We start from the raw sequence: 144,179 nt of genomic DNA, 5'->3' as shown, positions 1-144,179 counted from the left end.
TTTTAGAGCGAGCGTATTGTCCTTGGGGCAGCTGAACTTCCATGGGGCTTTATGCTGGGAAGTCCTGACCCACACATGGTCTTCTTCCTGGTGGGGGGGGGTCTGAAGCCCTTCCTGGACCAGTCCCCATTGTGATAGAGACTAGAGCCACTCGGGGCTGTGTTCCCTGGTCTCAAGGGGACTTTGGTTCAGTAAGCTAAACCATGATTTTGTAGATGAAAGCCTTCAGTGTCTCTCAGTTCTGTGGGGTTTATGCAGTTAGTTTTCATTCCCACCAGACGAGAGCACGTTGGGTTCTGTGTTCATGTCCAGTTGGGCAGGGGGCTAGGGAGCAATTCTGTTCCTGAGGGCAGAAGTTGGTCTTTCTGTGGTTTTTGGGTCACGTTTCATAACCTTTATTATTTATCTTTTTGAGTGTGTGTAGGTATTTGAATATTTAAAGAAGTATGCACCCTTGATGCTGCTTGAGAGGCATCACCAGCCTGTGAGGGGCCACGCCGCTGCCTGGAGCCCCTGCTCCCTGGGCCCTTGGTCTCCCCAGCAGAGCGCTATACCGTGCTGTTGCATCACACTTACATCAGTTCTTTCTGTGACCTGAGTGAAAGTTCTATGTCACCTGCACTGCCAGCCAGCCCCTAGCCAGCACCCTAACAGGGTGCATGTGTGGTTCTGGAGGCCCATGCTCCAAGAGAGGGTTCCTGAATAGCCAGCCTTTCATGCTGGATGCCTGTGAGGAAACATTTGAAATTCATTTACCTTTTTTACATTTATGAAGTAATTCAGAAAACAAAGAATATGACATATTTATAGCATACCCATGTGCTCAACAGCTTGTTTTAGGGTTAATTTTTACATTTGAAATACTTTCACCCTGCCACCCACAGATACCCAGGCCCACCAATTTTAATAGTTTGCCACAATTGCCATGTCATTCTATCTTTCCACCTATGTATTTATCAATCTATTTTCTAAGCACTTGAGTGTAGTTTACACACATTCTACTCCTTGAACACTTACTCCTACCATGTATAGTTCCTAAGAATGAGGATATTCACTTATGTAATCACCTTAAGTACAGTTATCAAGTTCAAGAAATTGAATGTTAATATGAAGTTTATATTCTCTATTCCATTTTTCTCTTATGTCCAATTGTGTCCATTTTAGCTTTCTCTCCTTCCTTGTCAGAACTCCGTCCAGGATCCTGTATTGTGTTTATTTGTCATTGTCTCTTTAGTTGCTCTTCCTCTCTCCTTCCCTCCCTCCCTTCCTTTCTTTTTGTGGAAACATTTATACAGCATAAACTTTCCCATCCCAACCACCCTCAAGCATACCATTCACTGGGATCAGTCACATTCATGATGCTGTGGTACCCTCACCACCTTCCATTACTAAAACTTTCCCATCTCCCAAGTAGGAACCCTACACTCATGATGCATTAACTCCCCATCCCTCCTGTCCCCCCACTCCAGCAACCTATCTCTTTGAGCTTGCATATTCTCCAGTATTTTCCCTGTACTTACCATGCACTTACATTTAACATCTTAAAACTAAAATGTTCTCGGACTTCCGGAGAAGATGGCGGCTTAGTAAGACGCGCGGGTCTTAGTTCCTCCTCCAGAACAGCAACTAAAGAAACCGGAACAATACGAAACAGCTCCTGGAGCCACGACAGAGACCAAAAAGACAGCGTACCCCATTCTGGAATGGCTGAATGGGCAGGGAGAATCCACTGTGGTGAGATACCCGAGGGGCGCGTGTTTTCCCGGCCAGGGCGGCTGGCGACTGGGGTCCCCTCCACACACGTGGCTCCCCGGTCTGACTGGGAACGTTGGATAGCGGGGCCCTCCTGCCACGCTTGGCTCTCGGGCCAGCTGGGCAATTTGGACCAGCACTCCCCCAAGCCGCGGCGGCCGGCGACCCCCCCCCCCCACATGCGCGGTTTCCCGGGACGACTGCGACATTTGGATTGGCAAGTTAAAGGAGCCACAGCATCTTTTACTGGTGGGACCCGCAGACAGACGAACGCCATGAGCGCCACCTACTGGGCAGGAAAAGAAAAACAAAGCCCAGAGATTTCACAGAAAAACCTTTCAACCAGCTGGGTCCCACACCCAGGGAAATCTGATCAAATGCCCAGACACCAGCAGAAAATAATGGATGACGCTCGGAAAATTGAAGATATGGCCCAGTCAAAGGAACAAACCAATAGTTCAAATGAGATACAGGAGCTGAGACAACTAATGCTGAATATATGAACAGAAATGGAAAAACTCTTCAAAAACCAAATCAATAAATTGAGGGAGGACATGAAGAAGACATGGGCTGAACAAAAAGAAGAAATAGAAAATCTGAAAAAACAAATCACAGAACTTATGGGAGTGAAGGACAAAGAAGAAAAAATGGAAAAAACAATGGATACCTACAATGGTAGATCTAAAGAGACAGATGCTACAATTAGTGAACTGGAGGATGGAACATCTGAATTCCAAAAAGAAACAGAAACTATAGGGAAAAGAATGGAAAAACTTGAGCAGGGGATCAGGGAACTGAATGACAATATGAAGCACACAAATATACGTGTTGTGGGTGTCCCAGAAGGAGAAGAGAAGGGAAAAGGAGGAGAAAAACTAATGGAAGAAATTATCACTGAAAATTTCCCAACTCTTATGAAAGACCTAAATTTACAGATCCAAGAAGTGCAGCGCACCCCAAAGAGAATAGACCCAAATAGGCGTTCTCCAAGACACTTACTACTTAGAATGTCAGAGGTCAAAGAGAAGGAGAGGATCTTGAAAGCAGCAAGAGAAAAACAATCCATCACATGCAAGGGAAACCCAATAAGACTATGTGTAGATTTCTCAGCAGAAACCATGGAAGCTAGAAGACAGTGGGATGATATATTTAAATTACTAAGAGAAAAACTGCCAACCAAGACTTCTATATCCAGCAAAATTGTCCTTCAAAAATGAAGGAGAAATTAAAACATTTATAGACAAAAAGTTACTGAGAGAATTTGTGACCAAGAGACCAGCTCTGCAAGAAATACTAAAGGGAGCACTAGAGTCAGATACGAAAAGACAGAAGAGAGAGGTATGGAGTAAAGTGTAGAAAGAAGGAAAATCAGATATGATATATATAATACAAAAGCCAAAATGGTAGAGGAAAATATTATCCAAACAGTAATAACACTAAATGTTAATGGACTGAATTTCCCAATCAAAAGACATAGACTGGCAGAATGGATTACGACCCAGCAATACCACTGCTAGGTATCTACTCAAAGGACTTAAGGGCAAAGACACAGACGGACATTTGCACACCAGTGTTTATAGCAGCATTATCTACAATTGCAAAGAGATGGAAACAGCCAAAATGTCCATCAACAGACGAGTGGCTAAACAAACTGTGGCGTATACCTACGATGGAATATTATGCAGCTTTAAGACAGACTAAACTTATGAAGCATGTAATAACATGGATGGACCTAGAGAACATTATGCTGAGTGAGTCTAGCCAAAAACTAAAGGACAAATACTGTATGGTCCCACTGATGTGAACCGACATTCCAGAATCAGCTTGGAATATATCATTGGTAACAGAGACCAGCAGGAGTAAGAAACAGGGTGTCATGGTTAGGGAGAGGTGTCAACTTGGCCAAGTTGTGGTACCTGTTCATCTGATTGGGCAAGCACTGGCCTGTCTGTTGCAATGAGGACATTTCATAGGATTAGGTCATGATCACGTCAGCTACATCCACAGCTGATTCCATTTGTAATCAGCCAAAGGGGAGTGTCTTATGCAATTAGTGATGCTAAATCCAATCATGGGAAGCCTTTTAAGAAGGACTCATAGGAGACAGGTTCCATTCCTGCTTTGGCTGGTGAGCGTCTCCTGTGGAGTTCATCCAGGCCATCCATTGGAGTCATCAGCTTCGCAGCCTGCCCTGTGGATTTTGGACTCTGCATTCCTACGGTCACGTGAGACACTTTCATAAATTTTATATTTGCAAGTGTTCCCTGTTGATTCTGTTTCTCTAGAGAACCCTAACTAATGCATCTTGGTACCAGGAGTGGTTCTTAAGGAACAGAATCTTAAAAATGGGTTTTTATGAATGGTTTTCTACTCTGACTGGGCTCAGAGACACTAAGGACTCTGATTCCCATAATCAGAATGACACTCCCAATCCATGGATTGAGTTGGCAAAGGAGATAGTCAAAATATCATCATTCGATTCTCCTAATGCTTCACTTGTATGAAGCCAGACTCTGGGGGATAATGTTTTTGACACCTTTACAGAGTTTTGTAGAAAAAGAGTTATAGAGATGTTGGTTGGTTGTTGTTAGATACACTGTCTACATTAAAGGGTGAAAGGGATGGGCTTAAGGCTTCAAACAAGAAGCTTAAGTGCCGTCTGAAAGATGTAGAGGTTTCTATGAGTATCCTGAAGGAAAATTTTATTTCCTGTAGCCGTAGACTTGAGATCTCTGAAAATCAGACTCAGAATCTTATTGTTAGAGTAGCAACTTTACAACGTAAACTGAAATCTCAGTCTTGCATGGTGTCTGCCGTTAAAGTGAGGGCATTGATTGGAAAGGAGTGGGACCCTGAAAAATGGGATGGTGACATATGGATTGATAATGATGTTGGGGGTGAGGTTGAAACCCTAGACCATGCTGAGCCTTCTTTAGATAACCCTGTAATAGTCTGCCCTGAGGACATAGCCGCCCCACCTCCAGCCTGCCTTGAGGAATTGGCCACCCAACCTCCTCCTGAAGGGATTAGCCCTAGAGTTATTAATCCTGTTTCACCAGATGAAACTGCAAATGAAAGCCCTGAAGCAAATGGCTTGGAAGATATTTCTAATTCTTTTCATGACCCACCCCCACCACCCCTCATTTCTTCTAGACCTATAACTAGACTAAAGTCCCAACAGGCCCCTAAAGGTGAGGTGCAAAGTATCACACATGAGGAGGTACGTTATACTCCAAAAGAACTGTGTGAGTTTTCCAATTTATATAGACAGAAATCAGGGGAATATGTGTGGCAATGGATTTTAAGAGTGTGGGATAATGGTGGGAGGAATATAAGGCTGGATCAGGCTGAATTCATTGATATGGGCCCACGAAGCAGAGATTCTGCATTCAGTGTTATAGCTAGAGCAGTTAGAAAAGGTGTTAACAGCTTGTTTGGGTGGTTGGTTGAAACATGGATCAAAAGGTGGCCAACATTACCTGAGGTTGAAATGCCAGAACTGCCCTGGTATAATGTAGATGAGGGGATCCAGAGGCTTAGAGAGATTGGGATGTTAGAGTGGATTTATCATGCAAAGCCTGCTCTTACACCCCAGGAATGTCCAGAGGATGCACCTTTTACCAGAACAGTGAGAAATAAGTTTGTGAGACTAGCACCATCATCCCTCAAGAGCTCTGTGGTTGCACTTCTCTGTAGGTCAGATATTACTGTAGGAACTGCTGTCACTGAGCTGGAATCCTTAAACACAATGGGGATGACAGGATCCCGAGTTGGCAGAAGCCAGGTGGCAGCACTTAATCACCAAAGACAGGGTAGACATGGGTATTATAATAGACAACAAACTCAAAGGAGGTATCAAAATTATATGACATGCAGAGATTTGTGGCATTGGCTAGTAAATCATGGGGTGCCTAGAAATACAATAGAAGGGCAGTCTACTAAATTCTTGTTGGAGCTGTATAAACAAAAGAGTTCTAGGTCAAGGGAACAGAAGTCTAACCTGAATTACAAAAACACAGAGTCACGGCCCCTTAACCAATTTCCAGACTTGAAACAGTTTACAGACCCTGAGCCCCTTGAATGAAGGGGAGGCCAGGTCCCTATGGGGGAGAAATCTGTTACACTGCCACAAATTTATACTGTTGACCTTCCTCTAAGTCTTCCCCAAGGAGACCGACGGCCTTTTACCAGGGTAACTGTGCATTGGAGAAAAGGAAATGATCAGATATTTCGGGGATTATTAGACACTGGTTCAGAAGTGACATTAATTCCAGGGGACCCAAAACGTCACTCTGGACCACCAGTCAGAGTGGGGGCTTATGGAGGCCAGGTGATCAATGGAGTTTTAGCTCAGGTCCGTCTCACAGTGGGTCCAGTGGGCCCCCGGACCCATCCTGTAGTTATTTCCCCAGTTCCGGAATGTATAATTGGCATAGACATACTGAGCAACTGGCAGAATCCCCACGTTGGTTCTCTAACTCGTGCAGTGAGGGCTATTATGGTGGGAAAGGCCAAGTGGAAGCCACTAGAACTGCCCCTACCAAGCAAAATAGTAAATCAAAAGCAATACCGTATTCCTGGAGGGATTGCAGAGATTACTGTCACTCTTAAGGACTTGAAAGATGCAGGGGTGGTGATTCCCACCACATCCCTGTTCCACTCTCCTATTTGGCCTGTGCAGAAAACAGATGGGTCTTGGAGAATGACAGTGGATTATTGTAAACTCAACCAGGTGGTAACTCCAATTGCAGCTGCTGTTCCAGATGTAGTATCATTGCTTGAGCAAATCAATACATCCCCTGGTACCTGGTTTGCAGCTATTGATCTGGCAAATGCTTTTTTCTCAATAGCCATTAGTAAGGACCACCAGAAACAGTTTGCTTTCAGCTGGCAAGGTCAGCAATATACTTTCACTGTCCTACCTCAGGGGTATATCAACTCTCAAGCCCTATGTCATAATCTTGTTCGCAGAGACCTTGATCGTTTCTCCCTCCCACAAGACATCACACTGGTCCATTATATTGATGATATCATGTTGATTGGACCTAGTGAGCAAGAAGTAGCAACTACTCTAGATTTACTGGTAAGGCATTTGCGTGTCAGCGGATGGGAGATAAATCCAACAAAAATACAGGGGCCTTCCACCCCAGTAAAATTTTTAGGTGACAGTGGTGTGGGGCATGTCGAGATATCCCTTGTAAGGTGAAGGATAAATTGCTGCATCTGGCCCCTCCCACAACCAAAAAAGAGGCACAACGCCTAGTTGGTCTTTTTGGATTTTGGCGACTACATATTCCTCATTTGGGTGTGCTACTCCGGCCCATTTATCGAGTGACCAGAAAAGCTGCTAATTTTGAGTGGGGACCTGAACAAGAGGAGGCTCTGTGACAGGTCCAGGCTGCTGTGCAAGCTGCTCTGCCACTTGGACCATATGATCCAGCAGATCCAATGGTGCTGGAAGTGTCAGTGGCAAATAGAGATGCTATCTGGAGCCTTTGGCAGGCCCCTATCTGAGAATCACAATGCAGACCCTTAGGATTTTGGAGCAAAGCCTTACCATCTGCTGCAGATAACTACTCTCCTTTTGAGAAACAGCTTTCGGCCTGCTATTGGGCCTTAGTAGAGACTGAACGCTTAACCATGGGCCACCAAGTTACCATGAGACCTGAGTTGCTTATCATGAGTTGGGTGTTTTGTGATCCACCAAGCCATAAATTTGGGCGTGCACAGCAGCACTCTATTGTAAAATGGAAATGGTATATACGAGATAGAGCCAGAGCAGGTCCTGAAGGCACAAGTAAGTTACATGAAGAAGTGGCACAAATGCCCATGGTTTCCACTCCTGCTGCCACATTACCTTCTCTTTCCCAGACCAGAGCTAAAGCCTCTTGGGGTGTTCCTTACAGTGAATTGACTGAGGAAGAGAAAACTCGGGCCTGGTTTACAGATGGTTCAGCACGATATGCAGGTACCACCCGAAAGTGGACAGCTGCAGCATTACAACCCCTTTCTGGGGTGTCCCTGAAGGACAGTGGTGAGGGGAAATCCTCCCAGTGGGCAGAACTTTGAGCAGTGCACCTGGGTGTTCATTTTGCTTGGAAGGAAAACTGGCCAGAGGTGCGTTTGTATACTGACTCATGGGCTGATGCTAATGGTTTGGCTGGATGGTCAGGGACTTGGAAAGGCCATAATTGGAAAATCGGTGACAAAGAGGTCTGGGGAAGAAGTATGTGGATAGACCTTTCTGAGTGGGCTTAAAACATGAAGATATTTGTGTCCCATGTGAATGCACACCAGAGGGTGACTTCAGCAGAGGAAGATTTTAATAATCAAGTGGATAAGATGACCCGTTCTATGGATACCAGTCAGCCTCTTTCCCCAGCAACTCCTGTTATTGCCCAATGGGCTCATGAACAAAGTGGTCATGGTGGTAGGGATGGAGGTTATGCATGGGCTCAGCAACATGGACTTCCACTCACCAAGGCTGACCTGGCTACAGCCACTGCTGAGTGCCCAATCTGCCTGCAGCAGAGACCCACACTCAGCCCCCGATATGGCACCATTCCCCGAGGTGAACAGCCAGCTACATGGTGGCAGGTTGATTACATTGGACCACTCCCTTCATGGAAGGGGCAGCAATTTGTTCTAACTGGAATAGACACATACTCTGGATATGGGTTTGCTTTCCCTGCACGCAATGCTTCTGCCAAAACTACTATCTGTGGGCTTACAGAATGCCTTATCCATTGTCATGGTATTCCACATAGTATTGCTTCGGATCAAGGAACACACTTCACAGCAAATGAAGTGCGGGAATGGGCACATGCTCATGGAATTCTCTGGTCTTACCATGTTCCCCATCATCCAGAAGCTGCTGGATTGATAGAATGGTGGAATGGCCTTTTGAAAACTCAATTACGGTGCCAACTAGGTGGCAAAAACTTGAAAGGCTGGGGTAATGTTCTCCAGGAAGCTGTGTATGCTCTGAATCAGTGTCCACCGTATGGTGCTGTTTCTCCCATAGCCAGGATCCATGGGTCCAGGAACCAAGGGGTGGAAATGGGTGTGGTGCCACTCACTATTACTCCTAGTGATCCACTAGGAAAATTTTTGCTTCCTGTCCCTGCTACCCTGAGTTCTGCTGGTCTACAGGTTTTAGTTCCAAAACGGGGTGTGCTTTCTCCAGGAGAAACAACAGTGATACCACTGAACTGGAAGTTAAGATTGCCACCTGGCCACTTTGGGCTACTTATGCCTCTGGATCAACACACCAAGAAGGGGATTGCATTATTGTCTGGGGTAATTGACCTTGACTATCAGAAGGAAGTAGGACTGCAACTACATAATGGAGGTAAAGAAGAGTTTTCTTGGAATATAGGAGATCCCCTGGGGCGTGTATTAGTACTACCATGCCCTGTGATTAAAATCAATGGAAAACTGCAACAACACAATCCAGGCAGGACCACTAATGGCTCTGAGACTTCAGGAATGAAGGTTTGGGTCACCCCACCAGGCAAAGAACCACGGCCAGCTGAAGTGCTTGCTGAGGGGAAAGGGAACATGGAATGGGTAGTGGAAGAAGGTAGTGAAAAATATGAACTTCGACCATGTGATCAGTTACAGAAACGAGGACTGTAATGCTGTTTTGTTTGTGTTATACTATTTAAGTTGTAAGATATCAAGTTTAAGAATGAATGTTGCCCAAGGATTTGCACGCTATTCTGGAGCGATTTAATGTGTTTCCAGTTATATGCAGGACAGTTGAGTATTGTCAGGTAAAAGAAAAAATGTGTGCTTATTTGTTTTCATTTGGAAATTAAGTATGGTCTAAGGTGATATATATTTATATATCACCTTAGACCAAGGTGCCAAGTTGACAAGGGGTGGACTGTCATGGTTAGGGACAGGTGTCAACTTGGCCAAGTTGTGGTACCTGTTCATCTGATTGGGCAAGCGCTGGCCTGTCTGTTGCAATGAGGACATTTCATACAATTAGGTCATGATCACGTCAGCTACATCCACAGCTGATTCCATTTGTAATCAGCCAAAGGGGAGTGTCTTCTGCAATTAGTGATGCTAAATCCAATCATGGGAAGCCTTTTAAGGAGGACTCAGAGGAGACACATTCCATTCCTGCTTTGGCTGGTGAGCCTCTCCTGTGGAGTTCATCCAGGCCATCCATTGGAGTCATCAGCTTCACAGCCTGCCCTGTGGATTTTGGACTCTGCGTTCCTACGGTCATGTGAGACACTTTCATAAATTTTAAATTTGCAAGTGTTCCCTGTTGATTCTGTTTCTCTAGAGAACTCTAACTAATACACAGGATAAGATAATGGGTAATTGGAGCTGAAGGGATACAGACTGTGCAACAGGACTAGATACAAAAACTCAAAAATGGGTAGCACAATAATACCTAAGTGTAATGTAACTATGTTGGAACACTGAATGAAGCTACACCTGAAATATAGTTTTTTGTTTGTTTGTTTGTATCTTTTGTTTTTGTTTTTTCTTTTTCCTTTTTATATATATATATATATATATTTTTTATTAGTATTATTTTAATTCTCTTCTCTATATTAACATTCTATATCTTTTTCTGCTGTTTTGCTAGTTCTTTTCCTAAATCGATGCAAATGTACTAAGAAATGATGATCATACATCTATGTGATGATACTAAGAATTACTGAGTGCATGTGTAGAATGGAATGATTTCTAAATGTTGTGTTAATTTCTTTTCTTTTTTTTGATTAATAAAAAAATTTAAAAAATAAAAAAATAACTAAAATGTTCTCATTTGCTTTGATACCAACTTAACTTCATTGTTATACAAACGCAGTGTTCCTATACCTCTCCATCCCTGCATATTCTCCAGTATTTTCCTTGTAGTTACCATGGCTTTACATTTAACATCTTCAAACTAAAATGCTCTCATATACTTTGATACCAATATAACTTCAGTATTATGCAAGCACAGTGTTCCTATGCCTCTCCATCCTCCCACCTTTATGTAGTTCTAGTAACAAGTTACAGGTTCATATGTTATGAGTCTAAAGCCACTTATTTATGATTATATGTTATGCATTTACCTTTTAGATTCTGTAGGAAGTATAAAACTGGGTTACCAAAAATACAGTAATACTGGTGTTTATATTTACTTATGTCATCTTTACTGGAGAGCTTTCTTTGTTCATCCGGCTTCAATCTATTGTCCATTGTCCTTTTCTTTCAATCTGGAGGACCCCTTAGTCTCTTATAGAGTTGGTCTAGTGGTGATGAAGTCCCTCAGCTTTTGTTTATTTGAGAATAATCTTGTCCTCATTTTTTTCCTTTTTTGCGGGATGTATCAGAACTTCATTCCTTTTCTTTTTAACATTCTTAACTTTTGATCATTCCATTCTACATATATAATCAGTAATTCACAATATCATCACATAGTTGCATATTCATCATCATGATCATTTCTCGGAACATTTGCATCTATTCAGAAAAAGGAATAACATGAAAATAGAAAAAAAAGATTATACATACCATATCTCTTACCCTTCCCTTTCATTGATCATTAGCACTTGAAACTAAATTTATTTTAACATTTGTTCCTCTTATTATTTATTTTTGTTCCATATGTTCTACTCATCTGTTGACAAGGTCGATAAAATGAGCATCAGACACAAGGTTTTCACAGTCACACCATCACATTATGAAAGCTATATCATTATACAATCATCTTCAAGAAACATGGCTACTGGAACACAGCTCTACATTTTCAGGCAGTTCCTTCCTGCCTCTCCATTATATCTTGAATAACAAGGTGAAATCTACTTAATGCATAGGAATAACCTCCAGAATAAACTCTCGACTCTGTTTGGAATCTCTCAGCCATTGATACTTTACTTGTCTCATTTTGCTCTTCCCCCTTTTGGTGGAGAAGGTTTTCTCAATCCCTTGATGCTGGGTCTCACCTCATTCTAGGGATTTTCTCAATTCCTTGATGCTGAGCCTCAGCTCATTCTAGGATTTCTTTCCCACGTTGCCAGGAAGGTCCACACCCCTGGGAGTCATGTCCCATGTATACAGGGGGAGGGTGGTGAGTTTTCTTGTTGTGTTGACTGGAGAGAGAGGCCACATCTGAGCAACAAAAGAGGTTCTCTTCGGGGTGACTTTTAGGCCTAGTTTTAAGTAGGCTTGACCTATCCTTTGTGGGGTTAAGTTTCATATGAACAAACTCAGCCTATAGCTTTGCTTGTCCCCACTGCTTGTGAGAATATCAAGAATTCAAGTTGGGAAAGTTGAATTTTCCCCTTTTCACCATTCCCCGAAGGAGGCTTTCCAAATACTTTTATTCACTGTTCAAATCACACTGGGATTTATCAGTTGCCCTCATTCTTGAAAGACAGTTTTGGCAGATATAGAATTCTTGGTTGGCAGTTTTTTGCTTTCAGCACTTTAAATTTGTCTTCCTGCAGCCTTCTTACCTCCATGGTTTCCAAGGAGAAATTGACATCTAATTTTACTCAGGCTCCTTTGTTCATATATATTGCTTATCTCATGTGGCTTTCAGAATTTTCTCTATTTTTGGCATTTGATTATAATATGCTGTGGCATGGGTCTATTTGGGATTATCCTGTTTGGAGTTTGTTGAAGTGTCTTGGATGTGTATATTCATGTTTTTCATCAAGTTTGGGCTGTTTTCATCCATTACTTCTTTGAATATTCTCTCTGCCCCTTTCTCTGTTTCTTCTCTTCAGGGGCTCCCACAATGCATATGCTGGTACTCTGAAGGTGTCCTGCAAGTTCCTCAAGCTCTGTGTACTTTCCTTCATTCTTTCCCCTTTCTGCTCAACTGGATGATATCAATTGTCTTATTTTCATATTCACTAATTCTTTTCTTCTTCCACCTCCAATCTGTTATTGAACCCCTCTAAAGAGTTTTGAATTTTGGTTACTGTGATTTTCAGCTGTGTTTGGTTCTTTTTCATAATTTCCATCTCTATTTTGCTGTTCTTTTTTTTATATGCTATATGGCAGGATCACATTTCATTCTTTTTCCATGTGAGTATCCCATTATTGCAGCACCATTTGTTGAAATTTTGTTTGTTTTTTTGTTGTTGTTGGTTTGCTTGCCTTTTTTTTTTTTTTTTTAGGAAAGTACCTGGGTTGGGAATGGAACCCAGGTGTCATGCATGGCAAATGAGAATTCTACTGAACTACCCTTCCACCCCTGCTGTTTTGTTATTCTTTTTGCTTCCATGTATCATTTTCCTGCTTTCCTTTAGTTCTTTGTTCATGTTTTCCTTTAGCTCTTTGAGCATATCTAGCACCATTAAAAAAACCTTTGATGTGTTCTGGGTCTGGTCCTCTTCATTGATGGTTTTAATGCTTTAATCTTCTCCTTTGCCTGGGCCATCCTGTCCTGTTTCTTCATGTTTTGTAACTTTTTCCTGAGACTGGGACATTTTGATATTTTTATGTGTTATTGCTGGAATTTAGACTCTGAGGCTTCCAATCCTTAAGCTTCTAACCAGCTAGTGTTAAGGTGGATCTTTCCTTGAATTCCAGGAGCAAACAACAAAAACAACAACAGAAGAAGAAGAAGGGAAAAATTAAACCCTTTTCCCTGTCTTTGCAGATTGACCTGTGTGAGTGTTCCCCTTCAGAGTTTATCCAGTGAATTTAGAGACTGGCTCCAGGCCAATGCATAGGGACCTTGCAGGTCCTTTGTCGACATATGTTTGTCTTGGGTATGTGAGTGTATCCCTAGGAATTCTCTCATTTACACAGATACGAATGGCCTATCTTTCCTAGGAAACAGTTTCCTTAGCACTGCACTGTGTTCACAGCCAGAAGCCCCCTGCCCTAGGCAGCATAACTTGACTGCCCTTCTGCAGCATCTGCCGGGGAACCTAGGAGCCACCTTCTCCACACAGGGCAGGATCTGGATAGAGAAAAACCCCCAGGCTACCTCCTGACAGATTGGGCCAGACATTCCTGCCTCAGAATGTGCGTGAGGGTGACTCTACTCCCACTGGAACTGGGACCTTCAATTGCTTCCTAGAGCTTTGGGAAAGATGGTTTTTGCTAGCTCTTGCTGGTTTTCAAAGCTGCTTTGCAGAGACAGGGGCCCTGAAGCATCTCATTCTGCCATCTTGATTGGGGCGGGGTTTAGTGTCAACTTTTGCTTCCCTGAAATTTTTAATTAAAATTTTTTATTGGCAAATTTTGTTTAAATTATGAAAGAACTGTGACCTCATGATAAGAACCTTACACTATGAGGACATGCCCCATAGTTTTGGTACTCACTACCAGATCCTTTCAGAAAGAAGAAACTATTTTAAAGAGAACCTTGGACATTTTGAGCAATTATTCACAATAGCCCAAGGAAAGAAGAAGAGTTCTCCCTTTCCTAAGTTTTACTTTATCAGACATCCAGCTCGACTAGGGTGTGAGGGATTATTTGTGATCCCCACAGTGGGTAGAAAGCAGGCACGGTCCTTTCTGAGCCACATACTTGTGACTCAGATTCTTGTCCTTGCTGAGCCCTTTTGAGGCCCTACACTGGGGGGTTGCCAGGAAAGTGGGGTGAGCTGGGGCCCATTCCTCATGCAGGTTGGAGCCCCACAGTCCTGGGTCTAACCTCTGAGGTGTGCTACCCTCAGCCCTTCCACACTCTTCCTGAAACAGAGACCATTAGGGTTAGATTTTGGGGTGGGGGGAGGGAATAAATGATTTCTGGGGGCAGTTAGTAGTCGGGGCAGGGCTTTCCCTTGGTGGGACCTCACACAGGTGTGCAAAGGGACTGCCTGAGGACAGTGTCGGTGCCCAGCCCTGACACCAGCCTGGGGAACGCGGGCACACACGGCCTGCCTTGCCCCTGTAGAGAAACCTGCTTATGAAATGCTGAACTCACACAAAGATTACATAAATATCTTGTTCACAGAAGATTCTGTTAAGTACTAGTACTCTGTAACATAATTTCCTCCATTTTTGCACATGCAATGCTAAGTCTTTCCTTTCCTTCCCCCAGCTATTGTTCTTGGTCCATGGCATATTCCTCTGGAAAGAGAATTTGAGCTCTTTTCACTCAAGTGTGTGTTGTGCCACCTCGTCCTGTTTGATGCCTGTGTGGCAGTTCATGTGTGCCCTTCCCAGTGCACTTGAGGGGGGAGCTGCAGGTCTCCTGGCTGCTCTCACCAGGTCCGCAAGTCTGCCTCACTTGCTGAAGATGAGTCTGGCCGTGTGGCCTTCTGATGGTTTTCCCTTCAGGCTGCATATCTTCCTGAGCTGGGGCAAGTTCTGGCTGGCTCTCCTGATCCTCACCTTGACTGGCAGGGTCTGTGCTTCCAATGACAGAGCTGCCTCCAGCATGTCTCCAGGCTGGGTGCATCAGCTATTTCAGAGTGGGAGACTCCTGTTCTGCCAGGTCTTTCTGTGTGGTAGGGTGCAACCTGGGGCTTTCTTCTGTCCCTGATAGGGAATTTGAACACAGGATTCAGGTGTGCCGCAGAAAGAGACCAGGAGGAAGTTGGAAGGAGCCCTGTGGAGGTGGCTCAGCCCTGCGGGCAGGGCTTGTGGCATTTAAGGAGCAGGCACTCCCAGGAGGTGTCCTTTGGGCAGGCAGTGGTGTTTGATTTCCTGTGCCCTTTTTAGCCATGATAATATTCACAGTATCTGACAGTATCATCAAATGAATAAGGGTAAGACTTATTTGAAAATGTTCAGATTTGGAATGGCTTTTTTTTTTTTTTAATATATGGGCAGGCACCAGGAATCGAACCTGGGTCCTCTGGCATGGCAGGCAAGCGTCCTTGCCTGCTGAGCCACCGTGGTCCGCCCGCTTTTTTTTGTTTTGAATTGAACGTGTACTGGAAGGATATCTTCTTGAAGTTATTTTTTAAATAAATTTCTGGTATTCCCTGTGGTGGTATTATTTACTTCTTCCTAATCTTCAGAAGCTTTCATTAGTCCAGGATGTTCTGGAATTTATACTTTCACTGCATCATGAGGACTACTGGAAGCTACTCAAGAAACTTGTGAAAACAATTGAGATGAAAATCGGCCCCTAATTGTTAGAGCACACTAAGTTGAGCATTGATATTCAGCTGTGCTTGTTGTTAGTAAAGGACCAAAACTACTGGAGTGTAATTGTAAAACTTCTTTCGGTGGGGGGAGGGGAGACTGTGTGACTGACAGCTGGGTGAGTTGCCCAGCCCCGTGCCCTGCTCCACTGTGTGCTTTTTTTCTCCTTTCCCCTTTTCTTCCCCAACTAGGTTGTCCTGGCCAGGGATCTGGCAACCTCCAGAGAATGTGCTAGTGAGTAACAGTCCCCAGGAGCTCTGGGTGGGAGGTGCAGGGAAGGGTGGTCCTCTGTGTGGCACCTGCTAATGGGTGGTCTGGAGAGTCCGGGTGGTCTCAGAGACCTCAAAGATGATGTGTACCTGAAGGTGGGATGTCTGGTTTCTGAAGAACTTTAGTTTGTATTAGTTACATTTACAAGTTATGTCATTAGGGTGTTTAAAATTTTTTTAACTGTTTCCAACTTTATTAACTCATTTGTTTTTCATGTTAAGTTAAAATTCTAGAGAAATGACACATTATAAAAGAGAACAAGCTCCCGTATGTAACCCGGGATCTAGATGTGATGTCACGCCTAGATCACCCCTTCTTTGTTAAATTGTACTTCACGTTTCAGGATGACGAAAAGCTATGTATCCTTTGAATGCCCCAAGCATCTGAAAGCACATCAGACTACCCTTATCGTTTTGTTTGTGCTCTTAAGTGGAATATTCTAAATACATGTAATCCCTTGGATTACTGACATTCCAAGAGACAGCAAGGGAGCGCCACAAGCACAGTAGCGGCTCACTGAAATTGGATGTTATTTTGAAAGGACATCAGCAAAGATATTTGTTAAGGTTGTCATTGATACAGTCCTTTCTAAGGATTGTTCTTTATTATTTTAGCTTGATGGTTGCTAATCCTTCTTGTGAGATGTTGCTAGGCAACATTCCCTCACTTCTTTTAGGTCGCTTGGGCTCAGATGAAGCAGGGATCAGAGAGTGAGGAGGAATACCTCTTGAGCATCAGAGGATACATGAAAGGGAGGCATTAGTATGTCTGCCCTCTTTGGCCAGGGTATATGGGGTTTGATTGGAGAGGGAATCTTTCCCAAAGTCATCTGCTGGGCGAGCAGTCCAGAAAGTGAGCCCCGGAGCCCAAACCCATCCCCCAGGATGCCCAGCTCCAGGAGCCCTTTGGCTTTCCCTTCGCTTGGTGGTGTTTCTGACCCCTCAGTTCCTCTCACTCTCCAGGACTGTCCAAAGAGTCTCCAGCAGAGACTGCATGCTGGGTTGCTTTTTGCTTCTTTCGGTATCTCCTGCTCCCCTGATTTCACATGGAATCCCTGGAGCAGTGTCTTTTTTTTTTTTAAAGGCTTTTGCTTAGGAATCAGAGATGGGGGCACCATGGGCTGCACATCAAGCTGTCAGGGTGCCATCACCCTGTGTAGTCCTGCTTGCCTTTGGTCTTGCCTGTTGTGCTGCCCATCCTGCCAGTTCCCCTGAGCTCCCCAGCCTCTTCCCTCTGGCTCCCTTTGCCCAGCTACACTGTCCTTCCTCCCAACAGATGATCTTAGCTTCTGCTTGGCCAAGAGAGAAGTTGGGCTGTCCATTCAGGTTTCCTCAGCCTTTGAGTCGGTCCTTTTCCTCCCATCCCCCTTCCCTCCCTTCTCCCTTCACATCTCAGAGGAGCTCCCTCCCCTGAGCCTGCCACCCTCAAAGCTAGTCTAAGTCCCTGCTGAGGACTTGCCTTTCCCACTCCAGCCAGGGTGAGCCTGACCCCTCTCCTTCCTTCCAGCGCAGTTGGTAATCCCTTCCCCTCCCCTCTGAGCAAAAACCGTGCTTCATCCTGCTTCCACTTGTAACACCATTGTCTGGCTTTCTCAGATGCCATCCAAATCTGTTTTTGTAGAAATATTTGTTGAGTGCCATATCTAGGGAGCAGCTGATAGGTTTCGCGATGCCCCTGCCCTCTGGAGCTTAGCTGAGTGGAGGAGTGTTATACCCAGTGCAGTCATTCAGCATTTTATGTACTCTCAGACAGCAGGATATGCTCCTTGGAAGGCAAGCTTATCCTGGTAGTTGTAATGATGGCCTCTTTTGGCTCAGGTGGTCAGGGAAGGGTGCTTAGTGGAGGCAGCCCTGGACGTGTGGGTAGGGCTGTGCCAACAGAAGGGAAGCAGGACCACACTGGGCAAGGGGAGCCCTACAGGCCTGGGATGGGTTGTGAGGGTCTGGATTTTCTTCTGAGCGTGATGGAATCCAGGGAGGGTTTTGAGTGGGTAGTTGGGGGTTGTGTCTGGCTCTGTATTGCCATGTAGAGAGGCTGTGGCTGTGTGCAGACCAGGTTAGATGGCCCAGTGGGAGTGGCGGTAGTGCCTGCGGGCAGAACCAGGTGCAGGAGGGGAGTCTAGATGCCTCTTTTGTGGGCGTTTGCCTTCAATGTTTGCCTGGGTGTGGTACTGTCAGTGCTTAGCTGGAGGAAACAGGGGAGAAGACTAGGCTGGGGCAGGTGCTGAGTTGGCCTCACCCCATCTGGTGGCCCTCACTGTGGAGGGCCAAGGAGAACTGCCATGGCAGGTGTGCACAGCATAATCTGTCAGTGGAGTGGCTGAGACCCCTAGTGGGGGCTGAGGGTGAGGCTGGAGGCCTGAGGTTGGGACGAAGCGGGCAACCCAACCCAGAAGATGGGAGTTGGTGTCACCAGGGAAGCAGGAGGCTGGAGGCCTTGAGTCCATGCAATGAGGTGGTTTTCAGTGGAGCATGCAGCCAGCCTAGGCAGCTGTTGCAGAATGGCCCAGTAAATGAACCTGGCCCATGGAAGTTGCGGTTTTGTCACAGATGGGCAGTAGGGAAATGGAAGCAGTGCAGAGACCCTGTCTTCCCAGTGGCTTTGCCTGAAAGGAGTAGGGAGGTCTGGTTGCTGAGGGTGGGGGAGGGGCTGGGGGAAGTCTCTGCCTGTTTTCAGCTCTTATAGAATGTTTGCCTCTAGGCCCATAGCTGCTCTCATCTCCCCCTGGTTCCAATATCACTGCTTATGTCCACCTCTGTTCCTATGTGTCTCCCCCTTCTGTCCCTACCTCTCATAAATCAGCTGTAAGTGACCTCTAAAAACCCAGAGGGGCCACTCCACCTTCTGAGCCTCTCAACTTCCAGCTGGCCCCTGGGCTCTCCTTCCTCATGCCTCCCAAGGAACCACACAGCCACACCTCTGAGCCTTAGGACTCTCTGGCCCTGAACTCCCTGCAGAGCCTGTGGGTGCATGTTTTGTTCTGGTGAGGCTTGGGCAGAACCTCATACTGGGTTTTGTCTTCTTGCAAGTTCACGTCTAGTGGATCAGGCCACTTGGAGTCTAGGCAAGAACAATCTTGCATTCTCATTTTCCAACGGGCTTGGTCAGCGTAAAACATGTGGAGGATGGATTTCAGGTTCTTTGTCCAGTGGTATATGCCACCTTTGATTTTTAAGACAGATTCCCAAGGCCAAGAGGACTGTGTGGGCTGCTCACCTCCAGCAGGAATGAGGCCCAGGCCTCCTGCCCCACTCCAAATCCTGGTGGTCTGCATCGTGTTAAGGAAGAGAAGCCCAGCTGTGAACACCACAGCTATACTTGCAGAGTGGGAGGCAGTTTGTCCTGCTGCCCTGGACAGCATTTACCTATTGTTGTCTGGGAGTGACCGCAGGGGTGAACCCACCTCAGGGCAGGTGAGGGCCCAGCAGAGCATGGGGCAGGCCTGCGGCAGATTGTGGAAGGTTGGGGAAACTCCCAGGCTGATGGAACAGGAGTGCCAACAGCCCTTCTGCCTTCTGGAGTCCAGCTTCATTGGGTTCAGGAAGGTGAGCCATACCCAGGAAGGTAAGCGGTCCCCTCCCTGCTCAGCTGCTGTGCTGGCATGGTAACCAGAGCTGGCTTGGTCGGGGTACCCCCCTCTCTGGCACATGTGAAGACCAAGGAGATTCTGGTTCTGTCATCGGCTGGCCAGTGCCCCTCCTCACCTCCCGCCAGGCCCAGTCTTGAAGCACTTGCTGCCCTTCATCATGTCCACTCTCACTGACTGGGGAAACTACCACACTGGGTGTCATGAATCTGGGCTCAGGTCTTGTGCCTTGTTGGCATGTGACCTTGAGGAAGTTGCCTAACCTCTAGGGGCCAGGGTTCCTTTTCTATGAAGTGTGGCATTGGGCTCACCACCTGCTGGGCTCTCTGCCACAGGACTGGGACTGGGAACCTCACAGACCTGGAGCATTGGTTCAACTGAGGGAGGAAGAAAACATGCTTAGGATGTGAGAGTACTTCTGCGGTCAGAGAGAACCTGGGAGTCAGTGGAGCTGTGATCCTAAACATTCAAAACCTGACAGTCACCTGAGCTCCACAGCTGAGCAGAGAACCAGAAGTATCCCTTATGCAGGAAACAGGAACCCAGTGAGTGCCAGATAAGGGGCCAAGCCTGAGAAGCCAGAAGAGGTGAGAAGCTGCTCCCCACCCCGGCTGTGGCCGAGCCCTACCCATGGGCCTGCAGGCTCCTGGGCAGGTGGGATTCTGAACTAGCAAGGCTTTGGTGGGCACAGCTGGGGCCATCTGCCCAAGAGCTGTGTGGGGACAGATGTGGGCCAGAGCAGAAAGCCCAAGTGGTTGGTGCCCTTGAGGCTCTCACCACTTGCAGGCCAGTGGCAAAGAGGACACAATGCCCTGCAGCATGGGCTGGGCAAGGCAGGGAAGGGGACAGGCCCAGACTCTCTGTGTTCCCTAGAATTAAGGAGAGGCTTGAGTTTTGTTTCAGGCTTCTGTTTAAAATTGTCTGAGCTAGAAGGGTTTGGATGGCGAGAGATGGGGCAGGACAAGGAGCAGCTTCTGGCAGGGTTGGTTGCTGTTCCATTCCTTTCTGGATGTTGTCCACTTGCACTGCAGCTTCAGGCTCCTTCCTCAGAGAGATGGCAACACCTGAGCAACAGAACTGAGCTGGCTAGCCAGTCTGAGCACGAGGCCACCACTTCTGGTCCCTCAGAACCCCTGCTCTGGTAGATGAGGCCCGGCTGGGTCACTGAGTCCTGGCAGCCAGGGAGGGGCACAGAACCTATAGATTTCCTTTAATAGTAGGCACAGGTTTCTGGGGCATATTATCCTGCTAATCTCCCACGTTAATGGGATATTATTATAAATGAGATTCATGCATAATTCTATGAGTGAAGGTGATAAGGACTGAGAAATAAGAGAAATTAATAATTTATAGACAGAAGAGAACATGAGTGTTTTTTCAGGTCCTACAAATAGATAATACTTAGTTTATAACCAGCATTTGGCTTGTTATAATTTAAATTTAATTTAATTTAAAAGAATACAAATGAATTACAGCTTGGTGGTGACTGAGGGATGGGTGACTGGTCCTCAGCTTTGGAACCAGTGCTGGCCTACAGGTTGCAGTGAGAAGTTAATGAAATGTCTCTTCTCTTTCCAAACTTGTCACTTGTGAATGTGGAGCAGAATGTTCCTGTAAGGAGTGTATGCAGGAATGGATTCTTAGCCCAGCACATGGTGGGGCTCACTGCCTATTAGTGGCATGATTATGAAGGAGGATATTCCCCTCCCTGAGGGAGCTGTCCTTTGTGCCTGTGAAGCCAGCCCAGGAGCCATCAGTGCCACACTTAGGGGAGCAGCTTTGATTTTGGCCTGCAGTGCTTCCCTTTCCTTGAGGCAGGTATGCCCTCTGAGATAGTGCAGTCCAGGGGGACAGTCTGAGCTGAGGTCTTGTGCTCTTTCAGGGACTGTGTCCTTGTTTTCTTGGTGAGAAACCCCTTCACTGGTGTCTGGAGACTGGTCCTGGGGTAGGTCATTTCAGGACCTGGGATTTGAGTTAGACCGGTTGCAACTGATCTGACCACAAACACCTTCTGTTTTTGTTTAATTAAAAAAAATGGGGGGCTGTTTAGGTTAGTTTAAAAAACAATTTTATACTCTTCTTTAACTATACTCAAGATTTTGGCCATAGTTATGCCAAAAATGGAGAACTACTTAAATCATTTGCAAAATTGGTTCCTTTGATGAGACCTGCACTCGATTTTACACAGCTGAGATCGTGTCTGCTCTGGAGTACTTGCATGGCAAGGGCATCATCCACAGGTGAGTCCTGCAGGGTTGCCTGCAAGACCCTGCAGAACCACAGCTGATTCTGCCACTTGGCAGTCAGGAGCAGAAGAGGGCTGACTTGTTTAGACCAGGATTTAAAGTTGGCACTTGTGAGTGAGTTTCAGATTATTAGCAGAGTAAATTGAGTAATTTTAACTCAGAGCTAGTAACTCCTTTAGGGTCTGCAATAGTCCTTTAAAATAACAAATCACTTTGCTGTCCTCTGTTGGTTTATTTCCTGCTCCCTCTCGTGTACATGGTTCTCATTCCTTGGATTTTTGCTGGAGATAATGCAGAGTAAACTTCTATTTCCTTCACATGAGCTGTTAGTACATTTCATGGATGTCGACATTAATGGGATATTATTATAAATGAGATTCATGCATAATTCTATGAGTGAAGGTGATAAGGACTGAGAAATAAGAGAAATTAATAATTTATAGATAGAAGAGAACATGAGTGTTTTTTCAGGTTCTACAAATAGATAGTACTTAGTTTATAACCAGCATTTGACTAGTTATAATTTAAATTTGTTTAATCAGATAGAAACATATAGTTTTAGTTTGTAACATTTTAGCAGAAAGCTTCATTTGGCAAGTTTTGGTTAACTACACACATTTAGGAAAAAAGCTTTCATAGTATTTTAAAAAGCTTTTTCCTTCATTAAATAAGGGACTAGTGAGAATTTTGCTTACAAGTTACGGTCTTTGCCAAAGGAGTCATCACCCTCCAGGGTCAAAACTGGCTTATGGCATTGAGACTCTGACTGGGTGAGGGCTGAGAGGAGCTGGCTCCTGCCAGGAGTCCATGGAACAACATCAAGAGGCTCGCAGACCTTAAACATCAGCTCAACCCATTTATATGGTTTTTCTTTTTCTCTTGCCAGTGATTTTTTAGGACTTGATTCTTTGTAGCCATTTTGATTAATTATTTTATTTTTTCCCTTGTAACTTCTGTGGTGTGATTCTTTCTGGTCTGATTTTCCATGACTTTCTGGCAAAGTCAAATTGAAAGTGTTCATAAAATATTTATTTTATGGGTTAAAATGATAGGTTATACTTCAGACATGTATTCCAGAGGATTAGGGAAGATAGTGGAGTAGGAACCTATAGAAATCAGACCCTCCACCAAAACAAGTACTGAACTGATGGGAACTATCTGAATCAGTGTCATGAAACTCTGGAGTCTAGTGGAGCTGCATCCAGGGAAGCACTGAAGGAAAAAGCTGGTAAAATGCCATAAACATCTGTGAATTTCACTCTCCATGCAGTGGTTACTCTTCCCTATCCCCCAGCCACGTAGCAGGCAGCAGTGGGGACTGCAGCCCAGATTCCTGGTGCAGCTTCCTGGGGTTAGGGTGGGCTACAAAGACAAACTCCTCCAAAGTCCTGGGGAGTATGGTCTGGCCAAGGATTACTGCTGTTTTTCAGCTACTTGAATTCCTGGGGGCTGTCTCTGAGGGAGGCTATTTTGCTAATCACCCTCCAGGAAAAGCAGCAGAGGAGTTTTAAAGACACAGAATCATTTTCCCCTTCTGTTCTCTTACTATTTCCCATTTGGGCGCAAAAAATGTTTGGAAAAGTCACAAGTTGACAGCTCCAGCCTTCAGCAGCAAAAACACCAATACAACAACACCTAGCAGTCTCAGAGGAATGGGGGCAGGCATGTAGATTTCTGAAATAACAACAACATAATACTCAGAATACCCGGTTCTCAACAAAAAAATTACAGGGCAGGCCATGGAGGCTCAGCAGGCAAGAACGCTTGCCTGTCATGCCAGAGGACCTGGGTTCGATTCCTGGTGCCTGCCCATGTATAAAAAAAAATCACAAAACACTCAAAGAGACAGGAAAGTAGTGCCCATTTACAGAAAAAAAGAATTTGCCAGAAACCATCCCTGGGGAAGCTTATGCATTGGAACTTAGTCAAAGACTTAAAATCAACTCTTTTAGTGATATGTTAATGACCCAAAGGAATCCATATACAAAGGACAAAAGAAAATTAGGAAGATATCTGAACAAATAAAAGCAGGGAAATTATAAAAAGGAAACAAATAAATTTTGGAGCTGCAAAGTACAATAATTGCAATGAAAAACTCAGATGGATTTCACTGTAGGCTTGAACAGGGAGAAGAGAGGATCGGTGAACTTGAAGGCAAGATGTGCCAGTATGAGTCTGTTCAAACCCCAGAAAAGCCATGTCCTTTAATCCTCATTCATTATTGTTGGGTGGGATCTTTTTGATTATCCATGGAGACGTGACTTACCCAATTGCAGGTGGTAACTTTCGATTAGATGGTTTCCTTGGAGATGTGTTTCTACCCATTCAAGATGGGGTTTGTTTACTGGAGCCCTTTAAGAGGGAAACATTTTGGGAAAAGCTACAGGGCTCATCCAGTGAGAGACCTTTGGAAATGAAGAAGGGAAACACCTCCTGGGGAGCTTCATGAAGCAAGAAGCCTGTAGAGAAAGCTAGCAGAAGTCACCATGTTCTCCATGTACCTTTCCAGTTGAGAGAGAAGCCCTGAATTTCATTGGCCTTCTTGAATCAAGGGATCTTTCCCTGAATGCCTTAGGTTGAATATTTCTATAGCCTTGCTTTGACTTGGACATTTTCACAGCCTTAGAGCATGTGGATTTGCAACTTAACAAGTTCCCCTTTTTAAAAGCTGTCCCATTTCTGTTATGTTGCATTCCAGTGGATTGCCAAGTAGAACACAAGACAATTGAAAATATCCACTGTGAGAAGCAGAAAGAAAAAAATAATAAAGAAAAATGAACATATCCTGAGGGATCTGTGGGATGCTGTCAATAAAACCAATGTATGCATCTTTGGAATCCCAGAAGAACAAGAGAGAATGAGGAAGGGACAGAAAGAATATTTGAAGAAATAAGAGACTCTAAGAGATCTGTACCAAGATTATTAGAGTGAAATGGTCAAAATCCAAACACTAAGAATTTTAAAAAACAGCTAGAGAGAAATGACTTGTTAAATATAAGGGATTCCCAATAAGATTAAGAGCAGATTTCTCATCAGAAACCATGGAAGCTAGTAGATAGCAGAATGGCACATTTAAAGTCCTTAAAGAAAAAAAAAACACCGCAAACCTAGAATTAAACATCTGGCAAAATTACCTTTCAAAATGAAGTTGAAATTAAGACATTTATACATAAACAGAAGCTGAAAGAATTCATTATCAGAAGACCTGTCTATAAAAATGCTAAAGGATGCTTCAGGTTAAAATAAAAGGACACTGGACAGAACTTGAAGCCATACGAAGACATAAAAGACATTGGTGAAGGTCACTATATAGGTAAATATACAACACTGTATTATTATATTTTTTATTTAAAAAAGTCTTTTACACCCCTATGTGACTGAACAACCAAATGCATAAAATAACATTATAGATCTTTGTTAATGGGCATAACATGTATAAAGATGTAATGTGAGACAATAACAACATAAAGAGAGAAGGACAGAGATGTAGGAGTAGAGAATTTGTAGACTCCTGAAACTAGGTTTGTACTAGTGAAACAAAATTATTAGCTTATTGCAATTACAAAAATCACTAAGAAAAAACTAAAAATTTATAGAGAAAAGGAAAGAAGGGAATCAAAATTGTACACTACAAAATACTGACTAAGTTTAGTTATGAAATAGAAACTAAATCCAAAAAAAGGCAGTAATGGAATAATTGCAATGGAGTTTTAGATTTTACAACAAATGCACAAGCAGCTAAGAAAAAATAGACAAAATGTCCTTCAAAATTTAAAACTTTTGTGCAGCAGTGGATATTATCAAGAAAGTGAAAAGACAACCTAGAGAATGGGAGAAAATACTTGGAAACTATATATCTGATGAGGGCTTAATATCCAGAATGAATGAAGAAACTACAACTCAACAACGGAGACAAAAAACCCAATTTTTAAAATGGTTAAAGGATTTGAATAGACATTTCTCCAAAGAAGATAGTCAAATGTCCAGTAAATGCATGGAAAGATACTCCACATCATTAATGTGCTGCTTTGAAAGGATGTATTCCCCTAGAAAAGCCATGTTTTAATCAAAATCCCATTTCATAAGGTAGAATAATCCCTCTTCAATACTGTCTGTTTGAAACTATAATCAGATCATCTCCCTGGATGATGTGATTTAGTCAAGAGTGGTCGTTAAACTGGATTAGGTGATGACATGTCTCCACCCATTTGGGTGGGTCTTGATAGTTTCTGAACTCCTGTAAAAGAGGAAACATTTTGGAGAATAAGAGATTCAGAGAGAGCAAAGCAGAATGACATAGCCACGAGAAGCAGAGTCCACCAGCCAGTGACCTTTGGAGATGAAGGAACATGCCTCCCAGGAGCTTCTTGAAACAGGATGCCAGGAGAAGAAGCAAGAAGATGACACCATGTTTGCCATGTGCCCTTCCAGATGAGAGTGGAACCCTGACCGTGGTCACCATGTGTCTTTCCAGATGATAGAGGAACCCTGACCGTGTTCACCATGTGCCTTTCCAGATGAGAGAGAAACTCTGACTGTGTTCACCATGTGCCTTCTCACTTGAGAGAAACCCTGAACTTCTTGAACCGAGGTATCTTTCCCTGGATGCCTTTGATTGGACATTTCTATAGATTTGTAATTGAGGCATTTTCTTGGAACTGTAAACTAGCAACTAATACAATTCCCCTCTTTAAAAGCCATTCCGTTTCTGGTATATTGCATTCTGGCAGCTAGCAAGCTAGAGCAATTAGTTCTGAGGGAGAGTAAATTAAAACCATAATGAGATACCACATCACACCCACTCTGATGGCTATTACCAGAAAACCTGAAAATGACATGTTGGAAAGAAAATAGAGAAATAGGAACCCTCATACATTGTTGGTGGAAATGTAAAATGGTGCAACTGTTTGGAAAGCAGTTTGGCAGTTCCTGAGAAAGTTAATTGCAGAATTACCTTATGACCTGGCAAGTCCATTCCTAGTTATATACCCCCAAAGATTTGAAGGCCAGGACTCAAACAGATAATTGTACACCAATGTTCATAGCGGCATTATTCACAACAGCCCAAGTGTGTATCAGCAGATGAATGAGTAAACAAAATGTGTTCTGTGCATCCAATGGAATATTACTCAGCTGTCAAAAGAAGTGAAATGCTGGGCCCTGCTTCAACCTAAGTGAACCTTGAAGGCATCCTGTTGAGTGAAATAAGCCAACACAAAAGAACAAATATTGTATGATTTCACTTATGTGAGATACTTAAATAGGCAAATTCATAGATAGAAAACAGAACAGTGGTCACCAGAGTGGTGAGTGGGGGATGGGGAGTTCTTGCTAAGAGAGTTTTTGTTTGGGATGATGATAATAGTCTGGAATAGAGTGGTGAAAGTTAAACAGTCTTGCCAATGTATTTCATGTCAAATAATTGTCCACTTGGCTTCTGGGACAAGATGGTGGCTTAACAATGTGCGCATTTTAGTTCGTCCTCCAGAACAACTGCTAAATGACCAGAAACAGTACAGAACAGCTCCTGGAGCCACGATAGTGACCAGACACACAGCGTACCCAAATCTGGACCGGCTGGACCAGCTGCAAGCACCCCCCCAGAACCATGAGTTCCCAACCAGACCAACCAGCTCTGCAAGAAATACTAAAGGGAACACTAGAGACAGATATGAAGACAGAAGAGAGAGGTGTGGAGAAGAGTGTAGAAAGGAAGACTATGAGTAAAGGTAAAAAGAAGGAAAATTAGATATGACATATAAAATCCAGAAGGCAAAATAGTAGAAGAAACTACTACCTGTGCAGTAATAACACTGAATGTTAATGGATTAAACTCTCCAATCAAAAGACATAGTCTGGCAGAATGTATTAAAAACAGGACCCATCTCTATGCTGTCTCTACTCAAAGGGCCTGAAGCCAAGGACACAAATGGACATTTACACACCAATGTTTATAGCAGCATTATTAACAATTACCAAGAGATGGAAACAGCCAAAATGTCCATCAACAGACAGTTGGCTAAACAAACTGTGACATTTACATAAGATGGAATATTATGCAGCTGTAAGACAGAGTAAAGTTATTAAGTATGTAACAACATGAATGGACCTTAAGGACATTATGCTGAGTGTGATTAGCCAGAAACAAAAAGACAAATACTGTATGGTCTCACTGATATGAACTGACGTTAGTGGATAAACTTGGAATATTTCCTTGTAACAGAGACCATCAGGAGATAGAAATAAGGTAAGATATTGGGTAATTGGAGCTGAAGGGATACAGATTGTGCCCCAACAGGATTGAATATAAAAACTCAGAAATGGACAGCACAATATTTCCTAACTGTAATACAATTATGTTAAAACACTGAATGAAGCTGAATGTGAGAATGATAGAGGGAGGAGGGCTGAGGCATAAATGAAATCACAAAGAAAGATAGATGATAAAGATTGAAATGGTGTAATCTAGGAATGCCTAGAGTGTATAATGATAGTGACTAAATATACAAATTTAAAACTCATTTTTTGCATGATGAAGAACAAAAGAATGTCATTACTGCAGGGTGCTGAAAATAGATGGTACTTAATATTTAAAAATTTAAACAAATGTGTGAGACTAAAGCAAAAAATGTTTATTTGGTACAAATCTATACTTTGACTAATGCATCTCCTAATATAACTTATGTAGATAGTTAATTGAACACCTTAAGTACGTGGAACTTTGTATAGGACATGAGAGCTTGTTGGTTTGTCCAGGTGATGCCCTGATGAATCCCAGAGTGATTTGATCAGTGAGTGGAAAAGTATTTGCAAAGTCCCCTTAAGGGAATGATGAGAATGGGGGAAAACTCAACTTCCCCAAGTTGAATTCTTGATATTCTCACAAGCAGTGTGGACAACCAAAGCTATAGGCTGAGCCTCCAGTCTTGGGGTTTGTTCATATGAAACTTAATCCCACAGGGGATAGGTCAAGCCTACTTAAAATTAAGCCTAAGAGTCACCCCCAAGAGAACCTCTTTTGTTGCTCAGATGTGACCTCTCTCTCCAGCCAACGCAGCAAGCAGACTCACCACCCTCCCCCTGTCTATGTGGGACATGACTACCAGGGGTGTGGATCTTCCTGGCAGCATGGGACAGAAATCCCACAATGATCTGAGATTCAGCATCAAGGGATTGAGAAAAACTCTAGAATGAGCTGAGACCCAGCATCAAGGGATTGAGAAAACCTTCTTGACCAAAAGGGGGAAGAGTGAAATGAGACAAAGTGTCAATGGCTGAGAGATTCCAAACAGAGTTGAGAGGTTATCCTGGAGGTTATTCTTATGCATTAAATAGATATCACCTTGTTATCCAAGATGTAATGGAGAGGCTGGAGGGAACTTCCTGAAAATGTAGAGCTGTGTTCCAGTAGCTGTGTTTCTTGAGGATGATTGCATAATGATATAGCTTTCACAATGTGACTGTGTGATTGTGAAAACCTTGTGTCTGATGCTCCTTTTATCTACCTTGTCAACAGATGAGAGAAACATATGGAATAAAAATAAATAATAGGGGGAACGAATGTTAAAATAGATTTAGTTTGAAATGCTAGTGATCAATGAAAGGGATCAGTAAGGGGTATGGCCTGTAAATTTTTTTTTTCTGTTTGTTATATTTTTCTGTTGTCTTTTTATTTCTTTTTGTGAATTGATGCTAATGTTCTGGGAAATGATCATGATGATGAATATGCAACTATGTGATGATATTGTGAATTGCTGAGTATGTGTTGGGAATGTTTGTTTCTTGTAATTTTTTTAATTAATAAAAAATTAAAAAAAATAATTGTCCACATATTGTAGCTAAAGTGGTATTTGATATACATATTTTACCACAATTGAAAATAAATAATTTTTAAAAAGCAAGAGACCAGGTTTTGGAGTCAGGCCTCTATTCAGATTCTATTCCTTCTGGCCAGTGGTACTCCAGAGTTGGCTGTAGAGATAACTTAGAATTCCAGGAATTCTGCTAGCCAGTTGTTAAATTAACTTGGCTATGAGTCACAGGTAAATAAGTTTACACTTAAATAATTATATTAAAAACAAAGGCATGGAACTTCCGGAGAAGATGGCGGCTTAGTAAGACGCGCGGGTCTTAGTTTCTCCTCCAGAAAAGCAACTAAAGAAACAGAAACAATACGAAACAGCTCCCGGCGTCACGACAGAGACCAAAAAAGACAGCGTACCCCATTCTGGAACAGCTGAACGGGTAGGGAGAATCCACTGCGGTGAGATACCCGAGGGGTGCACGTTTTCCCGGCTGGGGTGGCTGGCGTCTGGGGTCCCCTCCACGCACGTGGCTCCCCGGTCTGACTGGGAACATTCGATAGCGGGGCCCTCCCGTCACGCTTGGCGTCTCGGGCCAGCTGGGCAATTTGGACCGGCACTCCCCCAAGCCACGGCCAGCGTCCCCCGCCTCCACGCGCGGTTTCCCGGGCCGACTGCCCCGCAGACAAACGACCGCCACGAGCGCCACCTACTGGGCAGGAAAAGAAAAACAGAGCCCAGAGATTCCACAGAAAAACCTTTCAACCAGCTGGGTCCCACACCCAGGGAGATCTGATCAAATGCCCAGACACCAGCAGAAAATAATGGATGACGCTCGGAAAATTGAAGATATGGCCCAATCAAAGGAACAAACCAATAGTTCAAATGAGATACAGGAGCTGAGACAACTAATGCTGAATATACGAACAGAAATGGAAAAACTCTTCAAAAACCAAATCAATAAATTGAGGGAGGACATGAAGAAGATATGGGCTGAACAAAAAGAAGAAATAGAAAATCTGAAAAAACAAATCACAGAACTTGTGGGAGTGAAGGACAAAGAAGAAAAAATGGAAAAAACAATGGATACCTACAATGGTAGATCTAAAGAGACAGAAGCTACAATTAGTGAACTGGAGGATGGAACAACTGAATTCCAAAAAGAAACAGAAACTATAGGGAAAAGAATGGAAAAACTTGAGCAGGGAATCAGGGAACTGAATGACAATATGAAGCGCACAAATATACGTGTTGTGGGTGTCCCAGAAGGAGAAGAGAAGGGAAAAGGAGGAGAAAAACTAATGGAAGAAATTATCACTGAAAATTTCCCAACTCTTATGAAAGACCTAAATATACAGATCCAAGAAGTGCAGCACACCCCAAAGAGAATAGACCCAAATAGGCGTTCTCCAAGACATTTACTAGTTAGAATGTCAGAGGTCAAAGAGAAAGAGAGGATCTTGAAAGCAGCAAGAGAAAAACAATCTGTCACATACAAGGGAAACCCAATAAGACTATGTGTAGATTTCTCAGCAGAAACCATGGAAGCTAGAAGACAGTGGGATGATATATTTAAATCACTAAAAGAGAAAAACTGCCAACCAAGACTCCTATATCCAGCAAAATTGTCCTTCAAAAATGAAGGAGAAATTAAAACATTTATAGACAAAAAGTCACTGAGAGAATTTGTGACCAAGAGACCAGCTCTGCAAGAAATACTAAAGGGAGCACTAGAGTCAGATACGAAAAGACAGAAGAGAGAGGTATGGAGTAAAGTGTAGAAAGAAGGAAAATCAGATATGATATATATAATACAAAAGCCAAAATGGTAGAGGAAAATATTATCCAAACAGTAATAACACTAAAAGTTAATGGACTGAATTTCCCAATCAAAAGACATAGAATGGCAGAATGGATTACAACCCAGCAATACCACTGCTAGGTATCTACTCAAAGGACTTAAGGGCAAAGACACAGACGGACATTTGCACACCAGTGTTTACAGCAGCATTATCTACAACTTCAAAGAGATGGAAGCAGCCAAAATGCCCATCAACAGACGAGTGGCTAAACAAACTGTGGCGTATACCTACGATGGAATATTATGCAGCTTTAAGACAGACTAAACTTATGAAGCATGTAATAACATGGATGGACCTAGAGAACATTACGCTGAGTGAGTCTAGCCAAAAACTAAAGGACAAATACTGTATGGTCCCACTGATGTGAACCGACATTCGAGAATCAGCTTGGACTATATCATTGGTAACAGAGACCAGCAGGAGTTAGAAACAGGGTAAGATAATGGGTAATTGGAGCTGAAGGGATACAGACTGTGCAACAGGACTAGATACAAAAACTCAAAAATGGACAGCACAATAATACCTAAGTGTAATGTAACTATGTTGGAACACTGAATGAAGCTGCACCTGAAATATGGTTTTTTGTTTGTTTGTGTGTTTGTATCTTTTGTTTTTGTTTTTTTCTTTTTCCTTTTTATATATATATATATTATTAGTATTATTATTTTAATTCTCTTCTCTATATTAACATTCTATATCTTTTTCTGCTGTTTTGCTAGTTCTTTTCCTAAATCGATGCAAATGTACTAAGAAATGATGATCATACATCTATGTGATGATACTAAGAATTACTGAGTGCATGTGTAGAATGGAATGATTTCTAAATGTTGTGTTAATTTCTTTTCTTTTTTTTGATTAATAAAAAAATTAAAAAAAAAAAAACAAAACAAAACAAAGGCATGTACCCCTGACAAACTCTGGGATCTGTCCCGTAACTACTTGTGAAGAGTACTTTTAAAACTACTGCTTTTTTATTTTTTTACTTTGTATATATGTTATACTATACAATAAAAAAGTTAAAAAGAATTTAGAACAACAGCAACAACCACTAATGCATGATGGTTCAGTGGTGGAATGCTCACCTGCCAGGTGGGGACCCCAGGTTCAGTTCCTGGCCCATGCACCCTCCTCCCTCCTAAATAAAAAGTGCATATCAAAAACAAATACATTAATTCCTTAAAAGTCCTTAATCCCTAACAGTTCTGACACTGTCTCTGCTGTTGCAGTTCTTTACTTCTCTTGTATGTGTGTGGTGGAAATAGGGCTCTCCCAGCCCTCCTGTGCAGGATGCTACACTGGCTGCTGGATGAGGGCTGCGGTGGCTGTATTTGCACCATGGAAAGTGGTAGATGCTGTCTGTCAAAGTTTGATTTGTTTACTATATTGTTAGATTTAAGAAAGTGATGAGACAATGTTAATCATGTAGATGAAACAAAATGGTTTAAAAAAGTGATAATTTTCACAAGAAGTTTATTAAAAACAATAATCCAGTGATGCAGTGAAACAATTTAAGTGTTCTTGTATACAGTTGATCTTTTTTTATTTTTTTAAATACCAAAAAACACAAAGCAAATGCAAACATTCCTATTTTGATCATTCCGTTCTACATATATAATCAGTAATTCACAATATCATCACATAGTTGCATATTCATCATCATAATCATTTCTTGGAACATTTGCATCTATTCAGAAAAACAAATATAATGAAAACAGAAAAATTTATATATACTTTACCCCTTTCATTGCTCACTAGCATTTCAAACTAAATTTATTTTAACATTTGTTACCCCTATTACTTATTTTTATTCCGTATGTTCTACTCATCTGTTGACAAGGTAGATAAAAGGAGCATCAGACTGCAGTTGGTCTTTATTCAGTGTACCCTTTAGACTACATTTGTAAACTTGCAGTTGTGCTTGGTTAGTGAGGTGACAGGTGTTAATCAGTTGTTGGGTTGTTGGCAAAGTTTATAGTATGTGATGATGCAGCTTTTAAATATCTCACCACAAATGTAAACATCTACTTTTCCAGGGATCTCAAACCAGAAAACATTTTGTTAGTGAAGATATGCACATCCAGATCATGGATTTTGGAACAGCCAAGGTCTTATCACCAGAGAGCAAACAAGGTATGTGTGTGCTGTGTTTGCAGCTGGGCTCTGACTGGGGTCTGAAGATTCAGAGCAACTTCCGGGAAACATTGACTTGTACTGCCCTCTTCATCAAGGACAGATGTCTGCTTTCTTAGTCTGAAGCAGGTGCTTGGCTTTCTCTGAGGAAGTCCTGCTCTGTGTGGTGGGGTCCGGAGGCTCCCTCAGCCACCTGTGGCTGGTATGGACATGTAGGGAGGAAGGGAACAGAACTTGCCTTCAGTACTGTGGTTACTGTTTCTCATCAGCACCCGCTGTGGCCCAGCCTTCTTCTCATCTGCCTGGAAAATGGCAGGGGTGCCGTGTTGTTCCTGGTCACTGATATGAGCCAGCCCCTACCTCCTCTTTGGTCATGTGGGGTGTGACAGGGGTGCTTGTCTCCCCACAGACCTTGAGGCACAGGCTTTCTTATTTAGAGTAAGCTTCCACAAGATCACAGAATGAACGGGTGCTGCTTTTACCTGTGGGTCATGCATATATTTATCATCACAGTTCCTCCAAACCACTCTTCTCCCAGGATCACTTCCGGCCTGGGATGATCTTAGGTGCCAACTCCATGACCTGTACAACTGTTGAGGGGAGGACAGTGGGTCATCAGGGTGACCTGATTTTTCTTAGCCTTAGGGCATCTTGTCTGCCCTTCAGGCGTCTACTGTCTGTCCATGAGGTTCTAACGAATGATCATCTAGCTTTTGAAAACTGCTTTAAAGTGTTGGATAGAAAAGTTAAAACCCTTAATGATGATTTTTAGGGGGCAGTTGAAAGCTATTGTGTGAGTTAATAAGTGACCTTGAAAATGAAACTCAGGACTTTAACCAGCTGCCATTTCTGGGTGGAAGAGAAGGCAGAGGTGTGGTGGGCCTAGCCCTGAGCTGCCGAGGCTACCACAGGGCTGCTCTGTGGAGTTTCTCTGAGGACTGTGGTTACTTGCCTGCTCCATTGGCATCTTGTTAGATAAAGACCACAATCAGAAGCTCTGAATAGAATAACTGGGCTAGAGTTCAGTGTGGAGGAGTGTTGAGAAGGCTTTCTCAATCTCTTGGTGCCGAGTCTCAGGTCATTCTAGGATTTCAGTCCCACATTGCCAGGAAGATCCACACCCCTGGGAGTCTTGTCCCATGTAGACAGAGGTAGGGTGGTGAGTTTGCTTGTTGTGTTGGCTGAAGAGAGAGGCCATATCTGAGTAACAAAAGAGGTTCTTTTGGGGGTGATTCTTAGGCCTAATTTTAAGTAGACTTGACCTATCCTTTGTTGGGTTAAGTTTCATATGAACAAACCCCAGGATTGGAGGCTCAGCCTATAGCTTTGATTGTCTGCACTGCTTGTGAGAATATCAAGAATTCAACTTGGGAAAGTTGAATTTTCCCCCGTTCTCATCATTCCCTAAAGGGGACTGTGCAAATATGTTTTTGTTCACTGTACAAATCACTCTGAGATTTATTGGGGCATCTCTCTGGACAAACCAACAAAATCTCATGTCCTACTCAAGGTTCCATGTACTTATGGTGTTCAATTAAGATGTCTACATAAGTTATATTTGGAAATGCACTAGTGAAAATATAAATTTTGTATCAAATAAAGATTTTTTGCTTTAATCTCACACATAAGGTAAAAATTTTAAATATTAATTACCAACTATTTTCAGCACCCTGCAGTAATGACATTCCTTTGTTAGAAGAGAGGAATTCTTGACAGTGAGTATTAACAACTCTTTGAGGAGAGCAATGAGGCAGTAGCTATATTGGGGAGGTGGGAACAAGAATTTTTTTCTTCTTCTACGAGATAGAAATAACAGCGTGATTATATGATGATGAAAACGATCCAGTGAAGAGAAATGAGTACATTATTTTTCTATTCCATGATCAGCTCATATATACTGTTAACTTTTTTGCCCTTCCTTTGCTTTGCCTCACTTGCCTGGCAATACCTTGAACTTGATGAAATCCAACACTTCTACTACTAGGTGCTTGCTCTTTCTGTTACACTGTACTGTAGTGAGCACAAACTGTCACAGCAGGGAGAAGATTTTCCCTTTACTCTGTGGAGCTCTGGCCTTAGACTTTAGCAGTAAGAAAGTCAGTAAAAAGTGGACTCTGAAGCTATGCATGGGAGAAACTGGCTTAGTCTCAAGATGATGGGATTGAGAACTGACTTTTTTTTCTAAAGGACTTTACGTTCCAGAAAGCAGATTTATTTGGGTTTGTCATTTTATTTAGTGGAGAGTTCTCTGAATGTTTTCCCCAGGTTAGATGTTTGTCTGTTTGAGCATTTTCCACAGTGATGGGGCATAGAGGTATTGAGGCCATAGGAAGTTATTTGGAATTATAAAATGTGTTGGCCCTATTTCTCAGTCTCTTCCTACATACTTTCACATTTCTGAGTCCTGACCTTTCCTGGGTTTCTCCTGGGCTGAGTGGCTCCCCTTCTCCTAACTTTTAAAATGAAGTTTCTTATAATTTCCTCCTCCCCTCCTTAGATTTCTTTTTTACCACTGTGAAGTTAAACATTATATTGCTTCTTTACTGTCTATTTTATATCAGCCCTGGGAGGGAGTGAGAGAAATGCCTGTGTTACCCTGAGTGTGCTGGATGTTTGAATTATTTCTTATATCCTGAAATAAGGTTTCCTATGACATAAGTACTGAATATTAATATTTTCAAGTCTGTCAACTGTAAAAGTTTACAGTGAAAGATTCATGAGATATGCTGTTAATGTAGCTTTAGAAATAGTCACACCAGTAAAGTGCTTGTTTCACAAGCAATACTTTTGAAAGCACATAGGACTTTTTCCCCTTTGAGTATATAATGATTCTAAATTACATTGGAAATTGGGACTTATTTTTCACTTTGAAGTAATTTTTTAAAAAGAAATGAAGTAAAAAAAGCATAGTAACATTTAAAATTTCTCATTGTAAAACTGTAAAAACAGTTCATGTGCTTTTGCATATAAATCTGAATATGTTTACTTTTTTAAAAATTGAGTTGATAGGAAAAATGAAAAAGGATCATGGGTGTATTTTGTTGAAGTTAAAGGTCTTTGTGTTCGAAGAAAAATCCAGAATACCTGTATCTTCTAATTCTGCTAAGTACAACAATTTGAAGTTTGCTCTTTTGCACATCTTTTTTTCCTTTAAATATACTGTCACTAAATATTGTATGGATTTTTGATTAGTTTGTTGAATTGGCAGTAATTTTTCACTTTTAGTGATGGTATAATATTCTCCTTCAGTAATCATTGATATATAAAATTAGAAGATATTCAAAGATGTTTTTGGTTAATAGTTGCAAAATTAATTTGAAAAATTATAAGCATTTTGTGAATTAAGATTTAACATTGTTTTAAAATGTAGAATGTGTGCTTTTTAAAGATGAAACCTGTTTGAAATGTACATTAAGTGCATTAAATAAGAAAGTTTTATATGAGCTTTTTACTCTGTCTAAACAATTTATTATGCATTTAAACATGTTCTTCTATATAATAGTCATACATACTTTCAAGTATTAGACTACTGTCTGAATGGTGGACAGTAAGTACACTAATCAGTCATAGGATGCTTTAGTGGGTTTAGTATTTTAAAAGTATGCTACCAGAGAAAAGGAAAGATGGTTTGAATTGTCTCAAAAGAAATCTTAACACTATATTATAACTGTGTTATGTTAATTATCTGCACTTTTGTAGCTGTAGAATTTTGATAACATTTCACTTGTTGATTTTAGTTACACGTTACATATTTAAGTGTTCTGCCAGAAGTACATACAACTGAAATATTCTATTTTGGTTTCCAGTCTTATCTTGTATTGCCTATAATCAAGACCTTTCAGTTGTATGGCTTTTTTTTAAAAAGTTGCAACAAAATGTATATATAACAGGGCAGACCACAGTGGCTCAGTGGCACAGTTCTCACTTGCCATGTCAGAGACCTGGGTTCAATTACCCAGTGCCTGCCCATGCATAAAAAGAAGGTGTATCTAACAAAAGTTGCCATTTTAACAATTATTAAGTGTAAAGTTCATTATGATTTGTTATATTCACTAGCTGTATGGCTTTTAAGACATTTAATGTATTGAAAACAATTGTATACATGATTAACTTTTTTATGTTAACATTTTACTTTTACATTATCTGCAATGGTGAGATGAAGCAACTTAAGATGAGCAAGTTAAAAGTGATACCAGAGAAAAGGTACTGTGTATATGTATAAATTACAGAATGTACAACAATATATTATTTCTATAACATATGGAGTGATTATTTGAAAGTCATTACTTAAAAATATTATATATGCTTAAATAATAGTATATTTATTAATATTAAATTTTGTTAATTTTTTTAAATGTTTAACTTTTCAATTAAAGCAGGAATCATCAAACTGTGACCCAGTGACCAAATCTGGCCCACTTCCTGTTTTAATGTGGCCCATGAGTTAAGAATGATTTTTATGTTTTTAAATGCTTGAGAAAACCAAAAGAATAAAATTTTTGACACATGAAGATTATATGAAATTCGAATTTCAGGGTATATCAGGTTTTATTATTTATAAGAAAATCAAAAGAAAGATACAGCCATATTTATCCATTTACATGTTCTCTGTCTACTTTTGCACTACAGCAGCTGAGTTGAATAGTTGTGACAGAGATTATGTGGTCTACAGTGCCTAAAATATGTACCATGTGGCCATTTACAGAAAAATTTTCCTGATCCCTGAGTTAAAGGAACTTATATAATCTCTGTTAAAGCTTGTAAGTGCTAAAAATAAGTGCTAAAAATAAGATTGATTTTACTTTGGGCCCTTTCACTTAAATGGCAGACATATTTTATTTATTTAATTTGGGATTTTACTAGGTATGTATTCTTGAACAAATTTCTTAAAGTGGTTAATCCTCAGTTTTGTCATCTGTAAAATAAGTTTAATGATAATGCTGTGTTGACAAAGTTGGGAAGATTAAGTAATCTGGCCAACTCAGTAAATCATAACTTATTAATAAAAAAATGAAAGTTTATGCTTATAGTGGTATTTTATTTTTGTTTATATATATGCAGCTCTGCATTTATAGATATGTTTCAAATCTGTTTTATAATGAGATGTATATACACAGTTTATTTAGATAAGATTTGTTTTTTAAGTTGTTAGTTGTTTCTGTTTGCTAATGCTGCTGGAATGATGGATTGGCTTTTACAAAGGGGATTTATTAGGTTACAGATTTACAGTTCCCAGTATGTGAAGATGTCCAAATTAGGGCATCAACAAGAAGATACCTTCACTCAAGAAAAGCCAATGGCATCAGGGTTTCTCTGTCACATGGGAAGGGACATGGTAATCTCTGCTGGCCTTTCTCTCCTGGCTGTTTTTCAGAATGGCTCTCTTAGTTCCTATGGGTCTTTCTGGTCTGTAGTAGGACTTTTCCCTCTCTGAGCATCTGTGGGTCTTCTTTTAGCTTCTCTGGGGCAGACTCTGGATTTCATCTTTTTAGCAGTTTGTTTCTTCAAAGGTCAACCCTGAGCACTCTCTGGTTTTTGACTTCTATTCTATTCATACAGGATTCCGGTAAAAGGATCAAGACCTGCCTTGAATTGGGTTCAAGTGGAAATAGTCTAATCAGAAGGTTCCTCCTACCATAGGTCTGCACCCACAGGATTGGATTCGAAGAACATGGCTTTTCTAGGGTATATAACAGTTTCAAACCAGAAAATTAGGTTTTCCAGTTTTTATGTATACATTATGTGTGTAATGCATATAATACATGATAACAAATTTTGCATGTCCAAATACAAATATTGTTCAAATTTTCTTGTCCAAGCACTTGTGTAATTTCTTTATGAAAGGAAATAGACATTGTTTTGGGTTATAAAAGAGTACTACCTTTATTTTTCAGTTTAGGTTAAAAAAGTGATGCTGTTCTTATTGATTCAAGTTTCTAGATAATAGTTTATAAGAATATAAAGTCACTTACAGTTTGAAAACTTCTGGCTCCTATGATCACTTTTAATTTTTTCCTCCTGAAGTAGATTTCTTTGGAAATTATATGTTTTTGTTGTTTTAGACTGACTAAATTGTGATCACTGCAGATAACATTCTAGAGGAAATTATAATTTCTAGTAATACTTACGACATGCTTCTGCGAAGAAAGGTGAATACAATAAAGTGTACTTAGATAGGAAAGGGTCAGAATCTTTCTTTTCCCTTTTTATCACCTGTCAATCATGATTGATTGTGTTTGAGAACTCATGAAAATGTCTTTGAGGGTTCTGAGGAGGGAAAAAAATAATACTTCGTAGGTATTGTCTTAAAGTTTTTCTCTTCCTGTAGTCAGACTTAATCAGTTAGCACAACATTTATTATGTACATTGCATGTCTTCAGAGGCTTCTGTAGGTGCACTTTCTGAGTTATTTCTTGTTTTGTCCTTCTTAGGTTTATTTCACAGCCATGAAGAATATTAAATACTTTTTATGTACCTAGCTCAGTACTAAATATGTGAGACTAGAAAAGAAGCTTAAATATAACAATACAATGCTTTGCAGAAAATGAGTGTTCAGTGTGTTTTAAAAATTCTAACAAGCCCTAATCTGTTTTATTTTAATGTTTTTATTGAGAAATCTTCACACACATACATTCCATACATGGTATACAATCAGTGACTCAAAACATCATCATGTAGTTGTGTATTCATCACCATGATCATTTTTTAGAATATTTGCATCACTCCAGAAAAATAAATAAAAAGAAAGAAGAACCAGCTCATACATACGGTTACTAGTTAGCTAGCTCCTGGAATGCAATATACTAGAAATATAACAGCTTTATAAAGGGGAATTTAATAAGTTGCTAGTTTACAGTTCTAAGGCTGTGAAATTGTCCAAATTAAAACAAGTCTATAGAAATGTCCAATCAAAGGCATCCAGGGAAAGATTCCTTGGTTCAAAAATGCTGATGATGTTTAGTGTTTCTCTTTCAGCTAGAAGGGCACATAGCAAACATGGTAGCATCTGCTAGCTTTCTTTCTAGGTGTCTTATTTCATGAAGCTCCCTGGGAGGCACTTTCCTTCTATATCTCCAAAGGTCACTGGCAGGTGGACTCTGTTATTTTCTTGTCCTTCTGCCATGGTTCTGTGGCCCTCTCCTCATTATCAAAAGGAACTCTCTCTAAAATGCCTGCTCTTTTGTAAGATTCCAGTAACTGATTAAGACCCAGGTAGAATGGGTGGAGACATGTCTCCATCTAATCAATACCCACAATTCATTGAGTCACATCTCCACTGAGATAACCTAATCAAGTGCCCAGCCTATAGTACTCTATAGGGATTAGAAGAAATCATTGCTCACACAAAATTGATTAGGATTAAAACATAGATTTTCTAGGGTACATAAATCCTTTCAAACTGGCATGCATGCCATACACTTTACCCTTCCCTCTCATTGACTACTAGTATTTCCATCTTCCCAATTTATTTTATCCTTTGTCCCCCCTATTATTTTCTTATTTATTTTATGATCCATATTTTTTTTACTCATCTGTCCATACCCTGGATAAAAGGAACATCATAAGCAAAGTTTTCACAATTGCACAGTCACATTGTAAACATTATATCTTTATACAATCATCTTCAAGAATCAAGGCTACTGGAAAATAGCTCAACAATTTCAGGTACTTCTTGCTAGCCACTCCAATGCACCATAAACTGAAAAAGGATATCTATATAATGCATAAGAATAACCTCTAGGATAACCTCTTGACTCTGTTTGAAATCTCTCAGTCACTGAAACTTTATTTTGTCTCATTTCTAACCCCCTTGTTCTTGCTTGCAAGCTGGCAAATGTGATATACCAGAAACAGAATGGCTTTCTAAAAGGGAAATTTATTTAGTTGCAAGTTTAAGGTTTAAGCCTGTGAAGATATCCAAATTAAAGGCAAGGCTATGAAAATGCCCATTAAGGTACCAACAAGATGTTACCTTCACTCAAGAAAGACCAGTGTACTTTTGGGTTTCTCTCTCAGCTGGAAGGGCACATAGCAAAGTCTGCTAGTTTTCTCTCCCTGCTTCTTGTTTCATGAAGCTCCCCCAGGGGCATTTTCCTTCTTCATCTCCAAAGGTCTCTGGCTGGGCTCCTCTGGCTGTCTAGCTTTTTCCAAGTAGATTCCCACTTAAACAGCTCCAGTAAGGAACCCCATCTTGAATGGGTGGAGACACATCTCCACAGAAACCATCTAATCAAAAGTTACCAACTGAAATGTGACCCCACCATACAGCATATGAAAAAGGAAAAAACCAAAAAAAGCCAACCATCCAAACAAACAAGAAACAGTTACCACCCACAAATGGGTTGGTCATATCTGCATGGAAACAATCAAGATCCTCCCTCCCAGCAATATTGAATGAGGATAAAAGGACTTGGATTTTCTGGGGTTCAGAACAGATTCATACCTGCACACCCCTCTAGGTCAAGAAGGCTTCTCAATCCTGTGATGCTGCATCCCGATTCATCCTAGGATTACTGTCCCATGTTGCCAGGGAGATTTATATCCCTGGGAGTCATGTCCCATGTTGGAGAGAGGGGAGTGAGTTCACCTGCAGAGTTGATTTAGAGAGGCCATATCTGAGCAGCAAAAGAGGTTCTCTGGGATTGACTCTTAGGGCTGATTTTAGTTAGACTTAGCCTATCCTTTACAGAAATAATTTTAATAGTGACAACCCCCAAGACTGAGGACTTAGCCTATTGATTTGGTTATCTCCATTGCTTGCAAGAATATCCAAAATTCTCCAATTGGGGAAGTTGAATATTATCTCCTTTCTTCCCATTCCCCCAAGGGGGCTTTGCAAATACTTCTTTATTTACTGCCCTAATTGCTCTGAGATTTATTGGGGCATCACACTAACATAGACAAACCAACAAAATCTCACACCGTATTCAAGATTCCATGTTCTTCTGGTGTTCAGCTAAACTGAATATACAAGTTAGGAAATGTGCTACCCAAAATATAAATTTTGCACCCAATAAACATCTCTCCCTTTAATCTCACACAGAAGTTGAAGTTTTAAAATATGTGCTGTATGTTAGTTTGCTAGCTGCTGGAATGTGATATACTAGAAATGAAATGATTTTGATAAAGGGGAATTTAATTTAAAAATTACAAATTGACAGTTTTAATTAAGTGAGTGTCCAAACTAAGGCATCCAGGGAAAATACCTTAATTCAAGGAAGGCTGATGCATCCTCAACACCTCTGTCAGCTGGAAAGGTACATTTGATCTGTTGCTCCTGAGCTCCATTGTTTTCAACCTCTCATTTAATTTCTCCAGGGCTGGCTTTTATCTCTTTGCTTCCCTTGGCTTTCTCCAGGTTCTGGCTTGCTTAACATCTCATGGCAGTGTCTTCTGGGCTCCAGGCATCTCCAAAGGTCCTTGTCTCTGTTCTCCCTGTGTCAGCATCTATGTCAGCTCTGCTGTGAAGTTTCTGTCGGCTCTGAGGCTTCTGTCCTTTCTCCAGTCTCTGTCCTTTTTAGCATTTCTGTTGTTTTCACTCTCCAAAATGTTTCTTCTTTTAAAGGATTCCAGTAAGCCCACCTGGAATGGGTGGTCTATCTCCATTTAATCAAAGTTAATACCCATAATTGGGTGTATCACATCTCCCTGGAGAAAGTGTAATCAAGTTTCCAACATACAGTACTAAACAGGGATTAAAAGAAATGGCTGCTCCCTTAAGATTGGATCAGGATTAAAACATGGCTTTAGCACTTTCAAACTGTCACAGATGATAACATTCTGTATCTTGTATTCTGATATACCTTAGTCCCATCCAAAACAGCTTCATTCATATCTCAAAGTCTGATCACTTTTTCAGCTTTTTGGACAGTTCCCATATGGGGTACTGCTGATTTTCAAAGCTTCAGAGCTCTAACTCTGAGTAGCAGGTGTCACATAAATGCCCAAAGTTTCTGGGAACAATCATGATAACCTAACTTCAGTTCTCCAAGTTCACACATTAATGTTAATTCATCTCAGTGGGACAATACATATTTGTCCTTTTGTTTCTGGCTAATTTCACTCAGGGTAATGTCTTCAAGGTTCATCCACATTGTTACATGCTTCATGACTTTATTTTCTTATAGCTGTGTAATATTCCATAGTTTGTAAATACCATAGCTTGTTTAGCCACTCATCTGTTGATTAACATTTGGGCTATTTCCATCTTGGCAATTATAAATAATTCTGCTCTAAGCATTGGTGTGCAGTTGTCCATTTGTTTCATTGCCTTCACGTCCTCTTAATAGATACCTATCAATGGTATTGCTGGATTATATGTCAATTTTATAGTTAACTTCCTTAGGAATCATCAGACTGCCTTCAAGAGCAGTTGGACCATGTTGCATTTCCCATCTACAGTGGATAAGTATTGCTGTTTGTCCACATCCTCTCCAGCATTTGTCACTTTCTGTTTTGTTTTGTTTTTGATAATGATCATTCTAGTGGGTTTGAGATGATATTTCATCGTGGTTTTGATTTGCATTTCCCTATTTGCCAGTGAAGTTGAGCATCTTTTCATGTGCCTTTTAGCCATTGGTATTTCCTCTACTGAGAAGTGTCTGTTCATGTCTTTTGCATATTTTTATTGGGTTGTTTGTCTTTGTTGTTGAGTTGAACAATCTCTTTATGTATTCTGGATACTAAATCCTTATCTAATATGTGGTTTCCGAATATTGTTTCCCATTGCGTAGCTGCCTTTTTACTCTCTTGACAAAGTTCTTTGATGCATAGAAGTGTTCAGTTTTGAAGAGTTCCTGTGTGTGTTTCTTTTTTCAGTGCTCATGCTTTGGGTTAAGGTCTAGAAAACCACCTTCTATTACAAGATTTATAAGATATTTCTCTACATTTCTTCTACAAGTTTTATGGTCTTAGCTATAATGTTCAGGTGTTTGATCCATTTTGCATTTGAGGGTATGTAATATGGATCCTGTTTCTTCTTTTGCCTATGGATATCCAGTTCTCCAAGCACCATTTATTGAAAAAGGCTGCTCTGTCCCAGGTGGGTTGGTTTGACTGCCTTATCAAAGTTTGTTTGTCTATAGATGAGAGGGGTCTACATCTGAAGACTCTATTAGAATCTGTGGTCAGTATATGTATCTGTATGTCAGTACCATGCCTTTTTTTTTACTTTCTTTTTTTTTTTTCATTTGTTTTCAGTTTACACCAATAGCCAGCACTTTTTTTAGACTTATGAACAATGAGGAAGCATACAAACATTCTTGACATGCAAACATTCATGACATGATTACAATCAATGGCTCACAATATCATCATGTGGTTGTGTATTCATCACCATGATCATTTTTTTGAACATTTGAATCCCTCCAGCAAAAGAAAGAAAAATAAAAAAACTCATACATGCCATACCCCTTACCACTCCTTTTCATTGACCACTAATATTTCAATCTACTCAATTTATTTTAACATTTGTTCTCCCTATTATTTGTTTATTTCTTATCAATATGTTTTTCTCATAGGTCCATACCATAGATAGAAGAGTCATCAGACACAAGGTTTTCACAATCAGTAACACTGTGAAAGCATTATATAATCATTTTGAGAAACACGACTACTGGAACACAGCTCTACAGTTTTAGGCACTTCCCTCTATCTGCTTTAGTACACCACAAACTAAAAAGGTGATATCTATATAATGTGTAAGGGTAACCTCCAGGATAACCTCTTGGCTCTGTTTGGAATCTCTCAGACACTAGCACTTTATTTTGTCTCCTTTTTCTCTTCCCCCTTATGGTTGAGAAAGTTTTCTCAATCCCTTGATGCTAAGTTCCAACTCATTGTGAAGGATTTCTCTTCCCCATTGCCAGGGAGGTTTACTACCTTGGAAGTCATGTCCCATGTAGAAAGGAGGAGGGCAGTGAGTTCACTTGCCATGTTGACTGGGAGAAAGGAAGAAGCTACATCTGAGCAACAAAAGAAGTTCTTCGTGGGGGGTGGGGGGTGTCTCTTAGGCCTAATTTTAAGTAGGCTTAGCCTGTCTTTTGCAGGGATAAATTTCATAGGGACAAACCCCAAGATTGAGGGCTCAGTCTGTTGATTTGGATGTCCCCACTTCTTGAGAGAACATCAGGAATTCTCCAAATGGGGAAGTTTAATTTTTCCCCCTTTCTTCCCATTCCTCCAAGGGTACTTTGCTAATACTTCTTTATTCACTGTTTAAATTACTCTTTGCTTTATTGGGGCATCACACTAACCTGGACAAACCTACAAGATCTCATGCCCTACTCAAGCTTCCATGTACTTATGGTGTTCAGTTAAACTGTCCATATAAGTTAAATTAGGAAATACACTAGTCAAAATATAAATTTTGTACCAAATAAACATTTCTTGCTTTAGTCTAACACAGAAGTTGAAGTCTTAAAATGTAAATGACCACCAATTTTCAGCACCTTGCAATATTGACATTCCTTTGTTCTTCCTTATGCAAAAACATTTTTTAATTTGTACATTTAGTCACTATTATTGTACACTAGTCATTCCTAGATTGCACTGTCTCAGTCTTTATTGTCTATCTTTCCCTCTGGTTTCTTATGTGCCCCCAGCCCTCCTCCTCCCTCTATCATTCTCACTTTCAACTTTATTTAGTGTACTTACATTATTGTGCTACAATCAGGTAGTATTGTGCTATCCATTTCTGAACTTTTACAGTCAGTCCTGTTGCACAATCTATCTCTTCACCTCCAATTACCTGATATGTATCCTATTTCTATCTCCTGATGACCTTTGTTCTTAAGTGAAATTCTCCAAGTTCATTCATTAATGTTAGTTCATATCTGTGAGCTAACATTAATGTTAGTTCATATCAGTATTTGCCCCTTTGTTTCTGGCTAATTTCACTCCACATAACATCCTCAAGTTCCATCCACATTGTTACATGCATCATGACCTTCTCTCTTACAGCTGCATAATATTCCATTGTATGTATATTTCACAACTTGTTTTAGCCACTCATCTGTTGATGGACATTTGGGGTGTTTCCATCTCTTGTTACTTTTTGCTGGCATCTAAGCATTTAATTTCCTAATTAGTCCCTTCTGGGGGTTGTTTTCACTCCTTTCCTTACAGTTTTCTTGCTTGATGGCTTTGATTTCTATCTGTTCTTTAGTATTCAGCTCAACTTATTCTTGATCTCTAGCATAAGTTCTGTTTAACTGATCAGAATTTTTCAGTTCTTGTTTTGATGTTTCTTACCCTCCTATATGGAGACTTTTTTTTTTTTTGAGGATGGTCTTCTCAAATATTGTAGACCCCAGTGAGGTTTTCCCCAACTGGACTGACCCACGTCTCGAGAGGGAAAAGTCTCCAGCATCAGTTTTTCCAGAGGGTGAGGTCCAGCAGGTTGTTAGACTTTCCTGTGAAGCCTCTAGACTCTGTGTTTTCCTATCCTGCATAGCATGTGGCACTCATCTGCCTAAGGCTTCCCACCAGTGTACAGTGATGTGGTACCTTTAATTTCAGCAGACTCTCTCTGCAGGAGCATGGTTGAGACAGACTTGAGGTTTTTAGGGTGGCAGTAATTACTTCAGTTTTCCAGTCCTGTGGCCTGAATTCCTTGAAGGAGGGATTCCAATTGAGCTGGACCCTGCCTTTTTCTTGGGAAAAATCCTTTAGGGAATTAAGTCCTGTTACCTGATTAGTTACTTTCTCTCTCAGACAGTCATAATTTTGCCCTTTCCTGGGTCAATGCTGCAGCCTGAGAAGGCTTCCATTCCTATCTCATGAGCTATTAAGGAGTATGAAAAAAGGAAAACAAACAAACAAAAATCTTTTCAGAGTGGGATGTCAGCACCTCAGGTTTGTCAATCAAGAGCTTAAGTTGATTGTGGCTCTGTTTATCTGCAGGTTCTATGTGTCCCCCCCTTTTTTTTTTTAACTTTTTTTTCTTGTCTAATATAACATATATACAAAGCAAAGGAAGAAAAAAGCAGTAGTTTTCAAAGCACTCTTCAACAAGTAGTTACAGGGTATATGCCAGAGTTTGTCATCGGCTACCATACCATCCTTTCAGATTTTTCCTTTCAGCTGCTCCAGAATATAGGAGGTTAGAAGGAATAATTTTTTTTTTAATCATCACAATCAGCTTTTTTCTTTTTTGTGAAAAATAACATATATACAAAAAATCAATAAATTTCAAAGCACAGCAGAACAATTAGTTATAGAACAGATTTCAGAGTTTGGTATGGGTTATGATTGCACAATCAGGCTTTTACATCTAGTTGCTCTAAGATACTAAATACTAAAAGAAATATCAATTTAATAATTCAGCTATCATATTCATTTGTTAAATCCTACCTTCTCTATATAACTGAACCATCACCTTTGATCTTTCTCTCTCTCTCTCTTTTTTATTATATTTTTTATTTAGTTATTTATTTATTTTTTTATTAATTAAAAAAACTAACTAACACGACTTTTAGAAATCATTCCATTCTACATATGCAATCAGTAATTCTTAATATCATCACATAGGTGTATGGTCATCATTTCTTAGTACATATGCATCGATTTAGAGAAAGAAATAGCAAGACAACAAAAAGAAATAAAATGATAATATAGAGAGAAAATAAACATAAAAATAAAAAGTACAAAAATATATAAGAAAAAAACTATAGCTCAGATGCAGCTTCATTCAGTGTTTTAACACAATTACATTACAATTAGGTAGTATTGTGCTGACCTTTTTTTTTTTTTAGAAATCATACCATTCTACATATGCAATCAGTAATTCTTAACATCATCACATAGATGCATGATCATCATTTCTTAGTACATTTGCATCGGTTTAGAAGAACTAGCAATATAACCGAAAAAGATATAGAATGTTAATATAGAGAAAAAAAATAAAAGTAATAATAGTAAGAACAAAACAAAACAAAAGCCTATAGCTCAGAAGCAGCTTCATTCAGTGTTTTAACATGATTACTTTACAATTAGGTATTACTGTGCTGTCCATTTTTGAGTTTTTGTATCTAGTCATATTGCACAGTCTGTATCCCATCAGCTCCAATTACCCATTATCTTACCCTGTTTCTAACTCCTGCTGAACTCTGTTACCAATGACATATTCCAAGTTTATTCTCGAGTGTTGATTCACATCATTGGGACCATACAGTATTTGTCTTTTAGTTTTTGGCTAGACTCACTCAGCATAATGTTCTCTAGGTCCATCCATGTTATTACATGCTTCATAAGTTTATCCTGTCTTAAAGCTACATAATATTCCATCGTATGTATATACCACAGTTTGTTTAGCCACTCGTCTGTTGATGGACATTTTGGCTGCTTCCATCTCTTTGCAATTGTAAATAATGCTGCTATAAACATTGGTGTACAAATGTCCGTTTGAGTTTTTGCCCTCAATTCCTTTGAGTAGATTCCCAGCAATGGTATTGCTGGGTCGTATGGCAATTCTATATTCAGCTTTTTGAGGAACCGCCAAACTGCCTTCCACAGTGGTTGCACCATTTGACATTCCCACCAACAGTGGATAAGTGTGCCTCTTTCACCGCAGTTGTCATTTTCTGCTTTGTTGATAATGGCCATTCTGGTGGGTGTGGGATGATATCTCATTGTGGTTTTGATTTGCATTTCTCTAATGGCCAGGGACATTGAGCATCTCTTCATGTGCCTTTTGGCCATTTGTATTTCCTCCTCTGAGAGGTGTCTATTCAAGTCTTTTTCCCATTTTGTAATTGGGTTGGCTGTCTTTTTGTTGTTGAGTTGAACAATATCATTATAAATTCTGGATACTAGACCTTCATCTGATAATGTCATTTCCAAATATTGATTCCCATTGTGTAGGCTGTCTTTCTACTTTCTTGATGAAGTTCTTTGATGCACAAAAGTGTTTAATTTTGAGGAGCTTCCATTTATTTATTTCCTTCTTCAGTGCTCTTGCTTTAGGTGTAAGGTCCATAAAACTGCCGCCAATTGTAAGGTTCATAAGATATCTCCCTACATTTTCCTCTAACTGTTTTATGGTCTTAGACCTAATGTTTAGATCTTTGATCCATTTTGAGTTAACTTTTGTGTAGGGTGTGAGATATGGGTCTTCTTTCATTCTTTTGCATATGGATATCCAGTTCTCTAGGCACCATTTATTGAAGAGACTGTTCTGTCCCAGGTGAGTTGGCTTGACTGCCTTATCAAAGATCAAATGTCCATAGACGAGAGGGTCTATATCTGAGCACTCTATTCGATTCCATTGGTCAATATATCTATCTTTATGCCAATACCATGCTGTTTTGATCACTGTGGCTTCATAATATGCCTTAAAGTCAGGCAGTACAAGACCTCCAGCTTCGTTTTTTTTCCTCAAGATGTTTTTAGCAATTCGGGGCACCCTGCCCTTCCAGATAAATTTGCTTATTGGTTTTTCTATTTCTGAAAAATACGTTGTTGGGATTTTGATTGGTATTGCATTGAATCTGTAAATCAATTTAGGTAGGATTGACATCTTAACTATATTTAGTCTTCCAATCCATGAACACGGTATGCCCTTCCATCTATTTAGGTCTTCTGTGATTTCTTTTAGCAGTTTTTTGTAGTTTTCTTTATATAGGTTTTTTGTCTCTTTAGTTAAATTTATTCCTAGGTATTTCATTCTTTTAGTTGCAATTGTAAATGGGATTTGTTTCTTGATTTCCCCCTCCGCTTGTTCATTACTAGTGTATAGAAATGCTACAGATTTTTGAATGTTGGTCTTGTAACCTGCTACTTTGCTGTACTCATTTATTAGCTCTAGTAGTTTTGTTGTGGATTTTTCCGGGTTTTTGACATATAGTATCATATCGCCTGCAAACAGTGATAGTTTTACTTCTTCCTTTCCAATTTTGATGCTTTGTATTTCTTTTTGTTGTCTAATTGCTCTGGCTAGAACCTCCAACACAATGTTGAATAATAGTGGTGATAGTGGACATCCTTGTCTTGTTCCTGATCTTAGGGGGAAAGTTTTCAATTTTTCCCCATTGAGGATGATATTAGCTGTGGGTTTTTCATATATTCCCTCTATCATTTTAAGGAAGTTCCCTTGTATTCCTATCCTTTGAAGTGTTTTCAACAGAAAAGGATGTTGAATCTTGTCAAATGCCTTCTCTGCATCAATTGAGATGATCATGTGATTTTTCTGCTTTGATTTGTTGATGTGGTGTATTACATTAATTGATTTTCTTATGTTGAACCATCCTCGCATACCTGGGAAGAATCCTATTTGGTCATGATGAATAATTCTTTTAATGTGTTGTTGGATACAATTTGCTAGAATTTTATTGAGGATTTTTGCATCTATATTCATTAGAGAGATCGGCCTGTAGTTTTCTTTTCTTGTAATATCTTTGCCTGGTTTTGGTATGAGGGTGATGTTGGCTTCATAGAATGAATTAGGTAGTTTTCCCTCCGCTTCGATTTTTTTGAAGAGTTTGAGGAGAGCTGGTACTAATTCTTTCTGGAATGTTTGATAGAATTCAGATGTGAAGCCGTCTGGTCCTGGACTTTTCTTTTTAGGAAGCTTTTGAATGACTGATTCAATGTCTTTACTTGTGATTGGTTTGTTGAGGTCATCTATGTCTTCTTGAGTCAAAGTTGGTTGTTCATGTCTTTCCAGGAACCCGTCCATTTCCTCTAAATTGTTGTATTTATTAGTGTAAAGTTGTTCATAGTATCCTGTTATTACCTCCTTTATTTCTGTGAGGTCAGTAGTTATGTCTCCTCTTCCATTTCTGATCTTATTTATTTGCATCCTCTCTCTTCTTTTTGTCAATCTTGCTAAGGGCCCATCAATCTTATTGATTTTCTCATAGAACCAACTTCTGGCCTTATTGATTTTCTCTATTGTTTTCATGTTTTCAATTTCATTTATTTCTGCTCTAATCTTTGTTATTTCTTTCCTTTTGCTTCCTTTGGGGTTAGCTTGCTGTTCTTTCTCCAGTTCTTCCAAATGGATAGTTAATTCCTGAATTTTTGCCTTTTCTTCTTTTCTGATATAGGCATTTAGAGCAATAAATTTCCCTCTTAGCACTGCCTTTGCTGCGTCCCATAAGTTTTGATATGTTGTGTTTTCATTTTCATTCGCCTCGAGGTATTTGCTAATTTCTCTAGCAATTTCTTCTTTGACCCACTCGTTGTTTAGGAGTGTGTTGTTGAGCCTCCACGTATTTGTGAATTTTCTGGCACTCCGCCTATTATTGATTTCCAACTTCATTCCTTTATGATCCGAGAAAGTGTTGTGTATGATTTCAATCTTTTTAAATTTGTTAAGACTTGCTTTGTGACCCAGCATATGGTCTATCTTTGAGAATGATCCATGAGCACTTGAGAAAAAGGTGTATCCTGCTGTTGTGGGATGTAATGTCCTATAAATGTCTTTTAACTCTAGCTCATTTATAGTAATACTCAGATTCTCTATTTCTTTATTGATCCTCTGTCTAGATGTTCTGTCCATTGATGAGAGTGGTGAATTGAAGTCTCCAACTATTATGGTATATGAGTCTATTTCACTTTACAGTGTTTGCAGTGTATTCCTCACGTATTTTGGGGCATTCTGGTTCGGTGCATAAATATTTATGATTGTTATGTTTTGTTGTTTAATTGTTCCTTTTATTAGTATATAGTGTCCTTCTTTGTCTCTTTTAACTGTTTTACATTTGAAGTCTAATTTGTTGGATATTAGTATAGCCACTCCTGCTCTTTTCTGGTTGTTATTTGCATGAAATATCTTTTCCCAACCTTTCACTTTCAACCTATGTTTATCTTTGGGTGTAAGATGTGTTTCCTGTAGACAGCATATAGAAGGATCCTCTTTTTTAATCCATTCTGCCAATCTATGTCTTTTGATTGGGGAATTCAGTCCATTGACGTTTAGTGTTATTACTGTTTGGATAATATTTTCCTCTAACATTTTGCCTTTTGTATTATATATATCATATCTGATTTTCCTTCTTTCTACACTCTTCTCCTTACCTCTCTCTTCTGTCTTTTTGTATCTGACTCTAGTGCTCCCTTTAGTATTTCTTGCAGACCTGGTCTCTTGGTCACAAATTCTCTCAGTGACTTTTTGTCTATAAATGTTTTAATTTCTCCCTCATTTTTGAAGGATAATTTTGCTGGATATAGGAGTCTTGGTTGGCAGTTTTTCTCTTTTAGTAGTTTAAATATATCATCCCACTGTCTTCTAGCTTCCATGGTTTCTGCTGAGAAATCTACACATAGTCTTATTGGGTTTCCCTTGTATGTGATGGATTGTTTTTCTCTTGCTGCTTTCAAGATCCTGTCTTTCTCTTTGACCTCTGACATTCTAACTAGTAAGTGTCTTGGAGAACGCCTATTTGGGTCTAATCTCTTTGGGGTGGGCTGCATTTCTTGGATCTGTAATTTTAGGTCTTTCATAAGAGTTGGGAAATTTTCAGTGATAATTTCTTCCATTAGTTTTTCTCCTCCTTTTCCCTTCTCTTCTCCTTCTGGGACACCCACAACACGTATATTTGTGTGGTTCATATTGTCCTTGAGTTCCCTGATACCCTGTTCAAGTTTTTCCATTCTTTTCCCTATAGTTTCTGTTTCTTTTTGGAATTCAGATGTTCCATCCTCCAAATCACTAATTCTATCTTCTGTCTCTTTAAATCTATCATTGTAGGTATCCATTATTTTTTCCATCTTTGCTACTTTATCCTTCACTTCCATAAGTTCTGTGATTTGTTTTTTCAGTTTTTCTATTTCTTCTTTATGTTCAGCCCATGTCCTCTTCATGTCCTCCCTCAATTTATCGATTTCATTTTTGAAGAGGTTTTCCATTTCTGTTTGTATATTCAGCATTAGTTGTCTGAGCTCTTGTATCTCATTTGAGCTATTGGTTTGTTCCTTTGACTGAGCCATATTCTCAATCTTTTGAGCATGGACAGATATCTTCTGCTGCTGGCATCTTGGCATTTATTCAGATTTCTCTGGGTGTCGGACCCAGCAAGGTTGTAGGATTTTTCTGTGAAATCTCTGGGATCTGTTTTTCTTATCTTGCCCAGTAGGTGGCACACGTGGCACACGTTTGTCTCAAGTGTTTGGAATGCGTCCCCCCTGGTCACCGATCTCCGCCGCCTGGGGATTTCCGATCCAATTCTCTCCGTTAGTTCAGGGGCCACGCGTGGTGGGGGTGTCAGCTGCCGCGGCTTGAGGGGACCCTGTGGCTGGTCACGGGCCACAGCGGACCTGGAGAATTCCCCACCGGACCAGGAAGCCTCCCGCAGGGGGTGGCCACCGCGACTTGGATAGCCCTCTGATCCGAGACTCGTAGCTGCGGACTCGAAGTCGAGACTCAAAGCCGCCCGCAAAAGAGGGGTGCCGGGCACCTTGGCTTGGGAAACTTGCCTCTCTGTGACTCTCAGTGGGCCCGGGAAGGAGGGAGGGAGTAGCTCCAACTGCCGCAGCTGCCGCTGGTCGGGAAATCACGCGCCGCTCGGGGATCTCACTGCAGCCGAGTCTCGCAGTCAGACCAGCCAGTCCAGACTGGGTTACGCTTTGTGACCATTCCCTGCCATAGCCCCGGGAGCTGTTCTGCACTGCTTCTGTTCACCTATTAGTTGATTTGGAGTCGGAGGAACTAAGACGCACATACCTTACTAAGCCGCCATCTTGGATCTCCTGTCCCCCCCTTTTTAATAATTAAGTAAATATCTTTATATATGATACTTCAGATTTTATAAATGCCAACTATATAGCAACTAAAGTCCTGTAAATTCTAGCTGAGGCACAACCACCTATCAAGGCCCTTTGTAAAATCAGAGATCATAAAGTGTCAGGGGAGAGAAGTTGTGTCCTTCCAACAGAGAATTTAATAAATGAACTTACTTCTCTGATCCTTTAAGGTTCACATTGAAAAAACTTTCTTTTAAGGGCATCCCAAGTAAGTAGTTAAATCAGTTAACCCATATTTAGAACAATAAACCCCATAATTGAAAAAATACATCAAAGGTCCCCTTTTCTTGAGGTCCAATGCTTTTCCAATATTTTGTGCTGTCTTGACTCAAAAAGCCTCTGGCTTTTTTTTTTTTTCCCTGTTTGCCCTTCCCCTTCTCTGCAAGGGCAAAAACTCCTAGTTCCTTTAGTGCTTATTGCAGATTTATCTGTGCTGGGGGCCTATTTTTAGTAGTCAGAATTTGCTAATTAACTCCACAAGTGGGCCTTGGTTGAGCTAAGCCCTTGCTGCTTGTATAGTCTTTTTTTTTTTCCCTCCAGGAACCAGCTTGCCCTCCTGTGTGGGTGGGGCACCGGCCTCTGTGGCTTTTGGAAAAAACAGTTGTGTGTGGGGTCTTAGTTGTATGTCTGGTTACTGATGGAGCCCCAGCAGTTATTCTGTACTGATACTGGGTATTTACTCTGGAAGATAAACTAAATTCTAAACCTGACTAAGCCGCCATCTCGCCCAACCTCCCCCCAATCTGAAGTCAAAATTTGTAATCTGATTGAGAAGAGAATATCTCAAGAAATATACTATGGTGATTTTACCAGTATATAGTAAAAAGTTAAAGAGTGAGGCATTCGACTTAGAGGATAAGGTAGTCAGGAATAGGTGTGTATTGTGTAGTATGGACTTGAAGAGCTAAGGCTAGCTTGAGGATTTCTTACTTCATAGAAAATATAGAGGGAAGTTAGAATATGGAAACTTGCTGAGTTTTGACAAGGACTGAACTGGATGGACTAGATTGGCAAATTTTATAGCAGTGTTAGGAGGTAGTAATTTAAAGTGCATAAGCAAGTCTTTTAAGACTTAAGAAGCTGAGATATTTACACCCCATCAGCATGGTCATGCCCTAGATATTATCACCAGAAAAGGTATAATTTCAAGATATTAATTCAGACTTCATTCTCCAACTGTATTCTTATTTTCCTAGCCTACATGCCTATATTATAAGAGTTCTGCCTCACCCAGAGCTCTAATCTGTTGACTTTTATTTTTTCTCACTCATTTCCTCCTCCTTTCTCATCCAGTATAGAGGTCCTTGTCATTATTAAACAGGTTAACAAGTACCTAAAGTGTCTTTGCTACTTGTCCTAGTTTGTTAAGCTGGCAGAATGCAATATACCAGAAATGGAACATTTTTCAAAGGGGAATTTAGCAGAGTTTAATTTAATTGATCATTAATTTGAACTGAGCTCAGTTATGCTATGACTATGCTTCTCTGGAAAGTTCATTTTTCAGGTCTTTGAAGTTACTATTTTATACTTTGTTTATACCCTTCAGTCTTTTGAAATCCTCACATTTATCATCACACATTTCCAGCAAATGATCTTCCTTCATATATCATAGAGATAATAGATCTGTAATCCTCATATTTCTTTGGCTGAATTTATATACTGTCTTTTCATTTGATCCCTTTCTGTGTTTATCTGCTGGTATTTACTATAACAGAGGATGTGTCAATTTCTCATAAAAGAACAATGCTCTTACCTGTCTTCCAGATTTTACTCCCTCCTTCTTTCTGAGGGTCTTTTAATTATTATTTATTCTCTGACCTGAATTTTAACCCTTCCATTCCTTACCATTTAAATGTCATTTGGACTCTCCAATATTTAGTCTCACTCTTCTGTTACTGCTCAATTTTATCTGATTTTCTTAAAAGCCAAGAATTTCGAAGTAGTTTATGAATGCAGTCTACATATCTCACACTCTCCAACCACTCCGGTTTAGTTTCTACCTAATCTACACCTACATTTCTTTTTAAGGCCACCTATAATCTTAAAAATAGTTTTACTGAAGCATAATCAACATACAGCATACTTGTGTATTTACTGCGTACCATCTGATGTTTTGACCCATGTGTACATGTGAAACTGTCAGTTTAGTCAAAATAACGAACATATCCATCACATCCAGATGTTTGCTGATGTCCCTTTGTAGTCCTTCCTCCTACTCCCAGCCCCCACCCCACATCCCTGCAACCACAAACTCCTTTCTGTGCTACAGATTAGTTTCCTTTTTCAGAATTTTACAGAAATGAAACCATATACTCTCTGATTTCTTTTCAGGGGGTAGGGGACAGGTTTAGCTTTTTCTATTCAGTGAAATTATTTTGAGATTCATTTATGTTGTAGTGTGTGTATTAATCATATATGTATATTTTTATTATTGAGTAGTATTTCATTATATATGTATACCACAATTTGGTTCTCCAGTTAATATTTGGATATTTGGGTTGTTTCCAGTTTTTGGCTATCTCACATGAAGTCGCTGTGAGCAATTGTATATACATTTTTCATTGGCCATATGCTTTCCTTTCTGACTAAATACCTAGGTATGAAATGGCTGAATCATGTGGTAGATAATATGTTTACCTTTTTAAGAAACTGCCAGAAACCTGTTTCCTAAAGAGGTTGTGTCATTTATGTTCCCTCAAGCAGTGTATTATGAGGGTTCTAGTTCCTCTACATCCTCAGTAATACTTGGTATGGTTATTCTTTTTACATTTTAGTCATTCTCATAGGGATGTAGTGGTATCTTGTGATTTCAGTATGTATGTCTTGATAGTTAATAACATTGAGCAGGTTTTCATTTATTTATTTTGCCTCCAGCATATCTTAATTGGTGATGTTTTTTTAAAATTATGATGTCTGTTTTCTTATTATTGAGTTTTGTAAGTTCTTTATGTATTGATTCAAGTCTTTTATCAGCTCTTTGAATTGTAAACATTTCCTCCCAGCCTATGGCATATCTTTTCACTTCTTAATAGTATCTTCCAAACAACATTTTTAAACTAAGATGTTGTCTATTTTGTTAATTGATTCACTTATGAATTATACCTTTAGGGTTGTATCTAAGAAATATTTGCCTGATCCAACCTTAACACAGTTTTCTCCTATGCTTTATTTTAGAAGTTTTGTCATTTTAGAGTTTCCATTTAGTTTTATGAACCATTTTGAGTTAATTTTTGTATTTTTTATAAGGTATGGATTAGTTTGCTCTCTTCTTTTCTCTTATGGACGTCCAGGTTTTCCACCACCAGTTGTTGATAAGATGATCATTTCTCTACTGAATTGTCTTTGTCCCTTATTAAAAGTCATGTATGTGTAAGTCTCTTGTTGGATTTCTTTTGTTCCATTGATCTACTTGTCTGTCTTTGTGCCAATACTACCCTCCCTTGGTAACTATAGCTTATAAATCTTGAAATCAGGTAGTGCTGGTCTCCCAGCTTAGTTCTTCCTTTTCAAAATGTGGACTGTTTGAGATTGTTTGCATTTTGAAATGAATTTAGAAGCATTTTGACAAGTTCTGCAAAATAGCCTGCTCAGATTTGCCTTAGGATTGTCTTAGCTTTCTAGATCAGTTTGGGGAGAACTGACCTATTAGCAATTTTGTGTCCCCTTACCCTTGAAGCCAGTATATCTTTTCTTTATTTAGGTCTTTAATTTCTTTCAGGAGTTATTTGTAGATTTTAGTATAGTCGTCTTTCACACTGTGTGCCAGATTTATCCCCGTTTCATATTTTTTGATGCTCTTGTCAGTGACCAGCTTTTGGTTTCATTGATTTTTCTGTTTTTTTCTCTTGTCTATTTCTTTTTTTAATGCTATTTTATTGATATATATCATATATTCACATGCCAAATAATCATCCAAAGTGTATAATCAGCGGTTCACGGTGTCATCATATAGCTGTGCATTGGTCACCACAATTGAGTTTTGACATTTTTGTTATTCCAAAAAAAAGAATAAAATTAAAAATAAAAGTTATAAAAAGAACACTCAAAATATCCCATCCCCCCATCTTCCCAATTATTTATTTGTTTTTTTGTCTTTAATTTCTACTCATCTGTCCATATACTGGATAAAGGAAGTGTCACTCACAAGGTTTTTACAGTCACGTGGTCATACCTTAAAGGCTGTATAGCTATTGAATCATCTTCAAGAATTGAGGCTATTGGATTACAATTCAACAGTATCAGGTGTTTTCCTCTAGCTCCTTCAATGTACCAAAACTGAAAAGGGATATCTGTATTAACTATTTCTTTGATTTCTGCTTTGACCTTTATTGTTTCCTGATTACTTTGTACTTTGGGTTTCTGTTAGTCTTTGTTTTATGTCTTAAGTTGGAATCTGAGGTAATTGATTTGAGACATTTGTTCTTTTCTAATATGAGCATTTAGTGCTATAAATTTATCCCTAAGTACTGCTTTTGTGACATTCCACTAATTCAATGTGTTGTATTTCCATTTTAATTCAGTTCAGAATACCTTCTAATTTTCCTTTTGAGTTCTTTGGCCCATGGGTTCATTTACAAGTGTGTTATTTTGTTTCCACATATTTTTGGGAGGAGGTATTGGTTTTATTTAATTTTGTTGTGCTTAGAAAACACTCTGCATGACCTGAATCTCTGAAATTTATTTAGCCTTTTTTTACAGGAAAGAATATGATTTAGCTAGGTAAATATTCCACGCAAAGTTGAGAATAGTGTGTTTTCTGTTGTTGGGTGGGGTGCTCTGCAAATTTCAATTCAGTTAAATTGGTTGATAGTATTATTCAAATGTTCTATACTCTTTTTCTCTTCTGATAAAACAACTGATAACTTGTTTTATCAGTTATCAGGAGATGGGTATTGAAATCTCTGATTGTAATTGTGAATTTGCTTATTTTTCTATGGTTCTGTTAGTTTTCCTTCCTGTATTTTGAAGCTTTTATTAGAATATATATTTAGGATCACTATGTACTCTTGATGATTTAATCATTATGGAATGACTTTTATTCCTGGCAGTTGTTTTTTTTCTTTGAAATATTTTTTATCTGATGTTCATGTAGCCACTCTAGTTTTCTATGAGATAAGTATTAGCACAAGATATTTTTTTCCTATTCTTTTACTTTTAGCCTATTTCTGCCTTTATAGTTAAAGGGTGTTTTTGTAGGCAGCATGTATTGAGCCTGATTTTTTATATAGCCATTCAAACTTTGCCTTTTGATTCAGAGTTTCAGACCATTTACATTTTCCTAATTCCATTTTATTTCCTTTGTTGGTGTCTTAGCACCATATAAACTATAATTCTTTGTTTTTGTTATTTTAGTGGTTTCTGTAGGGTGAGTGGTGTAGATCCTTTAACTTATTACAGCCTATGGTTAAGTGATCTATCACTTCCCAACATAGTATAAAAACCTCCTGACCTTTGTGCTTTTTTGTCATATACTTTTATATGTGATCTGAACTCAGCATTACTTTGTTATTCCTTTTGTTTAAATGAATAGTCCATGTGCTGGTTTGAAAGGAAGTATGCCCCCTAAGAAAAGCCATGTTTTAATATAAATCCCATTTCTTAAAGGTAGGATAATCCCTATTCAATACTGTACATTTGAAACTAATGAGATCATCTCCCTGGTTGATGTGATTTAGTTAAGAATGGTTGTTACACTGGATTAGGGGATGACATGTCTCCACCCATTTGAATCGGTCTTGATTAGTTTCTGAAGTCCTATAAAAGAGGAAACATTTTGGAGAATGAGAAATTCAGAGAGATTCAGAGAGATCAACACTACAAAGCAGAGAGTCCACCAGCCAGTGACCTTTGGAGATGAAGAAGGAAGATGCCTCCCGGGGAGCTTCATGAAACAGGAAGCCAGGAGAGTAAGCTAGCAGATGACACCGTGTTCGCCATGTGCCCTTCCAGCTGAGAGAGAAGCCCTGACTGTGTTTGCCATGTGCCTTCTCACTTGAGAGAGAAACCCTGAACTTCATCAGCCTTCTTGAACCAAGATATCTTTCCCTAGATGCCTTTGATTGGACATTTCTTTAGACTTGTTTTAAATGGGACATTTTCTCAGCCTTAGAACTGTAAACTAGCGACTCATTCAATTCCCCTTTTTAAAAGCCATGCCGTTTCTGGTATATTGCATTCTAGCAGCTAGCAAACTGGAATAGTCCATTTAAAAATCATTGTGGTAACATATATAAAACGTGAAATTTCCCATTTTTACCACTTTCGAGTAATGGAGTTAAGTGGTATTAATTACATTCACAGAGCTGTTAATTTCACCACCATTCATAACCAAAATTTTTCCCAAATCATCCCAGAAAGAACCTCTGTACTCATTAAGGATTAACTCCCCATTCAGTTATCTTTTTATTTGTTTGAAAGAAAAGGGGTAGGTTTACAGAAAAAGCATACCTAAAATACAGAGTTCCCATATTACCACCTGTTCTAGTTTACTAGCTGCCAGAATGCAGTATATACCAGAAACAGAACACCTTTAAAAGGGGGAATTTATTAAATTGCAAATATACAGTTCTAAGGCTGTGAAAATGTCCCAATTTTAAAGCACGTCTATAATAATCTCCAAATTAGGGCATCAACAAGGGGTTACCTTCACTGAAGAAAGGCTGACGAAGTTTCTTCTTAAGTGGAAAGGCACATGGCAAACATGATGATGTCTGCTAGCTTTCTCTCCAGGCTCCTTGTTTCATGAAGCTCCCCCAGGGGCATTTACCTTCTTCATCTAGAAAGGTCTCTGGCTGCATGGACTCTTGTGTATCTCGTGGCTCTTGAGCTCTTACCAAAATGCTTCCTCTTTTAAGGTATTCCAGTAAACTAATCTAGAGGTATCTGGAATGGGGAGAGTCGCAACTCTCTGGAGGCTATCTGATCAAAAGTTGCCACCACAATGGGGTGGATCACATCTCTGTGGGAACAATCAAAAAGCTCCCAGCCAGCAATATTAAATGAGGATTAAAGGACATGACTTTCCTGGGGTCCACCACAGATTCAACCCGGCACCCCACCCTATTATTAGTTGTATATCAGTGTGGTACAGTTATTACAATTCATGAAAGAACATTTTTAAGCTAACATATGTATAGCCTAAAATTTCCCCCTTTAAACCACATTCAAATATATAATTCAGTCCTATTAATTATGTTCACCATGTTGTGCTACCATCAACACCATCTGTTACCAAATTTTTTTCTATCATTTCTAATAGAAACAGTGTACAATTTGAGATTAACTTCCCATTCGCTGATCTTTTCAAGAGATGTAAGTAACATGGTACCCATTGTATTATGACTTACTTTTTTTCTGAGGAGAATTCAATTGTCATTCCTATCTTTTTTTTTTCTGTATGTAACCTGTCTTTTTTAATCTGGCTGCTTTTTTATATTTTCTTTTTATAACCAGTTTTAGGTGATTTGATTATGATGTGTCTTGATGTATTTTTCCTTCATGTTACTTTTACCTGTGGCTTGTTGAAGCTTCTTGGGTATAATAGGAAAAAGTTTTGCCATTATATTTTAAAATAGTTTTTCTCTCTCCCCCCTTTCCTGTCTTTTGGAACATGAATTACATATGTGTTTATCTCCTTGAATTTATTCCACAGCTTAATGCTCTGTTAATTATTTTTTCTTTAATTGTCATTTTTGCATTTCATTTTGGTTGGTTCTTATTGCGGTATCTTTGCCACTAACTCATGCATTGAATTTTTCATTTTAGACATTGTAGTTTGATTTGGGTTATTGTTATATTTTATATGTTACTAATTAACTTTTTGCACTTATGTAATACAGTTACAATAATTATTTTAATATCCTTTCCTGTCATTCCTATAGTTTCTATCAATTCTCTATTTTTTTTATTAGAGAAATTGTGGGTTTATAATTCATGCATAAAGTACAGGATTCAAATATACCATCCTATTATTAACACCTTGCATTAGGGTGGTACATTTGTTATAAGTGTTGAAAGCACAGATTTATAATTATTCTATTAAATATAGTCCATGTTTTTTTACTTCGGGTTCACTGTTTGTGTTGTGTAGTTCCATGGGTTGTTTTTAAAATTTTTATTCTAGTACCATATATGCAATTTCCTTTTCTAACCAGCTTTGTTACTTGACAAAGTAGGTGGATTATTTTGCCTGATGTGCTGAAATGACCAATTCCTGAGATACCAGGGTTTCAAAGAGAGAAAAAGATTATTATTAGGCACGTAACAGGAGATCAGATGGCCTTTTGGCCCAAAATTGATCTCTCCAAACTGCAGTAATTCTGATAGCTTTATTAGAGAAAAAGATGCGAAGCATTTAGGATAATTAGCACAGTGGCCCCAGATAATTAGATTTGATGTAATTATTGAGCATGTGCAAACTGGTTCCATGCTTAGTCATAGAACATATGTAAGAAAATAGCAGCCTTAATATGATGATGGGCATGATTTTTTAGTATTCTAATGAGGTATAAGTGACTTTTAGATTAAAGTCTAAGTTACTGTGCATGTCAGGTGGGCCCATTTTAGTTGGATCCAGTCTTGGTTATCAAGATAAATTTGAACTTGGGGTGGGTTAGTTCTGGGCTGACCCAGTCGGTACCTTTCATTAATAAACATTAGGGTATAATCTTTACTGATTATGAGACACTTAGATTTGAAAAACTGCGTACACCTGGGTACAAATGAAGGTTAGTCAGAAGGTTTTTACAGTCACAGGGGCAGAAGGTAAAGGCTATACAGTCATTATCAGAGATCAAGGCAGTTGGATTACAATTTAGAGATTTCATGAATTTCCCTCTGTCTGCTCCATATCCCAGAAAGCAAAGAGGAATTTCTATATATTGATTCAGTAATCTCAATCATCCCTTAAATCATAATTACATATATATATATTTCAGGACTGTTAATTATATTCACAATGTTTTGCTACTATCCCCACCTCCATTACCAAAACATTTCCATTGTTCTAATTAGGAACTATATACATTTTAAGCCACAACTTCCTAGTCCCTATCCACACCCTGGTCCCTGTCCCCTGGTCACCTGTATTCTAGATTCTCACTTTATGAGTTTGCATATTATAATTATTTCCTATCAGTGAGCCCATACAATATTTGTCCTTTTGTGCTTGGCTTATTTCACTCAGCATGCTGCCTTCAGGATTCATCCAGGTTATCACATTTGTCAGAGCTTCATTCTTTTTTTGTTTTTTAGCTGAGTGATATTTCATTGTGCTATAGACTATATTTTATTTATCCATTCATTAGTTGATGGATACTTGGGCTACTTCTATCATTTGGCAATTGCAAATAATTCTGGGTTGAATGGTAATTCTATGCTTAACTTTATCTTCCACAGCACTGAATCATTTTACATTTCCACCAGCAATGAAACAAGTGTTCCTTTTCCTCCATGTCTCTCTGACACTTGTAATTTTCTGTTTTTTTTTTCTAACAGCAGTCATTCTAGTGGGTGTGAAATGGTATGTCATTGTAGTTTTGATTGTATTTGATTGTCATCTGTTTATCTTCTTTGGAAAAATGTCTATTAAGTCCTTACCCATTTTTAAATTGGGTTGTTATTTTGTTGTTGAGTAAAAGAATTTCTTTTTATATTCTGGAAATTTGATAATCCAAATGCTCAGATATGTCATTTCCAAATATTTTCTCCATCATATAAGTTGTTGTTTAGAACAGGATGAGTCCTGTTCTAGTTTGCTAGCTGCCAGAATGCAATATACCAGAAATGAAATGGCTTTTAAAAAGGGGAATTTAATAAGTTGCTAGTTTATAGTTCTAAGGCTGAGAAAATGTCCCAATTAAAACAAGTCAATAGAAATGTCCAATCAGAGGCATGTAGGGAAAGATACCTTGGTTCAAGAAGACCAATAAAGTTCCAGATTTCCCTCTCAAGTGAGAAGACACATGGTGAACATAGTCAGGGCTTCTCTCTCAGCTGGAAGGGTGCATGGCAAACACAGCATCATCTACTAGTTTTCTCTCCTGGCTTCCTGTTTCATGAAGCATACCAGGAGGCATTTTTCTTCTTCATCTCCAAAGGTTGCTGGCTGGTGGACTCTTGGCTTCATGGTGCTGCAGCATTCTCTTCTCTCTCACTCTCTTCTTTTCTTCAAAATGTTTCCTCTTTTTATAGGATTCCAATAAACTACTCAAGACCCATCTGAATGGGTGGAGACATGTCTCCACCTAATCCATTTTAACAACCACTCTTGATCACTCAAGATCACATCAAGATGTGACTCCATAAGTCACATCTCCTGGGAGGTGATCTAATTACAGTTTCAAATGTACAGTACTGAATAGGGATTAGAAGAAATGGCTGCCTTTACAAAATGGGTTTAGGATTAAAACCTGGCTTTTCTAGGGTACATACATCCTTTCAAACCAGCACGAGTCCTTTGAGGCACAAAAGTTTTTAATTTTGATGAAGTCCCATTTATCTTTTATTCTTTTGTTAAAGCTTGTGCTTTGGGTGTAAAGTCTAACACAAGCTCCTGAAGATGCTTCTTTGTATTCTTCTAGGAGTTTGATAGTATCATGAGGCCAAAATTTTTTAGAATTTCTGGCTTAGTGTATATTAATTTGCATGTTAAGTTGAAGTGTGGCTGGAAAATGTTCAGCAAGGTGGCCTTATGGATGGCTAAAATTCTTGTTACTTTGGAAGAAGGAGAGAGCAAATATAGGGAGAATGTTAGTAGAGTGCTATAAACACTTCCCCAAAATCCCACTCAAACATGACCAGATAATTTATTAAAAGTAATTAATATAAAATAATTAGCATTTCATGAACATTGGTGAAGGAATTTGAAGGACATGTGATTAGTTATTACTAGCCCTAGTATATATAAATCCAGGTAGTTTAAAAGTTTAACATGGTTTTACTGGTTGTCTTTGAGAAGCAATTTGGTAGACTGAGCTAGAATTTATTGTTATATAAAGAAGACTTTTTTGTACTTAATAATTGCATAAGAGGTAATAAGAGAAGTAAATAGTTATTGTTCTCTTCCACTTAGGAGGAAAATATTCTTAATTTATGAATTTAAATATTTAACTATTATTATAAAGCAGTTACAGTGAAATTTCTCCTTTTTCATTGTTTTTTGATTTATGATGGAGCAAAATACAGTTGTATGTTCAATATTGAGAGAAAAGCAAGAAAACCCTTTAATAAAAAGATTAAAGCAAATGTAATAGCTAAATAAATGAGGAGTGAACCTTTCTGAAAAGTAATGTGCATTTTAGAAATAAAGCCATATTGTTTGAAAATAATCTTAATTCTATGAATCCTATGTTAGTCTAAAACTTTGTTATATTTTAATGTTTTGGCATATGTTTTTACTTTGTTTTGAGAATATTATTTGCCTTAGATTTATGTCTTAAGGTAATAAAATGTATTTATTATTTGAAGATATGTTTTATAGCTTTTGTTTGGTAAATTATTTGTTGCAGGATAATATCTGTATTCCACTGGAACTTTTGCAATATTCAAGAAAATTTATGTTTTCAGAAATAGCTCTAAAATTTAGTGTGAACTTTAAGAATCAAAAGCAGTGTGAAACCACTAGTGAAATAAATATTTGAGTGACAGTGCCCTTTAAACATCCTTTTTGAAAGTTAACTTCATTTGATGTGTTTCACACTGATCATACTTAAGTTGCATGATTTTCTCACCATAAAATGGGTAACATATTAACAATGAAAATGAAATCTTCAAAGGTTGGTCTTAGTCTCATTTTTATTCACCTAAAAATAGGGTAAGACAGAAAAGATACATCCACTTCTGAGTATTTTTACTCAAACATTTTCTGAATTGCTTTTGCATTGTAGCTTGAGTTTATGATTTAATAAATTTATTTAATTTAAATTTAATCTTGTATTTATGTTTTTTTTTTCCTTTTGGTCTTGGCACCATCACCATGCCTCAGATTTTCCAAAGACAAACAAATCATTCAAAAGGTAGAGCTGCCCTCTCGTGGTGTTCTTGTGTCTCTCTTGATAGTTGTGTCAACAGATTTAAAATTTTGGAGCTGAGTTGCTGGTTGCTTAGAATATAATTTTGTTCAATTTTCACTTTTCTTTCCTTCCTTCTGTCAATCCATCTTTTAGAAGAGCATAAGTCTGAGAAAGGAATTACTTAGATAAGAGATTTTTAGTAGTGGTATAATTTAATTTTTATTTTTCAGGTTACTGACCAAGCAGACTTCTAAGTTGGAACAGAGTAGAACATGTGTTTGCTCAGTGTTAGTAGTATGTTTGAGAATTGTTTTTTTTATTGAACATAGCAACATACAAACGCAAACATTCTTACCATATGATCATTCCATTCTTGATATATAATCAATAACTGATAATATCATCCATAGTTGTTTATTCATCATCATGATCATTTCTTGGAATATTTGCATCAACTCAGAAAAAGAAATAAAAAGAAAACAGAAAAAAATTCATACATACCATACCGCTTAACCTGCTTAACCTTTCATTGATCACTAGCATTTCAATCTACTAAATTTATTTTAACATTTGTTCCCCCTATTATTTATTTATTTTTAATCTATATCTTCTACTCATCTATCAATAAGGCCGATAAAAGGAGCATCAGACACAAGGTTTTCACAATCACATAGTCATTGCAAAAGCTGTATCATTATACAATCATCTTCAAGAAACATGGCTGCTGGAACAAAGCTATACATTTTCAGGCAACCTCTCCATTACTGCTTAACTGACAATGTTATATCTATTTAATGTGTAAGAATAACCTCCAGGATAACCTCTCGACTCTGGAATCTCTCAGCCACTGAAACTTTATTTTGTCTGATTTTGTTCTTCCCTCTTTTGGTCAAGAAGTTTTTCTCAATCTCTTGATACTGAGTCCCAGCTCATTCTAGGATTTCTTTGCCACATTGTCAGGAAGGTCCATACCCCTGGGAGTCACTTACCACATAGAGAGGGGTAGGGCAGTGAATTTGCTTGTGGTGTTGGCTGAGAGAGAGAGGCCATATCTGAGCAACAAAGGAGGTTCTCTTGAGAGTGAATCTTAGGCCTGATTTTAAGTAGGCTTGACCTATGCTTTGTGAGGTTAAGTTTCATATGAAGAAACCCCAAGATTGGGGGTTCAGCCTTATTGCTTTGGCTGTCCCCACTGCTTGTGAGAATATCAAGAATTCTCTACTTGAGGAGATTGGATTTTCCCCCTTTCTCACCATTCCACCAAGGGGACTTTGCAAATACTTTTTTATTCACTGTTCAAATCACTCTGGGATTTATCAGGGCATTACTCTGAACAAACCTACAAAATCATGCCCTACTCAAGGTTCCATGTACTATGGTGTTCAATTAAGCTGTCCACATAAGTTATATTAGGAAATGCACTAGTCAAAATATAAATTTTATACCAAATAAATATTTTTTGCTTTCTTCTCACACATAAATTAAAGTTTTAAATATGAATTACCATCTATTTTCAACACCCTGCAGTATTAAAATTTGTTTGTTCTTCCTCATGCAAAAACATTTTTAAATTTGTACACTCAGTCTCCATCATTATACACTCTAGGCATTCCTAGATTATACAGTCTCAGTCTCTATCGTTTATCTTTCCTTCTGATATCATTTGTGCCCCCAGGCCTTTCCCTCTATCATCCTTCACATTTAGCTTCATTCAGTGTTCTAACACTGTATTACAGTTAGGTAGTATTGTGCTATCCATTTCTGAATTTTTACAATCTGTCCTGTTGCACCATCTGTATCCCTTCAGCTCCAGTGACCCAATATCTACCCTGTTTCTATCTCCTGATGGTCTCTGTTACCAACTGAAATTTCCAGGTTTATTCACTAATGTCAGTTCATATGAGTGAGACCATACAGTATTTGTCCTTTTGTTTCTGGCTAATCTCACTCACCATAATGTCCTTTAGGTCCATCCATGTTGTCACATACTTCATAACTTTATTCTGCTTACAACTCATAGTATTCCATCATATGTATATACCACAGTTTGTTTAGCCACTTGTCTGTTGATGGACATTTGGGCTGGTTCCATCTCTTGGCAGTTGAAAATAATACTGTTATAAACATTGGTGCACAAATGTCTGTTGTGTCCTTGCCCTCATGTCCTCTGAGTAGATACCTAGCAATGGTATTGGCTGGGTCATATGGCAATTCTATGCTTAGCTTCCTGATGAACCGCCAAACTGCCTTCCACAGCGGTTATACCATTTGACATTCTCACCAACAGTAGATAAGTGTGCCTCTTTCTCCACATCCTCGCCAACACTTGTTATTTTCTGTGTTTTTGATAATGGACTTTTTCTGGTGTGTGTGAGATGATATCTTATTGTGGTTTTGATTTGCATTTCCCTAATAGTCAGGGAAGTTGAGCATCTTTTCACGTGTCTTTTGGCCATTTGTATTTCCTCTTCTGAGAAGTGTCTGTTCATGCCTTTTGCCCTTTTTGTAATTGGGTTATCTGTCTTTTTGTTGTTAAGTTGAACAGTCTCTTTATATATTCTGGATTCTAGACACATATCTGAGATATCATTTCTAGATATTGTCTCCCATCTGTAGGCTGTCTTTTTACTTTCTTGACAGAGTACTTTGATGCACAGAGGTTTAATTTTGAGGAGCTCCCATTTATTTACTTTTTTGTTCAACTGGATTAGGTAACAACATGTCTCCACCCATTTGGGTGGGTCTTGATAAGTTTCTGGAGCCCTATAAAAGAGGAAACATTTTGTAGAATGAAAGAGATTCGAAGAGAGCAGAAAATGCTGCAGCACTAAGAAGCAGAGTCCACGAGCCAGTGAACTTTTTTGATGAAGAAGGAAAACACCTCCTAGGGAACTTAATGAAACCAGAAGCCAGGAAGAAAGCCAGCAGATGCCACTGTGTTTGCCTTGTGCCCTTTCAGCTGAGAGAGAAGCCCAGACTGTGTTCATCATGTGCTTTCTACTTGAGAAGGGAACCCTGAACTTCATCGGCCTTCTTGAACCAAGGTATCTTTCCCTGGGTGCCTTTGATTGGACATTTCTATAGACTTGCCTTAATTGGGACATTTTCTCAGCCTTAGAGCTGTAAACTAGCAACTTATTAAATTCCTCTTTTTAAAAGCCATTTCATTTCTGGTATATTGCATTCCTGCAACTAGTAAACTAGAACACTTTGCAATAGTGTGTTAATGCATTTCAGGTTGGATTCTTTCTGAAATGTACATCTTCAAGATGAAAGCCTCACATTCTCCTTGGCTTACACTTGTAAAAACTACATTACACATATAAAGACATTCTGTATGTTTGTACTAAACATAAAAACACTATTATAATGTTGGAAAAAGATAGCTATCAGGTATACTTAAGTTTGTTCATGTAATCATAAAACTTTAGATTTGTGTATTTATGTGGCACCTGTATTGGCAAGTCTTTTCTGTTTATTATTTTTGCTCCTTGTGTTGTAATAATCTTTCTGTGCATTGGATTGTTGTCATAATTTGGTCAGAATTTGGATACACACAAGTTTCTTGAATATAACTTTAAAAAAACAAAAACCTATGCTTGATTTTTTTTTAAAATTGGTTTTTTAAAAATTTATTTTTTGGAAATAAATTCAAAGTACAGAGCAATTTCAAACATAATATAAAACCCATAAAGAGAACTCCAACATATCCCTCCCACCAGATCTACCAGATCTACATTTTGCCACCTTTGACATAGCTCCCTCCTCCCTCCCTCCTTCCTTATCTTTCTGTCTGTCTATCTACCTTCTGAAAATCTGAGAGCGTGTTGTACACATCATATTCCTTAAACACATAATTATTTCATGGGTGTTTCCAATGAACAAGATTATTCACTTATGTAATCTACTTCAGGGAATTTAACCTTGATATAAAGGTTGCATTCTATATTGCAGTTTTCTCTTATGTTTCAATACTGTCTTTTTAAACTTTTTTTGGTGAAAATACAACTTGTATACAAAAGAGCAATAAATGTCAAAGTGTATTTTAACAAGTAGTTATAGAACAGATTTCAATATTTGATATGTGTTACAGTCCCACCATTTCTGTTTTTTTCTTCTTGTTACTTCAAAGTGGTGGAGACTAACAGAAATATCAGTATAATGAGTCAGCAGTCATACTTATTTTTAAAATTTTGTCTTCTCTGTTATAATTCCTCCTTCTCCTTTGATCCTTTTCCCAGTCTTCAGGGATATTAGGGCTATACCCATTCTAACTTATTTATGTTGAAAAGAGGTGTCAACAGTATGGAATAGGGGATGGGACTAATTGATGTTCTTGGAGAGGCTGATCCCTCTGGGTTTCAGGACTTATCTGGCCTATGAACTATCTGGAAGTTGTAAGTTTCTGGAAAGTAAACTTAGTATGTGAAACTTTTGTAGAATCTCAGATGGAGCCCTAGGTGTTCTTTAAGGTTAACAGAAATGATGTTGGTTGGGTTTTGACAAACTGTGGCAATTAGCAATTTCTAGCTTAAGATTGTATAAGAGTAGGCTCCAGAATAGCTCTTGACTCTATCTGGACTCTCTTTGCCACTGATAACTTATTTTGTTACATTTCCCCCCCTTTTGGTCAGGAAAGTGTTGTCCATACTGCAGTGCCAAGACCAGGATCACCCCTGGGAGATAAGTCTCATATTCCCAGAAAGAGTGTCATCCCTGGATGTCATATCCCACATGGGGGGTGTATTAGTTAGGGTTCTCTAGAGAAACAGAACCAACAGGGAACACTTGCAAATATAAAATTTATGAAAGTGTCTCACGTGACCATAGGAATGCAGAGTCCAAAATCCACAAGGTAGGCTGCGAAGCCGATGACTCCAATGGATGGCCTGGACGAACTCCACAGGAGAGGCTCACCAGCCAAAGCAGGAATGGAACCTGTCTCCTCTGAGTCCTCCTTAAAAGGCTGCCCATGATTGGATTTAGCATCACTAATTGCAGAAGACACTCCCCTTTGGCTGATTACAAATGGAATCAGCTGTGGATGTAGCTGATGTGATCATGACCTAATCGTATGAAATGTCCTCATTGCAACAGACAGTCCAGCGCTTGCCCAATCAGATGAACAGGTACCACAACTTGGCCAAGTTGACACCTGTCCCTAACCATGACAGTCCACCCCTTGTCAACTTGGCATATATATATATATATATATATATATATATATATCACCTTAGACCATACTTAATTTCCAAATAAGCACACATTTTTTCTTTTACCTGACAATACTCAACTGTCCTGCATATAACTGGAAACACATTAAATCTCTCCAGAATAGCGTGCAGATCCTTGGGCAACATTCATTCTTAAACTTGATATCTTACAACTTAAATAGTATAACACAAACAAAACAGCATTACAGTCCTCGTTTCTGTAACTGATCACGTGGTCGAAGTTCATATTTATCACTACCTTCTTCCACTACCCATTCCATGTTCCCTTTCCCCTCAGCAAGCACTTCAGCTGGCCGTGGTTCTTTGCCTGGTGGGGTGACCCAAACCTTCATTCCTGAAGTCTCAGAGCCATTAGTGGTCCTGCCTGGATTGTGTTGTTGCAGTTTTCCATTGATTTTAATCACAGGGCATGGTAGTACTAATAGACGCCCCAGGGGATCTCCTATATTCCAAGAAAACTCTTCTTTACTTCCATTATGTAGTTGCAGTCCTACTTCCTTCTGATAGTCAGGGTCAATTACCCCAGACAATAATGTAATCCCCTTCTTGGTGTGTTGATCCAGAGGCATAAGTAGCCCAAAGTGGCCAGGTGGCAATCTTAACTTCCAGTTCAGTGGTATCACTGTTGTTTCTCATGGAGAAAGCACACCCCGTTTTGGAACTAAAACCTGTAGACCAGCAGAACTCAGGGTAGCAGGGACAGGAAGCAAAAATTTTCCTAGTGGATCACTAGGAGTAATAGTGAGTGGCACCACACCCATTTCCACCCCTTGGTTCCTGGACCCATGGATCCTGGCTATGGGAGCAACAGCACCATACAGTGGACGCTGATTCAGAGCATACACAGCTTCCTGGAGAACATTACCCCAGCCTTTCAAGTTTTTGCCACCTAGTTGGCACCGTAATTGAGTTTTCAAAAGGCCATTCCACCGTTCTATCAATCCAGCAGCTTCTGGATGATGGGGAACATGGTAAGACCAGAGAATTCCATGAGCATGTGCCCATTCCCGCACTTCATTTGCTGTGAAGTGTGTTCCTTGATCCGAAGCAATGCTATGTGGAATACCATGACGATGGATCAGGCATTCTGTAAGCCCACGGATAGTAGTTTTGGCAGAAGCATTGCGTGCAGGGAAAGCAAACCCATATCCAGAGTATGTGTCTATTCCAGTTAGAACAAATCGCTGCCCCTTCCATGAAGGGAGTGGTCCAATGTAATCAACCTTCCACCATGTAGCTGGCTGGTCACCTTGGGGAATGGTGCCATATCGGGGGCTGAGTGTGGGTCTCTGCTGCTGGCAGATTGGGCACTCAGCAGTGGCTGTAGCCAGGTCAGCCTTGGTGAGTGGAAGTCCATGTTGCTGAGCCCATGCATAACCTCCATCCCTACCACCATGACCACTTTGTTCATGAGCCCATTGGGCAATAACAGGAGTTGCTGGGGAAAGAGGCTGACTGGTATCCATAGAACGGGTCATCTTATCCACTTGATTATTAAAATCTTCCTCTGCTGAAGTCACCCTCTGGTGTGCATTCACATGGGACACAAATATCTTCATGTTTTTAGCCCACGCAGAAAGGTCTATCCACATACTTCTTCCCCAGACCTCTTTGTCACCAATTTTCCAATTATGGTCTTTCCAAATCCCTGACCATCCAGCCAAACCATTAGCAACAGCCCATGAGTCAGTATACAAACGCACCTCTGGCCAGTTTTCCTTCCAAGAAAAATGAACAACCAGGTGCACTGCTCGAAGTTCTGCCCACTGGGAGGATTTCCCCTCACCACTGTCCTTCAAGGACACCCCAGAAAGGGGTTGTAATGCTGCAGCTGTCCACTTTTGGGTGGTACCTGCATATCGTGCTGAACCATCTGTAAACCAGGCCCGAGTTTTCTCTTCCTCAGTCAATTCACTGTAAGGAACACCCCAAGAGGCCATAGCTCTGGTCTGGGAAAGAGAAGGTAATGTGGCAGCAGGAGTGGAAACCATGGGCATCTGTGCCACTTCTTCATGTAACTTACTTGTGCCTTCAGGACCTGCTCTGGCTCTATCTCGTATATACCATTTCCACTTTACAATAGAGTGCTGCTGTGCGCGCCCAACTTTATGGCTTGGTGGGTCAGACAACACCCAACTCATGATAGGCAACTCAGGTCTCATGGTAACTTGGTGGCCCATGGTTAAGCGTTCAGTCTCTACTAAGGCCCAATAGCAGGCCAAAAGCTGTTTCTCAAAAGGAGAGTAGTTATCTGCAGCCGATGGTAAGGCTTTGCTCCCAAATCCTAAGGGTCTGCGTTGTAATTCTCCTATAGGGGCCTGCCAAAGGCTCCAGACAGCATCTCTATTTGCCACTGACACTTCCAGCACCATTGGATCTGCTGGATCATATGGCCCAAGTAGCAGAGCAGCTTGCACAGCAGCCTGGACCTGTCGCAGAGCCTCCTCTTGTTCAGGTCCCCTCTCAAAATTAGCAGCTTTTCTGGTCATCTCGATAAATGGGCTGGAGTAGCACACCCAAATGAGGAATATGTTGTCACCAAAATCCAAAAAGACCCACTAGGCGTTGTGCCTCTTTTTTGGTTGTGGGAGGGGCCAGATGCAGCAATTTATCCTTCACCTTAGAAGGGATATCTTGACATGCCCCACACCATTGGACACCTAGAAATTTTACTGAGATAGAAGGCCCCTGTATTTTTGTTGAATTTATCTCCCATCCTCTGACATGCAAATGCCTTACCAGTAAATCTAGAGTAGTTGCTACTTCTTGCTCACTAGGTCCAATCAACATGATATCATCAATATAATGGACCAGTGTAATGTCTTGTGGGAGGGAGAAACGATCAAGGTCTCTGCAAACAAGATTATGACATAGGGCTGGAGAGTTGATATACCCCTGAGGTAGGACAGTGAAAGTATATTGCTGACCTTGCCAGCTGAAAGCAAACTGTTTCTGGTGGTCCTTACTAATAGCTATTGAGAAAAAAGCATTTGCCAGATCAATAGCTGCATACCAGGTACCAGGGGATGTATTGATTTGCTCAAGCAATGATACTACATCTGGAACAGCAGCTGCAATTGGAGTTACCACCTGGTTGAGTTTACGATAATCCACTGTCATTCTCCAAGACCCATCTGTTTTCTGCACAGTCCAAATAGGAGAGTTGAATGGGGATGTGGTGGGAATCACCACTCCTGCATCTTTCAAGTCCTTAAGAGTGGCAGTAATCTCTGCAATCCCTCCAGGAATACGGTATTGCTTTTGATTTACTATTTTGCTTGGCAGGGGCAGTTCTAGTGGCTTCCACTTGGCCTTTCCCACCATAATAGCCCTCACTGCACGAGTTAGAGAACCAACGTGGGGATTCTGCCAGTTGCTCAGTATGTCTATGCCAATTATACATTCTGGAACTGGGGAAATAACTACAGGATGGGTCCAGGGGCCCACTGGACCCACTGTGAGATGGACCTGAGCTAAAACTCCATTGATCACCTGGCCTCCATAAGCCCCCACTCTGAATGGTGGTCCAGAGTGACGTTTTGGGTCCCCTGGAATTAATGTCACTTCTGAACCAGTGTCTAATAATCCCCGAAATATCTGATCATTTCCTTTTCCCCAATGCACAGTTACCCTGGTAAAAGGTCGTCGGTCTCCTTGGGGAAGACTTAGAGGAAGGTTAACAGTATAAATTTGTGGCAGTGTAACAGGTTTCTTCCCCATAGGGACCTGGCCTCCCCTTCATTCAAGGGGCTCAGGGTCTGTAAACTGTTTCAAGTCTGGAAATTGGTTAAGAGGCCATGACTCTGTGTTTTTGTAATTCAGGTTAGACTTCTGTTCCCTTGACCTAGAACTCTTTTGTTTATACAGCTCCAACAAGAATTTAGTAGGCTGCCCTTCTATTGTATTTCTAGGCACCCCATGATTTACTAGCCAATGCCACAAATCTCTGCGTGTCATATAATTTTGATGCCTCCTTTGAGTTTGTTGTCTATTATAATACCCACGTCTACCCTGTCTTTGGTGATTAAGTGCTGCCACCTGGCTTCTGCCAACTCGGGATCCTGTCATCCCCATTGTGTTTAAGGATTCCAGCTCAGTGACAGCAGTTCCTACAGTAATATCTGACCTACAGAGAAGTGCAACCACAGAGCTCTTGAGGGATGATGGTGCTAGTCTCACAAATTTATTTCTCACTGTTCTGGTAAAAGGTGCATCCTCTGGACATTCCTGGGGTGTAAGAGCAGGCTTTGCATGATAAATCCACTCTAACATCCCAATCTCTCTAAGCCTCTGGATCCCCTCATCTACATTATACCTGGGCAGTTCTGGCATTTCAACCTCAGGTAATGTTGGCCACCTTTTGATCCATGTTTCAACCAACCACCCAAACAAGCTGTTAACACCTTTTCTAATTGCTCTAGCTCTAACATTGAATGCAGAATCTCTGCTTAGTGGGCCCATATCAATGAATTCAGCCTGATCCAGCCTTATATTCCCACCATTATCCCACACTCTTAAAATCCATTGCCACACATATTCCCCTGATTTCTGTCTATATAAATTGGAAAACTCACACAGTTCTTTTGGAGTATAATGTCCCTCCTCATGTGTGATACTTTGTACCTCACCTTTAGGGGCCTGTTGGGATTTAGTCTAGTTATAGGTCTAGAAGAAATGAGGGGTGGTGGGGGTGGGTCATGAAAAGAATTAGAAATATCTTCCAAGCCATTTGCTTCAGGGCTTTCATTTGCAGTTTCATCTGGTGAAACAGGATTAATAACTCTAGGGCTAATCCCTTCAGGAGGAGGTTGGGTGGCCAATTCCTCAAGGCAGGCTGGAGGTGGGGCGGCTATGTCCTCAGGGCAGACTATTACAGGGTTATCTAAAGAAGGCTCAGCATGGTCTAGGGTTTCAACCTCACCCCCAACATCATTATCAATCCATATGTCACCATCCCATTTTTCAGGGTCCCACTGCTTTCCAATCAATGCCCTCACTTTAACAGCAGACACCATGCAAGACTGAGATTTCAGTTTACGTTGTAAAGTTGCTACTCTAACAATAAGATTCTGAGTCTGATTTTCAGAGATCTCCAGTCTACGGCTACAGGAAATAAAATTTTCCTTCAGGATACTCATAGAAACCTCTACATCTTTCAGACGGCACATAAGCTTCTTGTTTGAAGCCTTAAGCCCATCCCTTTCACCCTTTAATGTAGACAGTGTATCTAACAACAACCAACCAACATCTCTATAACTCTTATTTCTACAAAACTCTGTAAAAGTGTCAAAAACATTATCCCCCAGAGTCTGGCTTCGTACAAGCAAAGCATTAGGAGAATCGAATGATGATATTTTGACTATCTCCTTTGCCAACTCAGTCCATGGATTGGGAGTGTCATTCTGATTATGGGAATCAGAGTCCTTAGTGTCTCTGAGCCCAGTCAGAGTAGAAAACCATTCATAAAAACCCATTTTTAAGATTCTGTTCCTTAAGAACCACTCCCGGTACCAAGATGTATTAGTTAGGGTTCTCTAGAGAAACAGAACCAACAGGGAACACTTGCAAATATAAAATTTATAAAAGTGTCTTACGTGATCGCAGGAATGCAGAGTCCATAAATCCACAGGGCAGGGTGTGAAGCCCACGACTCCAGTGGAGGGTCTGGATGAACTCCACAGGAGAGGCTCACCAGCCAAAGCAGGAATGGAACCTGTCTCCTCTGAGTCCTCCTTAAAAGGCTTCCCATGATTGGATTTAGCATCACTAATTGCAGAAGACACTCCCCTTTGGCTGATTACAAATGGAATCAGCTGTGGATGTAGCTGACCTGATCATGACCTAATCGTATGAAATGTCCTCATAGCAACAGACAGGCCAGTGCTTGCCCAATCAGATGAACAGGTACCACAACTTGGCCAAGTTGACACCTGTCCCTAACCATGACGGGGTGATAGGGTAATGATTTTCCTAGCAGAGCTGAGTTTAGAGGCTGCATCTGAGGAACAAAAGAGCTTTTCTGGGAGTAATTCTTAGATGTAATTATAGGTAAGCTTGACTTCTCTGCTACAGAATTAAATTTCTTAAGAGCAAGCCTCAGGATTGAGAGCTTGGGCTATTAACTTGGTAGTCCCTAGTGTTTGAGAGAGTATCAGGGATTTCCCAGGTGGAAAAGTTTAATAGTTTCCTGTTTTTTCTCCAGTCCCTCAAGGGACTTTTCCTATAGTTTTAAATTATCTGCGTGATATACTCTGGGATGTATCCAGAATATAATCTTAACAGAATTAAGCTTTACAGAATTACAAACCATTGTTCCCATTCTGAACTCCATGTGTTTCGGTTATTTAAATGAGCTATCCAGGCAGGTTGAGTTAGATTGTGTGCTACAGAAAATTTAGGTTTTGGAAAAATAAACTTCTCTTCCTTTGGTCTCATACAGCAGGTGAAGCTCTAAAATGTGGACATCATTATTCTTTGCCCTGTATTCTAATTTACCTTAGTCTCAGCCATCTCAGTGTCATTTTTATCTTTTATTGAAGACTGATTTCTTTTTTGGTTTATTTAACAGGTGTTGTATGTAGTAATGCTGACTTTTAGGGTTGCAAAACCTCAACTCTGAGTCTTAGCTGTCACACAGATAACCAGAGCTCCAGGGAAACACTATATGGTTATACATATATATCATAGCATCTTAGAATCAAGATTGAGATGACACAACTCTGGAATAGATGTGGCTGCTATAAGAACTAACAATCTAGGCTCCAGTTTTCTTATGAGTATTTGTTAAAAGAGACCATACGAGATTTGTTCTTTTGTTTCTGGTTTATTTTGCATAGCATAATATCCCCACGGCCGTTCGCCTTGTGTGTGCCTCACAAGTTTGTTAATTTCTGTAGCTGCACAATATTCTATCTGTGCATATACACTAGAGTTTACCTTTCTGCTTCTCAGTCAGTGTACCTTTAGGGCACCTCTATTCATTAGGCATCGTGGATGATGTCCAAAATAAACAATCCATGTCTCATAGTATCCTCACTTACTTGTTCAATTGTCAACATTCTCAATTTTTAGACAATTTTTATTGCTTTGAAGAGAAAAATGACAGATAAACACAATCTCACCAAATAGAAAATCTAAACCTTCCCATAACTCCTTTCCCTTGTATCTCTAGGTCCCCTCTATTCTACAGTATATGCCTGTGTATTTACCTTTACCAGGGTCATAAAAGCAGCGAAATCATTCAGTACCTATCCTCTTGTCTGGCTTATTTCACTCAGCATTATGTCTTTAGAATTCATCCATGTTGTCATATGCTTCAGGGCCTCATTTCATCTTACTGCTGTATAATATTCCATTGTATGCTGTGATGATTAGGTTCTGGTGTCAACTTGGTTAAGTGATGATGTGCAGTTGTCTGGTCAGGCAAGCATTGGCCTAATCATTGCTGCAAGGATATTTTGTGACTGGTTGATAAACTGGAAGGCTGGTGTGTTAAATCATCAGTCACTTGATCACAGATGTAATCAACCACAGATGCAATCAACCCACCAATAAGATAACCCAATCTGTATAAGACTTTTAGGGGAGAAAAGAGACTTTCCTCACTGCTTCTTTAGCCAGTGAGCCTCTCCTGTGGAGTTCATCCAGACCCTTCATTGGAGCTGCTCACTTTACCACCTACCCTACAGATTTTGAACTCTTCCATTCCCACAGTTGCATGAGACACCGTTATAAATCTCATATTTGCAGATATTTCCTGCTGGTACTGTTTCTCTAAAGAAATCTAACTAATTCATATGTACGTACCATATTTTGTTTATCCACTCCTATGTTGATGGGCACTTGAATTGTTTCCATCTTTTGGCCATTGTGAATAATGCCACTCTGAACATTAGTGTGCTAATGTCTGTTCATTTCACTGCTTTCAACCTTTCTTGTTATGTATTGAGTAGTGGTATTGCCAGATCATAGGGCAACTTGATATTTGGTTTTCCAAGGAACCACCAAACTGCCTATGCTAATTTGAGAATAGAAAATCTCAAAAAACCACTTGATCCAAGGAAATTCACAATTACCAGTGGTTTGCAGCTTAATAGGGAGAAACCAATGGTGAATTTTTGCTAACTTTAATAAAGAATAGTATGTGCTCCTAGTATTGCATTTAAGAATTATGGAAGCAATGAATTATAGTGGGGGAAATTTTTTACAAGTTTTTATAATATTTAAAGTTTAAAATATTTAAATATTTTTTAATAAGGAGTTTTATTTCCATAGTCTTAAATCTTTTCTCAGAAATTGTGACTAAGATGCTCAGTGGTCATTTTTAATGCTGAATTGAAGGAATTTCACAGTACTAAGTCCTAAATGCCAACAAATATGCAGTCATCTTACTCTACATGTTAGAGAACATTGTAAGATCAAAAGTGGATTTTTTTTCTTCAGTCAGAAAATTAGGGACTGGAATAGGAAGCTAAAGGCTAATTATAACTGGCTGAAAATGGGGCCAAGGAGAAAGAGCGTGGGGTGCTGGGTTATCTTTCCCTGCCAGGTGGTCCTTCCCTCTCTGTCCTCTGGGCCGTGCCCCTCACCAGCGCATATGTGATTTTCTAGTTAAAACAGCTTCATTAGTGTATCAGCCACACAGGCACATTCACCCTCACAGACTTCCACCTTTTCCTTCTGTCTTATTTTCTTCACACACCCTGAACATTGTGATTCTTGACCCCTTATCTTGCCTCTTTCCAAACCAGCCACAGTCACTCTTTTACTACTAGTCTCCACCTGATTTTATGAGCCCCCTTCTTCACCAGTTTATTGTTCATCCATCCATTGAAAATATTTAACTAGGGTCCACTGTGTACTCTTGCCCAAACCCAACGCCCCCTAATCCGCTTGCCTTTTTTTTTCATCACATAGTTGCATATTCATCACCATGATCACTTCTTAGAACATTAGTATTAATTCAGAAAAAGAAACAACTCACATATACCATGCCCCTTACCCCTCCCTTTCATTGATCACTAGCATTTCAATCTACTAAATTTATTTTAACATTTGTTCCCCCTATTATTTATTTATTTTTAATCCATATGTTTTGCTCATCTGTCCATAAGGTAGATAAAAGAAGCATCGGACAAGGCTTTCACATTCACACAGTGACATTGCAAAAGCTATATCATTACATAATCATCTTCAAGAAACATGGCTATGGGAACACAGCTCTATACTCTCAGGCACTTCTCTCCCGCCTCTCTATTATACTTAACTAAAAAGGTGATATCTATATAATGTGTAAGAATAACCTCCAGGATAACCTCTCAACTCTGTTTGAAATCTCTCAGCTGTTGACACTTTATTTTGTCTCATTTCTCTCTTCCGCCTTTTGGTCAAGAAGATTTTCTCAATCCCTTGATGCTGAGTCCCAGCTCATTCGAGGATTTCTGTCCCATGTTGCCAGGAAGGTATGCACCTCTCAGAGTCAGGTCCCATGTAGAGAGGGGGAGGGCAGTGAGTTTGCTTGCCATGTTGGCTGACAGAGAGAAGCCACATCTGAGCAGTAAAAAGAGGTTCTCTTGGGGTGACTCTTAGGCCCCATTTCAAGTAGGCTTAGCCTATTCTTTGCCAGGATAAGTTTCATATGAACAAACCCAAGTGAGGGCTTTGCCTATTGCTCTGGTTGTCCCCAAATATTCTGCTTGCAAGAATATCAAGAATTCTCCAAATGGGGAAGTTGAATTTTCTCCCCTTCTTGCCATTCCTCCAAGGGGACTTTGCAAATACTTTTTCATTCACTGTTCAAATCTATGTTATATATTTTTAAGTTAAGCATTGAACTATAAAATGATATAGTTATTGGTTACATAATCATATGCCTTATAAAGAAATTAAGAGAAAGATAAAAATATTATTATACTGTTCTTTAATATTTACTCACACATTTGCCATTTCTAGGGTCATTTCCTTTCCACCTGAAGGACATTCCTATGAAAAAACAGGTCTGTTAGCAGTGAATGCTCACAGTCTTTCTCTGTCCAGAAATCTCTTCATTTTTGAATGATATACAAGTCTAGTTTGACAGTATTTTTATTTTATTACTTACAACAATTGCCTCCATTGCCTTCTGTCCTCTATTGTTGTTGTTTTTGTTTTTCAATGCAATTTTATTGAGATATATTCACACACCAGATAGACCATCAGATATATGCAGCCCATGGCTCACAGTGTCATTACATCATTGTGCTTTTTCACCACAGTTCCTCTGTTGTATTTTGTTGAAAAGTTAGTCTGTTGATCTTATTGTTGTTTCCCTGTAGTGATATGTTTTTTTCCTTTTGTAGCTTTCAAGATTTTTTTCTCTTTGGCTTTCATAATGTGAATATGAAAAGTCAAGACCTGAGCCTTTTTGTGTTTACCCCACTCAGGGTTTTTTGAGCAGAATTAATATTTCTCATCAAATATAGAAAATCTTTGATTGTTATTTTATTTCAGATATTTTAATGCTTCATTTTCTCTGCTTGTTCTGGATCATTCATTACAAGTATGTTGGCACCCTTGATATTGTCCTATGAGTCATTGATGTGTTCACTTTTTCTCAATCTTTTTACAGTTTCAGGTTGGATAATTTCTAATGCTCTATCTTCACGGTCGTGTAGTCTTTCTACTGCCATCTCAAATCTGCTGGAGGAGTCCCTTTAGTGATATTTTCATTTCAGTTTGTGTATTTCCAACTCCAGAATATCTTTTTTTATTTTAAACATAGTTTTTAAGAGACATCCAAATTGGAAAGGAAAAAGTAAAACTATCTCTGTTCACAGAGGATATGATCTTATATAAAATACAGTTAATACAAAAGAACCCATAAAAATGTAGAAACATACCAAAGAATTCACAGGAAGCCCAATAGAGGTAATAAACAAATACAGCAAAGTTGTAAGGTATGAATATAGCATACAAAATTCAGCTGTGTTTATAAATGAACAATCTGGGAAGGACATCAGAAAAACAATTTAATTTACAATAGTGTCTGTGGTAGTTAGGTTCAGGTGTCAACTTGACCAGGTAAGGTACCTAGTTCTGTTGCTGTGGACATGAGCCAATAGTATGTGAACCTCATCTGTTGCTCATTATATCTGCAGTCTGCTAAGAGGTGTGCCTGCTGTAATGAATGATTGATTTAATTGGCTGGTGCTTAAATGAGAGAACTCAGTGTAGCACAGCCCAAGCAGCTCAGTATACCTCATATCAACACTTGTAGCTGAGCCCAGGCCTTTGGAGGTGCAGAAAGGAATCATCCCCACCCCCAGGAAAGTTGCTGGAACACAGAGACAAGCCTGGAGAGAAGGCCAGCAGAGACCACCCTGTGCCTTCCCTCATAATAAAGAACCTCAGTTGAAAGTTAACTGCCTTTCCTCTGAAGAACTAATGAAATAAATCCCCTTTTATTAAAAGCCAATCCATCTCTGCTGTGTTGCATTCCAGCAGCTAGCAAACTAGAACAGTGTCTCAAAGAATAAGATATCTAGGAGTAAATTTGACCAAGGATGGAAAAGACTTATACACTGAAAACTGCAAACTGCAAAGTATTGCTGATACATGCTACAGCATGAATGAACCTTGAAGACATCATGATGTGTGAAATAAGTCATATAGAAAATAATATAATAAGATTTCATTTACATGAAATGTTACATGTTACATAGTGTGGGTAGGAAATAGGGAATGAGAAGTAATTTCTTAATGGCTAAAGAGTTTCTGTTTGGGATGATGAAAAGGTTTTGATAATGGATGGTAGTTATGGTATCACAGTATTGTGAATGTGATTAATATCACTGAATTTTACATATGAAAGTGTTTAAAATGGGAGATTTTGTGTTGTATCTGTTACCACATTGAAAATTAAAAAGAAAAGGAGGCATAGTTTCTAGTATCAGTACAATTTGAATATTTGAAAATGGTACTAGTTTTCTGCTTTCACCAATTTTGATAAAATATTTTTTAGTTCTATTCATGAAGATAAAGAAAGCATGTAATTTTCACCCCTACTGTATACCAAGTCAAGCACCAGTACTGTGTTACAGGTTTTAAGATTTTAGATGGACTGATAGGGAATGAACTAGTCCATGATAAAGCTGTGAGGAAATACAAATAAAGTCTTGTTCACTGAACTCTGCAAGTCCTCATAGAGTAGAATTAGGTACATGGAGGTAGGAAAATCCAGGATGCAATTATGAGTGCCTGCTGGGCTAATGGAGAGTTACCAGTTCTGCTAGTAATATGATAAAATTATGCCTACTGTTCTTTACTTTTATGCTTTAGAGAATACTTTCCCACCCCCCCTTATTTTTCAGACAAAATGAGAGAAATGACAGCCAAAGGTTCTACAGGAATGGAAGTACTGCTGTCAACATTGGAGGTAAATTACTAAGGCTTTAATTATGTTAGATACAAATACCTAGCAATGGAGAAGATAAAAAGTAAATGAAGTGTACAATTTTCATCTTAGAGGTAAACCCTATAAATATGTTTGTTTTATCTTTTAAATTGTCATTTAAAATAGTGGTATTGATATTATATTAGGTGAACATTTAAGTACATTTTTCTGTGCTTATAATGATAACCATAAATTTTAATCTTAATATTCCATTTTAATTGGTAATAGAAAATAAGCCTAACTGGAAATAAGAATTTTGCTTAAAATAATTTTAAATTATCAGCATTGGTAATTTTCATTATATTGTGTTAGCTGTTTTACTACATATATTTGTTGAATATCTATATTATATTGATGATAATTGAATATCTAATCCAGTGTTAAAGTTTTGCATGGATGAGCTAGATGCATTCAGAATCATCATTATATATTTTATTCAGCACATTGTTAAGAATAAGGAATGGGCTCATGTTCTTCTCATCCTAGCATCATAAAGATGACAGTTCTTTGTAAACTGACCTTTTTAATACAATTTCAACTAAAATCCAAATGAAAATAAAAAGAATAAGAAGGGAATTTCTGAAAAATGAGAAAGGACTAGGCTTACTAAATATCAAAGCATATTATAAAGCATCGGTAACTAAAATAGCTCATGAATAGATAAACATCAGTGTACAAGAGTGGGACGTCCAAAAATAAATTAAAGTGTTTTGGGGAACTTAGTAGTATTTGATAAAGATAGCATTTCACATCAGTGGGAAATAGAGGAATTATTTAATAAGTACAGTTGGAATAAATTGGTAGTCACCTGGAAAAGCATAAAGTTACTCCTCACATCCTACAGAAAAATACCTTCTACATCAAGCAAAGATTTAAACATGAAAAATGAAATCATAAGAGTAGTAGAGGAAGTAATGGAGGAAATTTAAAATAATCTCACAATACAGAAGGCTTTTCTAAGTATGAAAAAAACAGATATAGAAAAGATTGATGAACTCAACTATATTAACAAAATGCGTGGGGGTAAAATACATTAAAAAATCAAAAGATATTGGGAAGCTAAGGAAAAATAACTTTCAACACATATGATTTTGTTACTATATAAAGAAAATTCTGTGAATCAGTAAGAAAGAAAAAGTAAAAACATATAAAAGTTGAGAACAGACAGTACTCAGAAAAAGAAATACAATTGGTACTTAAGATCACTTTTTTTTTGTCATGTTGAGGGTCCTTTTTTTAACTTTTTTATTGTAAAACATAACATATATACAAAGCAAAGAAATAAAAAAGCATTAGTTTTCAAAGCACTCTTCAACAAGCTATTACAGGACAGATCCCTGAGTTTGTCATGGGCTACCATACAATCCTCTCAGATTTTTTCTTCTAGCTGCTCCAGAATACAGGAAGCTAGAAGGCTTAAATCTTTTTTTTATCACCATCATTGAGTTTTTCTCTTTTGTTTTTGTGAAAAATAACCTATACAAAAAAAGCAGTAAATTTCAAAGCACAGCAGCACAGTTATTTATTTGTAGAACATGTTTCAGAGTTTGACATGAATTACAATTCCACAATTTTAGGTGTTTACTTATAACCCTACCTTCTCTGTTTAACTCCACCACCACCTTTGATTTTTCTATCCTTCTCTTTAGGGTGTTTGGGCTATTGCCATTCTCACTTTATCATGTTTAAAGGGGCTGTCAGTAATATGGGGTAGGGAGATGGAACTAGCTGATGTTCTGGAGAGGCTGGGCCCTCTAGGTTTCAGGACTATCTGGGCCAGGGACCCATCTGGAGGTTGTAGGTTTTCTGGAAAGTTACTCTAGTGCCTGAAACCCTTGTGGAATCTTATATATTGTCCTAGGTGTTATCTGATGTTCTGGAGAGGCTGGGCCCTCTAGGTTTCAGGACTTATCTGGTCCATGGACCCATCTGGAGGTTTTAGGTTTCTGGAAGTTACTCTAGTGCATGGATCCCTTGTGGAATCTTATATATTCCATATGGATTCTTTAGGACTGGCTGGAATGGTTGTGGTTGTGGTTTAGCAGGTTGTGATAGGTAGCAATGTCTAGCAGAAGTTTGTGTAAGGGCAACCTCCAGGGTAGCCTCTCAACTCTATTGGACTGCTCTCAGCCACTAATACTTTATTAGCTACACTTCTTTTAATAAAAGAAATGTAATGAAAGTACATCATTTGCACTTCTTTAGATTGTTCAGGCTTTGAGATACAGTTACCCTCCACCACTGCTGATGGGAATGTAAAGTGGTCCTTGGAAAACAATTTTGTGGTAATATCTATCAAAATAAATGCTCATATTTTTTCACCCAGAAATTCTAGAAATTTATCCATATATAAGTATACTTGATAATACATAAAGATATGCTCTTAGTTATTTATTGTGATTTGTTTTTAATAGCGAAAGACTAAAAGCAACCTAGATATCATTCAGTCAGTAGCTGGTTATATAAGCAATGACCTAGCCATATAATGGTCTATATTATGTAGACCTTGATGAGAAGGGAGAGGCTCTTTATTTATTGATATGTAAAAGCATCAAAGTACAAAACAGTATCTATAGGGTGGTACAATTTGGAGAAATAAACCTGTATTTTATAAGGTCTAAGGGTTCCGTGCACTAGAGGGTTCACATGCCTGTGTGTGTGTGCACAATCCTTTTGGAAGAACACACAGGAAACTGACAACAGAGGGTGCTGGGGAGTCACCATACACTTTACAGGGCTTTTTAAACTTTGGTTCATTTACTTATTTATTTATAGAAAGATGAATTAAAATGACAAATTCATTCTTGTAATGATATTGACACTAAGAAAATAATAATAATAATAATAACTCAAATTGTTCATGTCAAGAGTAAGAGACTGGAGTGATAAAGGAGAATAGTGGAAACTTGAATACTTTTGCTCTAAGAGAAATTGGAAAGCTCATCTGTAAAATAGAGATAGTTCCTGTTAAAATTTACCATCAGGGAATTGCCAGATACAGTGTTAAACATTAGGGATACCCAAATCAATAGGCCAAGCCCTTGATCTTGATGCTTAGTCTTGTGAAGCTTATGTAGGTAGTGGAGAGGCTTAGCTTCCCTGCAGTTATGCCTAAGAGATACTTCTGGATGAGCTCTTTTGTTGCTCAGATGTGACCTCACTCTCTCTAAGTCCAACCCTGTAAGTGAAGTCATTGCCTTCCCCACTACATGTGACTTGATATCCAGCGGTGAAAATCTCCCTGGTGACATGGGAGATAATTCCTGGGGATGAGTCTGACCCTGGCATTGTGGGATGAACAATTCCATCTTGGCCAAAAGGGGAAAAGAAATGTAACTAATAAAATATCAGTGTCAGAGAGAGTTCAAATAAAGTTGAGAGCCTACTCTGGAAGTCACTCTTAAGCAAGCTTCAGTTACACATTTCTACCTATCATAACTTGCCAACCAAAACCATTTCAGCCAATCCTAAAGAAAACCTAGGGCAATATATAAGATTCTACAAAAGTTCCATGTATTAGGGTAACTTTCCAGAAACCTACAACCTCCAAATGGATCCCTGGACCAGGTAAGTCCTGAAACCTAGAGAGCCCAGCCTCTCCAGAACAGCAGCTAGTTTCATCTCCCTACCCTATGTTATTGACAGTCCCTTCCAACATGAAAAAGTTAGAATGGCCATAGCCCACATACCCCTAAACAGTGAGATAGAAAGATAGAGTTATACAGAGAAGGTAGGGTTTAACAAATGCTGAATTGGTATCTCTTTTAGTCTCTAGTATCTTAGAACAGCTAGAAATAAAAACCTAAAATTGTGGAATTGTAACCCATGTCAAACTCTGAAATCTGTTATAAAACTAATTGTTGTGCTGTGCTTTGAAATTTTTTGCTGTTTTGTATGTATGTCACTTTCTACACACACAAAAGTCTTCAAGTACTTGTTGAAAAGTGCTTTGAAAACTGTTGCTTCTTTCTTTCTTTGCTTTGTATATATTTTATATTATACAATAAGAAAAAATAATATATGGGTAGTTCCCGGTTGGTTGAAAAAGTTTGGGAATCACAAATTTACAATGTTTTAATGAAGCAAATATTTATTTCAGAACCTGAAAGATCTTCAAACTACACTTAATATCTTAAGCATTCTTGTTGAGCTGGTGTCAGCTGGTAAGCCTTTGTTTCCTTTAGTGTAATTTCTGGGTATAAACAGTGATCAACAGTGTATCATATGTCCTTTTTTTGAAAATTTCTGGTCCTTTTGATATAGAAATTTTTCTGAATACTGGAATTTGACAATTAAATTGTCATACCTCGTATTGGGTCTGTTCTTTGATATTGAGAATGCCTCATACTATTCTGCAACACATGTGTTTGAGAACCTTGAACCTGTCAATGTTTCTGTGCTATTTCCAAAAACAAAATTTGATTTCCTAAAACAAAATCTGATTTTGGGAGTGATTACTTTAAGTATTTCTTGGCTGATAATAAATTGTGATATGTAATGTGTTATGGAAAGGTTTTTTCTTTTTAATTTTTTCTTAAAAATGTAGGTGGTGGCCAAAGATCAAGTTTCTTAGTTGCCAAAGGTGGTTCACAAATACTGTTACAGTTACTTATGAATGCCAGCAAAGAATCTCCCCCAAATGAGGAGTTAATGGTGCAGATTCATTCTGTTCTTGCAAAGATTGGACCAAAAGGTAAGGGTTTCATTTATATGGTTAATTATTTCTGAAACTATCTTTGTAACATTAACTTTATCTGCCTTTAAACTGCTAAATTTTTAAAATCTAAAATGCTACTGCTTTTTCTTGGTCTTAGTAATGTAGTTTTTTTTTATGGTCAACTAGTGACCTACAAGGATTGGGGATCCAAAAAATGCATGAGGAATTCTTTTGCATGTGATAGAAAAAGTAAGGGATGTGTTTCAGAATCACAAGTGTGTGTTGTGTGTGCATGCTCATGTATGTGTATAAACAAAACAGATAACATGGGTATTATTGAGGCTAGAAGGAGGGAATTTGGTTGGAAATTATTTAAGGAACATAGAGATAACATATGCCATTGCTTTTCATTAATAGTTATATTTGTGCTGCATGGTTTCAGTGTTCAGGAAATTTGAAATCTATGAAAAATCATGAGGCTGAGTTTTATAACAGTAACACATGTAAAATATTAAAAAATGCAAATTGAGAAAACTTGAAACACTGGATAAAGGAGGAAGTTGATTTAGGTTGCCAGAGAAAGCCAAAGAGGTTAAAATGATCTTCAAATTCTTAGAAGAGTTATTTTTAAGAGTTTTTCTGCCATTGCCTCATGGCTTCCATTTGCATTTTGAACTTTGAAATACTGAGTTAAAATGCTTATTCAGGAAAGTGAGGTTGTATGTGTGTATCATTTTTATGCATATATATATGTGTTTTATGGATATCTTTATGCATTATATAAATATTTAAATAAAATTTTGAAGAAGTGTTTAAAGTCAATATCCCTGAGATAACTAATTGTCCAGGTGTCTTAGGGACCTTTAGATTTAAACATATGCAGCTTAATTTAAGTAATAAGTTAGTGGCCTCTTAAGGACATGCAGTTTATTTAAGTAATATGTTAGTGGTCTCAAATTTTCCTTTAACTCTTATGTTTGAGATGTAAGGACTCCCTCTTAAGAGCATTGCTGAAGAAGTATTGTTCTTGCAAATGAAAAATAAAATAAGAGAAACTAAATATATTGTCATTTCTTACCTTGTACTCTACATAGAGCCAGTTTATCTTTTTAATCTAATTTTCATGAAATTAAATTAGCATAATTGATATCTTTAATTTACCTTTTATGTATCTTGATAGCCCCTTTTAAGTTATAGTTAACTTATTTTATTTTCTCCTGCACAGTCTTTTAAATTCATGCTTTTATTTTGCTATTTGCCTAGTTTTTCCATATTTATGTCATTCAAGGACATTATGCAGTAATTTCTTGAGTGATTTTTCTATCCATTTTTTTTCTTGTAAGGTGAGAGTAATTTTCCTTCAGGAATGTTTGATTCTTTTTCCTTAAAATTCCTGTTTATGAAATATCTCTGCTGGTTCTGCTTGCTTTCCTTGCTTACAATCTTAGCAGTCTAAATTGTTGTCTAGGTTTTCTTTTGCTCTTTTAATCTCTTTCTGAAAAGAAAAATCAAGAGATGCTTCTTTTTCTCTTCTTTTTTGTCAAGAAATTTATCCTTTTAGGGATTTATTTGATAATATTTGTCAAATTATTTTCTATGTAAGCTGTTAATTAAAAAATATTTATTCTTTTATAAGTCTGAAAATAGAGTTCATATTAAATAAATATTATTGATAATGGGATTTAGATTCTTTTCTATTACCCTGAACTGTGGGATGGTGTTCCTGGGAAAAATATTGAACTGGATAATCTTATACCCGTGGTGGACCAGCTAAGGTTTTCCTTTCATGACAACCTCAGTGCCAGGCTACTGCAACCCCCTTGCCCTCACCCCCATCTTCCTCTTAGGACCATCTTTCAAACCAGTCAACCATGTTTCAAAAATAGAAGGATTATTTTTAAAAATCATACAGAAATGGCTATGATTTTCATTGTTTCAGTACAACTCTATATGTGATCATTTGAATTCCTAATGTAAATTTAAAATATCATTGCTTTTTAACATCTTCATTTCATCTACTAATTACACACGAATAAATTGTGATTTATCTTTTTTAAACAGATAAGAAATTTGGAGTGAAAGCTAGACTTAATAGAGCTTTGACTATAATCCTGAATTTGGTCAAATAGAATTTGCAGAATCATCACTTAGTTCTGCCTTGTCTTCAGCTTTTACGTTTGTATTCTGCCAACTGTGAGTATTTCAGAGCAGCTTTTAGTTACCTTAATGTTGTGAAGTTACACAAAATAAAAGTTTTAAAATATCTTGGGTCCATAAATCTCCAAAATTTGTGGCCAGTGAAAGACTTAATTTGGCTTATTGTAGCTCCTAACCTTAACTATATCAAAACTGATGTCAGGTATGAAGGTGAATTGATAATATCTTTAGAGTTCTTATAAATTCTCCTAATTTGTTCTTATTAATTTTGCTAATTTGTAAAGGACTGTTGTGAAGGTGGATGAGTTGGCAGCCTGTGGAAAATTTGTGGAAGAATCTGAGGGTATTGGCAGCTTGGAAGATTGCCAGTGCCTCTTTAGGTTTTCCAAGATGAGAGGGAAGCTGACAAGGAAGGTGTCAGTCAGCATCATCCCTTGGAGCTAATTATTTTCAGCAATCAATAGGGAAGTGGTAGAGCAGAGCATGGGTAATATGGGCACCACTGAGGAAGCTGGATCACAGAGACTCAGCCGCAGATGAAGTGTCCCCCAGAGCACATGCAGACTCTCATTTCATGGTATTAGGTCTCAAACCCATACAGATTTTCATTTCTATTCTCTGGTTGCAGAATTGCATAAAGAAATAAGAAATTAATCCAGAATTGAGTTGCAGAATATTATATGAAATAATAATAAAAGTGCTAGATATATGTGTGTATGTGTATATATGTATAAATGTATGTACATATGTATGTGTATATGTGCACATACAGATAAACCCCCCTTGACAATAGTCTAAAAAGTATACTCAGAAGAAAATCTTTTTTTTCTGTAGTTAATATTTTTATTTCTATGTGAATATATCTCCCACAATTATGTTTTCTCTTTTGAGAAAGGCTTTTTTTTTTTTTATTCCTTGCCCATTTATTATAAGCCCTTAGTGTTTTTCTTACTAACATTTGTAGAATATTAATATAAATGTTTTCCATGCTTGGATCAGCCTTACAATTTTGGTAAGGTGAAAAGGAAGTTGTAAAGTACAGAGTCATTTTTTTTTTTTTTTTAGGAACTGTTGTAAAGTGCCTGTTCTAGTTTGCTAGCTGCCAGAACACAATATATGAGAAACAGAATGGTTTTTTAAAAAGGAAATTTAATACATTGCTAGTTTACTATTCTAAGGCTGAGAAAATGTTCCAGTTAAAGCAATTCTACAGAAATGTCCAATCTAAGGCATCCAGGGAAAGATACCTTGACTCAAGAAGGCTGATGAAGTTCAGGGTTTCTCTCTCAAGTGGAAGGGCACATGGCAAACACAGTCAGAGTCTCATCTGGAAAGGCACATGGTGAACACAGTCAGGGTTCCTCGCTCATCTGGAAGTGCACATGGCACACATGGCATCATCTGCTAGTTTCTTCTCCTGGCTTCCTGTTTCATGAAGCTCCCCTTGGAGGCATTTTCCTTCTTCATCTCCAAAGGTCAGTGGCTGGTGGACTCTGTTTTTTGTAGCTGTGTTTTTCTGCTCTGCTCTCTCTGAATTGCTCTCATTCTCCAAAATGTTTCCTCTTTTATAGAACTTCAGAAACTAATCAAGACCCACCCAAATGGGTAGAGACACATTATCACCTAATCCAGCTTAACAACCACTCTTGATTAAATTGCATCTCCAGGGAGATGATCTAATTACAGTTTCAAACATGCAGCATTGAATAGGGATTAGAAGAAATGGCTGCCTTTACAAAATGGAATTAGGATTAAAACATGGCTTTTCTAGGGTACATACATCATTTCAAACCAGTACAGTGCCTATGTTCTAATTCCTACATAAATTACATAAATTGTAAATTCCTATGCAGTTGCATTGGTCCTTTGTGATTTCTTCTTTGCTTCTTTTTTATTTTTAAAGCAGTGTTGTTGAGATATATCCACGCACTACACAGTCCATTCAAAGTGTACTATCAGTGGCTTTCTGTGTAATCACCGGAGTTGTGCATTCTTCACCAGAATGAATTTTATAACATATTCTTTACACCAAAAAGAAAACCCATACCCCTATACCCCCCATCTAGAAGAAAATCATTTTGAACACAAGTAATTAACACATATAATTAAAAAGAACACAAGGAAATGAATGAATTAGATATCTAATAAAAAAGTCAGAAACAGCAGTAAACAAAGAAGCAGAAAGAATGATACAGTAAAGGAATAAATGACAATACATGTGATAGAAAACAGAAAATGTTCATTTAAAAATATAAACCTGGGGAGTATACGGGTGTTTCAGTGGTAGAATGCTCGCCTTCCATGTGGGAGACCCAGGTTCGATTCACAGACCATGTACCCTACCCCCTCTCCCCACCAAAATATATGTATATATAAAACTGAACTAGATTAAAATAAAAGAGATAAACCGCTGATTCCTACCCTCCCCAATTAAGGATAAAGGAAGATAGCACAGCATAAAATTAAAAGGAATAATGGAGTGGTAGAAATTAGAATTATGTTTAGAACTTTAGGTGCTACATTTTTAGTAATGTTTAATTGAATTAGCCTCTAGAAGTCTAGCAAATGGTTTATAATTTTCTCGATAATGTTTGTTAAGAGTTTGAAGTGCTGGGCAGAATTTTCTGATTAGGTAACTTTTTACATATTATATGAAATGAGTGAAATTGTTTCCTCTTTTTCCCTACAACAATTGCTTTAGTTAAGGTCCTCATTATCTCTTTTTCAACCTCCTAATGTGTCTCTCAAATCCATCTTCCCCAGAGTGGTGTGAATTCTGATCTGGTTATTTAAAAATGCAGATATTATTTGTTCCTTTTTGGTGGTTCCCTCTAACTGAAAGAATTAAAAGTCTTGGGGCCCTTCATAAATGTTTTGTATCTCCTTTTCCCACATCAACTTCCCACTCAGCATGCCTTTATCTGACACCGCATGCTTTAACAATATGTATCTGCTCATACCCGTGGTGTTTGCTGTCTGTTTTGTTGTCCAAGTTATCACTGTTTCCAGGGATATTCCAGACCTGCATCCACTCCCGAACTCCTCCAGCCCCTGTTCTAGCCAATTCCTGCTCACTTTACAGACTGAGCCCAGGCATCATTTTCTCCAGAAATGCTTTCTGTCCTCCTCTGTATTAAGGGCTCCTCGATAGTTTAGGCTAATAGCCTACAACTCTTAATCTACATAGGAAGTAATTAGTAATTATCTTTTTATTGTTTCTGTCATTCTTTTCTACATTGTCTTTGTTTATTTTGTCTCTGCATTCCCTTGATCTGGTACTAATGGAGTTTAGTAAGTTTATCAAATAAACAAATGGGGCAACTTAATTATTTTTTATAATTTTTTGTTTTTATAACTTGTTTCAGAATTTTCCTGCAACTTCCCATAACAATTTCTCCCTTTCAGTGATTAGCTAAAATAAACTTTATGAGTGACATTTATTGCACATCAAGTATACAGATTTTTACTTATTGAGGTTTTTAGTCATTTGCATCTTTTCCCTATCAGCTGTGAATTCAGTATCCTTAGGGAAAAGTGGAGTGGTGGAACTGATGTGTAAAATCATTGGATCATTTAGTATGAAGAATTCAGTTCTTATGAAGTGAGTGAATGTTTTGAATATAAATAGAGGTTTAGCCTATATTATTCTGTGCCTCATCTTATGGACCTCATGTTGATATAGACAACAAGCAGGTTGAAGTAAATTGTATCTCTCTTAGTTTTTGTGATTTTATTGTGATAACGATGTTCTTTAGTACACAATTTAACCTCAAAGGTATATCAAAATTAGAAAATTTTAAAACTGACTATAGTGTTCAGAGAAATTCAGATTTTGAACATTGCTACATACTGTGAATACAAAGACAGAAGGATCATTTATAGAGTATCATTGAGTGCTTACTATGCTCCCCACCCAGTTTTGCAATCTTTTAATGGCTCCTTCCTTCATTCTCATGATTAGATGAATATGTCTTAAAATGTATACATTCCTTTTCTCAAAATCATGTCATTCTTTTTTTCTTTTAATATATATACATATTCATAAGTGTGTTAATCTCAGAAAATAAAGCAGTTTCCAATCATTTGCTTATATTTAATATTTTTTTTCCAGCATATTGGAGGTGAATTTATGTAATAGAAACAAACAGCACCTAGGGAAAGCTCTGGGAAAAAGTGAGAAGTATTAAAAAGGATATACAATAATCATAACATTTTCAACCTTTTTATTTTAACCCTGATCCTTTAATTGCTAATGTTTCTCCCCTCAAGTCATGCCATCACCAGGACCATGGGCCAAGTTGTGGACTTATCTGCACTCTGCCACTTTATTGTGTAGCCCAGGCCCGTTCACTTCTTTGAGCCTCTATTTCCTTGCCTCTCTTTCCTCATGGGGATCTTAGTGTTGAATTTTGCTGGCTATTGTGTGGATTAAATGTGATGATAAATGCAAAATGCCTGACAGTTGCAGGACTTATTAAATAGTATCTATGATTGCTAGTGCTCTAGTGCATTTGTAACAAGAAAGTAGTATAGGTAATGATTAGGGGTATGTAGAGAATTAAACAAAGTGAGGAGTGTTTCCTAGTCACTCCTCCCTCTCAAGTAGCTTTGTTGCTGTCAGTGTAACAAGATTTGTCATAAAGGTGGAATTTTAAAAATTTATCTCATGCACTTATGCTTTGCCTATTTTTGTTAGTATTTCTGTTTTTCCACTATTCTTTATCTAAAATTCTTGCTCTTTATCCTTGTCATTATGCATGTTTCCATACTCTTGTGAAGATTAAACACTTTTTCCAATTTTTCCAGATATCCACATTTCCTCTTTGTTAGGAAAAAAAGCACTGTAGTTATATGAATTTTCTATAGAAGATTTGTCTTATTATTATATTGCTTTTCAATTAAAGTTAGGTTTTTGGGTTTCAGAGATGGTGTATGTCCAGGTTGAGAAGGTTGAGGGGCAGTAATTCCAAATGAATTACTAGTTTAAAAATCATTGTAGTTTAAAAAACCATCTTCAGTAAATAATTGGTGTGGTTTTATTTTAGTATCAATATTTGATGTATTTTTGAATTTCATATAACCTTAAGAGAAGATGTTAAATCCCTACCATCCATTAAAGGAGGACAATTTTTGTTTTGTTTTTATTGCTATAGAAATTTGAGTTTATAGGAAAATCATGCATAAAATACAGAATTCTTATCTACCACCCTATTATTGATTTATTTATTAATACTTTTATTGGAAAATCTTTACACACATATAGTCTGTCCATAGTACATAATCAGTGGCTCACATGTATTCATCACCATGGTCATTTTTAGAACATTTGTATCACTCCAGAAAAAGAAATGAAAAAATAAAAACCTCATACAACCCATACCCCTTACCCTTCCCTCGTGTTGGCCACTAGTATTGTGATCCACCCAATTTTTTTGCCCCTTATCCACTCTATTATTTATTTATTTTTTGCCCTTGTTTCTTTAACTCATCTGTCCATACCCTGAATAACAGGAGTCAGACACAAAGTTTTCACAATCACATGGTCACATTGTAAAAGCTATAGAGTTATACATTCATCTTCAAGAATCAAGGCTAAAGGAACACAATTCAACAGTTGTGGGTGTTTCCCTCTAGTTACTGCAGAACACCCTAAAATAGGAATCCAGGCTAAAGGAACACAATTCAATAGTTCTGGGTACTTCCCTCTAGTTTTTCCAAAACACCCTAAAATAAAAAGGGATATCTATATAATGCATAAGAATAACCTCCAGAATAACCTCTCCACTGTATTTGAAATCTCTCAGCCACTGAGACTTTATTTTGTCTCATTTCTCTCTTCCCCCTTTTGGTCAAGAAGATTTTTTCAATCCCTGATGCTGGGTCCCACTCATCCTAGGAGTCATGTCAACACCAATAGGTTCACCTGCCAAGTTGGCTTAGAGACAAAGGTCATATCTGGGTAATAAAAGAGATTCTCTGTGGGTGACTATTAGGCATAATTATAAATGGGCTTAGCTTCTCCTTTGCCAGAACAAGTTTCATAGGCTTGAACCCCAAGGATCAAGGGCTCACCTGTTGAATTGGTTGTACCGACTGATGGCAGGATGGGGAAGGTTAATACTTTGTCCATTCTCTCCAGCCCCCTAAGGTGACTTTGCAAATACTTTTTTGTTTTCTGCCCAAATTACTCTGGGATATATCAGGGCATCTCTATAACCTGTACAAACCAACAATGTTGTTGGTTTGCCTTTTTCAAGATTCCATGTAATTATGGTATCCAAATAAACTGACCATACAAGTTAAATTAGATACTGTACTACCCAAAATATAAATTTTGTGTCAAATAAACATCTCTCCATTTCATCTCACACAGAAATTGAGGTTTTAAAATATATACCATATCATCCTTTGGCCTGTATTCTGATTTAACTTAGTCCTACCCAGAGCAGCTTCATTTATATCTCTAGTCAAAGTCTCATCACTTTTTCAACTTTTAAAACAGTTCCTGTATGGAGTATTGTTGACTTTCGTATCTTCAGGGCTCTAACTCTGAGTCTCAGGTATCACATAAATACTCGAGGTTCCAGGGTATGATCAGTTTATACACAAATAGCTCAGTATCTCAGAATTTAGAAATAACAGTAACAGCTCCTGAATAGATGTGACTGCTGTAAGAGCTTACAATCTAGGATGCTTAACAATAGGCCTCCACCTGATAATCCATTCACTCAATTTCAATTCTCCAAATTTGTATATTATAGTTAGTTCATATGAGTGAGGAATGGCAATATTTGTCTTTTTGTTTCTGGCATTTCATTCAATGTATGTCCTTAAGGTTCATTTACCTAGTTGCATGCCTCAGAACTTCATTCCTTCTTACAGCCACTCAGTAGTCCATTGTATGTATACACCACAGTTTCCCCTCCAGTCCTGTTGTTGTACCCTTAAGCCACCTCTATCCATTGTGGATTGAACACTGATGCTATAAACCCCAATGTGCAAATGTCAATTCCTATCCCCACAATCAGTTCCTCCAGGTATATACTGAGCAACGGGGTTTCAATCCCACCACTAGCCTCCTGTGGAGCCACACACTGTCCTCCGAGGGATCACACCTCTTACCTTACCTACCAGTAGTGAATCTCTTTCCCCACATTTTCTCTAGCGCTTGTTTATCTCTGTTCACTTTTAAATAGTTTTAGTCATACATCATACAATCCAACCTGAGTAAATAGCCATACCTTTGCCACCAAAATCTGTATGAAGATGTTTCCTTTTCTTCCGTACCCTTCCCTCATAACCTCTACTTGTTGACATTTAGTTTTGGCATAATACCTTTGTTACAATTCAGTGGAAGCATATTACAGTGTTACTGTTGACTATAGGCCCTAGCTTGTATTGACTGTATTTTTTCCTGTGTACCATCCCATTTTCAACACCTTGCAATGTTGACACTCATTTGTTCTCCCTCATGCAAAAATGTTTTTATATTTGTACATTTACTCACCATGATTGTCCACTCTAGGTCTTCCTAAGTTATATTGTCTCAGTCTTTAACTTCTATCTTTCCTTCTGGTGCCATATGTGCCCGAAGCCCTTCTCTCTCACCATATTCACATTCAGATTCATTGAGTATACTTGTAGTTTGTGCTACGATCAGATAGTATTCTGCTATCCTTTTCTGAATTTTTATAATCAATCTTGATGCACATTCTGTATTCCTTCAGCACCAGATGCCCAGTATCTACTCTCCAATACTTACCATTTTCTGGTTTTTTGATAATGGTCATTCTAGTGAGTGTGAGATGATACCTCATTATAATTTTCTTTTTGTGCTTATGTTATTTTATAATAAATTATTGTTACAGTTGTTTTATCTTTCTTTTAATATTGTAATGCCTATATATTTATGATAATCATAGGTTAAAATACTAATTTTATGATAGAAATAAGTTTATTTTCTATCATGGAATCAAACTTGATCACAGGTTTCACCTTGATATATATCGATGTTTGGCCAGTCCGGCTCTAAAAATGTTAACAGAGGAGGATCCAATTCTGAGAGCATTTGAACTTAGTGCTGATTTAAAAGAACTAAGCCTTGTGGAGGTGGAATTCAGGTGGGAATGAATGGGAATTATAAATTCCATAATGTCTTTTTTTTCAGAGCCTTTTTAACCTGAGTCTTCATAGGCCAGGTCATAATTTATATTTGTTACATGTGGTCCGCTGCCCACCACTTGCTTCCCATTGCTGCCAACTGGTTGGGATTTTCCTCCTCCCTCACAGGAACAGGTGCTGTGCTTAGGCTTCTCTTGTCCTTCCACCTGTCTGCCTCTCTCCATCCCCTGCCTCCCCTTCTTTCTGTCTTGCCAAGGGTGTCTAAGGCAGGGTGGGACAGTGGGAGTAGGCACCTAAAGCAAGGGCAATGTACTGCAGCTCTTCCCCTCTGTCTCATGCCCCACATTCCCAAATCCCATGACCACCCTTGGGCCTGATGCTTCAGATCAGTCTGAAGCACATCAGATGTTTTTTCTGTGTCAGGGTTTTACACACTAGGCCCTTTTCACTTTTACTGAGATTTTCTGCTGGAAGAAGCATACATGTAAACATAAAACTAAAATACTATTAAGAGGAATGAATACATAGTCCAAGTTTTCATCTAAAATGAAAATTAGCATAATTCTGGTCTTTTGTATACTGAAGGAATCACTGTTAATCATCTTTACTAAAGAGATAAATGAGGGGAAAAAAGACCTTAGGAAAGACAGCCTATTAAATAACTCATTTAAACATTTTTAAAAATCCTTAGAAAACTGTGTTTAGTGTACAGGAGAGAGTCTTAAGACTTCTCCTCACACGAGAGTATCCCCAGAGCCATCTGAAGACAGAGAAGTTGATCCATCTTCTTGCCATTCCCTACTGCAAGATTTCTAAATGTTTTATACCTGTCTCCACCTTTCCTCTCATAACCATTTGCTGTTGGTGCCTCTGGCTTATAGGCACTCTCCAATGATTAGATAAAACTGGGTAAGTTCAAACTTCCACTGCTGGAATTTTTTTAAACCTTAACAGCAGTACATACTGTGTTTTTTGATGTCTGAGTTACAGAAACTTTATATAAAAACCTGTTTGTAAGTTTTTAAGTTTGAAACTGCTGTAGTTTAATTTGCATGAATTAAAATTTATTTAAACTTGGTATGACATAAAGGATATACTCTACTTTGATGACAGTGTGATAGGTAGTTAAACATGTAACTTGTTGCCACTTTTAGCTTTAGTAGTATGTAAGGCTACTAATAAGTTACTCATTTTCAAATGTGAAGAAGTTCCTTTTATAATTCCATAATTTGAGTTATAAGTTCTCATAAAAATAGAATTCATTCAACTTTTAAAAAGGATTTGAGGCAACTGCTTTTGATTATATTTTAATCATAGAATAATAAACTTAGAGTTTGAAAGGATCTTAGATCCAATTTACTTTAATCCCTTTGCTTTTATAGACAGGGAAACACACCATGAAATTTAAATGCCTTACAAAGAACTTCTGATTTGTAACAGAGTTGAAACTGGGAGATAGTAGCAGAGTTAGAACTAGAATAAAAGACTTTTGGCTTCTATACTGCTTTTCTCCATCTGAACTATACAGCCACCTAATTAGTCTTGTAGTAATTGATATGTTATTAAGCAAATTAGGTTAATCTGTTAATTTTGTCTCTGAATCAAAGGTCTATCAAATGTTCATCTAGAGATGTGATATTGTGTAGCAATATACAATTTTGGTGAATGTTCCTGCAATTAGATTCCTAAGCTTAGTAGCAAGTAATAGCTCATTTGTTAAAGAAATCCAACTACATATTCTTGGGTAGTTTTGATTAAGTACTAAATGATAAAGAATAAATGAGAAAAATGTTAGTCTTTAAGGAAAAAAGTTATTAATTTTTGATTTATGATTTTAGGAGCCAGACCATGGAAAGTCCCACTGTATAAAAATGGGAAATCTTTCTGTTTTACCTCCCTTTCTCTCCCTTGGGGAGAAAAAAAAATGGAGTAAAAAATGATTTTCTGTAGCTTGACCCTGAATTCATGACATTTATTTCTAACTTCATTCTTAAGTTGTTATTAAACTTAAACATAAGTTTAATATAATTGATATATTTGAAAAGAATCATTTACTAAAACTTCTAAGTTTCTCAAAAATTAATATAGGACTACCTTTAACAAGCATTTGAATCCTAAGATTAGAGCAAAAGAGATTTTGAAGGAGAGTTCTTCTGAGGCTTGTTTCAGTTTCTTTTCTCCCAACCTAAATTTCATTGAAATGACTATTTTAAAAATGGCTCAAAATGCTATTTTATACCAGAAACAGCAAAGCATGTTATAGAATATAAGTGGTAAAAGCTCTAGTTAAAAATTGTGTAACAGTCTTCATTGGATAACATTAAGGTATTATTCCTATTGTTTAGGTGAATAATATAAAAGGAAATTTTAGACAAAACTTGTGGAGAATAAAGTCAAATGAGCTAAATGAAGACTGCTTGACAAGTATTATCAGAATTTCTAGGAATATCAGTATGTATAAGGGTTCATGGTATAAGGTCCATCTAAGATTATCATTATGAACACAGGAAGCATAACTGTGTTATAGTTTTCCTCAAAGCTGTAAAGTTAAGCACCAAGTAGTTTCCTTTGACTATCAGCACAAAATGACTTCAGATTTTGTGTAGCACTCTCACAATTTAATTCTGAGTAAAAATTTTCTAATGAGCACAGCTTAATTAGAAGATGACTGACAGTTCTAATAAGCTGTTGCATTTTGTAGGAATGATTATGAGGAACTAGCCCAGCAACGTAAAATGTTTGCTAAAGATTTGCTTGCACAAGCTTGAAATTCACGTGAGTTGAAAGTTATCCTCAACCATACATCTAATTAATGATGAACCACTTGACAAATGGGGATTACTAGAGGAAAGAATGAATTTAAGTCGTCTAAAATTTGCTATCAAATATAACCAAAATGAGGTATGAGGTTTTCTGTGATGTGTTTAAATTATTTCCTCCACAGTAGTTCAGTGTCTCAGAGCAAAGGCTTTGGAGTGATGCATCTAGGTTGAGATGCTAGAGCTGCTTCATACAATTGTGTGTTCTTGGGAAAGTTACTGAATCTGTTTGAGCTTTAACTTTAAAAGTTATAAGGTAGCATTACACAAGTTCTCAAATATATGGTAGTTGCTATTGTTTTTAACAATAATAATTATAATGCTAATTTGGATGTTAAATGTTTTTGCTAAATAGTAAGCTAGACAGGTAAGATCCCATGTAGTAAGTGCCTTTAGTGAAGGTTCCATCTTTTATTTTGTCTGTCATAGGTTTGTTTTATTGATCTGGTTATAAGTAATCCTTTCTATACTAATAGTACCTGTCTATTTAAAAATAAAGTATCAGATATTGTATATCCTGATTCTTTTTATTTGTTAATTCATTGTGAAACCCAAAGGTGAAGAGGCGCATGATATGATAACTAAATTGAATCTGGCTCTTCTGGCATCATCCCTTCCTATTAAGGGAAGTAACCATTTCTACTCCCTGTACACACACATACATATGATTCAGGAATTTGAAGAAGGAAGATATGCATTTTGAATTTCATTTTTGAGATAATTTACTAAACATGGATATTTATATGTAGATAATGCTCTCCAATTGATAGTTTGGGGTATTAATAAATTCTACTCTTAATGTATTGCTTCTAAGAACCACTATTTTCATTATTAACTTAGATTGTTAGAATAAAGTTTAGTTATCAAGTTTATGTTAATACAAAAATGAGACTGAAATAGGTCATCATGGAAGGCAAGATATAGGATCTTTGGTGATAGGAACAGAGCTTTTTCTCTCTGTTGAACATTTGAGCCTCCCAATAGCTTTGTGACTTAGGGAACTGATGCAAGATTTTAAGATGTTTAAGATTACCTAGATAATATATGGCTTATCCAAGTCTCTGGCTTCAAATCCCATATTTTTACTACTGCTCCAAAGTTCCTACCTATTTACAGAAAAATAATTAAGTACAAGAATTAGAATTAGTATAAATAAAAAATTAAAACCCAACAATATACCTATGTGAATTCAAAAGAAAATGTATGATATTATGAGCCATTGATTATATGTATGGAATGTTTGTATGTTCAGAATATTTGTATGTTTGTATATTGTTTTATTAATAAAAATATAGAAAACAAATACAATGCTAATATGTGTAAATAGAAACAATATAGGAACCTGAGATAATTGTTCTCTAGTTTCACATTTGACTAGATCTTAGGTTAATGTACTTACATGTTCCACAGCCCAAGATGGACATGGAATACTAGAAAAATGATAGAATAAAAAGATACAAAGTACAAGGTCAACTGAAGTGCTTAGGAAAAGAACTTCAAAGAAAGATTGAAAGACCCAGGATTATCCTGGTTAGGGAAGGAACATTTAAGAGACAATAACCTAGGAATATCTATAATCCTAAAGAACTCACAGAGGATAACCAGATATTTCATTCTAAAGAAGATTAAAGAAAAAGAAACAAGAAACAATAGTGATTTTTGTTAGTTGAAAGGAAGACCTATGAAAATGAAACTCTGAAAAAGTTATAAAATAAGAATTTTTTTAAAACTTTCTTAAAAATGCAATATAGTGTGATCTTCTGGGAATGGTTGTTTACTGCAGTTTAAGTGACAGGAAAAAGACCCCAATAGCTCTATACCCTGTGATTTTAAGGATGAATAAAATTTGAACTATATTTCTAAATATGGTTAGAGGTTAAGATGATGATATTCTCCAAAATACTTGGTAGACTTTGTTTGTATTATCTGTTCTGGAATAATGAACAACTCTGAAACTAATTGGCATTAACAACAATAATTTTATTGTGCTCATGGATTCTGTGGGTCAGGAATCAGAAAACAGCATGGCAGGGATGCTTTGTCTTTCCTCCCACCATGTCTGGGTTCTTTGCTGAAAATAGCTCAAAAGACTGGGGACTGTAAGCATCTGTAGGCTCCTTTACTCACATGTCTGGCACCTTGGAGAGTTGTCTGGAGTGCCAACATGTGGCCTCTATGTAGCTTTGTCATCCTCACAGCATGGTGGCTTCATGGTAGTAGGGGAATTTTATGTGGCTTCTCATGGCTCCAAGAGTAAGTGTTCCAACAACAAGGTGGAAGATGTGTGATCTTTTAAGACCTAGCTTCAGAAGTCACCTAGCATCACTGTTGCTAGGATCTCTTGGTAAAAGTCATTACAAGCTTTACATTGACCCACCTCTTTTTTTTAATGAATATTTTTATTGTCAAATTTTAACATGCAAGCATTCTTGACATACAAGCATTGCATACATGGTATACGATCAAGTGACCCACCTCTTGATGGGAAGTCTGTTGAAAAATTTGTAGCCATGTTTTAAAACCACCACAGACTTAGAACATTTCAATTGAAACTTATTCTTCCAAATAATATTAACATTGCTGTTCATTAAATTATTGTTATATAGAAGAAAGAAATCAGTCCTGAGATTGCTTTGATATTTAGGGGCAGGGAAATACCACTAATTTTGGGATTCTACTAAACTGGATATTTGGTGAGAGGCAAAGCTTTTTCTCTCCCAGGTATTTCACCTTGAAGGACAGGTAAAAATTCCCTAAGAACTTTGGAATCTGAATGGAAGACTAGAGAATGAAGTAAGACTTAATTGCCAAAAATAAGTATAGTATTTTAGGAAATCCCTTCTTAAGTACCATAAACAACAACAGCAAAAAAACTGTCCACACAGTTGTTTTACTATTGTATTTTACTAATTATATTCTATCTCATGATAAATCTCTGAGGTTGTGTAAATGTTCTTGGATATCTGAATAATTTTACAATCATGTAATTGTGTTTTACTTAGGTAATTTCAAACCTGATCATATTATTTTACCCAGAGTTATCAGGACCCTTAAGTTATACTTTACAGTATGAGTACTGTATTGGGAAATTTTGCCTCTGAAATTTATTAATTAAGGAGCTTTTAAATCTTGGTAAATTAATTCCTGTACTTGAACTAGAGCTTTCCTCTTATTGGCAATATTTAATCTTTCATTCTTATACAAAATTAAGTTGCAAACAGTACATTTAATACATTTTAAGAGTTTCTCAGGGTTTTGCTAGAGCATGAATAGATCTAATACTTAGTCTTGGATTGTTTTCCTATCTGGACATCTTGGTTTAACTAAAATTGGTAATATCTCTAGGCTGAAGACATTCAGGCAGTAATTAGTAAAAAGTAGTATCTCTTTCTGTCTCCATAGAGAGTTTTTGCTAACTTGAAATTTTCATTTGATAAAAGTCTTATAAATTAAATGTGATAAAATGACAAAGCAAGCTAATAATAATAATAGTACTTATGTGGCACTTGTTATGTGCCAGGCACAATGCTAAGAGCTTTACATTTAATCCTCACAAAAATTTTATGAGTAGTACTGTTGTTATCTCCACTTTACAGATTTTTGAGGCTCAGAGGGGTTTAAGAACTTTCTCAGGGTCATCTGGTAAGTGGCAGAGCCTGGAGTTGAATCTAGGTAATCTGGCTCCAGAGTCTATGCTCTTCACCTCTCCACTCTCTTATTATTGTCAGGAAAAAATATGTTGAATGTGTAGAACTGATTTTTTTAAACTTTAAATATCAACTAAATAATGGTATTTTCAGTTAATATTTAAAGGTTTGATTTTACATTTTTTATGTGTGTGTCCTTTTCAATTTGTCTCCCAGTCTAACTGCCAGCAGTTCCTGAACACAGTTTGGTTTGGACAGTTGTCAGGTTATCGATGTAAGCCTACTTGTAAGAAGAAAATGACTGTTTTGACAGTTGGCATGTTTTGGCCAATTTTGTCACTTTGTTATTTGATAGCTCCCAAATCTCAACTTGGCAGAATCATTCATACACATTTTATGAAATTTATTATTCATGGAGCATCATATTTCACATTCCTCCTGTAATTAAACTTATACTCTCTTGTCTACAATGAGGATAAGAAAAACACAATGGGATCAGCCCTTGAAAGAATAGACTATCTTCTTGGATTTTTGTAAGTGTTATGTAAGTTTAAAGTAGTCTATCTTTATTTAACCCATTAATTCTCCCTTTTTGGTAGCATTATGAATATCTGAGTTTAATTTGTAATTATACACAGTTTACACAACAAGAATTTGAACTTTTCCATGATCGTTGAGGACATTTTGTAAAGATATATGTTCCTGAATTTGATAAGGAAGTAGAACTCATTTAATATTGCATATATGTCTAGACATTATAAATTCTTTATTTTCAGAATGAATTTTTTCATGATTTTTAAAACAGAAAAACACATTTTACTGAATGCTTTTTTGATATAAAGGCATGAGTATTTTCACATGCATTTTGAAACTTGATACATTTTATACTCCAGTGCATTTTGTCTGTCTGTTTGTTTTGTATGCTGTATGGCAGGATCACATTTCATTACTTTTTCCCATGTGTGTATCCAGTTATTGCAGCACCATTTTTTTAAGTTTTGCTTGTTTGTTTTTGGGGGGAAGTATGTGGTCTGGGAATCAAACCCGGGTGTCCTGCATGGGCAGGTGAGAATTGTAGTGAACTACCCTTGAACCCCTGCAGTTCATTTTTTAAAAAATTTTTTATTAATTAAAAAAAAACAATTACAGGAAAGAAACACAAACATTCTTAGTATATGCTCATTCCAGTCTACATTTATAATCAGTAATTCACAATATCGTCACATAGTTGCATATTCATCATTATGATCATTTCTTAGAACATTTGAATCAATTCAGAAAAAGAAAAAGACAACAGAAAAATAAAATGAAAACAGAAAAAAGCAAAATTTTACATGCTATACCTCATACCCCTTCCTTTCATTGATCACTAGCATTTCAAACTAAATTTATTTTAACATTCATTCCCCCGTTATTTATTTTTTTCCATATGTTCTAATTGTCTGTTGACAAGGTAGATAAAAAGAGCATCCAACACAAGGTATTCACAATCACACAGTCACATTGTGAAAGCTATATCATTATACAATCATCACCAAGAAACGTGGCTACTGGAACACAGCTCTACATTTTCAGGCAGTTCCCTCCAGCCTCTCCATTACATCTTGGATAACAAGGTGATATCTACTTAATGTGTAAGAATAACCTCCAGGATAACCTCTCGACTCTGTTTGGAATCTCTCAGCCATTGACACTTTGTCTCATTTCACTCTTCCCCCTTTTGGTCATGAAGGTTTTCTCAATCCCTTGATGCTGGTCTCAGCTCATTCTAGAGTTTTTCTCAATCCCTTGATGCTGAGTCTCAGCTCATTCTGGGATTTCTGTCCCACATTGCCAAGAAGGTTCACATCCCTGGGAGTCATGTCCCACATAGACAGGGGGAGGGTGGCAAGTTTGCTTGTTGTGTTGGCTGGAGGGAGAGTTCACATCTGAGCAACAAAAGAGGCTCTCTTGGGGGTGACTCTTAGGCCTAATTTTAAGTAGGCTTGACCTATCCTTTGTGGGGTTAAGTTTCATATGAACCAACCCCAAGACTGGGGCCTCAGCCTTTAGCTTTGGTTGTCCACACTGCTTGTGAGAGTATCACGAATTCAACTTGGGGAGGTTCAGTTTTCCCCTGTTCTCACCATTGCAAAAGACTTTGCAAATACTTTTCTACTCACTGATCAAATCACTCTGGGATTCATCGGGACATCACTCTGGACAAACCAACAAGCTCTCATGTCCTACCCAAGGTTCCTTGTACTTATGTTGTTCAACTATCTACATAAGTTACATTAGGAGATGCACTAGTCAAAATATAAATTTTGCACCAAATAAATATTTTTTGCTTTAGTCTCACACACAGGATGAAATTTTAAAATATTAATTACCATCTGTTTTCAGCACCCTGTAGTAATGACATTCCTTTATTCTGCCTCATTCAAAAATGTTTTTTAAATTTGTACATTTAGTCACTATCATTATACACTCTAGGCATTCCTAGATTATACCATCTCAATTTTTATCATCTATCTTTCTTTGTGATTGCATTTATGCCCCCAGCCCTCCTCCCTCTATCATCCTCACACTCAGCTTCATTCAGTGTTTTAACATACTTGTATTACAATTAGGTAGTATTTTGCTGTCCATTTCTGAGTTTTTATGTTCAGTCCTGTTGCACAATCTGTACCCCTTCAGCTCCAATTACCCAATATTGTACCCTATTTCTATCTCCTGATGGTCTCTGTTACCAGTGAAATGTTCCAAGTTTATTCACTAATGTCAGTTCATATCAGTGAGGCCATACAGTATTTGTCCTTTTGTTTCTGGCTAATCACGCTCAGCATAATGTCCTTAAGGTCCATCCATGTTGTTACATACTTCATAACTTTATTCTGTCTTACAGCTGCATAATATTCCATCAGATGTATATGCAGCAGTTTGTTTAGCCACTTCTCTGTTGATGGACATTTTGGCTGTTTCCATCTCTTGGTAATTGTAAATAATGCTGCTATAAACATTGGTGTGCAAATGTCTGTTTGTGTCCTTGCCCTCATGTCCTTTGAGTAGAGACAGACAGCATATAGATAGATCCTGTTTTTTAATCCATTCTGCCAGTCTATGTCTTTTGATTGGGGAGTTTAATCCATTAATATTTAGTGTTATTACTGCATGGATAGTACTTTCTTCTACTATTTGGCCTTCTGGATTTTATATGTCATATCTAATTTTCCTTCTTTTTACCTTTACTCATTGTCTTTCTTTCTACACTCTCCTCCACACCTCTCTCTTCTGTCTTTTATATCTGTCTCTAGTGCTCCCTTTAGTATTTCTTGCAGACCTGGTCTCTTAGTCACAAATTCTCTCAGTGATTTTTTGTGTGAAAATGTTTTAATTTCTCCCTCATTTTTGAAGGACAGTTTTGCTGGATATAGGATTCATGGTTGGCAGTTTTTCTCTTTTAATAATTTAAATATATCATCCCACTGTCTTCTCACCTCCATGGTTTCTGCTGAGAGATCTACACATAGAGTTATTGGGATTCCCTTGTACATGATGGATTGCTTTTCTCTTGCTGCTTTCAAGATCCTCTCTTTCTCTTTGACCTCTGACATTCTGACTAGTAAATGTCTTGGAATATGTCTATTTGGATCTATTCTCTTTGGGGTATGCTGCACTTCTTGGATCTGTAATTTTAAGTCTTTCATAAGAGTTGGGAAATTTTAAGTGATAATTTCCTCCATTAGTTTTTCTCCTCCTTTTCCCTTCTCTTCTCCTTCTGGGACACCCACAACACATATATTTGTACGCTTCATATTGTCTTTCAATTCCCTGAGTCCCTGCTCATATTTTTCCATTTTTTTCCTTATATTTTCTTTTATTTGCCAGATTTCAGATGTTCCGTCCTCTAGTTCACTAATAGTATGTTCTGTCTTTTGAAATCTACCATTGTAGTTTTCCATTGTTTTTTTCATCTCTTCTACCATGCCTTTCATTCCCATAAGTTCTGTGATTTGTTTTTTCAGACTTTTGATTTCTTCTTTTTGTTCATTCCTTGCCTTCTTTATATCCTCCCTTAATTCATTGATTTGGTTTTTGATGAGATTTTCCATGTGTGTTTGTATATTCTAAATTAATTGTTTCAGCTCCTGTATCTCATTTGAATTGTTGATTTGTTCCTTTGACTGGGCCATATCTTCAATTTTCCTAGTGTGATTTGTTATTTTTTGCTGGTATTTAGGCATTAATTACCTTAATTAGTTTATTCTGGAGATTACTTTCACTTCTTTTCCCTAGGGTTTTCTTGCTGGATGAATTTGTTGTCTATCTGTTCTTTGATATTCAGTTCAGTTTTATCTGGACCTCTAGCTTAAGTTTTGTTTAACAGAGGAGAATTTTTCAGTTCTTGTTTTCTTGTTTCTTGCCCTGCTTGTATGGTGTCTTTTCCCCCCACCCTTATGAGGGTCTACTTAGGTATTATAGACCCCAGCCGGATTTTCCCAGACCAAACTGGCCTCCTATCAGGAGGAAAGAGTCACCTGCATTAGTTTTTCCTGAGGGTGAGACTCAGCAAGTTGAAAGACTTTCCTGTGAAGTTTCTGGGCTCTGTTTTTCTTATCCTTCCCAGTATGTGGCACTTGTCTGCCTGCAGGTCCTACCAGCATAAGATGATGTGTTACCTTTAACTTTGGCAGACTCTCCCTGCTGGGGGCATGGTGGAGACAGAGGAGAGGTTGTAGGCTGGTTTTAATGGCTTCAAATTACCAAGCCCTGGTGTCTGAATTCCTTGAGAGAGGGATTCTACCTGAGTTGAGCTTCACTCCTCCCCTGGGGAAGGCATTTGCTCCAGACAAGCCCTCAAACCAGCTTGTTTCTGCCTAAGCCTGGGGGTAGTTGCAACCTGAGGAGCCCTGCTGCTGTGTCCGAAGACATTCAAGCCTTTGTAGAAACACAGCCACAAAAACCTCTGGTTCCTTATTTTTCCTTTTTCCATTAGCCCTGCCCCCTTGGCACTGGGGCAAAAATGAGCGACCTCTGCTTTGACCAGGTTCACCTGAGCTGGGGGCCTATTTTTAGTAGTCAGAATTTGTTAATTAATTTCACAATTGGCATTTGGTTGGGCTCAGCCCTTGCTGCAGGTAAAACCTCTTTCCTTTCCCCTCTGTGAAGCAGCCTGTGAGGGAGGGGTGCTGGCAACCATGGCTTGGGGAACTTATGGTTCCAGGGGGGCTCGCAACCTGTCTAGCTGGTCCAGACTGGGGTAGGCTGTGTGTCCGGTCACTGACATGGCCCCAGGAGCTGTTCTGTACTGTTTCTTGTTATTTAGTAGTTGTTATGGAGGACAAACTAAAATGCACACATTGTTAAGCCACCATCTTAGCCTGGAAGTCCATCCAGTGTGTTTTAAAAGTTAACTATTCTTTTTCATTTTACCATTAGTTTTCTTTTTAAGAACAGATGAGTGTTTGTATTTACATCTTACTTTATATCTGTTGTAGAAATTTAGATTTAATAGACCTCTGGTGACCCATTCCATAATTTAGTCCTTTGTAATGATAACCAGGTCTCTTTAGAAATTACAGGGGTTTTAAAATTTGAGATATTTCATTTTATGAAAATGGTTTTTATTAAAACATTTTGATATATAATAAAACTTTTAAAAGACCCACAGTTTTTATTCCATTTGCCTTTTTTCTGGGGGCAGCTGGAAGGAAATCACATTTTCTATTGATCTTTCACTATCTCCTTTATTTCCCTATGGATCATCTTCAGCCTTTCTATCAAGTGTTTGCTACAGAATAAAAGCATATTGAGATTTAGTTTTTTTCTATGCTATAGAGCACTGATTTTACTTGTTAAATTGCATTTATATTTTGATCAATAAGTTTTCTATTGCTTTATTTATTAAATAATTTGAGAAGAAATGATGTATAGTTTTCACTTTTGGTTTTCCTTCAGCTATAAAAATAATTTCAGATTTTGGGAGTTTTATTTTTATTTAGAAAGAATTCATTTTAAGTAACTCAATTTCAACCAGAATTTTACTTTAGCAGTAATTAATCCATGATATGTTAATGTTAAAAATTAAATAGAGTAAAAATATGTCTGAAAAAGTGAATTAAATAATTCCTTCATGTTAATATTTCCATGATTCCTGAATTTCTGTTATCTTCCTTATAAATTGATATTAATTTAAGAAATAATTTATGCTTTATGATATATACTTCTATATTACATTGCTCTAGATCTTTCCAATATGAAATTTGCTTGTATGTTATTTGAATAGATAAAAAACATAACCTTGTTATAATGATTTTTTGGCACTGACCTTAACTTCATCCTATTTTTGCTGTTCTCTTTTCCCTTTTGTCTGATTTCATCACTGATTTGATTAGAAAAATCTTATTGTAGATACTCAGTTTTATATGATTTGAGAGAAAGAATTCTCAAAGAAATACTTTTGCCCTCTATTGGTTTAAATTATTTCTATAAGATTATTATATATACATTAGCCTTATAGAAAAGAAATTTTATACCTTTAATCTGTGAAATATTGCTTCTTTGTTTTATCAATAAAATTCAGTTTATTCAAGTCTGTGTAAAAATTAAATAAGTTTAGGAGTGCATGGGTTGTTCAGTGCTTAGAATGCCCACCTTTCATGCGGGAGTCCTGGGTTCAATTCCCGAACCATGCACTCAAAAAAAAATTAAATAAGTTCATATTTTTTAGCAGTGAATATAAACTCACTGAACTCAGAGCCATACCACTGTTTGGATACCATAAGTATTGTTACAGTCACTGAGTTTCATAAAAACAGTACAACTATGGCCACTTACTTTAAGCATGATGGCTCTTTCAGTAACATTTTTATGTACACAGACACATGTACATGCACACATATAATTGATTTTCTAACCATTTTCTGCCTTTCTAGAAGAATGCATATCAATTTAAAATAATGAAATTCATGGAAATATTTTACTTTTCTCAGCATGGCTTCTGCTTTGAAATAACCAGATCTAAAATAAACCTTCCCAGAGATGTCTTCTAAGGTTGTTATATAGTTAGATCACTCTGGCCTTCAATAAATGTATACATCTAAACCTGCTTTCAGTGAGCATGAAGGATAATTTAGCTGTGTATCTAAACTCACATATTGAAAACCTTTTCCCTCATGATGAACAGTTTTTGTGTATTTGCTTTCCTGTTTATTCTCCTTATACCTCCAGAAAAAGAAAGGTTAAGTTTTTAAAAGCAAGGTATTAAAAAAGGAAACAGAGTGGGTCACAGTGGCTCAACAGGCAAGAATGCTTGCCTGCCATGCCACAGGACCCAGGTTTGATTCCTGGTGCCTGCCCATGTGAAAAAAAAGGAAACAATGTATTGATGAATGCACAAAATCTTAATGGTATCCATTTATTTAATCTTTTGCTGTTAGAAGACAATAAGCCAGGTTTTATAAAAATGTATTTTAAAAAATGTTGAGCACCTACTTTACTAAGCACAGGCACTGAAGATTCAGTGGTGAGTAAAAACTGATAATGGGCCACCCCCACCCACACTCATGAAGTTTGTGGTCTAAGGTGGAAACCCATTAACTTGAGAATTACACAGAAAAATGAAAAATCACAGATCAATTAAGTGCTAGGAGAGAAAGTATACTCTCAGGGTGTTTCACCTAGTCCAGGGAGTTTGGAAAAGCTATCTTGAGGAAGTGATGAATGAGCCAAGATCTAAAAGATGAATAAGAATCAACTAGTAAAATTGAGAGAAAAGTATTCTAGATAGAGGTAAGAGCACATAGAAAGGCTTAGAGGCAAGAGGGAGCATATTACAAAGAAGAGAGTAGATAAAGGCTAATGTTATTGGAGCAAGGAAAACAAGGGGGACAAGATTCAGGGTGAAGCTGTAGAAATGTATGTGGTGGTGCCAGACCATGCATAGGCTTATCAGCTGTGTTGGGTAATTGTGACTTTAAGCTAAGAAAAGTGGAAGACCATTCAAGTTTCTAAGTTGGGGAGTATGGTGATCAGATTTGCCTTCTGGCCACAGTGTGGAGAATGAGTACTGGGGGGAGTTGTGGGGGAGGGGATAGGGCTGTGGCAAGGGTAGATGAAGGGAGACAAAAAAAAAAAGCCTGGTACAATAAGCCAGATGAAAGCAGATGGTATCTTGAACTTAAAGTTATTATCACAGAGAAAGAGAAAAGGGAAGAGATTCGAAAGATGTTTATAAGGTAAAGTCCATAGGACATGGAAATACATAGTATTTAGAAGGTGAGGGAGAAGGAAGTAAAAAGCAATAGGTAATTTGGAAGAGTACTAGGTTTGGAGATTTGTAGAGGAAGGGTAGATCTTAGAGTGTGATTTTGGATATGTTGAGTTTGAAAAGCCTTTGGGATAGCCAAGAGAGATGTCAAGCAGACAGTTAGATATTATAGTCTGGACCTCAAGAGGAAATCTAAACTTGACACAAATTTGTTAAAAATCTGTGAATGCTGTATGAAACTATGGGCATGCATGAGACACTGAAGGAGAAAGAATAAAATGAAAAGAAGAAAGGATCTGGGATGAAGCCTTGGGGATTCCAGACATGGCTGGAATTGCTGCTTATTAATTTATTTACTAATTCTCAAATAGAAAAACAAAACCCTAAAATATAGTATGTTGTTTATATAGTAATTTCACTGCTTAAATAGTTAAAAAAATTTTATTTTGCTCTAATTCAGAAATATGAAGGCCATGGCATCCATTAGCTTCATTTTGGTGGGAACCGTGCAGGGGACAGGAACGACCTGATTAGGCCTCACTACTCTTCACGCATCTGCCCGTTTTGATTAAAATTCTTCTCCAAGTCAGTGTTGTGACTTATTATTAAGAGTTCTCTTTAGGCATAAAATTGCATTTTAGAGAATTAAAACATTTCTGTGAGCTTCTTTCTTGGCTTAGTGTTTTAATTTTAAAAGGAATGTGTCTAAAATTTAAATATAAATGTCTTGTAAATAAGGATTTGTATACTGTTTCATGTCAGGGTCCAGGATTAGATAGTTTGAGTTCTTGAAGACAGTGTGAACATGGAGGACTTAATATGTTTCTGCTCCTCAGCTCCTCATCCTGGGTAAAGAGTGATTATGATATATATCCAGAAAGCTTTCATCTCCTCTGCTTCTCCAAACAAAAGAGAGCAGTGTTTGTGTTAATACAATGTTACCTACGGGACTATTTAGTTAACATTTTTAGACATTTTTATTTATTCATTTTGAATAGAAGCCCGTTCAAGTGGAAAATTTTTTAGTGTTTCCTTGTCAGATCTGCAAATATTTTTAAATGTTTTTTCATGCATAAGATATGGGTACTGTATAATTAAGATGTTGTGAATACAGATTTTTGAGAATGTTTCATATCTTTCACAAGAGAATTATTCTGCCTATTGGTAATCCAGAGAATTATTCTATTAAGCTTAAATTGATCTCCAACCATGTGTAATGTTGCTGCATTCTGTTTAGTTGTTTTTGCTACTATATATTCTCCTTTAAAATGTCTTAATGAAGAAATGTATCATTACGTTATCTTGGATTATACTACTGCTCACTGGTATTCATAGCCATCTGTAATTATAGAGGAATTTATGGCAAAATAAGGAAGATTTTTGTTGTGTTTGTTTGGTTTTTAATTTGTGTGTTTTTATTCATTTAATTAATTTTGTTGAGCACCCATTATGATTCAGACACTATCAGGACATTTTAAACAAAGTAATAAAAGAAAGATTCTTAACTTTGAAGAGCTGCTTCCCCAAAGTCAACACATGATAGTCAAGTAAAATAGGTATTATAAGTAAATTATATTCATCACTGGAAAGTGATAAATATTATGGTAAAAAAATGAAAGGCAGAATTAGAGAGATTGAGAGTCAGGATCATATGGTTTGGAATTTTTAATAGTAGGATTAGGGTAGGGGAGGGAATTAGTCAAATGGATATCTGGGTGAAGCACTTCCAGCCTGAGGCAAGAGCCATATGAAAGTGTGAGTTGTGTATTCAAACAACCGCAAGGCAGCAAGGAGGCCAGTGTGACTAGAATCGTGTTAGGAGATATGATAGAAGATGTGAGAGAGGGTACCATGTAGGGTCTTGTAAGCCATTGTGAGTACTTTGGCTTTGACTGAGTAAAATGGAACACTAAAGCAAGTTCAGTGCCTTTTGTGCACAATCACAGCAGTGGTCTTGGGTTCTCTTTGACATCACGCTTATAGGACACAATAGACTAAAACCTGGCACTAGTTTTACTTTGCTCTATAGAAGGATACAAGATGGAAACACAGCATGCCAGCATGCCAGCTTCAAATCCAGCTCTATTGGGAGTCCTCACAAAAGTCCAGGTGCTGCACTATACGTACAGTCTGAGTGAAGAGAAGCAGCACATGGAGAAGCTGAGGCCTGTGTTTCTCAACATGTTTTTATACAGTCCTGGGTATACCTTCAGGGCCTATGAGACTGTTTATGGTACTTCCAGTCCAGATGCAGTTTACCAGTAGTGGTGGCTTTTACACATTGCTGAACACAGACAACCTTTGTTTTTTTTTTTTTAACATAATATGTTTCCAAGGAACCATTTTAGTAGAAGATAACATGAGGATATGTTCTCATGGAGAAAAGGTTCAGGAGCACTAGTGCTATTAACCTTTTCTCCTTAATAAGCTACTATGGGCTGCAGGGTTTTGAGGAGAGAAATAAAACATACTGACTTTGATTTTACAAATATCACTCTGTTTGCTCTTTTGAGGACAGATTTTAGGAACATAAGGATCAAAACAGAGAGGTCAGTTAGCTGTTTCAGTAATCAGGGCAAGAGAGGATGCTGACTTGAAATTGGAGTGGTGGTGGAAAGGCTTATATTCTAATTGTATTTCAAAGATAGAAGCCAACATTAAGTTGAGAGATGAGGAGTTCAGTTTGGACATGTGGAGATAGAGAGTAGCCAAATGCCTATACAACTTGAGTTTAGGTGTTGGTTTAGAGATATAAATTATTATATAAATGTGGATTGAGTTCATAGATATAAATTTGAGAGACTTTACCATTTGGATGGTATTTCAGGCCAGGAGACTAGATGGCATCACTAAGGAAATGAGTATATATAGAGAAAAACAGGACTGACCTTGGGTGTGTGTGTGTGTGCGCATGTGTTAATGCATCAATTTGTTTTCTTAGGCTTGTTTAACATCACTTAAAATACCTCTCTGGGAAAGACATTGTCATATGAAATTTGAGGTTATTTTCTTTCAGATTTTGTTGTTGTTGTTATTGTTTTGAATGAGGCTATGGCTGGCCCAAGTCTTATTTATTTAGTACTTTGAATCCTAAAGTATTTTTTAGTTTTTTATTGAATTAAGAATGTATCTGGCCTAACAACCAGAGCAGTGACAGTAGCAACCCCCAGAATGGCAAAAGCCCGACAATCAAAGAAGCCCTAGCCAGGTTTGATGAGAAAACTGGTCAGAAGCTATCCAAAGCCAAAGAGATAGGCTTTATGCCCAGACTCCCCCCCATAGAAAAGATGGATGCATCCTGGTCTATACATGCTACCTGTGAGAAGCTTTCACTGTCTACAAACTGCATTGAAAAAGATTGCCAACCTGAATGGCTTCAAAAACTTGAGGATTTTTCTTTAGGAAGAAACAACATAACTTAAATGACCTGGAAGTAGTAGGGGACACATTAGAAGAGTTGTGGATCTCCTACAATTTTATTGAGAAGTTGAAAGGGATCCGTGTAGTGAAGAAATTTAAGGTTCTTTACATGTCCAAATAACCTAGTGAAAGATTGGGCTGAACTTGTAAAGCTGGCAGAACTGCCATGCCTGGAGAATCTGGTGTTTGTAGGCAATCCCTTGGAAGACAAATACTCTTCTGAGGGGAGCTGGATCAAAGAGGCAAGCAAGAGAATACCCACACTGAAAAAGCTGGATGGCACCACATTAATTAAAGAAGATGACACAGAAGAAAACTAACTTCATGTTTTCCACATTATGTTAACATGTAAATGTTATAAGAGCAATAGGTAAGTTTTGTCTGTTTTTAAAATTCTGTACAGTTAAAAGGTTCTTAAGAAAAATAAATATCTCTTAACCCTCCACCTTCCCCCCCCAAAAAAGGATGGTATCTGATTTCTCTCTCTCTCTCTCTCTCTCTCTTTTTTTTAAGGGATGATTTGGTCAGACATTAAAAGACTCTGGTATGAAGGATTGGAAGACTTTTTAAAGAGTCTCGTAATCAACTGAGTTTTGTCATGAATTCCCTTTATTTGGCAACATTTGCCCTCAAAGTCGTTGCTCATAACAAGGTGACTATTAACTCTGGCAATTGGAGGAACAAATGAAGTTTATTTAAAAAACCTGAGACATTAACTGTGTAACTGTTATATTGGCCCAAATCTGTGTTTGGTATATTTTCATTTTAAACCTACCCATGAGCAAGGAAATATATAGTGAACATTGTTTCCTTCTTTTCCAATAGTTTAAAGGATGTTAATTACCAATAAATGTTGGTTTTATATGCCAGGCACCATGGTTGATACTTGATATATGTTATCCTTGTAGGGACTTTATGAAACAAATGCCCTTATCCCCACTTTATATATGAAGCTCAGAGATATTAAGTAATTTGTCCAAGACCTCACAGTAAGAAAGCAGAACTGAATTTAAATCCAGGTCTCACTAGACATTCTCTTTCTACCAAATGCCAATTCCTTATATCTGACCTAGGTTCATTTACCTCATTAAACCTACATACTTAAAATGAGAATACAAATTCATTAGAAAATGACTAGTGTTAGATATCTATTATAGCTTCCAGAAAAAAAGTTTATTTCAGTGAATTGATGGTATATATTATACATGTTCCAAATTGTGTTTGTTGTTTTACATAGGTTTAAAAATTCAGGTGAATGTCATTACTTCTCTGTGTCAATATTTATTGATTAGAATTTGACAAAAATCTAGTCTTATAGACATCTTTTGCTTTTACTGTTCATCAAACTCTCAAGCCCAGAAAAGGCCATAGGTTTTATATTAACTTCTTTGTTTAAATCCTGTTTAGAATTCTTTTGGGGTGTCATATTCAAGGAACTTAAAAGATACAATATTTTCTGATTTTTCTTTTTACTAATTGATGGACTGTAGAAAAAGCAAACTATCTTATATAATTTTACTTGGTTAAAAAATTCTATAACTGACTAGTAACAAACATGTTTGTTAAGTATGTTCAATGACTTGAGTGAAAGTTCTCTGAAAATAAGAAATGGGTTATACCTGAATAAATGGTTCAATAAAAAGTTTAAGCAACATTGCTTTTTCACACTGATATTTTTAGTTAGAGAAGCAGGGCATCGACATAATTTATTGTCCAAATCAGGGCACCGTGAGAGTGAAAGACGGTATCATTAATAACTATGTCAGGGTAACTAGTACATAATCTGGGACTGTCCAGGCATCTAGGACATTTGGCCACCCTATATGTAGATACAATAATGGTCAGTTTTTCTCTTGAAATTTAAAAAGGAAAAGAATTTCTATGGTTTATTCTAGAATCCTGAGTCAAAGGTCTAAATCAATTTAATATGATAGCTAATTAATTGTCAGTGTACAGACTTAAAATTTGTCTGGTAGAACTGAAGAAAAATAACCAACATTTCATTCATAAAAAGTTTAATGAGAACTTTAAAAATTGTTTAATTTTTTTAAAAAAACAAGAATTTCTGTTTGAACCTGTTACTATATAAGTGATATTTCCTGATGTGCAGAAATCTTTTTTAAGTTAAAAATTATTATTTCTATTAAAAAGGAGAACTTTAAGAAATATAGCAATCCCCAGAAGGAGAAATAATTAAAGTAGTTTTCTTTCAAAAGTTGAAAATGTTTGTTTTTATTTTCCTAATTGAAAGAGCTGTTTACCATTGACTTTTTTCTTCCTAACCTCAGTTTCATGACTTTGCTGATCAGAAGCCCTGGGATGCATTCCATCCTGCACTGATAGAAGAAGGCCTTTTGCATTTGCAAATGTTCTGAGTTATCTGCATCTCTTTTTTATGTATACAACCAGCTCTATATGGGGTCCCTTACAGGTAAATAATTTAAATTTCTTAAAAGAGCATTTGCTAGATGATGTTACTATTTCTTTCTTTTCAAAATGATTAACCCTTGGAAGGACACAACATGTCTATCTGCCTCCTGCTGACTGAACAATGATGCTTTGCCTTCAGGTATTCAAACTTTGTGTAGTCTGTTGCCCTCTCACCCCATGCCATGGACAAAGATGTGTTAAAATATAGTTATTATACTTAAGTCAAAAGAGGAACATAAATATCTGCTTTTTACCAAAACAGATCTCACATTCAAAGTTTTAAGTATCTTAGGTGATATGTATGAGGAAATACCTGAACAGACAGAAATAATCCTACTTGATGATAATTTGATATGCTTTATTTTTAAAAGTATTATTTCACTTTTGTTTGACAAACTATTAAATGTAATAAATTTTAGAACTGAAAAATTCATAGATATAGAGTTTCATTTAATGTATAGTATGGCATGTGATTTGTCCAAAGTAGTTGGTTATTAAGTGTAAGTTGGTTATTAAGTGTAAGAGTTCAGGGCTAAATTCTAAGTCTCTTTACACTAAATAAATGACTCACAATTGGTTGACTTTACCCCAAAGAGTTTAGTAGTTAATCATTATTATAAGATGAGATAGCTGTGCTAGGTGACTAGCTCTAAATAATAATACTCTAAGTTACTTTATAAGTCTGGAAATCTTAACACTTTTCACTTTACCTTGATAAGTCAAATTTACTAATAAGTAAGACTCTCTTTTATATTTGTAAAGATGATATTTTAAATAAAAGTCATAATTACTTTCTCCAAACAGATGTGAAAATAAAATATATAGGAAAACTAAATTTAATGAGGCATTTTTCCTTCATCCTGAAGTGTGTTTCCTGAAATGTGACCCTCTTAACCAAGTCCTATAAGATGCTTTGACTTAAATAAGCTTGAGACACATTGTGTTCTTTCTACCTTTTTTTGAAATACATAGTGCACATTAAAACAAGAAATAAAGAAACTTGTTTAACCATGTGAACCTCTTACCTCAGGACCCTGGTTTTCTCCAGAATATAGTATGTGGAGCACTGGTTTAGATTACCTACTATTTTTATTTGTTTTTGTTGTTGTTATTGTTGTTTTTGCTTTTTTGCCATTAATTAGTTCTAGAAATATTTTAATCAAGTGAACAGAGTTTTTACAAATTTGTTGATTTTTATTTGTTTATCTACAAACTTATGAAATCAAAAGTTTCTGTGCTGGACAATTTTTGATAGATTTCTACAGAGAGTTAAAAGGGAGAAAGTATATTATTGTTTCAGAATGCAGTGTTCCTTTCTGGCTTCCATTTCCAGTCAAGATAGAGTAATGATGAGAATTAACCTCCTGCCTGAAACTACCAAAAAAAATGACAATAGCAAATCCTGACAAAACTATATGAAATAGCAGTTTTCAAGAAATTGAAATCAGGCAATAAAGAATGGTAATTCTTAAGAAACAAGAAAGATTGCCCCAACTTACTGCCATGTGGGAGTTTATAGGCTATCACTAGGGAAGGGAAATGCAGTCAAAGCCTGGTTGAACTCCTGAGTTTGGGAAAGGGTTCTAAGAATCTAATGAGACCAAAGAGGCCAGAGTTTGCATAAAATAATACTGGGGAAGGCAGAGCAGCAAAGAGAGAGAGAAATCTAGAAATCTATAGAGGGTTTCTCTTAATTGTACAACAGAGTACTGATTATTGTATGCATGTGAGAGCACTATAAGGAAAGAGCTAAGTGAAAGGATTAGAGGAAACAGTACTCACAGTACTCAGAGCTAATACAGTGCCAGAATAGTGTCTTTTCCCATCAGCCAGACTGGACAACCTCATAATACATCAGTCACTGAGTAGAGTGCTCAGAACGATCTGACCTCAGTAGTGGAAGATAAATACATCTAGACTAAACACTGACTTGGTCCCACCTAACAAATCTTAAAAGCAAGATCTGAAAGGATAAAACTGTCTCCAGGTGTGCTGGTTTGAAACAGTTGTGTACCCCTGCAAAGCCATGGTTCTATAACCCTGATTCAATATTGCTGGGTGAGATCATTTTTATCAAGTTGTTTCCATGGAGATGGAACCCACCCAGTTGTGGGTGGGATGTGTTGATTAGCTGGTTTCCATGGAGATATATCTCCACTCATTCAAGATTGGGGTCACTTACTGGAGTCCTTTAAGAGGGAGCCATTTAGGAAAAAGCTTTATACCCACACAGCCAGAGACCTCTGGAGATGAAGAAAGAGAAAACATCCCTGAGGAATATGTTTGAAATGAGATGCCAAAGACCCCAGTAGAGGCCAGCCATGTGCCTTCTCAACTGAGATATTCTGGACCCATTGGCCTTTCTTGAACCAAGTTATCATTCCCTGGATGCCTTAATTTGGACATTTTTATAGCCTTAGAAACTGTAAACTTGCAACTTAATAAATTTCCTTTTTAAAAACCATTCCATTTTTGGTATATTACATTCTGGCAGCTTAGTTTGTTAAAAGACTAAAAAACCAAGTAACTTAAATGTGAAAATCAAAAGCTATGTAAAAGTGATACAGAAACTAGATTTAGCAGATAAGAACATTAAAACAGTTATAATTGCTTTGCATATACTCAACTAGTTAGAGACATGTAAGATGTAAAGAAAAAAAAATACTTTGAAAACCATTACCCAAAAAGGACTGGACATGTTTTATCTTTAACTGACTTTTTTCTTAATCAAGCCTGAGCAGAAGAGCAGAGAGCCTAATTTTATTAGCTCAACTATAATTTAAGGGGAAAATATAAGTTAGAATATTCTCTTGCTAGATCTTGTTGCTGGCCCAAAGATTTCTTTTGATTTATGAGAATCATGAGCATATACTCACTATCAAAACTTTCATCATTATGGTGACTTTGGTTCCTTCCTTTTTCTTTCAAAAAAAATAAAACCAAAACAGTGTTTGGTTTATACCAAATGCTCAATAGATGTTCATTGCTATTATTATTATGAAACAGCAGAAACTAGAGTGACATTAACAATGGCTCCTCTAGAATTGTTTTGAAATAGAGAAAAATTCAGTTCTATAGTCAGCTAGAATTTTCTGTGCAAATAAACTTAACTCCAGTTGTAAATGTCTTTGGATACTGCATGTGGTCCCTAAAAAGATTAAAAGTATGATGAATGTACTTTGTTTCCCAAAGCTCTGTGCCTTTAATACTTTGCTGTATTATTGTTTTAAAGCTAGTTACTGGTACCAAGTAGTAAGTAGTATCTAACTGAATTTGGTCATAGAAGTAAAAGTGGAATGGGTGGAGAGAGAGAAAGAAAAGCAAGGCTTTTAGTGCAAGCAGGCCCCCAGAAGTTTTACTCCTGCTATTCATGGAACTCTCAAATCAAATATGTATCCAAAGGAAAACATGCTACTTTTATCCTTTATTGCCGTACTAAATAAAACTGGGTAATTAAAGGTCAAGTGGACCTGTTTCCCTTCCCCTCCCTTTCTACTCTTCCCACTATAAAATATCAGCTCCTCTTCTCCTTCATTGCTACAATAACCTGTCCTCACAAATCAACAAATCTTCACCTCAGCTTCTTTCCATGACCCTACCTCTCAGGCCTCATGTCTGGAGAAACTAAGTGAAAAAAAGGACCATCTATCTTTTGCAGGAGGGAATGAGATTATTGGGAATTTTCTCAGGTATTAATCCCCCTTTTACCACAAAAATCCCATTACCTCCTATTCTAGTTTGCGAGCTGCAAGAATGCAAAATACCAGAAACAGAATGGATTTTAAAAGGGGACTTTAATAAGTTGTTAGTTTACTATTAGGCCATGGAAATGTCCAGATTAAAGCAAGGCTATAGAAATGTCCAATCTAAGGCATCCAGGGAAAGATATCTTGGTTCACAAAGGCTGATGATGTTCAGGATTTCTCTCTCAACTGGAAGGGCAAATGATGAACATGGCAATGTCTGCTAGTTTCCTCTCCAGGTGTCTTGCTTCATGAAGCTATCCTGGGGATGTTTTTCTTCTTCATCTCCAAAGGTCTCTGGCAGTGTGGGCTCTCTCTGCTCCATGACCCTGCTCTGTTCTCCTGTGTTTGAAGCTTTCTCCAAAATACTTCTTCTTTTTAAAGGATTCCAGTAAACTAATCAAGACCCACCTTGAATAGGTGGAGTCACATCTTCCTCTAGTGAAAGGTTAATACCCACAGGTGGGTGAGTCACATCTCCATGGAAATAACCTAGTTTTCCAACCTATATTACTGAATAAGAATTAAAAGCAACAGTTGCTTCCACACGACTAATTAGGATTGAAACATGGCTTTTCTAGGGTACATAAATCCTTTCAAACCAGCATAGCTCCCATCATTATTTAGGCAAGAGGTACATTTCTATCCCTGAGAAGGAAGTATTTCTTTTCTAGAAAGTTAGCATATTCTCTGTCTGGAATTTAAAGAATTCCAGACAGTCCAAGTAAGGCTCCATGTTAGTTGATTAGGGTGTTCTGAGTAGGACCTTTGAGGTAGAAGCTTCAGGCAAAAAATAATTCTAGGGTAGTATTGATGAGCAAATCTGATCAAAGGAGAAGCCCTTGAGTTCTGTACATGTATACTGTGGTCCCAACAAGTATGATAATTGAAAAGATTTATCTAAATGTTTTGTTCTTCTGTTTGGTCTAATTATTATAATTACTAATATTATAAGTGGATAAATACCTCTTGGATTCTGACAGCTTCTATAACAGTTTCTGTATCTGTTGTTGTGAGGATTAAATGGGTCTGGGTCTATAAAATGCATAGCAACATAGCTGGGCACAATTTGGGCTTTAAATAAATGTTTAGATCCATTTCTCTGTTCCTTTAACAGTTATTAACTGTGGCAGACCTAGAGAATAGTACAAGAAAACTTGTAATGTTAATGAAATGCCTGAGATAAGACTGCATTCTTTATCCTAGTAAATTGTTTTGTTTTACTAGATACTTAGATTTTATTTAGTGGCCTATAAAATGTAAATGGCATATTGTTTCCATAACTGAGTAAAAAGTAATTTCAGGTGCTTTGCATTGGGGAGCATCCTTGGAGGTAAGGATTTTTCTTTTCATAAAAATAGAATGTTGGAGCTAGAAGGAAACTTGGAGGTCATATAGTCCAGGGGGTTCCCAAACTGGAACTGCAGAATCACCCAGGGAGCACATTAAACTGAAGTACTCTGGTCCTAGCTGGAAATACTGATTAGGTAGGCTGGCAAACTTTAAATAGCATGTCCCTAAGACTGGTGTAGCATTTGACCATTCCCTTATCCTTTTATAGATCAGAAAATTAAGACCCAGTTCACACACTGTTAGAACCAGGATTTGGTATAAAATAATAATTAACCTTTATATCTTTTTTGATACTTATTCATGTATAAATTCAACAATTCCTACTGTGTATGAGGCAGGAATTTAATTCCTACCTCTGCCACCTAGTAGTCCTGTTAACCTGAGCAATTCACGGAATTTCTCTGAGTCTCAATTTTGTCACTTAGAAAAAATGGAGATAATATTAGACTTTTCCACCTTGCAAGGCTGATGAAGATATGTGATAGCTCTTAAATGGTAGCTCTTGGAAAATGGTAAAAATCTATATAAAACATAGTTACTTGTTCAACATTTTAATTAATAAGCTGGGCTCTGGAGCTGCTAAGCCATGGTACCTACCCTTAAAAACAAAATTTATTAGTATAAAGTGAAAACTTCTGTTTTGGAGATGATGGTGTACAAAGCACTTTGGAAGCTTGACCGAGGTGTACCTGGGGAAAGAGTCAGGAAGGCTTAGATGAGTAACATTTGATTTAGATATTTGAAGGGGTTAGAAGTTTGCCTGGCAAAGAAAAAAGGGAGAGTAGCATGTGCAAGAGCATGGAACCTTGAAAGCATGGCCCCCTTGGAGAAGACAGGATGTCCTTTATACTTGGACCATGGATGGGAGCTGGGAGATGAGGCTGAAGGAGGGCAGGACCTGGAACATCTCTGTGCCAGAAATGTGAGCATTATCACACAGGCAAAGGAGGTTTTAGAGCATGAATGGTTTGATTAGATAGAAATTTTAAACAGATAATTATGACTTTACTCTGGAAGAAGATCTGGAAGGGGAATAACTGGAAGTTATCATTATTGCATTCTTTTGTCAGCAGCTTTTATAATTTAGCATGTTTTACTGAACCTAGAGATAACAGCCGTCCCTACCACGCATTTAGCTTGCTCTTGCTGTTCTTCATAGTGCTGCCATGTGCTGGGCTTTCCGCCTCTTAGGTTGTTTCCTGAGGCCAGGTCTCCAGAAATAGTGTTCCCAGGTCAGAAGGTGGGTCCTGATCATGCGGCCCCGTTTCTCTCTGTGTTAGTTCCCAGTCACACAAGCTATAGAAAAGAACATTGTCTCACCTGAATATTAATAGCATTTGGTACTATCTTTTTAAGTGATACTATCTTAGTAGTTTGCTTTAATTTACAGTTCTCTGGAAATTCATATCCCAAGGAAGATAAATTTGTATACTAGTATTACCTATGGGATAAATTTCAGTTTTTTATATTTTAATTTCTTTTCTCTTTTTCAGTATTAATTTTCATATTTTGCAAGTAAAACTGCCAAGTAGTTTTAAATAAGTAAATATCTAAGAAAACATAATTACTGTTTTTACAAAAAAATACTTTATAGTCTTTCTCAGGCTAAAATAAATGTACTATTTGTAATGTTTGCCTTTCACATGAATGTTTGGTTAATGTGCTCTTCAAGTCAATGTTTACCCCAGTGATACCCAGTTTAGCTATTTTTAGTTCCTCCAACTTATACAAGAACTGATATCAGGCTTTTTTTTTCCTGTTTTTTTTTTCTTTAAAAAAATAAACAATACACTTAGAACCACCAAAAATGATTATCTTAGTTAGCTTAACCATGTGCATATTTAAATAAAATATTCATATAATCATTGTAAAGTCTATGTTTGCACAGTAAGTTTCATAAACCAATTTAAAATTAAGGCAACAATGAAAAAATCTACAAATCCAGATAGCAAATTTCTTAAACTCTAAGTATTAAACACTAAGTTAGATACTTGATACCTCATCAGCTGTCAAAACTGTTCTCAAAATATAAAGTAGGAAGTGCTTACAGATATCTGCATTGCTATAATAATGACTTATGTTATGTTGCTAAATACTTTAGTGATTTCAGGAAAATATGAAGATACAAATATTTTTGCAATTAACATATGAAAATCTTAACCACCTTAAATGGATATTGTAGCTTATCCATAGACATATTAAAAGAAAAAATCTAAGTAATCATCATAAAGCCTGTTTGTACAATATGTTTCATAAGCCAATTTAAAATTAAAGCAAGGAAGGAAAAAATCTATAGATACAGAGTTTCTTACAATTCTCCTGTGAAGCTATCTCATCCATAAATTTGGTGGTCAATCTCAGCACTCTCTATTCTATTCCACTGGTCAGTCTTTCTGTCTTTGTGCCAGTACCAGGCTGTTTTAACCACTGTGGCTTTATAATAAGCTTTAAAGTCAGGAAGTGATTAGACCTCCCAGTTTGCTCTTCTTTTTTAGGCTTTCTTTAGCTATTTGGGGGCTCTTTCTTTCCATATAAATTTGATAACCTGTTTTTCCAAGTCTTCAAAGTAGGTTCTTGGGATTTTTATTAGTATTGCATTGAATCTGTTACCAGTTTGGGTACAATTGACATCTTGATGATATTCGACCTTCCTATCCATGAGCATGAAATATTTTTCCATCTATTTAGGTTATTTTAAAATTCTTTTAGCAATTTTTTTTTTGTAATTTTCTGTGTATAAGTCCTTGACATCCTGGTTAGGCTTATACCTAGATACCTAATTCTTCTGGTTGCTATTCTGAATAGAATTTTTTCCTTAGTTGTCACTTCAGATAGGTTATTGCTTGTGTATAGAAACATTACTGATTTTTGTACGTTAATCTTGTTTCCTTCCACTTTGCTGAAATTATTAGCTCAAATAGTTTTGCTGGAGATTTCTTAGGATTTTCCTAGTACAGGATCATTTGCAGTTTCATTAACTGCAAATAATGAAAGTTTTACTTCTTCCTTTCCTATTTTGATGCCTTTTATTTCTTTCTCCTATCTATTTGCTCCAGCTAGTACTTCTAATACAATGTTGAATAATAGTGGTAACAATGGGCATCCTTGTCTTGTCCCTGATCTCAAGGGGAATCCTTTCAGTTTCTCACCATTAAGTATGATGCCGGGTATGGGTTTTTCATATATGTCCTTTATGATATTGAGAAAGTTTCATCGATACCTAACTTTTGAAGTGTTTTTGTGAGGAAAGAATGCTGGATTTTGTTGAATGCTTTTTCAGCATCAATTGATATGATCATGTGATTTTTCCCTTTTGATTTGTTAATGTGCTGTATTAGTTGATTGATTTTCTTTTGTTGAACCACCCCTGCATTCCAATTAATGTCAGTCAGAATCTTTTAATTGATATAAATCCCATTTGATCATGATGTATAACTTTTTAATGTGGCATTGAATACGATTTGCTAGTATTTTGTTAAGAATTTTCACATCTATGTTCATTAGGGAGATTGGTCTGTAGTTTTCTTGTATCATCTTTATCTGATTTTGGTATTAGAGTGATGTTAGCTTCATAAAATAAGTTAGGTAGCATTCCTTTTTCTTCAATTTTTTGGAAAAGTTTGAAGAGGATTGGTGTTAGTTCTTTTAAAAATATTTGGTAAAGTTCTTCTGTGAAGCTATCTGGTTCTGGGTTGTTTTTTTGGGGGGGGAGGTGAATTTTTGATGACTGATTGGATCTCTTTACTTGTAATTGGTTTATTGAGACCTTCTATTTCTTCTCAAGCCAGTATAGGTAATTTCTGTGTTTCTAGGTATTTGTCCATTTCATCTAAGTTGTCTAGTTTGTTGGCATGTAGTCGTTCATAATATTCTCTTAAGAGTTTTTAATTTTCTTCATGATCTGTGGTAACAACCCCTCTCTCATTTCTGATTTTGTTTATATGTGTCCTCTCTTTTTTCTTCTTTGTAAGTCTAGCTAGGGGACCATCAATTTTAATAAAGCTACTCCTGCTTTCTTTTGGTTACAGCTTGCATAGAAGATTTTTTTCCATCCTTTCACTGTCAGTCTAACTGTGTCCTTGAGTCTAAGATGTGTCTCTTGTAAACAGCATATAGATAATATTTTTTGATCCACTCTGTCAGTGAGTATCTTTTAATTGGTGAGTTTAGTCCACTAACAGTCAAAATATTTACTGTCCTTCAGTTTTTATTTGTCAGATCTGTAGATTATTTTTCTTCTCTCTCTCTTTTCCTTTAAAGTCCCTTTACTCCTATTCTTTAATTCTGTGCCCTCCTCTAGACCTCCCTCTCCTTTCTTTCTTTTATCAACTGACAGGGCTCCCTTATTTCTTATGGGGCTGGTCTCTTCTTGACAAGTTCTCTCAATCTTTCTTTGTCTTTGAAGATTTTGCACTCTCTCTCAATTTTGAAGGATAACTTGGTTGGATAAAGAACTCTTTTTTTTTAACTTAAAAATTATTTTTATTAAAGAAGTTATAGGTTTACAGAAATATCACACCTAAAATACAGAGTTCTCATATACCACCCTAATATCCACACCTTGCATTAGTGTGGTACATTTGCTACAATTGATTAATGAACATTTTTACAATTGTAAAATTGTATATTTTACAGTTAACTATATTCCATGGTTTAGTCTGGGGTTCACTGTTTGGGTTGTACAGTCCAATGGATATATATATTTAAAAATTTTTTTAAACATAAAACACAAGATTCTTACCATAATATCATTTCATTCTTGGCATATAATCAATAACTCACAATATCATGACATAGTTGTATATTCATCATCATGATCATTTCTTAGAACATTTGCATCAATTCAGAAAAGAAATAAAAGAAAAAATTCATACATACCATACACCTTACCCCTCCCTTTCATTGATCACTAGCATTCAGTCTACTAAATTTATTTTAACATTTGTTCCCCCTATTATTTATTTTTATAGATAAAGAATTCTTGGTTGAAAGCCTTTCTCATTCAGGATCATAAAAATATCATACCACTGCCCTCTTGCTTCTGTGATGCCTGTTAAGTAGTCTGAAGTTAGTCTTATGTGTTCTCCCTTGTATATAGTAGATGCTTTTCTTGTGCTGCTTTCAGGACTTTCTGCTTCTCTTTCAAACCTGACAGTCTAATTCACATGTGTCTTGGAGTGGGCCTGTTTGGATTTATTCTATCTGGATTTTGCTGGGCCTCTTCGGTTTGCATACTCTTTTGTTTTATAAAAATTGGTAAGTTTTCTCTGATTACATCTTCAACTACTTTCCCAACCCTTTTCTCTTCTCTTCTCCTTCTGGGACTCCAATAATTATTATATTAGCGTGCCTCTTGCTGTCCATCATTTCCCTAAGATCCAGTTGGATTTTTTTCCATCTTTGTTGCCATTTGTTCTTTTGTGCACTCTAGTTCTATTGTTCTATCTTCTAGCTCATTTATTCTTCCTTCTGCTTCTTTGGATCTGCCATCGTGTGTCTCCAGTATATTTTTTATTTGTTCTACTGTATGTTTCATTTCTGTGAGATCTGCCATTTTTCTATTTAACCTCCTGAATTCTTCTTTATGCTCTTTTAGTGTCTTACTGATATCCTTTATTTCTCTGTAAATATCCTTCAGTAGTTGCTCCATATTCTGCATTTCCTCTGGAATTCTGATTTGGCCATTTATCTGGGCCATTTCTGCTTAGATTTTTATGTGTGTTGTAATTTTCTGTTGTGTTGGGGCATTTGATTATCTTGGTATGGTTACTTTGTAAGTTGGTGTCTTTCACTAGTCTAAAGTTTTGTATTTATTTGGATTTTGCAGAATGTTTCCTGTTGTACCATGTCAGTGACTCTCCATCAAATCAAGGTTCGGATCTCAGGTAGGGGATACAGGTCAATGTGAGGGTCTGTTATAAGCTAGGCCAGGGTGCACGTGGACTCCAGGGGCAGAATGACTGCCCACTAGGTGGGAGACCCAGGCTTGACTCCCAGCCTATGCACACACATAATAAAAGAACAAAACAAAGAGATAGTAATAAAATAATGATACAATGAAAACATGAAATACAAAAACAAGAACCACAACAAAATACACCTCAAGAATAGTAGGCCCTGGAATCAAAAAGAGACACCCCCAGATAAACTGAGAGTTAAGTCAAGCTCGTGCCGACTAAAGGGAGAGAAAATTTAAAAGAAAAATAGTAATAATAAAAATAAATGAAATGGAATAATAAAAAATAATATGTGAAATGAAAAATAGAAATGTAAGAATAAAAATATAAAATAGCTATAAAAATAAAAAATAATTAAAAGAACAATTATAGTACTAATGAAAATGTACAGAAAGAATATATTTTAAAAGGGGGGGAAGAAAAAAGTAAAATAAATATAAAGACCTAGGCCAGTGAGTTAGCTTGCCTGCACTACCCCTTCTCCCCAGCAGGTGGCAATGGTGGGCTCCGCTTCCCTCAGCCCCACAGGTCCTGGCCTGAGCAACTCCTGGTCGGCGGGCTCAGCAGGGGGCCGCTGCACCTGGGATGGGTCGCTCAGCAGGGTGTGCCCTGAGGGTGGGGCTCTGCTGGGGACTGGGGAGCCCAGCAGCACTGGGGGGCCTGCCGGACGCCACGTCTGCAGCTGGCTATTCCTTCATCCCACAGGTGATCCCTCCCCACCACCAGGTCTGCCCGGAGGTGGAAAGTCACTGGCCCCCAGGCTCCCTGCGGGCGCTGCCCACCACAACCATGTGGGGTAGTTTCCCCAGCAACTGGGCAGGCTGGAACCAGGAAGTCAGTTCCCTCCTGTCCCACGTCCCCAGTACTCCGCAGCCCACCCAGGGAGCCCAGGCACCCGCCCCACCTGCTCTCCCCGGATCCGCCGATGCGCTCCTTCCCAAAACGACCTAGAGACCCTCCTGGTTTACTCAAACCCTGGGACCTGCAGTCCTGCACATTTTCTCCCTGGCTCCTCTCTCATTTCACGGAGCAGGAGGGACCTGACTCCACTGCACCGGTTCCGGGTCCCGGAAGCCGACAAGTAGCCATGGGGGCCAAAGGGCAGGTCGGACATCGGTTCTGCCCAAACGCCACTCCAGAATTTGTGGACCAAAAGTCAGGTGTATTAAGACCCAGAATAAATGATCAAACACGAAACCAAGTAGAGTTAGACTGATTTCCTGAAAATAATATAACATGAACGTTGGTTTTATATATGGAATGGCCAAATCATCATTTTTGTCATATTGGGTGGATTACTGGATCCAAAGGAACTTTTACTAAGGGTTTCAAAGGAGCCAATGTTACAAGACATGACCAGAGCGTAAACGTGTCTGTAAGTAGTACCTTTTTCCAGAATGTCAGAATATGTGCAAGTGAGGGAAAACTTACTGCCCGGCTACTCTTCAGCAAGCACTGCTTTTGAGTCTTCTTACTTACTTAACCAAAAACCAGACATCTGGAAGTGATTTCTTACTTTCCCATAATCCCCGTCAACTGCCCGTTCTGTCTCCGTGGCCAAGGGGCTTCCCTCTGCTCTCTGCCTCCGAAGGTGACCCCGCTCACCTGGGACACGCAGCCGTCGCCCACGGGCCTCCTAAAGCGTGCGCAGGCCTGCTCTCCCAGCTCCATCTCCCCACCTTTGCACTCGGCCCGGCCCGGAGCCACCCTCGTCAGCTCTGTCCTCTTACCAGGCTTTGACCCTATTGGCCCGGCCCAGCCCCCACCCTGCCTTTGCACCTCCCCCTGGGGCCTCCCTCCTCAGGTCCCAGCATGGCCCTTCCCTGCATCGGGATCTCAGCTTAATGCCTCTGTCTCCCAGAGGGGCCCGCCCTGACCCCATCCCTAAACCCAGTACCCACCTTATCTTCCCCTGTAGCAGCCCTGGGATGCTTCCTTCAGAGCCCTTACCTGCCCTCAGAATAGCTACTGGTGAGTTTATTAGTTAGTTGGTTGGTTTAATCTGTCTTCACAGCTCCCCGGGAAGGGACTCTGCCATGCTCACCTGCCTGCCTGTGATATCTAGCACAGGTCCTGGCACCATGACCATCTTCATGACTATTTTGTTAATAAATTAATTTCCCATTTAGTCTCTACCCAGTTTTAAAGCAAATGACACTAAGGTCAGTTGTCTAATGAGCAGCCAGGTTTGTTTACAACTTCTAAGAAAATTCTCCCCAAGGATAGCAAGGTGTGGGCTAGAGGAAGACTTAAGAAGCCAACGTGAGCTCTATCATGGCAAGATGGAAGTGGTTCCCCCTCCTTTTCCAGAGATGCAGGATGTTAGCATGTATAAGGACACAGGTAGGGCCAGGGAGCCCCAGCACATCTGGGTTTGTACTCCAGGTCTGCTGTCTGCTGATTTTGACAACTCAAAACCTCTCTGTGCCTTAGTTTACTTCTCTGTAAAATGAACTTATTCACCATTTGATCTCCAGCCCCTAACATTCAACCTGGAGCAAATGAGCTAATGGCCATGCCAGTGGACTAGATGACCCCTTGTCTGGACTGTTATGTAGGCCCACTGCACGAGATACCCATGCAGGACCTGGACAGGGAAGCCCTAGCTCAGAAACATCTTTCCTTGTCTGGGCTGACCTCCCCAGGTATTTCGTAGTCATGGTTTCTGGTAAGCCGGGGCAGGCATGTGAGAGCTGAGAAATGTTTCTGTGCTTAGGATTTCCCAAGCATGCTCTCTGATCAGTTAACAAACAGCAAAATAAGCCTGTCAGGTAGTGAACCAGTTGCTACATGGAGGGACAGGTAAATAGAATTTACTTTTAAGTAGGAAAAGCCAACACAGCACACAGTAAACAGTAAAGACAAAGAAGCATGAGGTTGTTGGCCCAGCGAGAGCAGGACCAGGCCAAAAGCTCATTTCCTTCATCCGTCCCTTTACTTTATGTAGAATATTTGTTTTCAGTGAACACTGAAAGGAGAGGTGGATGCAGAGGTGTGTGCACACAGCACTCCAAGCTCAGAAACTTGGCCTCAGCCCCCCAGAAGAGAGGGTGTGCACCAGCCGGAGCCTCACCCCCTGCTGAGGGCACCAGGAATCAGCATCCACCTAAGTCAGCCAGTGTGTGCACCTGCCAGGCTGGGGCAGACTGGCTCATCAGATCTCCTTTTCCCTGGATTTGGGTCAGCACGTACTGGCCTGGGGAGCTGGTGGGGCAAGAGTTCCCCTAAGAGCAGGGCCTCATAAGCCCCAGTAGGGGACTGGGAGGGGTCACATGGGCCAGGAGTCTGGGTGACCATGGGCCATGGCTGAGACAGACACTGCATTTGTGGCAGGGATGGGAGGGAGGGAGGGCAGTAGGTGGGCAGGGCAGGTGGCCAGGTGGGCAGGAAGAGGGACCCTGAGACTGTGCCCACCCAGCCCAGAGTGGACGGCGCTGCTGAGGGAGAGCCTTGTGAACTTTTATTCAACTAGTCCTTACTGTGACTGGGATAAACATAAGTCATTTTGGTTTAATAGATTGGACTATTAGAAGTAATTGATTATTTTTAATCCCACACAGCAAATATTTCATGAGTATGGTCTAGGCATAGGGCAGGGTGAGGGGTCAAGGCAGAATTGCCTAAGAGAAATTCCTGGTTTCACGGGGACACAGTGAAGGCCAAACCAGTGATGGCATGAGGGCCATCATGAACACGCTGCCAGGAAGGGGCTGGGGGAGCGCAGAGATCAGAAGTGATGGTGCGAGTCCGTGCCTCAGAGAGACTTGTGAATGTGATGGTAAGAAGGCACGAGTGGTGACAATGAATGGCATTTGCATGCATGTGTGTGTGCGCCTGTGTGTATGAGAGACAGAGAAAGACAGTGAGAAAAGAAAGGGATAAAGAGAAGTAGAGAGAGAAGGGGATAATTCTGGGAAATCTTCAAAGATTGAGTTTTATTTTCAGATTATAATTACAGCAAATGGTTGTTACTGGCTTTAAGAATTTCTACACCTCATTTCATTACACTTTTAAAACTTTGTACATTCAGTCACTATCATTATACAGTCTAGGCATTCCTAGATTATACCATCTCAGTCTTTAACACCTATCTTTCTTTCTGATTTCATTTGTGCCACCAGCCCTCCTCCCTCTATCATTCTTACATGCATCTTCATTCAGTGTTTCAACATAACCGTATTACAGTTAGGTAGTATTGTTCTATTCATTTCTTGAGTTTTTATATTCAATCCTGTTGCACAATCTGTATCCCTTCAGCTACAATTACCCAATATCTTACCCTATTTCTATTTCCTGATGGTCTTTGTTACCAAGAAAATGTTCCAAGTTTATCCACTAATGTCAGTTCATATCAGTGAGACCATACAGTATCTGTCCTTTTATTTTTGGCTAATCACACTCAGCATAATGTCCTTAAGGTCCATCCATGTTGTTACATACTTCATAACTTTATTCTGTCTTACAGCTGCATAATATTCCATCATATGTATATGCATACTGGTTGTTTAAGAGTGTGTTGTTGAGCCACTGATTCCTTTTGCCAGAAAAAAAATGAAAACATTAAAAATATGAATGAACTATAATAAATGGGAACAATTTCTTTGCTCAGAGAGGTCTCTGCGAGTGTTCGGTTTCCTTTTAGCTGTAAGATCGAAGTATAGATTTCGCTCTTAACATACAACTTTACAGTTAGACTGCATTAATAAATTTATAAATTTGCATTTTTCTCCTAGTTTCACCTCTGCTAATTTAGTGTCATGTTAGTATGCCTCATCCAACCTTAGCAAGTTAACTTGTTTTAAAGCACATTGTTCAATAGCCCCAAGGACAATCATTCTAACTGCACTTTTGTCTTTCCTGGCAGATGACACTTGATCTGGAAATCTTCTTCAGTGTTTACTGCCACTGATTATATTTCATGCAGGATATATAGCCTAAAGAAGGTAAGTGTAGAGTGGTACATTTTTTCCTTGATCATTAAGTGGAGGATTTTATTATTACTAAGGGAGAACCAGTTATTTTATGAATTAGGTCTTTGTAAGAATATTATCTTAGATTATGTGATACCAATTCAAACCTGACATTCTTATAATTCTTCTAAATTTGTTCTGTCTGATACACTGTCAGCTAGGCACATGAGCTGTTCAGCATTTGAAATGTCATGAATCTGAATTGAGATGTGCTTTAATTGTGATAGACATACCAATTTTTTAAGACTTCAAGTAAAAAAAGAATGTAAGATATTTCAGCCATGTTTTATATTGATTTCCTGTCAAAGTGAAATTTTGGATAACTTGGATTAAATAAAACATTGTGAAAATTCATTCCACATTTGTTATTTACTCATTTTAACATGACTACTGGAAAATTTAAGATTGATGTGCATGGCTTGCATTATATTTCTATTGGGAAGTGAGTGCTACTCTAGGGAATGGGTAACCACAGGGTTTGCTTGTTAACTTAAGTTGGGTTCATCCATCAGGGTGAAAATGCAAGAATGCTTTCCTGATATTCAGCTCCTGATACAGACAGAAAAAATTCAGCTTTGCTATTTCTATCCACTTGTCTGGCATTACTTAGATGCAGCCCAAATGCACGCCCTTTGTGAATTAGTGATTCACTGTAGTGCAGTGCTGTCACTGCCTGTGCTGCAGAGTGAGGCTCTGACTGAGGGTTTTGAGTTGCAGAAGCAGGACTGCTTTCTCCTGTCAGCCTCACCCCAAGAAGTGTGACCTTGGGACAGTCTCCACCGGCAGCCAGGCAGCTGCTTCATCAGACCTTCTTTTCTGCTCTCCAGACTTCCTCTCACTGTCAGTTCTGGACATGCAGACCCCACTTAAAGAACTGCGAAGGATCTTTGCCAGGCAGCATTTGGGACTATTCTGAGGGCTGGCTTTATTCAGGCCACCCCAGACCCAGTATGAGGCACCATTCCACATCGAATCTGTTAAAATGAGCTATGACAGGTCGCAGAGTCTTGCTAAGTCATGTTCAGGAGACATACAAATCAGAGCACCAAGAAAAGTCACAAGACAACTTCTATCTTTTAGAGTAGTGTTTTTAGATATGCTGCAGGAATTTTAGTGAGAATAAAACTTCTTGAAAACTCCGTCCTCTATTAATCACCCTCTGTTAATTTCCTGCCTGGAAATAGCCCCAATCCCTTCCTCCTCTGCCATGTCCAGTCTGTCCTGGCACTTGTCTCTTTCACCCTTCTCTTCTCATCTCCCAGTGCACCCTTTCCTGCTCTGTCTCCTGCAGTGCACATGTACATGTTACAGCCAGGAACTAAGGCTCCAAGCACAAAATGTGCCTAAATAGTAAGGGAATGGTGCGACTGTGAAATGCATATGTAATTTTTTTATTAGAGAACTTGTCAGTTTAAGAAAAATCATGCCTAAATTGCAGAATTCCTGTCACATGCAATCCTGTTAAAGTCTTGTTTAAGTGTTGTGCATTCATTACAATTCACGAAAGCGCATTTTTATAATTGTGCAATTAACTATGGTCCATCGTTTACAATAGGTTCACTGTGTCATACAAGAAATGATTTTATTTTTTTAGTTTTACTCTAGTAACATGTATGCAATCTAAAATTTTCCCTTTTAACCACAATCACTTTACAATTCAGCACTGTTGATTATCCTCCTAATGCTGTGCTACTATCCCTACTCTCCATTATAAACACTTGACAGTCAAAAACAGAAATAGAAACTGCACAGTTTAGATATTAACTCCCTTTCCCAGGCCCCACCCCAGACCCCAGACCTGCTAGAGTCTGACTTTGTGAGCTTGTCCTAAGTATTTCACATCGGTGAGATCCGGCGGTGCTTGTCTGTTGGGTCTGGCTGATTTCATGCAACGTGGTGCTTCCCAGGTTCATCTGAACTGTCACATGCATCAGAACTCTGCTCCTTTTTAGGGCTGAGTAACAGTCCATTGTGTGCAGTTACTACGTTTTGTTTATCCATTTACCATATGATGGATATTTGGGTTGCTTCTACTTTTTGGCAGTTGTGAATAATGCCACCAGGAACATTAGTGTGCAAATATCTATTTAAGTTCCTGCTTTCATCCTTTGGGTATATACCCAGGAGTGGGCTTGTCAGTTCATGTGATAAGTCTATGCATAACTTACTGAGGAACCACCAAACTGTCTTCCACAGTGGCTGCACCATCTAACATACTTACATCTTAAGAGATGAAGCAGTTCCTATTTTCCCACATCCCCTCCAACACTTGTAATTTTCTGTTTTTTTCTTTTTTTAATAGTTGCCATTGTAATGAGTGTGGAATGGCATCTCATTGTGATTTTGATTTGCATTTTCTGAATAGTTAATGATATTGAGCATATTTAATTTCTTTTTAACCATTTGCAGGTAGGCTTTGGAGAAATGCCTATTCAAGTCTGTTGACCATTTTTAAATTGAGTTGTTTGTCTTTATTGCTGAGTTGTAAGATTTCTTTATATATTCTGTATAGTAAACCCTTATCAGATATGTGGTTTCCAAATACTTTCTCTCATTGAGTAAGTTGTCACTTCACTTTTGTCCTTGATGCATGAAAGTTTTTTTAATTTTGGTGAGATCCCATTTATCTTATTTTTCTTCCATTGTTCATGCTTTAGCTGTAAAGGCTGAGAATCCACTGCCTAGCAAAGTTCCTGAAGATGCTTCCTTACATTTTCTCCTAGGAATTTTATGTCCTGGTTCTAATATTTAGGTCTTTGATCAATTTTGTGTTCATTTTTCATGAAGTGTGAGACAGCAGAAGGGTTCAGCAGCATGGGAGGCAGCGGGGGGTGGGGGGCAATGGCAGAGGGGGCTGCACAGGCGGGAGCCCTGTCTCTTCTCTCTCCTTCCCAGCCTGAGCTGGGGTGCCTGGAGAGTTGGCTGCCTGAAGATGGAAATTCTCTTCCAAGGATCTGCAGACTGTTTGGCTGCAGGAGGCAGTTTTCTATCCTGGAGCTGTACCCAGTGGGAAGCAATGCAGGACACGTGGCTGAGTCTGCGGCACTGGGGGACACTCATTGCCCTGACCTGGGGACTGTGCCAGGGGCTGGCACAGAGATGCCACCATCGGGCACCAGCAGAGCACTCTGGTCTGTTCTTACACTCATGTGCAAAGGAAGTGCTGTACTTAACCTGAAACCTGCAACCCGTGATGATTTACACAGATATATATATATATATATATAAAACAAACTCACTCACACTGTTCCTTTAAGAAGAAAAATTCAGACCACTTATTTGAAAACAAAGGTCAAGTCTCACCTTGTGATTTCCTTTCTCATTAGTTCCTTCCTAGGAAGATCTTCTAGCTGGGACTGAGGTTTGTCTCGTGGTGAGCCTTCAGGACCTGGCGTGGCCTGTGGCAAGGAGATATGGACAGGAAGACATTTTATGATCAGTTTAAAGCTCTTAGCTGAATTTTATTCTCTTCCTGCCTGGAAATAGCCCCAATCCTCTAAGTCAAAATTCAGTATTTGTTCTAATAAGTCAAGTATACAAATCAGCACATGCATTCAGTTTCCAGTGTTTTAATGTGCAGCGTTACTTATGAAAAGCATTTCACAAACAGTTGTATATCACGGTCAAGCTAATGGCTTTGATTTACACCCTAAAGAAAAGTAACACAAAAAGGAATTTGTCCTGATTGTGACTGCAAGAGAAGGGCACTGGCAGAAGTATCCAGTGCATTTTGCAGTTTCCTCTGTGGGTTCTCTGTATTGTATTAACCAACTCCCCAAATCACTGATCTGCTCTTCAAAAAAGCAAACTAGAGGAAAAAAAAAACTTGACATTTATATTTATGTCTTTCATATGAGTTGGGAAATTTTCAGCTGCTATTTCCTTAAATATTCTTTCTGCCCCTTTTCCCTTCTCTTCTCCTTCTGGGACTCCCATGATGGGTATGTGGGCACATTTCATGCTGTCATTAAAATCCCATAGACACTGCTCAATTATTTTCTGTTCTTTTCTCTATGTGTTCTTCCTTCTGTATGATTTCAATGTCTTCTAGGTTTTTTTGTTTATTCTGCCTGTTCAAATCCATTGTTGTATGCCTCTAGTGTATTTTTAATCACCATTATTGTGCTTCTCATCCTCATAACTTCTTTTTTGTTTCTTTGCAAACTTCCTAATTCTTCTTTTTGCTCATTCATTGCCTCAATATCCTTCAGCCCAATATCTACAGTTAGTTTATTTCTATCCATATTTTCATTCATATCCCTAAATTGACTTGGGGATTTGTTTCAACATCTTTGATTATATGTTCCAAATTCTATATCTCCTCTGAAGTTCGAACTTATTCCCTTGACTGTGCTGTATCTTCCTGTTTCTTGGCATGGCTTGGTATTTTTTTGCTTATGTGTGGGTATATGATTATTTTGATGTGCTAAATCTGAAGGTCAGTGTCTCACTCTTGCCTTAGGTTTTGTTGTGGGTAGGCCATGCGTTAAGTCCCTTCTTTGATGTTTGGTGCAGCTTATACTTAGAGTAACCCACTCTCTTCAGATGTTCTCTGGTCTTCTGTACCTGTTTCTTGCCTAGACATGCAGTACAGCTAAGATTGCCATTTTATGTGTGATGGCTTCACCTCCAAGAGAAAGCTTCCTTTCCTCAGTGCCTTCTCCAGGAATCCTGATCTGTTCTTTTCTCTGCAGAATTTTCTCCCCAGGGCCTATGATTTGTTTAATTTATTTCCCTCACTCAATGACCCCTTTTCATCATACTTTATAGTCCTAGGACCTGTCCTGCCTTACAGCAGTTCAGTTTCCCCTCTTTTTTTTCTTCTTTGGGGATTTACTGCCTCTAGTTATTTCCCCATCATGGTTTCTGACCCAGGAGCCTGATGGGTCAGTGTTCTAGTTTGCTAGCTGGCAGAATGCCACACACCAGAGACAGATTGGCTTTTAATAAAAGGGGAATTTTGTTACTTCTTCAGAGGAAAGGAAGCTAACTTTCATCTGAGGTTCTTTCTTACACAGGAAGGCTCAGGGTGATCTTTGCTGGCCTTGTCTCCAGGCCTCTGGGTTCCAACAACTTTCCCTGGGGTGATTTCTTCCTGCATTTCCAAAGGCCTGAGCTGAGTGTGCTGTGAGTACTGAGATGAGGTATGCTGAGCTGCTTAGACTGTGTGCTATGTTGCCCTCTCTCATTTAAGCATCCAACCAATTAAATCAAACATCATTCATTGCAGCAGACATGCCTCCTAGCTGACTGCAGATGTAATCAGCAACAGATGAGGTTCACATGCCACTGGCTCATGTCCACAGCAATAGATCTAGGCACCTTCACTGGCTAAGTTGGCACCTGAATCTAACTACCACAGTCAGTGTTCAAAAAGGTCTTTTTTTTTTTTCATTTAAGTGCTCCAACAAGCAGAGACTGGGTTAAATATGTGCACCTCTTGCCCACGCTCCTGCTGTGATCTCTTTTGGTTCCTGGAGGCCCTTTTGCGCATCTGCTCTGCCCTGGGTCTCTGCAGACTTGGCCCCTGAGCCTGGATGAATGGGGTTCTGACTCGGTGCTGTGAGTGGCTCTATGGCCCACATCCATGTTGGGGGGGTTGCCTGGGCCATGCACCTCTGTGCGCCTCTTAGTGTGGGTGTGGGCCAGGCCACCAGGTCGGGGTCTGCCTTGTTCTTCAGTTTAGCATTTGTGGAGTCCTTCTCCCATCTTATCATCCTCTAGAGTTCCCAGCAAGTGGGATTTGACCTTTTAGTGGTTGTTTCTGATAGGAGGTTTTTCCAGGGGATGTCTTACATGGCCATGTTGATATCATAATATACATATTAGTTTTTATTTCCTGCTCTACTAAGAAAAATACTAATGTACTGTATGATTTTTTTTTTCTCCTTAGAGACACTTTTTCCAAAACTTGGGACCTATTTTAACATATGCCTTCTTGGAAACTGCCATCTCCTGCATCGTCATAGGGTAAGTGACATTTGGAGCCCAAGTTCCCACTGGCTGTTGGGTCTGTGGGAAGAATCTCACATTTCTTGGACTTGTGTTGGCTGGGTGAATTGTCTATTTTTTCTCAGTTTATCCTACTTTTACACATTTTTTTCTGACTCAATTCCAAGGCTTATGTGTCTTTTGACAAACACAGAGCTTTAAATCAAAGCCAACTGGAATTACATTGTCAGGTTTTCTCTGTGAGTTTTGGACTTCTGATTTAGGAAATCTGGATACCTTGGCTTGAGTTATGTAAAACACATTGCATTCTTTATTTGGCTTAAGTAGTGATGATAAGCACAATGCCATCTTCTGCGCTCCTGCTGCCATCTTCTTTATAGGACCCACCTCCACTTGTGCGGTACAATAGTAATATCAAAGGTTTCATTTCTAAAGGGAAGCTTACAACAGAACAGTCTGTCTGAAACATACATCTCCAGATACCAGCAGAGTTGTTTGATTATTGCATGGCATTTTGGTCAATACACTGAATAATGAAGACTTTTATTTATCATTGTATTTTATTGGTTGTATTGCTGAGCCCTAAATCTAAATATACAAACACTGCTTTGCACTTCAGCATAAAGCAAAATATGGTTACAAATGGTGGAGCCAATCTAATTTTTCTTTTTGGCATGGGCTGGCACCGGGAAATGAACCAATCCAATTTTGCTTACAGTTTTATATAATAAAATTGAGCTGCACTGCTGAAAAAAGTTCAGCTACTCTATATATGATATTGTAGATGTATTAAATTGTCTGATACAGCCAAGTCTACCATTGATTTTACTGCCTACAGATGTTATAATTTAACCCAAGAAACTTAAGCTAAAAGCATACAATATTCACTTATCCAGCCCTTTTCTAATGAAGTAGTTAGGGTGTGTTGCTAGAAAGCTAAGGAGCTGTTGGGAGATGTTGTTACTGGTATCTGAAAGCAGGGGAAATTTGCACTGATTTCTTTGCTAAATATTTATTGATTCTAGAATTCAAGCCTAGATCAACTCAGTGTGGGGGAAATAGTGGCCAGGGGATCATGTGAGAGATGATTTCCATAGACCAGGATGGAAATGCTGGGAGCCTGGTTCAGGCTGTGGCTACAAAAGTCGCCATGGAGTCAGTGGCTTTTTGAAATCCTGGGAAAGATAGAGGTCATGCAGACAGGGTGTGTGGAATGAGAGGAAAAGGGACCTAGGAACAGCGCTCTTGAAGAAAGGAAAGAGGTGCTTGCAGAAAGGACCAAAAGTGTTGAAGCTGAGAGATGGGGAGAAAATCAGCAGGGGAGGTGTTCTGGTCAAGAGAAGAGGAGGCAGATTGGTCAAAAGTGTCCAACACATAGAGATCAGGTGGTATAAGAATTGTAAAATCTGAGTCTGAATTTGATTTAGCAACCAGGAGGAGATGGGTGAACGTGCATTTATCTTATGGGCAGAAATGAGGAAAAAATATTGGTGAGACTAATTGTTTTATATATTCCATGATGCTAAGCAAAATTTTATTTTATGCTGTAGATTTTAAGATACAATTTCAGAACTTCTAAAGGGAGAGGCACAGTCTTAAATTCAGGCCAAATTGGCCCTTTCATAACTTTATGAGTCATGTAAGTTAAAATCTAGCCTTAGAAAATGATCAGTTACAGTTTTAGGACAAACGGTGATAAGAACAATAAAAACCATTTATTGAGAGCTCAAAAAGTGCCATGACCTGTTCTAAATTCTTTACATGGATTATTTCATTTAAACCTCAAAATAATCATATTTAGTGGAAACAATTATTACCTTCTTTAAACAATTAGACAGCTGAGGTTTAGAGAGAGTAACACTGTATAAGTTGGAGAACTCAGATTGGTGACTAACTCCATTTCCCCAAATGACAGAAATACCACAAACCAGTTGTCTTAAACAGCAGGAAATTATTGTCTCACGGTTTCTGGAGGCTTGAAATCCAACACCAAATTATCAGAGGCCATGACTTTTCTGAAGTCTGCTGTGTTCTCGTGGTGGCTGTATCTCTACGCCCATCACATGGAAATCTATCTCTTTCTGGCTTCTAGGACCTGACTGTGTCTGGATTTCCTTTGCTAATAATGACTTCAGCCTTGCCCTGTTCAATTTGGTCTCATCCAAACAGAGTCTTCAAAGGGCTGATATACAAATGAGTTCACACCCATTTGCTGGGGTTGGGGTTGGATCGTGTTTGTGGGGGCAGCAATCAGTCCCCCATAGTAACTCAGCAGTCTGACTCCAAAGTCAGATTCTTTATTTTATTGTATGTTTTAACATTTTTTATAGTGAAATATAACATATATGCAGAAAAGTAATAAATTTTAATGTACACTTTACCAAGTAGTTATAGAGCAAATTTCAAAGTTTAGTATGGGTTACAGTTCCCCAATGTCAGGTATTTCCTTCTGATTGTTCTAATACAGTAGGAAGTGAAACAGAAATACCTGTATAATGAGTCAGTAGTCATAATTCTTTGTTAAATCCTAACTTCTATGCCACAACTCCCCCCTCTCATGTGAT

The 144,179-nt window shown here is 38.3% G+C and overlaps 1 protein-coding gene and 1 pseudogene across 4 annotated transcripts; both read left to right on the top strand.

The window, feature by feature from the left end:
- Positions 1-33,627: 33,627 nt before the first annotated feature.
- On the top strand, positions 33,628-142,260 carry LOC143686150 (cytosolic carboxypeptidase 1-like). 4 transcript variants are annotated; one of them, XM_077163154.1, is made up of 10 exons: positions 33,628-33,721; positions 84,056-84,120; positions 88,238-88,301; positions 88,685-88,831; positions 90,857-90,988; positions 117,724-117,862; positions 119,499-119,641; positions 130,564-130,621; positions 135,558-135,636; positions 141,557-142,260. In XM_077163154.1, exons 1-5 carry the CDS (start codon positions 33,661-33,663, stop codon positions 90,922-90,924), a joined length of 405 nt encoding a protein of 134 aa, XP_077019269.1. In that variant the 5' UTR covers positions 33,628-33,660; the 3' UTR covers positions 90,925-90,988; positions 117,724-117,862; positions 119,499-119,641; positions 130,564-130,621; positions 135,558-135,636; positions 141,557-142,260. The 4 variants fall into 4 exon arrangements, with proteins under 4 accessions (XP_077019269.1, XP_077019270.1, XP_077019272.1 ...); XM_077163157.1 differs by lacking the exon at positions 33,628-33,721 and adding an exon at positions 69,246-69,518; XM_077163156.1 differs by lacking the exons at positions 33,628-33,721; positions 88,238-88,301 and adding an exon at positions 69,246-69,518.
- On the top strand, positions 117,078-117,530 carry LOC143686149 (dynein axonemal light chain 1 pseudogene; annotated as a pseudogene).
- Positions 142,261-144,179: the final 1,919 nt, after the last annotated feature.

The sequence above is a fragment of the Tamandua tetradactyla genome, chromosome 6 (assembly GCF_023851605.1).
Source record: "Tamandua tetradactyla isolate mTamTet1 chromosome 6, mTamTet1.pri, whole genome shotgun sequence".
Classification (NCBI taxonomy): domain Eukaryota; kingdom Metazoa; phylum Chordata; class Mammalia; order Pilosa; family Myrmecophagidae; genus Tamandua; species Tamandua tetradactyla.
The sequence above is the reverse complement of the archived record's forward strand: the minus strand, read 5'-3'. Positions and strand labels throughout refer to the sequence as shown.

Excerpts from the sequence above, each read along its gene's own strand:
- LOC143686150 (XM_077163154.1), top strand. The coding sequence starts at position 33,661 with ATGCACATCCAGATCATGGATTTTGGAACAGCCAAGGTCTTATCACCA. Across the intron at positions 33,722-84,055 it reads ATCACCAGAGAGCAAACAAG|ACAAAATGAGAGAAATGACA; the intron begins GTATGTGTGTGC and ends CTTATTTTTCAG. Across the intron at positions 88,832-90,856 it reads TGCAAAGATTGGACCAAAAG|ATAAGAAATTTGGAGTGAAA; the intron begins GTAAGGGTTTCA and ends TTTTTTAAACAG.